Here is a 144179-nt window from a genome sequence, read left to right as displayed (position 1 = left end):
TTCCATCCGCTTACGTCTTTTCCAGCGTACACTCATTGGTCTCGCGGCCAAGTGGTACATTGAGTTACCACGGGCCTCTTTTTACAACTTTAGCCAGTTAGCTACCTCGTTCTTAACTCATTTTCAGTTACCAGTCAGATACGATAATGGTACAGAATTATTAACTTCACTAAAACAATCGACATCCACGTACATTTCTGATCACATTCATGAGTGGAGACGTCGAAGGAGATTAGTGAAAGTTTTTATCCCGGACCAAATCTTAGCTGAATGGTTTGTCAAATCATTATTACCAAGAATTACTGAAGATGTAGCTAAGGCCGGAGTAGTTACTGAGGAGCAAGTCATTGCTCAGGCACAATACCTTGACTTAGTTTACACTCAGTCGGGTACGTTACACGAGAAAATTCCGGATCTTCCAAAGTCAAACCAAATCGCTGCTGCTCCTTCGGGATCTCATGCCGCTGATGGTATGATTGGTATCGTGACTACGAAGAGCAAGAAGAAGTCTTCCAAGGCTTCAACTACTCCAATTATCACTTTGCCTGATTCTCCGACAGGAGAGTCTTCTCCTGAACTTACCGCCGACATTCACGCTGTAGAGTCATCTACGGCCAAACCAAAAAACGGTGGAAAGAAGAAAGGAAAGAAGAAGGCTAAAGCAGACAAGGCTCCAAAGGAGAAAACGGAAAAGTCGGAAACCAATGACGAAAAGCGCAAACCTCGATATCCTTGTCTCATTTGTGAAGAAGATCATTTTACGAGAGACTGCCCTCATCGGGCCGAGGTAGTGAAAATAGTCAAAGGTTCTCCCACTCCTGCTGTGTTAAAAAATCCATTTCCAGAGCAGGAGAATAAGATGATAGGTTCTTCTTCGAATGCCAGTGAAGAACCCATTTTGATGATGTCTCATGTCAGGATTGCGACTCGATCGCAAGATTATGGTAGTAAGGCTCCTGTTGATGGTAAAGAAGCAGAATCTTCTCACTCTAACCCATCAACCTCAGCTCCTGGTTCCGATCCACTACAGATCGAAAAACCTAACCCAGACTTAGTGATTAAGCCGCCCGCCAAGGGTGTACTTCGAAGGTCTGCTTTCAATCCACATGCGAGAGCAGCCCAGAATTACAACATTGTTGAGGACTTAGCTGTTTCACCTTCAGCAATGTCGGCACTCGAAGTGCTGCAATCATGTCCAGCGCAACGAAAATTGCTTTTGTCGGCTATCGGAGCTGTCGATGTTCAGGACCCGAACCTAATGATCTTTGATCTAGAAAATAGTACACCACGTCTCCCCCATCAAATGGCTTTCCAAATCCCAGTGATAGTCAAAAACAGGCCTATTCATCGGACTGTGATTGATGAGGGAGCTTCTACGTGTATTATGTCGATTCAATGTTGGAGATCGCTTGGTTCTCCTTCGTTGAACCAATCCCCCACCATCCTTAAGGCCTTTGATGGCCGTGGGTTCCGTCCGTTTGGTATTCTACAAGAATTGCCTATAGGGGTCGAAGGTAAAACCGTTAGTCTGGATGTGGAAGTGGTTGATGCCCCTCTAGACTACAACCTTCTTTTGGGTCGAAGTTGGTCATATGCTATGACAGCGGTCGTTTCATCGGTCTTCAGAGTAATTAAGTTTCCACATAACGGTAAGATCGTGACTATTGATCAGCTGACATACTTTTCATCCGACCCAGCCTCTTCAGAAACTATCCAACATGTTGGTAAAACGACAATCCCTTATAGGGACATTGGTGTAGGTTTAGTTAAGGATTCCGGTTTACTGGGAACTTTTCCTCTCCCTCCACTCAGCGTAGACCCTTCGTTTGCAACGATTCATATGATCACGTCAGAAAACATTATTTATGATGATCCTTGGTATGTTCCATCTGACTCTGAGATAGACTCACTCGGTGATGTTATGCCGTTGAGTCCGTATGAAATTGCTTATGAAGCTCTTATGTCTTTTACCGATTTTCATTCAACCGAAACCGACCAAATGAATGTGGTCAGTGAAGAGTCACTTTTCACCTCACCCTTAGAACGGATAACGTTTCCCGAAGAAGTGTCATCTGACGAACAACTTCGCGAAATCCTAAGTGTAGATGATCTACCATGGGAAGATCTCCATCACAGATCTTCGTTTTTACCTAAGGATGATGCATTTGAAAATGATTTTTCATCTATCTTTACCGCTGAATATGTCAAAGACGCTCAGGATCCAACGAAACATTCTGATTCAGAGTTGAATTTAGGGAATATTTCTCGTACTATTCCCATTGATATATCAGTGAAGCCCGGAATCGAGGAGAACATTCATATAGGTGCCGCATGTACTGCAAAAGAAATCCAAACTTACAAGGCCCTATTCCAAGAATTCCGCGACGTGTTTGCCTGGTCTTACGAGGAAATGCCAGGAATCGATCCTGCCATTGTTGTTCATGAAATCAAAACCTACCCGGATGCTAAACCCATTCGGCAACGGTTGCGTCAGATTCACCCTCGAAAAGCGGCTGCAATTAAAGCAGAAGTCGAAAAGCTGTTGAAAGCAGGTTTCATTTATCCGATCCCGTTAACGGATTGGGTATCGAATATTGTTCCCGTCAATAAAAAACAAGGAACAATAAGAATCTGTATCGACTATAGGGATATCAATCGAGCTTGTCCAAAAGACAACTATCCTACGCCTTATATCGATCAAATTATTGATGATTGTGCCGGAAGTGAGATGTTTTCCTTCATGGATGGTTTCTCAGGCTATAATCAAATCAATATTCTACCTGCCGACCAACCAAAAACGGCATTCATTTGTCCATGGGGGACATTTGCTTATTGCAAATTACCTTTTGGGCTTAAGAATGCCGGCGCTACTTTTCAACGGGCGATGTCTTATGCATTTCATGACATCAAGCACATTGTGCAACCCTATCTCGATGATTTGCCTGCTCATTCTTTACATCGAGCTGATCACCTTGTCCACCTACGAGCAATCTTTATGAGGTGTAGGCATTATCGAATTCGGTTGAATCCCCACAAGTGTGTTTTCTGTATAGAAACAGGTCGATTGCTGGGATTTGTTGTTTCAAAAGCCGGCATTCGCGTCGATCCCTCGAAAGTCGAGGCTATCATCAAATTGCCTCCTCCTTCGAGTTTGCGCCAACTCCAAAGTTTGCAAGGGAAAGCGAACTTTTTACGCCGATTCATCCCAAACTACGCCGAGGTCACTAAAGGTTTTACACGGTTGTTGAAACAGAACGCACAATTCTTTTGGGACGAGATTGCCCAACAATCTTTTGATGCACTTAAACACGCGTTGACCCATGCACCGTTATTGCATCCTCCCAACTACAACCAGGACTACTTCTTATACCTCGCAGCTTCGCATTCCACCATTGGAATGGTGTTAGTTCAAGAAGATGAATTCGGAGCAGAGCATGTGATATATTATCTTAGTAGAACCTTAAATCCCACTGAGTTAAAATATTCGCATGTGGAGAAATTGGCCCTGGCAGCCGTTCAAGCTGTCCAGCGTTTTCGTCACTACATTCTTCTCCGCAAAACTACAGTTATTTCGGATTGCAACCCTATGATTTATATTTTGACAAAACAACTGCTAGGGGGCAAGTACTCTAAATGGATTGTCATCCTGCAAGAGTTCGACTTGGAGTTCGAGAAGTCCAAGTCTAAGAAATCTTTAGTTTTTGCGGAATTGATGTGTGATTTCCCGAGTGCTGACACAGAGACTGTGGCAGAGGAGTCCATTGCGGACGAATCTTTGTTTCTTATTAGCACTGTAGATCCGTGGTATGGGGATATAATCATCTATCTCCAAACCCAAACCTTTCGGCCTGAAGCTTCCAAGGAAGACCGTCGAAAAATTCGGTTTCAATCCCAGCAATACAGAATTATTGGAGATACACTTTATCGCCTGGGGGCAGACTTAGTTTTTCGACGTTGTTTAACTCACGAAGAGGCTGAGAGAGTTTTGAATGATTGTCACTCTGGAGCATGTGGCGGTCATATGTCTGGGTATGCCACAGCTCAGAAGGTGTTGCGCGCTGGCTATTTCTGGCCGTCTATGTTTAAAGATTGTATCCTTGCCGTCAGAAAATGCCACAACTGTCAAGTGTTTGATCGAAAGATGCGCGCTCCACCTGCTCCTCTCCACCCTATAATTGCCGCTGGTCCATTCGCCAAATGGGGTATTGACTTTATTACTTGTAACCCTCACTCGGCCGGGGGGCATGCGTATATCATCCTCGCGGTTGATTATTTTACTAAGTGGGCCGAGGCGATGCCTACATTCGACGCAAGCGGCAAGACAGCTGCAGTTTTCGTATTCAATCATATCATAACTAGGTTTGGTGTCCCACAAGCAATCATTACTGACCATGGGAGCCATTTTCGAAACGTCATGATGACTGAGCTTACAAGCCAGCTTGGTTTGCGCCACGATAGCTCTACTCCTTATTATCCGCAAGCCAACGGTTTGGTTGAGTCAATCAACAAAGTTCTAGTCATCATGATTCGACGGATCATTGGTATCCATCGAACGAATTGGCATAACATGTTATTTTCGGCGCTATGGGCATATCGAACTTCAGTGAAAAATTCAACAGGTTTCACCCCTTTCCAGCTAGTTTATGGCTTAGAAGCTGTGTTACCTATTGAATGCGAAATCCCATCACTTCAAATGGCTGTCGAATTACTTCCAGCTACTTCCGAAGAGGAGAAACGGTTATTATACTTGGCTAAATTAGATGAGACTCGACGTGACGCTACTTTAGCTATCGAGACTCACGCGAAACGAATGAAAGCTCAGTACGATAAAAATGTAACCCCTCGAAGTTTTTCGGAAGGAGACCTAGTACTATTATATGATCAAGCTAACGATAAGCTAGGTGCCGGAAAATTCGTTCCCATGTGGCATGGGCCCTACATTGTAAAGCGAAAGCTAGCAAAAGGGGCTTATGAGTTAGTTGATTTTGATGGGGACTCTTTGGGTAAACCCAGAAATGGACTTTACCTAAAGAGGTATTATGCTTAAAATGATGGGTATGGAGAAATTTTTAGATAGGTTAGATTTTCTTTCTAGCTAGCAAGTGTGTTAGTTTAGTCAGTGTGCTTAGCTTAGCGAGTGTGGTTTTTCGTCATTATTCTGGCTTATCTTGGTTTTACTCTTGATATTGTAGATGTCGACGCCTCTCCAAACATACATTGGATTTGCTGATGGTGCTTGTCGTAGTACACGGAATATCTCTTCCGCAGCTTGGGTTATCTATTCGCCCTCTGACGAGTTAGTTTCTATGCATGGGGTAAGCCTCGGTCAAACAACGAATAACATTGCAGAATACAGTGCAGTGGTTGAATTATTATCCGAATCTATTTCATTTGGAATTCGACGTTTGATAGTGAGGTTAGATTCTGAACTTGTTGTATTACAGCTTAATAGAGTTTATGCCATTAGAAATCCTGTGTTATTAAGGTTGTTTTTGAGAGTGCGTCTCTTGGAACGTGAATTTGATTACATTGAATATCAACATATTCCAAGGTCTTTGAATACATTAGCAGATGCAATTGCTTCTCGAGTGTTGGACAGACATTTACAATAATCATGCAAGTAAATTTAAAAACATTTCATCATACATGTTAAACAAGATAAGCCGGTAATAGTGATATATATAGATAGAAGTGTGTCAAAAATATATACATCGTCTTCGATCATAGGTTGAAAACACCTTATGATCGGCAAAATGATAGTACAAAAAGTCAAAAATGTCACATGTGACTACAAAAGTGACTAGTCAATCACTGGTGGTGCTCTCTGTACGACACCACTGCGCGGGCTACCTTACGCAAAAATCTCCTAAACGGTCCAGGGACCGCGACTACGAAGCGCTGAAGCCTGATAGGAATGTCGTCCATAGTAGTCTCAGGTATATCTGCCGTGAGACGCTCTAGATCATGCTCCAACTCAGCTAGTACTTCTGCAGCCGCGTCCTGTGGGGCCGGTACCGGTGCAGCTGGATGTAGTCTATCATAAGGCCGGAGGTTGGCTGGACGCTGTGGACCAACATCTGCATTTTGAAAATTTTACTGTTAGTTTTAAGACGATATATATGAAAAATAAAAAAATACATAATTAGAAAACTTGTGAAAATAAAAGTACCTCTGTCGTCCCATTGTTCTCCCTGTGGAAGAACCATGTCCGGATCACCTCTGAAATCCATTCCGGCATACGGAAAGTCCTGTATCACAAAAAGCTGGTCCTCTAACCAGTGAAAGTAACTATCTGAGAATCGAACCACTGCCGCACCCTCGTCAGGATGCCGGGCCATCACCGCAACCCATCGTATCAGCTTTGGCTCCCGAGGACCCGAGATATCAACAGTGAGTTGCTGAGGGATCAGCATTGGAACTCTCTCCAAGGCAAAGCTCACGACTATAGGCCCATATCCAAAAGTCTTTAGTCGTCCGTTCTTTGCCTTGGTCAGTTGGCTCTTCATATGAGCCGACACAGCTTCACACCAGTTGAAAATGGTGCCTTGGTAACAGTCAATTGCCATCCGCATTTGGGATCCGGAAGCAATGTGTAAAGCGGCCGCGCCGCAAATCTGGTGAACCGTGAACGCTATGACTTTGAGTTCAGGCAGAGTGATGTGTTTTATCTCTATGCCTTTTGAATGGTGAGCCCCACGTGTGCACCAATCCTCGCGGAGACTATCAAGGGATTGGCCACCCGGCCTAGTCCCCGCAAGATTGAGTTGCTCACCTCTGTTTGGCAAGCCAGTGAGAAAGTATACATCCGAGGGCTCTATCTCGAGCTGGTGCCCTCCTATGTAAAAGCATTGTTCTTGAACGTTCCATCGCTCAACCAGCCATTCCAAGAATCTTACCTGGCCCCTCATGCCCGGTATGGTCCAATATTTGTATAATCCGCATGCTCTTAGGGCATCCAGAGAAGGTTGGTGATTTATTGCAGCTTCATCTTCCTCTACATGCTCTCTTTCTCTCCAGTCTAACATGATTAATGCCCTGCATATCAAAAATAGCAATTAGAAATTGATTTGAGGATTTTTGGTAGGTTTTTGAGGGAGTTGGGGTTTTGAAATGCGCACTTCTCGGAAGACGCACCCCGGCTTTGTAGCACAGGGCGTCCGGACGCAGCTGGCCTGAAGGCGGGCTGCGTCTTCCGACCGTTTTCCCGTATGAGAAAAAGTCGGGGGACGCAGGTCACCCGAAGGGCACCTGCGTCCGCCGAGAGGCGCATTCCAAAACCAAAACCCCCCCAAAAAATGAAACTAAGACCTAAAAATTAATTCTAAACGGATAGAAATGCAGAGTAGGATGTGTAAAATACCTGGATGAGACGGCGTTCGATTCCGACGGTCAGATTTTCCGCAGCGACCACGGGAAGTTTCTTGTCAAAAGCTCCTTTTTCAACCTCAAAGTCAAACGGTAAAAATGACATGGTAAAAGGTCTTTTTATAGGTTTTTTGGATGAATTAGTTCATTTTTTACCATGAAAAGATGTTTTTCGATGTATTTTTGCCTATTTTAAACAGGTATGAGTAATGTGTCGCTTTTGTGCAGGACAAAGGGATTTCGAGGGAAATTGTAATTTTTCACAAACAAAAATATCAGAGTCATCTTTTAAGCCCTTTTCTGACTCCTAAAACATGAAAAGATCGCCGAGTGTTTCTTTTACACTCGTTAAAACGGAATTAAAAGACGGTCCCCTTTTAGCTCTTTTCTGACCGCAAAATCAGGAAAAGATTGCCGGGTTTTTGTCGTTTCAAACTCGATAAGGAAATAAAACGACGTGTCCTTGATCGCTTTTTACTTTTCAGGTCAACGACACTATTATGAAAGTACTCCTTGGTCGCAAGATCAAGCGGTTCCCCCAGGTATTATTTTATACTTTTTCGGGCTTGAGGGACACAAATTACGAAAAAGTTCAACGTGGAGTTTCCTTAAGTTTTTCAGACTCTCTAAAAATGAAAAACGCCGAGTTTCTCCTATACTGGGCTCGTTAAACTTTTACAGTAAAGGACCTGTTCAATTACAAACAGGAACGAACCACTCCTTCCTAGGGTTCGAATTTAAACTAGGTTGGACTCGTCCGAAGGATGAGCTTATAATCAAGCATATGTTATCCTCCTCAAGCTTGTTAAAAATAAAGAGGTACTTGCCAGAAATGGTGGGGGAAAAGAGAGAAGAATGAACCTATTTGTCACCTTTTGTCTCAAAAGAAACTTTATTACCACTCTTGAACACGACACTTTTCATTCACCTGGGTTGGGAAATCTTTTACCTCACAGTTGACCAAATCACTTTGAAAGTCTTTAACCGGGTTCCGGGATTAACTTTGAGTTATTCGTCACCAAACCATCTGTTGTGTCGTTATGTGTTCAAGAGGTCTGCAAGAAAAACTTTCATCTGCAAAATACTTGTCATCCATTTGACCATCCCTGAGTCAGTCCTTACAGCAACATTTCTTCAACTTGAACAATGATTTCGTGTTGCGGGCTTGCCTGCAACGGGTCGCTTTCTATCGACATCGACACATTATCTAGAAAGATGACTTAGGAATCGACAGTACCTTGAAGTCTGCATGCATCAATGGCAGGTTTCTCGCCTTTGACGTCAGTTTACATCATTGACTTTCGATCAAAGGATTCCGTGAAGTGTTCGACATCAAAACATCTATTCACATTTCACGGGTTGTGCTTGGTACTTTGAGAACCATTGACATTACTGGTGGTCTCTCTCACGCTTGTTAACAGTTTACATCATCGACTGGTAATCAAGTGGTTTCTAACATGTTCGACATCAAATCATTTAATCACATGGCTAGAATCGTACCAATTCGGGAAGTAGAAGTGAAGACCCTGGATCTAGTTTCTACCATCCAGGCTGCGAGGAGTTTTGTATTCATTATCTATGTAGACTAATCATAAACAGATGGCTGCGTCCATACTGTGTCTACAAAAGTCTATAAAAATGATGTACTGCAAGATCATTCCTGTATCAGAATAGTTAGTCCATTAGTTAAAGTTTTGAATCTGAGTATGGGAATGCCTACCTCAGTGATGATATAATCTTATACATGTATTTTGTGTTGAAAATTGCAGGTTCCAACCAGGTCATCCACAAGACAATCCTTGAAATGATAAAGCGCTTCACCCTTCCTAGAATTACAAAACCCTAATCTATTCCAGGCTTCGCACTTTAGGGGGCAATCTGTTACACTAAAAAATGTCACCTTGACTACTTACAGTTAGTATGGCTCAAATCAACAGTCATGCTACCCTCTTAGGCAAGTCTTATGCCTCTGTTATCCATCTCAAACTCAAAGAAGAGAGAAAGTCTTGTAAAAATATGTTTATCTCTGGGGTCGCAGGTTCTCTCTAGCCTTACCTGCGGGGACGCTGACCATGTTCACAAAAGCTGCGTCCATGGACGCTCTGTATGTTAAGGGACAGGTGCGTCCTTCTGTAAAAGGCAAAATGCGCGAGTTTCATCTTAAAAAAGTTACTTGTGGTTACTTCTAGAACCTTCTAGAGGTCGGTTTGATGAAATGGATGCGCCTCCAGTTGGTTCATGTATCTCTATTAAGGGGGAACTTATCCCATCAATAAGGGAGCTATCCCACCCAAAGAGGGGGATTATCCCATTGATAGTGGACCTGAATAACCTCTTTACAGCACTATAAATAAAGACATTGAGCCAGAAGGAGAAGAGGTTGGAGCTATACATTTTCTTTGGGTAAATGCTGCAGGATTTAGGTCTCCCATTTAGAACCTTGTGAGGAGAGATTGTCTTTACTTGATTCTACTTGGAAGAGGGTGAGCTTTGTCAAAGTAGAGGAAAACCCTTGATGGACCCTGGGAGGAACTTGCACAACACCAAGGCCAGGTTGTAAGAGTTTCTTTGTTTCGTTATTAATACAAACTGGTTTATTTTTCTCAATAGCTTGTGTTAATGAGTTATTTCATGTGTTCCTTGGTCTACATGTTGAATATATATTTTATTATATGAAATGCAAGTGCTCGGTAATTGTTTGATTGTTTGTGGTTGCAGGAATTGATGTGAAGGAGGAGCTCATCCGGATCGACAAGGACGGACTACAACAACAGCGTTTTGGAATAAGGTAAGCCTAAACACTTGTAGTTTTCATGTTGTAAAAGGTATATTTAGAGAAATATCACTCCATTTTGTCTTGTTTGTCGCTAGAGAGTTTAGATTCCTAGGGAGGTCAGTTGTGCCCGCACAAACGACTTTTTCCGCCACGACAGCGGCCAGTTTCCAAAGAGGACTTTAAAGCCACTTGCATGGCAATAAAACAGTATTCTTTTCCAGGGGAACTTGCTGTCCCTCAAAGCACTTGAATTTCTATTATTTATGTAATTTTTAGGATTAGACATTTTTTTTTTTAGAAACTAATAAATCCTGCCAAGGATTGCAATATTATATTTTGAGATTTTGCAGATGTAGCATGGGGACGTAGCTGAGAATAAAGGTTTCAAAAGGAATTACTGGGTGGACTCTGAATTCCCGTTGCTGCAACACCATTTCCTGTTGCTGCAACACCATTTTCTGTTGCTGCAACACCATTTCCCGTTGCTGCAACACCATTTCCCGTTGCTGCAACACCATTTTTTGTTGCTACAACACCATTTCCCGTTGCTGCAACACCATTTCCTGTTGCTACAACACCATTTCCCGTTGCTACAACACCATTTCCTGTTGCTGCAACACCATTTCCCGTTGCTGCAACACCATTTCTTGTTGCTGCAACATTACCCCCGTTGCTGCAACACCATTTCCCGTTGTCCCAACATTATTCCTGTTGCTGTAACACTAGTTCCATTACTCCAGCATATTCCCCATTTTCACAAACGTTTTCCCCTAATCCCTGTTGCCCCAACGGTAATTTTCTGTTGCTGCAACACCAATCCCGGTGCCACGATATTGCTTCCTGATCACGAAATATCCTTTCCGCACGAAATATACCACCTTTCGTGATGATTACAAGTACCTCACTGTCACTTCCCGTCATTATCATTATAAATCACCCATATTCCCGTGCTTTCAGATCCGCGGTAATGATTATAATTTGACGGCAGACGAGAAAAGACTTTTTGACACAGCGATAAAAAAGGTAAAGGACGAAGGTACGCACATTTATGAATAAGCATTAAATAATAGATAAGCAGAAAAAGGTTGATAGGTCCATCAAATGATTGCATTCCCAATCATATCATTTACACGTAGGAAGGGGGGGGGATTACCAAAGAAATTCCCATAATGGTAAACCACGCCAACCACCTCCACCCTTAATTCTCCCGGTTGTATGTAAAAACTACAGCATGTTACCATTTGTGATGTATACTCTGAGTTGAAATCGGTAGCTCGGTTCTGAATTCTGAAGATTTACCGAGACAACAGCCATGGGAGGAACCCTCATTACTCATGAACCAGGCACGACAGCAATTCTGGAACTCTTTCCGGAAATTTACCAAATTTTCTTGCAAGCTGGATGGATAGATTATTTCAGGAGACTTCCGGACTTTGACGAGCAGCAAGTCCTGGAATTCACATGCAATTTGACAGAAGGATTCTCTGTCGTCAAAGGAATTCAAGTTCTGGTTACGGAAGAATTCATAGCTGAAGTCACCGGACTCCCAGCCACTGGTACACGGTGGTTCAGCAGGAAGCACCTGATTCTGAACGCGCAGCAAGAATTTCTCCGACCAGGCGAGGAAGTAGAAACCAAGGGCAGAGGTGTATACTTGCGGTCGTTACCTCAACCATGGCCAAAAGTCACTGAATTCATCAAGCAATATCTGACATGCGAAGGTCGTTACCAGGTAATCTACCAGCACGACTTCGTCCTGTTAAATCATTTAAGAAATGGTCAATTACTGAAAATGCCATATTATTTTCTGGGTTGTCTTAAAAACATGGCACGATATGCTATGAAAGCGAAGCATCCAGTTCTCTCCCTAAAACACCATCGCTTAATCCAATTGCTGATTAACAGAGCTCTTGCTCTAAACATCCCTCCACCCCCCATTAATCCCCATCCGGAGGAAAGAATTCCATAGCCTGTGCAGGGAAGTCCTCATCAAGAAGAGGAAACTTCTCGTCAAGCTGAGGACACACCTCAGTGAGACCAGGAGCTTCCTCAACAAACGGACGACATCCCTGAACAAACCCCTTTGGAAAACCCTCAGCAAACAGAGCATATTCCTGAACAACCCCAGCAAACACCTCTGCATGTTACAGAGAATGAACAAGCAGCAGTGGAATTAACCATGTCTCCCAAAAGAACCAATTCTCCCGCCCCCATACTCAGTATTTCTACTGATGATTCCGACAATAATATCCCAATTACACAGCTTAAACGAAAAATGCAGCAGGCAAATAAAACCCTAGCAAAAAGAAGAAGAACGAGGGTTTCAACCAAATCACCTACCACCCCGACTACTGTTCCGACCTCAAGAGCCAGCAGGAAGAGAAAAACACCTCAATTCCCTGCCTCTCTACCAAAACGAAAATTGGCAGTAGTTGGATCCCCTAATTCCTCCAGCTCACCACCCATCGCTTTTAAACCCCGCACTCCAGCCACCCCTCGAAACCCCTATCCCTCACCCACAGAGGCTGAGATGCAGAGCGTTCATAGCTTCGTGGCATCATATCTTAAGACAGCTGATACACAAGAACCAGCTGCCGACACCCAGAATGATAGTGAGCAAGTGGCTGCAACACAAGAACTAGCCACTGCCCCAGGTGACACACAAGAACCACCTGTGGGAAATATTGATCAAATTGACGTAGCAGAACCTCTGCCCCCACTGGAATCTATTGTCTCACAGGATCAGCCTACTATACCCGCCCTGCAAGAAGAAATTGAGTTTCTGAAATCTCAGATTCAGGATTACCAGGAAGAGATAATAAGGGTCAGGGAAGCATATCAGAAAGAATTTAGCCTGCATGTTTTAGCAAGAGTAGCATCTGCAGTAGAGAAAAGCAAAGATATCGAATATATGTGCACAAGTTGTGGTGAGATATATACTCAGGCAGGATATAAGGTAGTACAGGAACCAATAAAGGAAGCCTCCGATTCTGAAAATGAAACGAAGGAGTCTGCTGATGCTGAAGTAGAAATCCCACAATTCTCGGCTAAGACGGAAAGACCTGTTGATACAGAAGAACCAACAGGATCTTTAGAGGAATTGCAGACAGAAAGACCTGTTGCTACACAAGAACCAACAGGATCTTCAGAAAAAGTGCAGTCAGAAAGACCTGTTGATACACAAGAACCAACAGGAGCTTCAGAAGAAGTGCAGTCAGTGAGACCTGTTGCTACACAAGAACCAACAGGTCATCCAGAGAACATGCAGGACCAAGATCATGAACTTACTGACACACAAGAACCAGTAAGTTCACCTGAAACTGCACAACATCAAGAACTTACTGACACACAAGAACCAGTGAGTTCATCTGAAACTGCACAAGACCAGGAGCTTACTGACACACAAGAACCAGTAAGTTCCTTAGAGACTGCACAGGAACAAACAGAGGAGCTTCCCGACACTATGCAGGAAGAAAAGAAAGAAGAAAACAAGGACTCACCCCGGCCTACCCAATCTGATATGCAAGAAGAAGCTACACAAGAACCAGGAAATGAAGAAAGAAACACTGAAAGTGTTATGGAACAAGAAAAAGATATAGAAGAAAATGAGGATAAAGGTACAGATTCACCTCGGCATACCCAGAGCATTATGTTGGAAATAATACTGAGAGGGGGGGTGAATCAGTATTATCAGATCAATCAAACCTTTTCAATGCTCAGAAACATATACGCTACTTCAGTTAAGTAAAACAGCGTGTACACGCTACTGTGACTAAATAAAACAGCGTATAAGCAGAAAACTCATAACTTAGTTAGCTTATTCTTCAGTTAAGTTCATCAGGACATTATTCAGCACATTAACAGTAAGCAGATGCAGTATAACAGAACGGATCAAAAGTCACACACATGAACACCAAGATATAAGGTGGAAACCCAATGTGGGTGAAAACCACCTGCTGCAAGTTATCTCTATCTTTCTTTAAGAAACTTCAGTTTACAATCTTTTGTACTGGTGCAGCCTTATACCAGTACGCAGGCTACAACCTGCAGAAGGCTACAACCTTCTCTCGTTCTCCAAACTTCCTTGGAAGGGAGCTCCAACCCCCTTTGTTCTTGTACTAGCCAAGATACTAGTACGTAGGTGCTGACCTACAATCTTCTTTTCTTCAGGTATCACCTTTCATACATTTTCAGACTTGAATATTCCTGAAGCACAACATTACAATCTGAAGACCACAATTCATTCAATTTCCACAACAGATCATTGAAGCATAAAACAACCAAACTCTGAATCACTGAACCACTGAACCCTGTCAATCACCAGTTATCAGAACACAGAGCAGACTACAGAACTCTGCAATAACAGTCAGACCCCACTGTAAACCCAAAAACAAGCTTCAAAAAGATATACGCTACTTCAAGGAGCCAAACCCGCGTATACACGCTCTTTTACCGAAGCCAACCTGCGTACAGATCTAAAAATAAACTTTCTCAATTTGCAGCTGTACCAGACATTAGTTAGACCCAGAACATAGCATTGCGACAATATGCAGATCTAGAAATAAGCATAATCAACCATATCATGATAGTGCATTTCAAACCATTAGATCCCGATCTATCCTTAGATCTAGTCTTCCATCAACCAATGTGATCTCTCCTTGGCTTAGATCAAGCAACCCAGCACCTGCAAATCAGATCTCTTTCACTCTTAGATATTCAAGCCTTGTCGAAAGATGATATTGCCTAATGATCTTCTTCTCCTTATATAGTCTTAGGCCTAGCTCAATACCAAGAGCCAAAACCATAGTAACACAATACCATCAACTTCAAAACTAGGGATCGACACGCCCGTCGAGACACAATGGTCCGAAATCATAGGCACAACTTCCAAGGACTAACCACCATGGACCAAAGGAACCTTTCCACATACACGCGCTTTTTATGAATCGAACTAGCGTGTACACGCGACTTGGGCTTAACGAAACGGCGTGTATGAGCTTCCTTGGCATGCTGTACTGAGATCTGTCTTCTGATTAAGATGCCATCACTTGTACCAACCTCTGAGCACTTGTACCATCCTCTGAGTGAGTTGCCATCAAGGACAACACTTGAATCATAATGCCAACAATCTCCCCCTTTGGACTTGATGGCAACCACCACACCAAGTCACTCTCCCCCTTTGACATCAAGGGCAAAGGGCTGTGCTCCCCCTGAGGACATGCTGATACCTCTGCTTGGCTGTGCTGACTCGTGCTCCCCCTGACAGTAGGCCAGATCTGAAAAGATGTTCTTCAACAAGAACCAAGATTTATACACCATAAGGGACCTTCCTATCACCAAAAGACTCAATACATACATCCATACTCCCTACCAAGAGGGGACATATCAGAAACAACCAATTATATTACAGCATTCATCCCAGGCATAGTGGGGAAACCAACATAGGCCGTTACATGACCTTGACACCATAAAAGAGATATGACAAGAGAGATACATGACATAGAGACAACAGATCTAGACCAAGACTTAGGAAAGACACCAGCAGCATCTGATAAACATCTTGTTAGATCAGCAACCAGAATTTCTTTCTGAGCTCCTTCTCCTGAAACCAACAACCAAAACATCTGAATGCCAACAATGCTTTATGAGACTTTTGAGCTGCTCCCCCTGAACCTGTGCCTGTTGCACTCCCTGAAACTGTGCCTGAAGAATTCTGACATTCCTATTGCTGTTCAGAACTTCAGAGTTTTCCCTTGCTGTTCAGAACTTCATATACGCGTTTTATCCTGTATAAAACAGCGTATGTACGCGGATATTCTTTCTGCAACAAGCGTCCAGCATACACGCGACTTACCCAACATAAATCCGCGTGTATACGCTCATATCCCTTCCGTAACCTGCGTATACCAACTTTTCTGTAGAACAAACAATCTTCAACAACAGGATGAAGCATCAACTACTCCCAGCTTTTGTCTGAGATATTCAAAAGTTTCCCTGGGCAGTGGTTTTGTGAGAATATCAGCAACTTGCTCCTTAGAAGGAACATACTCCAACTTGACCTTCTGCTCAAGCACTTGTTCCCGAAGAAAATGGTACTTGATTGGTATGTGCTTGGTCTTTGAGTGCATGACAGGATTCTTTGAAATGCTGATTGCACTTGTATTATCACATAAGATAGAGACAGGTGGAGTGCAAGTGATTTGAAAGTCCTGCAAGGTCTGCATCATCCAAAGAAGTTGTGTGCAACAAGATGCTGCAGCCACATATTCTGCTTCAGCTGTAGATAAGGCAATCGAACTTTGTTTCTTGCTGAACCAAGATACTAATCTGGAACCCATGAAGAAAGCACCTCCACTTGTGCTTTTCCTATCATCCACACTTCCAGCCCAATCTGCATCTGTGTAAGCATGAAGAGTGAGATCAGTATTTCTAGGATACCATAAGCCATAGTTTTGGGTCCCTTGAAGATATTTGAAGATTCTTTTGACTGCCTGAAGATGAGTTTCCTTTGGGTTGGCTTGAAATCTTCCAACCATTCCTACTGCATGTGTAATATCTGGTCGAGTACCTGTCAAATAAAGCAAACTCCCAATCATGGATCTATAAGTGGGTTGGTGAACTGCTGCTGATTCATCATTTGCACTGAGGCTGCATCCTGTAACCATGGGTGTACATACTGGTTTTGACTCTTCCATGCCATACTTCTTCAAGATCTGCTTGAGGTATTTGGTTTGAGACAAGAAGATACCTCCTTCATTTTGTTGGATTTGCAATCCAAGAAAATATGTCAATTCTCCAAGAAGTGACATTTCGAATTCTTTCTGCATAACCAAGGCAAAGTTTTGACTCATGGTCTCTTCATTGCTGCCAAAAATAATATCATCTACATAAACAACAAGAATTAGCAATTTGTTATTTTCAACTTTTATATAGAGATTGCTATCTGCTGATCCTTTTGAAAAGCCTTGTTGGTGAAGATATTTGTCCAACCGATAGTACCAAGCCCTTGGAGCTTGTTTGAGCCCATAGAGTGCCTTTTTCAATCTGCATACAAGGTTTGGATCATTTCCAAGAATGAACCCATCTGGCTGCTCAATATATACTTCTTCTTCTAAGTCTCCATTCAGGAAGGCTGATTTCACGTCCATTTGAAATACCTTGAAGTTTTGAAAGCTTGAGAGAGCAAGGAACATTCGGATGGCCTCTAGTCTTGCCACAGGAGCAAAGGTCTCTTCAAAATCTATTCCTTCTTGCTGTGCATACCCTTTACAAACAAGTCTGGCCTTGTTTCTAATTACTTCTCCATTTTCATTTAACTTATTCTTGAAGACCCATTTTGTTCCTATTACATTCTTATCTTTTGGTCTAGGAACTAATTCCCAAGTGTTGTTCCTTTCGATTTGCTCAAGTTCTTCATCCATTGCTTTGACCCAACATTCATCTTTGCATGCTTCTTTCACATTTTGTGGTTCAATGGAGGAGAGTAGAGCCAAGTAGCTTGAAGCTTCTGCAAGTGTCCTTCTTGTTTGTACTCCTGCTTCTTTCTGCCCCACAATCTGAGTTTCTGGATGATTCTTTTGGACATATCTGGATGGAGTCTTCTCTTCTATTCTTGTCTGCTCCTCTGGTTCTTCTTGAGATTCTTCTTCTTCTTGAGGTTCTTCTTCTTCATCATTTCGCCTTTGAGAGTAACCTTCATCTTCTTCAATGTCTTCATGATGAACTTGCCTAGGAATATATCCCTTCTCATCAACCACTATATCAATACTGTCAACAATTCTGCCAAGTCTTTTATTGTAGCACTTGTATGCTTTGCTATGTGGAGAATAACCAAGAAGAATGCCCTCATCTGCTCTAGGTTCAAGTTTGCCAAGTTGCTCATCAGTATTCTTAATATAACATTTGCTCCCAAAGATTTTGAAATGCTTCACGGAAGGAGTTTTACCACTCCAAAGCTCATGAGGTGTTTGAGTGCTGTTTACTCGGACATTTGTTTTGTTAAGAATGATAACAGCAGCATGTGCAGCTTCACCCCAGAAGGTTGCAGGAGTACCTGATTCATCGAGCATAGCACGAGCCATTTGTTGGATAGTTCTGTTCATTCTTTCCACAACCCCATTTTGCTGAGGAGTTCTAGCTGTAGAGAATTCTCTTCTTATCCCATGTTCATCGCAGAAATCGAAAAATTCATTTGATGTGAACTCCCCACCTCTGTCAGATCTGAGGCACTTAATTTTGTGTCCTGATTCATTTTCAGCCAATGCTTTGAAGGATTTGAATTTTTCGAATGCTTCATCTTTGTGCTTCATAAGCCCTAACCAAACAAACCTTGAGAAATCATCAATGAATAATATCAGATATTCTTCTCCTCGAGGTGTCCTTTTCCTAAATGGACCACATACATCTGTATGGACTAGCTCAAGAGGCAAGCTAGCTGATCCTTCCTTTTCTGGAAAGTTAGTTCTGGTTTGCTTTCCAAACTGACAAGATTTGCATATGGTGTTGTCTGGAATTTTGATATCTGGAAGATCGCGAACTGCCTGATATTTGCATGCTTTCCTTATTTGTGAGAAGCTTAGATGTCCCAACCTTCGATGCCATAACCAGTGCTCTTCATCCTTGCTAAGATAGCATTGTTGTTGTCCTTCTTCAAATATGTACAGATTATTTGGAGTTCTTTTGCCTTTGAGAACTGTTTTACCTGTATCAAGATCACGAACAAGACATCCATTCGATCTGAAAATAACCTCGGTTTTTTGATCACACATCTGGCTGACACTTAGAAGATTATGCTTCAATCCATCAACATACAAAACATTTCCAGCCTTGACCTTTTCTTTCAAAGGAGCAATACCTTTTCCTTTTATAGTTGCAGGAGTATCATTTCCAAAAGAAACTTTCTTTCCCTTTTCTAAAGTAGAATAAGATTCAAGTTTTTCTTTATCACCTGTCATATGTTTCGAACATCCACTGTCAATGTACCATAGATTTTCCTGTCCTTCTGCATAAAACGCTATCCCACATCTTTCTGTTTGAGGTTCTTTTATTCTCCATTTTTTGGTGCTCGTGGCTTGTTCCTTTTTCTCCTGAAACCTGCTCCTGCATTCAGATTCTTTATGACCAAAATTATTGCAAATAGAACATTCAACTTCATTTTCAAGAACCGAAAAGTTGTTATAGGTCCTCTTTGTAATCCCTGTCATACTTCTTTGTTTTTGAGCTTCCCTAGTCATGATTGTTTTATATGCAACACATTGAGCTGCTTTGTGACCAAAGTTATGGCAAGAAAAGCATTGTCCATTGAAGAAGCTTCTGCGGTTATTGAATCTACCAGCCAACTGATTGTAATTTCTATTTTCATCTATTCTTGTGCCAAACTGAGAAGATTTTACCTGTGGTTGGTTGTAGCTTTTGTTCACCCTTAAGAAGGATTGTCCCTGATAGTTTCTGTTTGTAATTCGTCCCTGCTTTACCTGATTATCTTCATTGTTCTTCTGCTCATTTCTTCTTGCTGCATCAAGATAATTTTTGAGGTGGATGCTTGAGAGGTTTCTCCATTATAGCCCAAACCTGTCTTGTTTAGAGGAGACCGCTGCACATTGATAATCTCATCCAAAGTTTCAGATCCTTTGACAAACTTAAGATTAATAGCTTTTGTTTTCTCAATTTCTTTTCTGAGACCAACAATTTCACCTTCTAGTTTTTCAAGATGTTTTTCCTTTTCATCAATTTGAAATTGCAAAGTATCAATGATCACACTCTTTTCTTCTATGCATCTCTTGAGTCTAGTAATTTCATTATAGAGATTATCCACATCTACAGCATCCTCATAATCATCATCTTCAAATGCCATTAATAGCTTATATTTATTACCTTGTTCATCTTCATCACTGTTTGATAAGCCATCACTATCTTCATGGGTGTAGTAGCTTTTCTTATTTGCACTTTGTTTCTTATTCCATCTAGCAGGTTCTTTTCCTTTATCTTTATTAGGACATTTTGCAGCATAATGACCTACTCTTCCACAAGCAAAGCATTTGAAAGGTAGCTTACCTCTGAACCTTCCAGCACCCCTTTGAAGATTTCTGACAAAATTTGATTCTTCTTCCTCTTCTTCTGGAACATGGCTTGCTTCATAGTAATCTTCTTTTCCTGATGCCTTAAAAGCAGCTTCCCTTCTGTCTGATGGACCTCCCTTTCTCATTTCATAAGCAGTTAGAATTCCATGTAGCTGAGACATAGTGAGAACTTTGAGATTTTCCTTTTCTTCTATTGCAGATACTTTAGATTCAAACTTGGGGGATAATGATCTTAGAATCTTTGAAACTACTATAGTCTCTTTTATTTCTTCACCCAAATTTTTCATACAATTAACAATCTCGTCTACCCGAAGAAAATAATTTGCCACACTTTCATCATTATACATCTTGAGAGTCTCATATTGAATCCTGAGAGTTTGAAGTTTAGCTTCCTTTACCTGTTCATCTCCTTCATAGCTAGTGATCATTTTGTCCCATATCTCTTTTGCTGATTTGAAGTGCATGACCTTCATGAATTCTGTTTGGGATATACTTCCTAATAGAGTACTGACTGCTTTTGCATTTGTTTCATATGTCTTTTTCTCAGCTGGATCTGTAGGAGTAGCTGAAGGAAAAGCATAGCCTGTTTCTACAATGTTCCAAACTTCTGTACCAAGAGATTGAAGATATGCAGTAACTCTTACCTTCCAATAATTGAAATTTGTTCCATCAAAAACCGGTGGCCTGATTGATGCTTCTTTCTCGTAGTTGCTCATGATGAATGATCTACCTTCAAGCGATCAAGCTTCCCTGAAGGACCTGCTCTGATACCAATTGTTGGAAATAATACTGAGAGGGGGGGTGAATCAGTATTATCAGATCAATCAAACCTTTTCAATGCTCAGAAACATATACGCTACTTCAGTTAAGTAAAACAGCGTGTACACGCTACTGTGACTAAATAAAACAGCGTATAAGCAGAAAACTCATAACTTAGTTAGCTTATTCTTCAGTTAAGTTCATCAGGACATTATTCAGCACATTAACAGTAAGCAGATGCAGTATAACAGAACAGATCAAAAGTCACACACATGAACACCAAGATATAAGGTGGAAACCCAATGTGGGTGAAAACCACCTGCTGCAAGTTATCTCTATCTTTCTTTAAGAAACTTCAGTTTACAATCTTTTGTACTGGTGCAGCCTTATACCAGTACGCAGGCTACAACCTGCAGAAGGCTACAACCTTCTCTCGTTCTCCAAACTTCCTTGGAAGGGAGCTCCAACCCCCTTTGTTCTTGTACTAGCCAAGATACTAGTACGTAGGTGCTGACCTACAATCTTCTTTTCTTCAGGTATCACCTTTCATACATTTTCAGACTTGAATATTCCTGAAGCACAACATTACAATCTGAAGACCACAATTCATTCAATTTCCACAACAGATCATTGAAGCATAAAACAACCAAACTCTGAATCACTGAACCACTGAACCCTGTCAATCACCAGTTATCAGAACACAGAGCAGACTACAGAACTCTGCAATAACTGTCAGACCCCACTGTAAACCCAAAAACAAGCTTCAAAAGATATACGCTACTTCAAGGAGCCAAACCCGCGTATACACGCTCTTTTACCGAAGCCAACCTGCGTACAGATCTAAAAATAAACTTTCTCAATTTGCAGCTGTACCAGACATTAGTTAGACCCAGAACATAGCATTGCGACAATATGCAGATCTAGAAATAAGCATAATCAACCATATCATGATAGTGCATTTCAAACCATTAGATCCCGATCTATCCTTAGATCTAGTCTTCCATCAACCAATGTGATCTCTCCTTGGCTTAGATCAAGCAACCCAGCACCTGCAAATCAGATCTCTTTCACTCTTAGATATTCAAGCCCTTGTCGAAAGATGATATTGCCTAATGATCTTCTTCTCCTTATATAGTCTTAGGCCTAGCTCAATACCAAGAGCCAAAACCATAGTAACACAATACCATCAACTTCAAAACTAGGGATCGACACGCCCGTCGAGACACAATGGTCCGAAATCATAGGCACAACTTCCAAGGACTAACCACCATGGACCAAAGGAACCTTTCCACATACACGCGCTTTTTATGAATCGAACTAGCGTGTACACGCGACTTGGGCTTAACGAAACGACGTGTATGAGCTTCCTTGGCATGCTGTACTGAGATCTGTCTTCTGATTAAGATGCCATCACTTGTACCAACCTCTGAGCACTTGTACCATCCTCTGAGTGAGTTGCCATCAAGGACAACACTTGAATCATAATGCCAACACATTATAGAGGAGGAAGAAAAAGACACAGACTCATCACGGCCTGCCCAGACTATTATGGAAGAAGAAGAAAAAGATACAGATTCATCACAGCCTGCCTAGACTATTATGGAAGAAGAAGAAAAAGATACAGATTCATCACGGCCTGCCCAGACTACTATGGAAGAAGAGCAAACAGTTTCAGAAGGGAATAAAGAAGAATTGAATTCGCCTAGCAAGAAGCAAGAAGCAGATGAAGAAAAAGAGACAGATTCACCCTAGTCCACCAAAATCAATTTGGAGCAAAATGGATTAGCCCAACAGGAGGAAGGAACTCTGAATAGAGATGAGGAGAAAGATGTTGGATCATCCCAGCCCACTTCAACAGAGCAGATGATCCTGATTGATGCCTGTATGCAAACAGAGCTTCCCACTGTTAGTGATGCGTGTATAGAAACAGAAAGCTTTCAGGAATTGAAACGTAGATGGTGGAGAGAATATCAGCAGTCTCAAGGCAAAGCATTCGAACAACAAAAAGGGACCTGGTTTGATCATGCTTATAAGAACTGGGAAGCACTGGAACAGTGTAGGGCCCAGTATAAAGAAATCAAGGAACTGAAACACAGAATGTCCCAAATGTTTGAGTTATGTCAAAGGATGCTCGCCACAAGGAAACCCTCTTTTAACTATGCTACATTTTTAAGGGAAAGACTTGCATTCATTCAGCTGAAGGCTATCAAAGAGGGGAGGCCTCATCAAGTGGTCACAGCAGATTAGTTTATGAAAACCTTTGCAGAGGCACCCAAAAGCGACCAAAACCTGCTATGTGAATTGTACCTCCGTAATGAGGCCGTGTCTGAAGAAACAAACATGAATATGATACCTGTAGTGGGTGACATACAATTGAGAGCCTTCATCTCCTTTTTGGCGAATCAACTTACCTGGAAAAATGCCTATGTCTCAGGCCTCCAAAACGAACAGAATTGTCTTTTGTGGATTCGATCTAAACCACAAAACGCTGCCACTTTCATTTCACAACACTTAAAAATGATAAGCAATGCTGATATGAAGGATCATGTTATCAGACTACAAATAGAGGTCCTAACAGACTGTCAGTAGTATGTAAAGACCAAAGCACCCTTGGTTGTTAAAGCAAATAAACTATTTTGGGATAACTGCCCTGCAGAAAGGAAGGAATATCACCCGTATAACCCATCAAATCTGCAAGTAGCACTATCAAGGGTACCTCGGTATGTTGAATGCGTGCAGCGTTGTGCTGAAAATTGGCTGGGTTACAAATTTAAGTTCCCACTTTTATGGTTGTCTGGTGATCAGTATACGAGCCAGTTTGGACTTTCTAACAGAGAAGAGGCAGCAGCATGGAAACATATACGAACTGTTTGTGGTTTCAGAGACAAGTTTGATGTTACTCCCTACAGCTATTGTCTTAGTAATCTGCATTGTTCGTCCCAATTCTCCGACTCAAACTCAGAGTAGCCATTGCATGGGGACATGCAATCTCTTCAGTTGGGGGGGATGTTGGGACTCACAATTGACCTATTTTTGACCTTATCTTTTGCCATATTATTATCCTTTTGCAGTCATAAGTTGAAATCTTTTATTTTATAATGACATATTGACCCCAAGGTATGAAGTAACCTTCCGCATATCTATGTTTAATTCTTTATTTCATATTCGTGAATATCTTTATTATCCTTGGAAACGCTGACTAAATTTCAAATAATTGCCTTAAGTTTGCAGGAGTTATAATTTATAGTTGTTGTAACACCAAAAACAGCAACTACGCAGTTGCTGTAACACCAGAAACAGCAACTACGCAGTTGCTGCAACACCAGAAGCAGCAACTCCGTAGTTGCTACAGTCAGCAACAGCAATTACCTAAAGCAAGCTATTTTGTAACAGCCACGAACAACAGATGGCAACTATTTAAAGAACCTTGACGTGGCATAATCAAGCGGAAGTCTAAAGAAAGAAGAACACAGTCAGCATGGCCCAAATCAGGAACAGCATGGGGAAATGGCGAAGGAATATGAAGATCCCGAGAAGACGGTCGAAGTCAGTTACCCGCTGTGTAACAGCCAAAGCTCAAGAAAGAATGTATTATCATACTGTTGTAACAGCGCTCTGAATTGCTTATTTTTGACAGGATGGGTTAACTGAATAGGTTGTAATACTTTATTGTAATATATGTCTCCTCTATAAAGAGGAGACATCTACATGAAAAATGAATTAGTCAGTGTCTATGGTCAGATTGTAAGAAGGGATTCTGAGAACATCAGCAAGTCTGAACTCTATTGTATTTAATCTTTTTGGCAGATGAATATAAAACTGTTTTGAGCACTTAATCCAGTCTTCGTTTCCTGGGGAATCTTGTGAGAGGGACTGGCCCACCTTCCTCACAGATTCACCCATTTACTTTTGTGTCAAGTGTGTAAGTGTGCAATAGTTTCTTTCTGGTACTCTGCTTGGATTTGATAGCATTACCTCTGGTATTCTTTGTCTTGCTAGTACTCTGTTTCATTAATCACTTGAGTTTGTTTCTTACCGGTGAATGAGAGTGCAGTGTGCGTTAGTAAATCTGATTACAGGGGCAGGTGCTGAACGTCCCCATCTAGAGGATAGGGTCCTGATCCTCTGCCAACAGAGCATCCATCATTTCGCTTTCCAGATTCGTAGTTTTAATCAATTGCTTTTACTTTAACAAGTACTGTAATGACATAGTGTAAGAAATACGTATACTACAGCTTTTCAATGCTTTTAGACTTTGAGTACATACAGTACGCAGTAGCCTTTGAAATAAAAAGACTTTCCCTAGTTGACAATTAATGTGGTACTTGAATGTTTAATTCATAAACAATTCAACTAGCCAACAGTTATGATCTGGGTATGACTGATGTCTGGAATAGCTTCAAAGTTATGAGTAAATATTTTCAGATCTGTACGTGGGTTGGCTTTGGTGAAAGTGCATATGTACGATGGTTTGGTTCATCATAGTAGCGTATACATTATGAGATATGATATTTGAAGTTGCAGTTGGATCTGGTTATTGCTGCAGAGTTCTGTTGTATGTTCTGTGTTCTGGTGACTGTGTTGTTGACAGGGTTTCAGTGTTTCAATATTGGGTGATTTAGAGATTGATGATGCAGGTGTAGTTGATGGGTTTATTTTAGTGATGATTAATTTTGTGCTTCAATGTTGTTGATGGGTCCAGTATAAAAATTGGATGAAACGTGGCCTTCAGATTATGGTGTTGTGCTTTAGGAGTATCCAGTATGAAAATTTGTGAAACGTGGTCCTGGAGGAAGAGAGAAGATCATAGACTTTTGTAGTTCAGTGCCTACATATTGGTAAACATATCAGCCAATACAAGAGCCAGGGGGTTGTAGCTCCCTTCCAGGAGTAGCTGGAAAACGAGTGAAGGTTGGAGCCTTCAGTAGGTCGGCACCTACGTACTAATAAATGGATCGGCTAGTACAAGAGCTAAGGGGGTTGTAGCTCCCTTCCAGGAGAAATTGGAGAACAACAGAAGGTTGTAGTCTTCTACAGGTAGAAGCCTGCGTACTTGTATAAGACTGCACCAGTACATAAATATTGTAAAAAGAAGTTTCTTATTAAAAGAAGATAGAGACGAATTGCAGTAGGTGGTTTTCATCTACATTGGGTTTCCACCTTATATCATGGTGTTCATGTGTGCTCCTTATGTGTGATTATTTGTTCTGTTTTACTGCACCTATTTACTGTTAATATGGTTAATAATGTTCTGATGCACTCATTGAAGATCAACTCACTGAATCATAAGTTTACTGGATATACACTTGTTGCATTAAACACAGTTGTGTATATACGCAGGTATCCTTAACTGAAGTAGCGTATATGAATCTGATAACGGAAATGAAAAGATTATTGATTTGCTAATACTGATTCACACCCCCCCAGTATTATTTCCAACAGATGGTGGGTGGATCTCTCCAATGAAATCCAATTGCCATTGTTGGAAAGGACTTTCAACAAATATGGGTTTTAAAGGCAGAGGCAAAAGTTTTCTCTTTCCCTAAAATATTTGGCACTTGTGGTAAGAGGTTACCTTCTAATGAATGTCAGGTAAAATAGTAGGCCATAAAAAACCAGCTCTAAGGATCTTGCTAGTAGAGGTTTTCCAGTATAGATTCCCACTACAATCACCTTCATGGAATTCCTCCATTGTTCTTTCTACATCATCTTTCAATAGACACTTTAATAAAGTACCACCAGCATCTTTCCAATATAAAAGATTATCTATGATGCAAAATTTCACTACTTTCAATTTTAGAAATCTAACCTTTGATTTAGTTAAACCAGGAGGAGCATTTAAATTGAATAAAACTAAATGAGGCCCACATACTATGGTGAGGTCATAAAAGTCTCATCTAAATGTGGAGTCATCTATTCCTCTTTATCATCTGATGCAGCTACAAATTTGATATCAATGCATTAAAATTAGACTCATCCATCAATTTGGCTAACCCGTGTCCTTTGATAAGCTTGGTGGGCTTGGTTTTTGTGTCATATTCCAATATTAAAGCAATCCATTTTCCTATTTTACCATCTGGTCAATTTTGGGTTAAAATATCTTTGACCACAACATTTGGTACACAAGCAATAAAGTGAGAATGGAGGATATACACTCTGAAATCTTTGATTTCTTTAATTAATGCAAAGGCTTGTTTTTCCATTATGTTATATTTTAATGCAGCATCCCTTAAAGCCTTACTAAAAATGGGATGTAAGTCTATCATTGTTTTGCTGTAAAAGAACAGTTGCAACACTATGTTCAAAAGCAAATGATAAGATTATAAAATCCTTAGTGAAATATGGACTGATTAGGACTGGTGATTTTGTTAATGCTTATTTAACTTGGTCAAATGATTGCCTAGCCTCAATGTTCCATCTGATTTCCTAATCTCTTTTTCGCATATTTGTTATGTTTCTGAGGAGTTCTGCAAGGTTGGGGATGAATCTCCTTAGGAAGTTTATTCTGCCAATAAATGATTGAATTTCCTTAGTGTTTCTAGGATGGTTGTTTTTAAAATAGTTTCAATTCTTTTGGGATCAATTTTAGTACCTTCCTTAGAGATGATATGACCAAGAAGTTTTCCCTCTTCAAGGTCAAAAAGTGTTTTCTTAGGGTTTAGTGAAATTCCAAACCTTATGCATTTTTCAAATACTCTTCTCAGATGTAACAAATGTTCTTCATCAGTTTTAGAATAAACAATAATGTCATCTAGATAGATCACAATAAACCTGCCAATTTCATCAGCAAAGGCAATATCCATTGCTCTTTGAAATGTGGCTCCAACATTCATTAATCCAAAAGGCATCTTCACATACATGAAGGTACCCCATGGAGTAGTAAAGCTTGTTTTATCTTGATCATCAGGGTGAACTAAAACCTTATTATAACTTGAGAAGCCATCTAATAAAGAAATCCTAGAAGATCCAACTACCTTCTGTAGAATATGATCCATTTTTGGTAAAGGGTAGTTGTCCTTTAGGGAAAATTTATTAAGGTTTCTAAAATCTATGCATAATCTGATTTCACATGTTTTCTTCCTAGTTGGAACTATATTAGAAACCCATTTAGAATACCTAAGAGGGACTATGAATTTAGAATCATACATTCTCTTAATTTCTTTCTCAATTAGAGGCATCAAGCCTAGATTTATTCTTCGAAGTTTTTGTTTAAAAGGTTTCTGATCCTATTTAACTGGAATTTTATGTTGTATAATCTTTGTATCATAATTTTTTAGATCTTCATATCTCCATGCAAAAACATCACTGAATTCTTTGAATAAAGCAATGTATTTTTGGTTTTCAACAATTGGCAGTGACTTGGATAGTTTTATGATTTTAAGATATTTTTCACTACCTATGTTGCATTCTTCTACTGCTACCCCCGTAGGCACAATCTTAGGTTTCTTAGTCACATCATTAAAATAAAACAATTCTTCGAGTGCAACTAGACCTCTAGGAAAAACATTATCCTTTAACTGAATTGTCTCAAACTCTTGTTTTTTTGGATCTATCTCAATCAATTATAACATATTTACAACTTTAAGCATATTTACATCTGAGTTATCTAACTTCCTTTATACATTAGAATGTACAACTATTTGATTTTCTACTTCGGACTCTAAGTCTGTACTATCATCTTCAAATTCATCCTTAGATTGCAGAAAACTTTCGATTCGTTTATCACTGTCGAACACCTGCCAATACTTCATATTATCTGGTACATCCGGTCGATGTTTCACTTCCATTGTATATTGTCGATGAGGGTAAGGTATTTTACAAGAGCTAGCTGAAAAATCCAGACTATTAGCCAAGATATTTTGATTTTTGGGATTGCAAAAAGGTCATAAAGAATGAGAGAGTATAAATCTGAGTGGATAGAGTAAAGAGGATAGTTGTGAGGCTTCTCTTGACTACTCACCATGAATGTCATCAAGATTTCCTTATATAACCTTCTTTGCTGACCAAACACTGGTATGGGGGCATAAGTGATATACATCTATAGGGTCCCTTGTAATTTTCCTCCCCATGAGCGTGACAACAACATGTCGTACTTAGTGGTAATATCTGCAACCACTATATCCATTACCATACTTTTGGCTAGGATTTGAGCTAAAGTAACACACATTTATTTGATGAGACCTAGACATCTTACTTTGCTAGAATCAAAGGAATATAAGTCTTTATAAGGTTTGGTAATGTCAAGTCCCAAATTTTCCATAACAGATTTAGGCATTAAGTTGTGGGAAACATCTAAATCTAACATAGCATTATGGAGAATCTTATCATGAATATTTAGGCTAACAAAGAATGGAGGAACTCCTCCTTCCTATGGTTTTCCCTCAAATTCTTGCCCAAATAAGAGTTCAAGCTGGTCATCATTCAGATTAATGTAATATGTGTTTTCCCCTACGTTTAGAGATTTCATCACTTGAGGTCTATACATATTTTTGTTCATTAACTTTGTTAGAGGAATATGAATTTTTAGCTTTGTTAATTCATTTTCAATGTTGAATGATGTTTGAATCTTAATCAGGTTGGGAAAATCAGATTGATCAATAATTTCTTTTGCTATAGGCTCTTTTCACTGACTTGTAGTTAGAATATCAGTTTGAGTAGTTTTAGAAACACTATCGACTATATTTTTGACAAGATTTTCTACTTTCTTTTTGCCTAAATTATCAACAGTATTCTTAGGAGAACTATCTGTGGTTTTCCTAGGATCCGTTTCAAAGGATTTTTTAGAAGGATTCTCAGAATTTTTGCTATTGAGAGTGTCTGAATTCTTTTTGCTCCTAAGGTTGTATTGTCTATGAACTTCCATAATGGAATTTTCAAAACCTGGTTTATGTTCATCTAATTCCTCATAGTCAAGTTCAGTTTGAGTTAGGAGGAATAGTTCTTGTTCCTTTTGAGTGAGAAAAACAAATTCATCATCATTTATTAGCATCAAATTTATTTGATTATCATATAAATCTTAAATAATATTACCCTCATCATCAGTATAGTTTTCCTGAAAAGGAGGTTGAACCTATTGATCTGACCCCTTTTATTCTTGTTGTTTGATTTGGGGAACATTCCTTCTAAAGTTTTGATTCCTATTTTGAGTAGCAGTTTGATTTTCTCTCATTTGAGCTTGGTCATTTACGTTTACTCTTTGCATCATTTTTTCTACTACCCTTACTAGGTTATCAATTTTGTGATCAGAAGTAGAAGTGGAAGGCTCTTCTTTAATGGTAACCCTACGCTCAGATTTTAGTTTGGCCTTCTTGGCTAGGATGTCAGCCTCTAATTTTATAGCATTGGCTTGCATTTCTTCCAAAGTTGCAAGGTCTCTCTCTCTAAGTTGATAATCCATGTCTACATCAAAACCATCAGGAAAATCAATTAAAGCTAGGCCAAGGGAGGGTTTGATGTCTACAGGAATTGCACTGTAAACAGTGTTAAACAGTTCATAGTATTTCTCCATAGTTTCATTGGGATTTCTTTTATGTATTTTGTATTCATTCAGGAGTTGAAGCGTATTTTTCTTGATTTCCCATCTAGTTAAGAAATTTTGATGGAATGCATCAAGGTTGGCTATACTTCTTGCATGTGAACTCCTAAACCATTTTTTGACATCGCCTCCTAAACTTTGAGCAAACAATCTCATCTTCACATCAGCCTCATCTACTTCCTAAAGGTCAAAAAAATCATTCATTATATCCACATGTTGTTGAGCAGTATGAGAACCAATGTTATAAAATGTTAGAATTTTGGACTGATAATCTGCAGACATAGCATTTAGCTATCCTGGTAACACCAAATGTGCATACCTACCCGCCATAGTTGGTCTAAGAGATTGAATGGAAGATGGACCTGTAGAAGGTGTAGTTGTGATAACTACAAGGATAGTAGGAACAATAGTCTCAGATATTATACGTGAAGAGGTAGATACTATAGAATGAGTAGGACTAGGGGGTTGTAGATTGATAGACTAGGAAGACTGGGTGGACAAAGACGTTGTTGCAATTGTTAAAGCTGAATATTCAATCGATTGCTAAATATAAGATTCTTCAATGGCTTGGTTCCAAACTGAAATTAGATCCTGTAATTTATCAAATTGTTGCAAGTATTCAGGATCGGGATCTACCCCAGGAGGCTGAGTTTGGGGTTTATATGGTCACAGTAAATCTTGATCAATGACAGTCTGGTCTACAAAGCTCTCAGATTTTGATTTGAGCAAACTATCTTTGGAAGGAAAACCAGACTCTATATCTTGAATAGTTTCAGACTTCTCAGGATGAGAATTAGACCTTGATAAAGGACTCTTCTGAGGAAGATATTTGAACCTAGGTAAAGGAATATTACTACCCTGACTCTCTGTAATACTTTTCCTTCTCACTAATTTTTCTTGATTATCTAAAAGTTTAGCAGGGTTGGGATTTGGGTGAGCTCTGGTGAAAATTATTTTAAGAGCCAGATCTATTAATACTTATCACACAACTAATAAAATAAAAAATAATAAAACACTCAAATATATAGAATATTACAACCTCAGATTAAGTATTTCATTGTGATATAAAAACTTTAATAATTGAAATACTTATTGAAAACGAGGGAATAATATTTTTTCAATTTAAAAAGTATTCTTCAGCAGTATGGTTGCCACCATACTGTTGTTCTGTATTTTTGAGGTTGTGGGAATAAACACATAGGACAACATTGAAACCACTATGGAAGCTAGGATCTAGCCCTGCCAGCTTTAGAGAGGGATCTCTATGTAAAATTCAGCTTTCTTTTATGTAAATTTTAGGCTAGTTATGACTGCACTAATTGTTTAAATTGAATTGTTTAGTTGACTTAATTGTTATAATTCCACTGTGCCGTGGTGTCTAAAAATTTAACTCAATTTGCATCAAATTTTAGGGGAGTTTCACAGGGCAAGCTAGGTTGCACTAATTGAAACTTTCAAAATTTTAAATGGATTATGAGACAGTAGAAATGTAAGATTCGGTAGAAATTAAGGAGAAATTAAGAATTCCTTAATTTGACTTCAGCAGAAAACATGTAAATTACAAACAGCCAGAATAGGGTGCTCTATAAAACATATCCTATTCATCATAGTTTTTGTTAAGTAATTAAGATTTTTAGAAAATTACAGAGAAAGAAAACAATGATCAAACACGTAAACTAAAGAATAACATCACCATTTTGTACACCACATGAATCCTGTGAAAATTTCCTTGTATTATTGATGCATCCTGCAACTCGGAAATTACATTTTTTTGCAGAGGAAAATTATATTCAAAAATCAACCCTTAATACTTCAAACAGTGAAATATTTATACAAATAATTACAGAATCATTACAAAATCGTTGTCTCAACCTACACTGCATTATTAGCCTTATTCTAAACAATAAAATTCATCTTTGGCAGAAAAAAAGACAAAGTAGATAGTTGCATGGAAAGGTGGCTCTGTTTTGGTGGATTCGGTTAATGAATCAACCTCAAAATTGTGTTGCACTAATGTGCTGGATATTGTGATGGCTGTTGTGATAGCTATTGTTTTTACTGCATCTGAATTACCTTTTAATCCAGTAAATCACAAAGTTATTTCCACCTTTTTTCATCAGTTATGGTTAATTTAATTACCCTCCAGTGAATCTCATCAACCTCAGTATATTTGGAAAATGTTTGTTTTACTGGGAAGACATGTTTTACCTCGTTCTGGATGTCGAAGTCATTTTCCATGGTTTCTAAAAATGCTAGGGCTATCATACTGCCTTTTATACCACTAATTTTGACACTACTTCTAGCCACTTCCTTCATCTTCAAAACATAATCTTCTTGAGTGATCAATTTATCATTAATCACATATATGTTGGGGAGCCCTTTCTAGATTAATGCTTCAATTCTGTTACAAAACTTGTTCACTCCTAGCTCTAGTGTTTCACACCTTTCCTCCAATTGATCAATGAGGTTTCTTTTAGTCAAAACCTTCTTGACTTCCAAGATGGTAGCAATCCTGTCACTAATTCCTAATTCTTCAAGTTCATATTTAGTTTTCAAATTTAGGAATCTGATGATATTGGAGGCTTCTGTGGGCATATCTCCAAGATTTTCCCTTACCTGAACAATGGTTTCTATGGCCTTTTCTATCAATTCTTTATGTTTGAAAATGATTTGGATACATGGCCAAATCTCATTCATAGAGTCCAGAATACCCATCCAAATGGTTTCCTTGGCTTGGGCCAAGGTCTGACCAATTGATGTATCCTTTTCCACCTTCTGCAATCTCTCCAACAGTCTTTGTGATTTCTGCACTTCAGCCATATGAGAGGCTTCAGTTCTGGCTTTTTGTTCTTGCAGAGCTTTGAGTTGCCCCTACAATGTCTTGATCTCTTCTGACTGGATTGACATGTTCTCCAATGTTTTTGTCACTTGTTCAACACTAGTAGTTTGAGTGGAAGAAGTAGCTGCAGTTGTTGTTCTTGTTGTTGGGAGTTGAGTGATGGGTATGGCATCCAAGGGGACTATGGCCATATTCTAACTTTGTTCCTTCTCTTTGATAATATTTTCCATTTCTGCCTCCATTTTTTTGATATGTATATTCCACTCTATGATTAGCTTCATCATGTCAGCCTTCTGTGTTTAATTTTCTTCAATCCCTTTGGCCAAGGGATCCTCTGTGGTTTGAAGTTTTAGCTGCTTTCTCAATTTTATAGTATCCATATTTTTCTTCTTGATGATCTCCTCTGCAACATTAACATCTTTAGGATCATATCCTACCTTGACTAATAAATCTTCCAAATATTTGATCCTATTATCCTTTGTTAAGGAGGATACCTTTTCCATTTTCAACTGGGATTGAATGTTGGCATATGAAGCCTACAACTTAGACAATGACATGGTCATATTAGTTAATGTAGAAGAAATCATCTCACTAGGTGCTTAAGCATATCCATTTGATCAATGGGATGGATATCTTTGGTGCTAAACGCAAATGTAGTACTCCTGTAATTTGTTGATGTTTTTGGATGTGGAATTTGGGCCTCAAGGAAGGCCATCTCCATCTTTCCCTGCTTTGTATCAAAAAATGATAGTACTTTGCATTGTGAGTTGGAAGTGTACTTCTATTGAGCTATGGAAAAGGTATGAATTTGCCATTTATTTCTTGATCTTTTCCTTTTATCATAACTCTTTTTATTCCTAAGATGATAATATATCAAACAATTATAGCAAAAACTAGGGAGTTATTGATTATTGCGATTTAGTTAATTATTGTCTTTTTCCATGCAGAAAATAGAAGAAATGGAAAATTTCCATTTTGAAGGAAAAGACAAAACAAAGTAACTGTTGTTCCTTCACCAGGAAGCCATATCCAAACAAGCAGATTAGTATCAGAGCGCACAGTTGAGGATAAGGATGGAAAATCGCAACATCAGCGCAAGAAAACAAAGGGATCAACTAGAGTTAAAGGATGGAGCATATCCCTCAGGATCTCTTGATCCTGAGGGATCGATGTTTTACAGTCTATCTGTTATTCCTTATTTTATCCGCCTGTCCAGTATAAAAGGGACAATGCTTGTAAAGATTGAGGATCACTTGTCATTATTCAGAATTCACTATTGCATTTCTCTGATCATTGACTCTCGTTGATTAAAACAGAGTACAATTACCTGTAACATTTTCACATGATTAATACATAAGTCATTTGTTTTTCGTTCGTTTATACTAAAGTAGTCTAGTAGTGCTTCTCTAGCGGCTAAGGGCCTAGCCCTGGTGGATCCACTTGCTATCTGTACCATTACTTTATAATCACAATCGTGTGATGGTTTGGTTTGGTTTTCATTCATTTAAATCACATTATTTTACTGTTGTTTGTTTCCAGAGTTCATAAATTGTTGTAACTGTAACTAAATTGCGTTGCCATTCCTTTTCATCATAATAATATTATTACTTTCTGCAAACTATATTGTTATGTTGTTCAATTCAATTATAAAGCTTCGTTGTTCATTCCAGTAAACTGACTTTGTTGTTCATTACATATTGTTGTTCATTTCTACTAAATAGCATTGTTGTTCACTTCATTTATACAAGTATTTGGTTTTGCCTTTTAGCATTATTATAGTCAGCGTATTTATTCCATTTCTATTGGCAGCATTGTTGATTTAATTTCTTTCTATTTCCAATTAGGTGTTTTAGTGTGGAGTGTAAGATCAACAATTGTAAATAACATTGGCTATCACTATCAGAGTTATCACATTGAGGATCTTGTTTATGTTTGATTTCATTTACATTGCTATTGCATCCTTAACTAATAATTGTTGTTAATTTCTTAAGTGAATGATTTAGTTTCAAAGCATTGAGTTTCTTTTAAATTGCAAGTAGGTTTTATTTCAAGCATCCATTTACTCTTGTATTTGAAGCACTGTACTGCAAATTGGAAAACATTACTCTTGGATTGAATTGATCGCCTCAGACTGAGTACACTCTTGAAATAGAAAATCGCACCTGGATTGATAATTAATGTAGGATAAATAAGAGTTAAAAAGACACCTTTGTCAGGCCAGGCAGTAACTCCTCAAGGCAAAAATGATTCATATGTATTATTCCATCAGGTAGGTCTTCATTGTATACATGAGGGAGAGACAGTTCAGTTCATCTCTCGATTACTGTTCATATTACTTATTTATCTATTTACATATATTCACCCAATCACGAGGATTAGGTGTCAACATTCCCCCCCTTAATCTAAAGGGATGTTGGTGAGTCCAAGCATCATTCTGAATCAAGATTTTCTCTTCCAAGTGCTTTGGTGAAGATGTCTGCAATTTTCTCATTTGTCGAACAATGATGGATATGGATTTTTTTGGCCTCAACATGATGTCGAATCAGATGATATTTAGTATTGATGTGCTTCGTTAGATCATGGAACTTTGGGTTCTTGGCAAACTTTATTGCAGAGGTATTGTAAATCATGAGTGGAGTTGATTGTACTTGTTTTACCTGCAAATCTTCAAGAATTTTCCTGAGCCACACAATTTCTTTTGTTGCTTCAGCTGCTGCCATTTATTCTACTTCTGTTGTGGAATTTGCTGGAACTAATTGTTTGCGTGATCTCTAGGAGACAACTCCTAATCCAAGACTCATAGCATATCCTGAAGTAGATACCCCAGTTTGTTTGTCTCCATCGAAGTCTGAATCAGAGCATCCAATCAATCTGAAGTCGTTCATCTGTGTATACTTGATTCCAAAGTCTTGAGTTCCCTTCAAGTACCTTAGAACCCTTTTTGCAGCAGACCAATGTTCCTCACAAGGCTTTTGCATAAACCTAGAGAGGATTCCAACAACAAACGAAATGTCTGGTCTGGTAGTAGTTAGGTAGTTGAGACTTCCTACAAGCTGTCTATACTTTGTTGCATCCTCAAATTCTTTTCCTTCAACAGATGTGAGCTTTAAGTTTTGTTTCATTAGATTAGTAAGAGGATTGCACTCTATCATGCCAAACCTGTTCAACAGATATCCAATGTATTTCTTTTGAGAAAGAAATATGGACTTCGGATGTTGGGTTACTTCAATGCCAAGATAGTAATGAACATAGCCCAAATCAATCATTTCAAAACTTTTTCCCAATTCCTTCTTTATGGATGCAATGTAGCTTTCATTGTTCCCTATCATCAAAATATCATATACATATAACAGAAGATATACAATTGTTTTTCCAACTTTCTTGACAAATAAAGTTGCATCATCAAGATCATAATGTTTGAAATTGAGTTTCAGAAGATGCTCAGTTATTTTTTCATACCAGGCTCGCGGTGCTTGTTTGAGGCCATACAAGGACTTCACCAATTTGCATACTTTATGTTCATGTCCTTTCACAGAAAATCCTTCAAGTTGGGACATAAAAACATTCTCTTTTAGATCTCCATTTAAGAAAGAATTGTTTACATCCATTTGATGGACTTTCCAACCGTTCTGAGCTGCTAGGGCAAAGAGTGTCCAGATGGTAGCCCATTTTGCTGTGGGGGAAAAAGTCTCCTCATAATCAACCCCTTCCATATATGCAAAACCTTTTGCCACAAGCCTAGCTTTGTGCTTATCAAGTGAGCCATCAGCTTTATACTTGTTCTTGTAGACCCACTTGCAGCCAATTGGTTTGATTCCTAATGGAGGATCAACCAGCTTCCAAGTGTCATTCTTTATGAGGGAATCATACTCCTTTTGCATTGCTTCTTTCCATTGATCATGAGAATCAACTTCTTTGAAGGAAGTTGGTTCAAAATTTGTAGACAAGTTTAATTCACAATCATAAGAAACATCCATATCAACAGGTGAATTAGAGTCATCCACATCACCTCCATTTTGTTGGTTTGAATTTCTAGTTCCTGTCTTTCCAACCTCATCAGGATGAACACTTTCAAGTTTTTTTGTCAGCCACTTTGGGGGACCTTTCTCAGATGGTCCAGGCTGCTCCGTTGATTGAGTTGGGATTGAATCAAGATTGAGTCTCCCAATTCTATCAATCACATCACTTAAAGCATCATCCATTGTTGGAGTTTCATGCGGGGGAGAGTGTTCTTTAGAAGAAGATTCCACATGTTGATCTACTATAGGAATCCCCCCTCAAGATGTGGAATTTGATTATCAAATTCTTGAAATGATTTTGCTTCTGCGAATCTATCCAAGCCATCAAGTTACAGCTCAACAACATTGTCAGTTTTGGATGATTCAAGAAAAATTGCATATCTAGATATAAAAAACTTCTTATTTACTTCATCATAGAGACGGTATGCTTTGGAGGTGTTTGAATACCCCAAAAAGTACACTTATGACTTCTAGCTCCAAGTTTGTTTCTATGTACCTTTGGTATCAAGGCATAACAGGTGGAACCAAAGACCCTGAGATGCTTTATCGAAGGAACATGTCGATACCACATTTCATATGGAGTCTTGTTTCTTATATCATTAGATGGACATCTATTATTTATATATGCAGCACATAGAACAACATCAGCCCAAAACATTATATTTACATTTTTGAATTAGAGCATGGATCGTACCATATTTAAGATTATCCTATTCATTCGTTCAGCTACACCATTCTGTTGGGGATTATAAGGCACGGTTGTTTGATGTTTGATCCCATGTTGGAAAAGATAGTTTGCAAATTCATTTGATGTGTATTCTTTTCCATTATCAGTGTGAATAGAACCAATATGAGATTGTGCATCATTTTTAATCCATTTATGAAAATTCTTGAATGTTTGAAAAGCATCAGATTTGTTCTTCAATAAATAAACCCAACACATTCTGGTGTAGTCATCAATGAATGGCATTATATATTTGTTTCCATTTGCAGAAGGAACAGGCATTGGACCACATAAATCTGAATGAATGAGTTCAAGTTTTCTATGTGCTCTTGAATGTGAATCATGAAAAGATTGTTTACTATGCTTTCCTAGAATGCAAGCATCACATTGCTTAAGTTTCCTAGGAATTGTAGGCAAACCAACAACACCATTTTTCTTCAACAAGCGAAGGTTGTCATAGTTGAATTGTCCAAATATAGCATGCCATAATAAAACTTTATGGAAGTGTACCTTCTTCATGATGAGAATTGTATGAGAAATGTTGAGCATGAGCAGAGGTGTCTTGCAGCTTGAGAAGCCTTTATTCTTCTATTCCCCTCATGAGAAGTGAGTGGTCAGATGCTTTTCTTACCTCAAGATTGCCATCAAAAATATGAATGGAGTGACCTTGCTAGCGGATGTGGACCAAGGACAGCAAGTTTCTCTTGAGCTATGGGAGATATAGAACATAATGCAGAAGGAAGTCTGGAAGACCAGGTAGTTTAAGCCTGATTGTGCCAAGCCCAGATGGCTTGATTTTTGATTGGTCTGTAAAGTATACTGCTCCATCAACATTTTTAGTGAAATCTTCAAAAAGATATTTTCTATGAGTCATGTGGCAAGTTGCTCTTGAATCAAGCAACCAATAATTTTTCCAAGAAGCAAGTGAACCATTAAATAAATCTTCATTTACTCCAATATTACAATGTGCCGCAACATAGTGAGCAGATTCAAGTGCTTTACCTTTGTCTGTATCATCAATTTTACCTTTCTGTTGGTTTCTTTTCTGCTCAATTTTGTCCCATGGTAGATTTCATGTAGAGGCATCATGTGATCCATTTCTTTTGCAGTGAATGCAGTGCAAATATTCCTTTTCTCCTTGAGAGTATTTGCCCCCCCCCACCTTTGAAATCTCTTCTACCTCTTCCTCTGGAAGAATCTTGAGCAGGATTATTCTCTCTGTGTGCAACAAGAGTTGTCTTCTTTTCCAAACCCTTCACTTTTTCAACAACTTCTCCATTATAAAAATTTGAACTGAGCCCATTGTCAGGGAGAGTGTAGCCATTTCTTTATTAGAGAGTAGTGTGCATCTAGTGAGTGCCTGCTAGGAGAGAATTGGGTATTAAAAATGGAAGGTAACAACCTGTGTACGAAGCATGTAACAACCCTACTTCCCTACCTACTTTCCAACAGATTTGTTAACTTTTTTTTTGGGTAGAAATAACATTTGAGTTGTGTGTATGACTAAGTAGAAAAAACTTGAAAATACTCCTAAACCGGTACCCAAGCCTGATAAAGCTAAGGGACCGGTGACCCTTGGTTGATCAACCTTCATAGATGAAATTATTAAGCAAGCCGAATCTCAGCCATGAGTGGGCCCTAGAAAAGTTGATTCTAGAAAGCCTACTGGCTCCCTTCGGGCCACAGTTTCACCATCTGTAGCCTTTGCTGATGTGCACAACCAAACAGAAGAGACTGAGCAAGATTTTCAAGAAACTGAGAATTCTTTCCCAATTTCTTTTCAGGAAGGGAACTCTAGCAATATCTGCGAAGGAGGAGGAGAAATAGGGGGAATAGAAGAGCCAAAATCCCCTCTCGAAATAGTTCTAACACCTAACAGCCTAGATAAGGGAAGTGTTGTTAAGGTCATCCAAAACAAAATGGAAGAACTTGAAAAGTCAAAATCCCCCCAAATAATAGTTCAACAAGGACCACTCATTATCCCTAACCAAGGAAGTGTTGTCAAGGCCATTCCTACTCCTTCTAGTCAGCCTAGGAACAACTCCCTAGAAATCCCAGAAGGATATTGGCACATATTTGATCAAATGGCCCAGAACCAGCAAACACCTCAAACCTCTACACTGCAATATCCCATTGTGGACACTGCAGTTAATGCACCTATGAAGGCCATTCCTCTCCAGCATATTCCTACATTCCATGGCCTAACATCGAAAGATCCAGATGCATTTCTGTTTGAATTCGATGTATTATGTTGGGGGTATGACTATACCACCAATCCCCAAAAACTAAAACTATTTCCCTCCACGTTAAAAGGGGCGGCTTTATGATGATTTATGGGGTTAGGTGGAGGTGTTATAAATGACTGGGATCATATGAAAGGTGCTTTTCTAAAGAAATATCAGGATTATTGTAGGTCCAGAGAATTAAAGGATGAAATATTTCAAATGACAGCGAGACCTAATGAAACACTGGAGGAATATGTAGAACGCTTTCAATACAATCTCCAGAGATCTCCTTATGCATCTTTACCCTTGCCGGACAATGTGTTAAAAACTACATTAATTAAAGGGATGAAAGAACAATGGGTTGAAACATTAAATATTATGGGCAAAGGTGACATATATCAGGAAAATTTTGCTGACATCATTAATTTGTGTATCAAGAGTTCGAGAGGCAACACAAGACTAAAGCCAGCAGAACGTGACATGATCACAAGGGATAGTAAGGTCCCCAATGGAGGTATAACCCGTGCAGAAATTGACAATATACTAGAAGATTTCAAAACTGATATTCTAGGGATTCTATCAACACAGTTCGACATCACGCAAGCTAAACAAAGGCAAGCCGAAACAGAGAAAAATTTGGCAATATTCTGCCCCAGATGCAGAAAGAAAGATAGCCACAAAGAGTGCCCACTAAATACAGCCCAAGTCTGCGCCATTTGCACAAAAGATCACTCCACAGAAAGCTGCCCCTCACTCCTAGGATTGAAAGCAGTTTACAAGGAAGCAGAAGAAGAAACAGAACCAGTTTACCTACTCAATCAGCATCGTCAGTGGCAGACACAACAAACAAGTATTCCTATTGATCCATCCTCTTCTTTTCAGTCTCCTCTGTATAATGCTCAACAATATAATGGAATGTGGTAGAATCAGCCACCTTTCCCTAACTAGTCACAATAGCCATTTCCCATATCATCATGGCCAAATCAAGAAAATCAAACCAACTGGCCGAACTCTCCTTACTGTCCACCATTTTGGCAAAACAATGCATATCCAACACAATGGTCACCCTCCAGCTCATAAAGTCAAACCTGGCAGTCGAACTGGAAAAGATCGATAAATCGGCCAGCTGGAACGATTCCTCTCCCTCAACCTACACTGCCAGCACCTTATACATTGCAACAAAATCCCCAGACCAACTTAAGACTGCAACTCCTAGCCCTACCCAACCCGAACCCCAACAATAGACTGGTTCAATTTGTTCAAATAATTGAAGGACCAGAATTAGAAACTGAGTTAAGAGAGTGCAACGACATTCAATTAAGATCTGGGCGCATTATAGAAATAGAGGGAGACAAAAATGATCAAGTTGAAAACTCGTTACCTTCAGAACAAACACTACAAGAAGAGAATGTGGTTAGAAAACAAACTCATGAACAAGCAACCACCTCTTCTCCTCCATTCCTAGAACGATTAATCATATCGCGCCCAATAGAACATCCCGATTTTGATCTTTTGGGACAACTAAGAAATTTGTGTATAAAAATTCCACTCCTCCAAGATATCCAAGGTATCCCAATTTACGTAAAAACCATTAAAGAATTATGTATAAAAAATCCCAAGAGGAGAATAACAACTAACCCAATTGTCCAAGTAGTCGGCACTGTATCTGACTTACTATCAGGAAGAGAAGCACCTGTAAAATATGAGGACCCAGGGAATCCTATAGTCACGATGCAAATCAATGGATGCTCCTTCCCAAATGCCTTGGTTGCTTTAGGAGTTGCAATCAACATTTTAACAACCACCACTTGTCAAAAGCTTGGCATTACATCATTAGACCCAACCATAACCTTATTGGAGTTGGATGACCAATCGGTAGTTAGACCAAAAGGTACACTACATGATGTAATGGTATCTATAGATTCCTGGGAATACCCTACATACTTTCTGATTATTAATCCCAAAAACTTACTAGATTGACATCCTTTAATTTTAGATAGACCCTAGCTAGCAACTACTGACACTTACATTGGCTATTGACAAAGTAGCATGACTATAGCAAGAGGGAGTAATGTCAATAATTTAGGCTTATACCCTCCTGCCCAACCAAGCCTCACAATAATTAAAACAAAGGAACAACCTGTATCATACCTGATAGAAAATATTAGATCACCATTAACCATTGAAGATGCCCTCGAATTGAAAGACCAAACAGAGGACGACATTATTAGTAGCTCATTAACCAACGAGAAACCATATCCCATTTACAATGTCACGTAGAAGAAGATCCCCTGAAAGGCACTCATGATCAATCAATACCCACCACCTCTGCTTACAATAACAAAACTACAAAAATTGAACTAGGAAAAACTTTAAACATTAACAAAAATCTGACTGCTGAACAAGACGATAAGCTGGTCCAGCTACTAAGAAAATATAACGGAGCTTTTGCATGGGATTACCCAGACATGAAAGGAATTGATCCCTAGTTGTGTACACACCACATTTATATAGAAAAGGATGCTACACCCGTTTGCCAACCCCAACGAAGATTAAACCCTCATCTTAAGGATATTGTGGAAGCTGAATTACAAAAACTTTTAGATGTAAACTTTATTTATCCAATATCTGACAGCAAGTGGGTCTCTCCACTAGTAGTGGTGCCAAAGAATAACGGAAAGTGGTGGATATGTGTAGACTACATAGAATTGAACAAAGCAACCCAGAAAGACCACTTCCCCCTTCCATTCATTGATCAGGTATTACACACATTAGCAGGAAATAAATCCTTTTCTTTCCTAGATGGCTTCAGTGGATACAATTAGATTCAGATTGCCCCTAAAGATCAGGATAAAACCACTTTTACCTGCCCTTGGTGAACATTTTCTTACAGAGTCTTACCCTTTGGGTTATGCAATGCTCCTGCCACATTTTAGAGGGCCATCCTCAGCATTTTTTCAGATCTAATAAATGAAGGGTTCGAAGTGTATATGGATGATTTCACACCTTATGGGGATGATTTTGAGCCAACATTACAAACACTGGAAAAAGTGCTGCAAAGATGCAATGCCACTAGGCTCTGCCTGAGCCATGAAAAGTGTCATATGATTATGACCGAAGGATTGATCTTAGGTCATTATATCTCAGTAGCTAAAATACAGGTAGACCTGGCTAAAATTCAGGTAATTTTTTTAATACGTACTCCTACCACACAAATAGAGGTATGCAATTTTCTGGGATTTTCTAGTTATTATAGAAGATTTATAGAATATTTTTCTCAAATTGTTGCACCTTTATATGCACTAACAGAGAATGTTGATTTCATTTGGATAAACAAGTGTGACCGGGCTTTTGAGGATCTGAAAAAGCTCGTATCGACAGCCCCGACGCTTAGGGGCCCCAATTGGGATTTGCCATTCCAAATTTCATCTGATGCTTTAGACATAGCAATAGGAGCAGTTCTTTGGTAGGAAGAAGATAAAAAGCCATATGTAATTTATTATATTAGCAAGAATGTATCTCCTACTAAATTAAACTATACTGTGACTGAAAAAAGAACTTTTAGCTGTAATACATGTCGTAAATAAGTTTAGACATTATATAACTGGGTATCCTAGAGTTTTATATACATATCACTCTGCCATAAAATATTTAGCAAATAAACCAGTTACAAATGGTAGAGTAACAAGATGGTTGATTCTCTTGCAGGAATTTGACATCACAATTAAGAATCGACCTGGAAAAGAGAATCCTGTAGCTAATTTTCTCTCACGAATGCCAAAGCCAGCAGACACGGCAGCAGTCAAAGATCAATTTCTGGACGAAAATTTGTTTGTTTTTACTGTCAAAACACCACGGTATGCTGAAGTTGAAAATTACTTAGTAGTAGGCAAATTACCTAAGCATTTAATGCCTAATGAACGAAAGCAGATAGTGCAACGCAGTACCCGATTCTCTTTGATTGAGGGCTACTTATTTCATACTGGAGCAGATATGCACATCAGAAGATGCATCCGAGAAGATGAAATATTTGACATTCTGAAAGCATGCCACGATGGGCCATGTGGCAGACATTTCGCAGACCGAAGGACTGGTCACAAGGTTCTACAAATAGGCTATTTCTATCCCACTATTCTTAAAGATGCTAAAAAGTTTGTTCAAGCCTGTGATAACTGCCAGAGGGCAGGACACCCTGGACAATTTGATGAAATTCCTCTGAACCCACAGTTAGTAATTGAGCCATTTGAGCGATGGGCGCTCAATTTTATTGGTCCTATTAACCCATCATCAAATAAGAAAACATACATACAGGTTGCAAGAGAGTATGTTACCAAATGGGTTGAAGCAGAGGCACTGCCAAGAGCTACAAAGGATTCAGTAATACATTTTCATTTTCAATTATTTGTGCGATATGGCCTCCTGAGGGAGATAACTAAATATCGAGGACCGTAATTTGTAGGTAATAAAATCACTGCAACATTAAAAAATTACCACATTTTGCACAAAATTACAACCCCATACCACCCACAGCGAATGGCCAAGTAGAAAGCACTAATAAGGTAATTGAGGCAATACTAACAAAAATAGTTGCATCACACAAACGCGACTGGGCTTCAAGATTTCTGGAAACCTTGTGGGCATACTGAACAACGTGGAGAAACACCACTGGGTATTCACCATATCAATTAGTATTTGGGAAAGAACCCATCTTTCCAATCGAATTTGAAATTCAAACATTAAGAACAGTGCAGGAGGTGGGTTTGAATTTAAATGAGGCCCAGACTAATAGATTACAGCAAATAAATGAGTTAGATGAAATCAGGCTCTCAGCTCTTCAACGCACTGCATTAATTCAACAGCAGAGAGCAAAGTGGCATGACGCCCTGATTAAAAAGAAAATCTTCCACGAAGGAGATTGGGCACTCCTATATGATTCCAGGTTTCAGGATTTTCCCAAAAAACTCTAGACACGATGGCTTGGACCTTATGAGATACAGAAAGTGCATGACAATGGCACCATTACATTGACTACCATTGACAGATCTGGACACTCTTTCAAAGCAAATGGTCATCGAGTGCGACTATATCACAAACCGCTTACTCGGGAATCCTTTTACCAGCAATTACGAGAAGATTCAACTATGCAAATTCTTGTTGAGGAAGATAACCCCTCCTCAGCATCAATTCACTGAAAAATTCCGTTGATTCTAAATTTTGTATATAAACTTTTCTTTTTTCAAATTTTTCTTGTATAAATTGTTTATTTTGCACAGATTTTTACTGTTGTTCCATTTAGGGAGCAACAGATGATTTCTTTATTTTTGTGTTCTTCCTCCAAAGGAACAGTTGTTGTTCCTCCAAAGGAACAACATCCATTCCTCTTAAGGAACAACATTTCCGTGTGGTTTTATTTTCGTGCGTTCCTCTTAAGGAACGACATTTCCGTGTGGTTTTATTTTCGTGTTATCCCTCTTAAGAAATAGTTGTTGTTCCTCCTAAGGAACAGTAACCATTCCTCTTAAGGAACATCACTTTCGTGTTTTTGCATTTTTGTTGTTCCTTTTAAAAGGAATAGTTGTTGTTCCTCCTAAGGAACAATATCTGTTCCTCTATAGGAACAACACTTTCGCGTATTTATTTTTTGGTGTTCCTTTTAAAGGAACAATTGTTGTTTCTCTTAAGGAACAATAATCGTTCCTCTTAAAGGAACAACACTTCTGCGTGTTTATTTTTGTTGTTCCTTTTAAAGGAATAGTTATTGTTCCTCTCAAGGAACATCAGTTGTTTCTCTTAAGTAACAACACTTTTACATGATTGTATTTCTGCTCTTAAGGAATAGCAGTCGTTCCTCTTAAGGAACAACATCCATTCCTCTTAAAGAACAACAACTCCGCGTCCAATTTTTTTTAGTTGTTCCATTAAAGGAACAATTGTTGTTCCTTTTTAAGGAATAACAGTTTTACTATTTTTTTACTTTCTGCAGTTCCTTATAAGGAATAGCAATTTCGATTTGGAGTGTTTTTTGGTTGTTCTACTAAAGGATCAACACTTTATTTTGCGCTTGTTTTACTTGTTGTTCCGCTTAAGGAACAGCTGCTGTTCCTCTTAAGGAACAACAGTTTCGCATGTAATTTTTTTTCTTTTTTGTTGTTCCTCTTAAAGGAACCACAATTTTTTTGTGTAGATGATCTTTCTATTGTTCCTCTTAAGGAACAACAGCTATTCCTTCTAAGTAACATCACTTTTTGAGTGAATTTTTCGTTATTTCTCTTAAAGAACAACATATTTTTTGAGAGTTTTTGTGAATAATGTTTCACTCTTCATGATACTTCCAAGGAAAAGATACAAATTTATGCAAGGATATAAAAATTAGAGGTTACTGAAATAAGAAAATTAAAGAAAAATTTTCATCTTTAAAGAGATTGCTTTGTATTGATAAGGAAAAGGAAAGGGCACAACTATCTATATCACTTTGTTGTCTTTATCTTCACTTAAACTTAAATTGATTGATTATTTTTATCATGTTGGTTCTTCCCTAATTTTCATAATTCTCTTTGATTATTATTATTGAATAAGAATAAGGGCATATTTTCCTCTATTGAGATGTTCAGACTTCTTCCACCATTCCTACTCTTAAGGAGTGTTGAGCCATCCTCTATATATAAATAGGAAGTTCTATATGAAAGAAAAGAGAGAAAAAATATATCTATATGATTACTAACAATCCTATGATTTGTCAAATGAAGGATAGGGGGTCTCATCAAGACCCAACCTACCATGATCATAAGGAAGTAGTGAAGTGGCATTCCCACTATGGCCACCACACCAGGGATATGATCCAATGGGCACATCAGAAAAAATAAATGTCCTTGGAAGAGGAGGTGTTACACTAAAAAATGTCACCATGACTATTTACAGTTCGGATGACTCTATCAACATTCATACTACCCTCTTAGGCAAGTCTTATGCCTCTGCTCTCCATGTCAAACTCCAAAAAAGAGAGAAAGTCTTTCTAAATGTATTTATCTCTGGGGACGCGGGTTCTCTCAACCTTACCTGCGTGGACGCACCCAATGTTCACAAAAGCTGCGTCTTTGGACGCTCTGTATGTAAAGGTGCAGGTGCGTCCCCCTGAAAAGGTTAAAATGCGCAAGTTTCATCTTTAAAAAGTCACTTGTGGTTATTTCTAGAGCATTCTAGAAGGTTGTTCGACGTGTATTGAGCGCCTCCAGATGGTTCATGCACTCCTACCAAAGAGGAACTTATCCCATCAATAGGGGAGCTATCCCATCCAAAGAGGGGATTATCCCATTGATGGTGGACCTGATTAACTTCCTCTTGAACACTATAAATACAGGCATTGGGCCAGAAGGAGGAGAGGTTGAAAGCTATACATTTCTAAGGGTAAATGCTGCAGGAATTAGTACTCCCATTTAGAAGCTTGTGAGGAGAGATTGCCATCTTTGCTTGTTCTATTTGGAAGTGGGTGAGCTTTGTCAAAGTAAAGGAAGACTCTTGTGGACCGTGGAAGGAGCTTACACAACACCAAGGCTCAGGTTGTAATGGTTCCTTTTGATTACCTTTAATGCAAATTGGTCCATTCTTCTCAATAACTTGTTGTTTGTGAGTTATTTCATGTACTCCTTGGTCTATATGTTGAATATGCTTTGTTTTATGTTATAATCAGGTGCTATTTAATTGTTTGACTATTGGTGATTGCAGGTTTTTGAGAAAAGGAAGAGCTCATCCAGATCAACAAAGCTTGGACTTCTACAACAGCGTTTGGACAAAGGTAAGAACGAAACACTTGATTTCTCATATCATAATGCATGTTTAGAGAAGGATAGCTCTAGTTTGTTTTGTTTGTCATTAGAATGCCTTAGACTTCTAGGAAGGTCGGCTGTGTCCGCACTATTGACTGATTCCGTGTGACAGGAGGTCTCATCACAAGCCGGCCTGCCCACTTTTCACTCCTTCCTGGTGATTGGCATTGTGATTCAACTGGTTACCAAGCTAGCACAATGGCCTCCATTCTGACATCACAAAGCACCTTCCTAGGCATACATAAAGGATTATGGTTGCAAGGGTGAAAAAGCAACCTTGTCAAGGTTATAAACACCTGTGGGCAACAGAGCTCTGCTGATGGTATTGGAGTCATATTTTTCAACACCAATAGTAATTATAGACCCTTTTTCTTATTTCTTTATATTTATTCCAAAAGAGTTTATCTTCCCAAATTCCTTTTTGAACCTTTTATGCATGAATGTCGTCTAAAATCAATCATAAACAGTTTAAGTGGGATGAGGATCGCATAAGCATTTTACCTACGTCAGTTGTCCTTCTCCCTTTTTCGCATCACTCCATAGCACCTCCATATCTATTCATGATTTTCATCATAAGCCTTGATTTCAGCAACTCGATACTTTTTGTGATTTTGTCATGGATATGTACACCTTTTCTTTTTTTATCCTGTACAATTGTCATCCAATATGTTGCTCCTCCATTTAAATCGGTCGAGGACGACCTATCACATTTCAAGGGGGCACGGGTGACTTCCAAAATACTCCTGCATACATGTCAGTTTCCTATTCGGAGATACTAGACTGCATTAGATCCCTTAATAGCAAAGTTTTAACGATATTGGGATATTATCCAATATGCACAGTTTGTTGTTCCATTGTTATATCTGTGTATTGTTGTGTAAAATTAACAATGTACAGAACTTAGACGAAATGGGAGGTCGATCAATACACAACAAGCCATAGGTACTAATAGTTTCCAATGCTGCACAAGAAATTTTGGTAAGAGTAGGATGGATCGCCTACTTTACATGACTACAACTGTTAGGATATTCCGACACATAGGATATAGTTAAGTTCAACTTGGTCTAGTATAGAGTTAGGTTAGAGTTAGGTAAAGTGTGTTTCTTTACCGTTGTACATTTTGTAACTTACAATCCGACGGTCACGATATGTAGTGATCCGACGGTTCACTCTCACCTCGGTATTACCGACACTTGATCCGTGGCTTGACACCTGATTGGTCCATGAGTTCTATTTAAAGCGCACGGAGGGTCATTTTTCGGGGAATCCGTGCATGAGAGAAGCTTATGTAAATTTTCATTCTTTGATTAATAAATTGCCTGTAGTACCCACGTTGGGACAGGCCGTGGACTGTTTCCCTCCTTGCACTTTGAGGGTTTTAACCACGTCAAAAATACTGGTGTATTGATTTGAGATCTGGTTGTGAGCGGTGTCCTTTTGGTATTCTTTCTGAGGAACTTACCCTGTAAATTCCTACATGGTATCAGAGCTATTTGAGGGCCGCGTCCGTTGGTGATCCAAATCTGAAGCCGGTAGAACTGCATGCGGCTGTCGTTTCCTAGATCTGCTGTTTCTGACTGCTTTCGGGCCGAGAGGACTGCTCTGTTGCGTTCGGAGCATCTGTTTCAGTGAGGAACCCCTTTCGTTTCACGCGAAAAGGTTTCCGGTAGCCCTAGCTGCGTCATTTTTCAGATCGGGAGGTATACAGTTTTTTTTTGCAGTTTACTGTTATTTTCTCTCTGCTTATTTCGGTCTCAGTTTATTTAGCCTTTTTTTTTAACCGGATCTATACCTTTCATTTTTGCGTATGCTCTTTGCCCTGCGACTCTGTGCGATCTGGGCAAATCAGAAACAGAAAGGAAGGATTTTTCTCATGCGTATGCTCTTTTCCCTGCACCTTAGTGTGATCTCGGAAAATCAGAAACATTGAGAAAAATATTTAGTTTTTTGGCTAAAGCTAACTTTGAGATTTTTTTTTAATTTCTAGTTTTTTGGCTAAAGCTAACTTCGAGCCGCAAGGTTCGTTTTTCTTTGCATATTCGTGTTGGGTTTTGTGTTTTGTGTTTTGTAGGGAAAAAGAGCTTTCTCAAGGCAAGCACGCAAACCGAGGCTCTCTCTCTCTCTCTCTCTCTCTCATAGATCAATTGGTTCAAAGCTATTTTAAGAGAGTAGAGGTCTTGGGTTCAAGTCTCCCCCCCATTCGCGCTCTCTCTCTCTCTCTCTCTCTCTCTCTCTCTCTCTCTCAAATTTTTTGTATAGATCAATTGGTTCAAAGCTATTTTAAGAGAGTAGAGGTCTTGGGTTCAAGTCTCCATTTTGTGGGGGCGGATTTTTTTTATTCCCGCACATTCGCGCACTTTGCCGGCAACGTCAACAATTTTTTTTCAAAAAGCCATAACTTCTTCATCCGGAAGCCTTTTTCAGAGCCGTTTTTTTTAAAACCGCCTATTTTTTCGAGATCTATCCATTGGAACACTTACTTTCAGCATCTTCAGCTTCAGTTTTTTAAAATGGAAAGTCCATGCCAAGTCATTCTTGACAGCACTAACTACTTCCAATGGGTAGCCTACATGGAAGATTTACTTAGAAGTAAAGGTCTCTACAGAATAGCCACAGACCAAGAGAAGAAACCAAAAGATGAAGACAAGGCGGAAAAATGGGAAAATAGACAAGATCAAGCACGTGGTTTGATAGGGATGTCTGTTTCTCCTGATCTTAGATTCCACATTGCAGAACTTGAGACTCCTCATGAAGCATTAGAAAAACTTGCTAAAGTTTTTGGGATTAAAAATGAAATTAGAGCCCATCAACTTGAAAATGAGCTGCTTACTTTGGATCCTAATAATTTTTCTTGCATTGAAGATTTCTTGTCCAAATTCAAGACCCTTAGATATCTCTTGGAAGGTGTTAAAGTTAAGAAAGAAGATGGTAACCTTATTTATTCCATCCTTACTAAGTTGGGACCAGCCTACTCTGTATTTGTTTCCACTTTCCATTCTACAAGGGAAGCTTTCATTTGTCAAGGACAAGACTACAAGGCCCCTTCCTTTGACTCCTTTTGTGATTCCTTAATAAGAGAACAAGAAAAACTCTTACACCTTGGTCTTCTTAATCTTGGAAACTCTTCCACGAAAGCGTTAGCCGCCCAGCAGCAACCAAATTCAAAGAATCCTAAGAAGTCATATCCTCAAAAGAATGGTCCTAAACCATCTCAGCCTCAAAATGAAAGATCATTTCAGCAAAATGATAAGACCAATAAAAACAAATGGAAGAAGACTGATAGACATTGTAACTTTTGTAATCGAGATGGCCACTTAGAATCTAAATGCTTTAAGAAGATGGAAGCCTTGGAAGCCGCAATGAAGAAACATAACATCCATGTGGAGCCTACTTCAACTTCAACTTCCGGAATGGCACTTTCTGCATGTCATTGTCAATCATCTCAGTCTGGTTATGCATTAAATGTATCTTCTTCTTCTTCTCATTCTCATGAGTGGCTCATTGATTCTGGAGCCTCTTGTCACATGGCCAAAAACCAAGCCATGTTTTCTTCTTTAAATGATTGTAACACCAAAAATATATATATTGGTGATGATAGATCTCTTAATGTTGTAGGGACTGGAACTGTTCATCTAGACAATGGTCAGTTTAATGATGTATTATGTGTTCCAACCTTATCCTGCAACCTTCTATCTGTCTATCAGATAACTCATTCAGGTGAAGGTAAAATTGTTGAATTTTCACCTCATGATGTTGTAATCAAGGATCTAAAAGATCCTAAACAGATTCTAGCTACTGGTCTTGCTGATGATTCCAAAAGGTTGTATAAGTTTCACAACTTTGGGTCATCAAATCTTCCCTCAGTATTTGTTGCTCATAATGATGAAGTGAGCAAACTTTGGCATGAGCGATTTGGTCACTTAAACTATCGCTCCCTTCAGCATCTATGTAAAGAAAATATGGTGACAGGTCTTCCTATGGTATCTTGCAGAGATGGTGTTTGTTCCGGATGTGTACTCGGAAAACATCATCGGGACAGTTTTGACAAACGTGCCTCTTGGCACGCCTCAGCCCCTTTACAGCTTGTGCACAGTGATTTATGTGGTCCTCTTCCTGTTGCTTCATTCTCTGGCTGCAAGTACTTCTTAACTTTCATTGATGATTTCTCCAGACGCACTTGGGTATACTTCTTAAAACTCAAGAGCGAAGTATTTAACACTTTTTTGGCCTTCAAAGCCTTTGTTGAAAAACAATCTGGACATCAAATTCTTAAGCTAAGAACTGATAATGGTGGAGAATATGTTAAAAACACATTCATCAACTTTTGCACCGAAAATGGAATTCAAATGCAACATACTGTTCCATACACTCCACAACAAAATGGTGTAGCTGAAAGGAAAAATCGCACCTTAAAGGAAATGGCTAATTGTATGCTGCAATCTAAAGGACTCAGTCTTAGTTTTTGGGCCGAAGCAATTAATTGTGCAAATTATATAATCAATCGCACTCCTACTAAGGTTCTAGAGAATATCACTCCAGAAGAAGCTTGGAGTTCCATTAAACCAGATGTAAGTCACTTTCGTGTGTTTGGAAGTGAAGCATGGGCCCATATTCCAGATGAAAAGCATAAAGCTTTAGAACCTAAGAGTGAGAAATGTACTTTTGTTGGATATTCTGAAGATGTAAAAGGTTATAGACTTATTCCATTTAAGTCCAAAAATGTTATCATTAGAAGAGATGTAAAATTTGATGAAAATAAATCGGCCTGCGAGCCTAGTCCGGCGGATGTGCCACCTCTTCCTATCTCTTCTACTTTTGAAAACATTTCTTCTTCAGATGATGAAAGCGAGGATGATAATCCTCCCCCACCTTCTCAGGATCCTCAACTTCCAAGATGGGTCCGTGCTACTCGGGATGCAGCAGGTGATCTTGCCGGTGATCCTACAGATCAGCGACGTACACGTTCTCAGTTTGAAAGAGCCTCTTCTTTACTGGCTCAAGCTCCAGTAAATCATGATCCTGACACTTTTGCAGAAGCTTCAGGCCATCCACATTGGGAAGCAGCTATGAATGAAGAATATCATTCATTGATGACAAATGATACATGGGATCTTGTTCCTCTACCAAAGGGACGCAAACTTGTTAGATGTAAATGGGTTTACAGAACCAAGTATGGACCAGATGGGAAAGTTGATAAACATAAAGCTCGTCTCGTTGCTAAGGGCTTTTCACAGGTTGAAGGCATTGACTACACTGAAACCTTCTCCCCTGTTGCCAAAATGAACTCTATCCGCCTTGTTCTTTCCCTTGCTGCCTCTTTAAAATGGGAAGTCCATCAGATGGATGTTAAATCTGCCTTCTTGCATGGGGACTTGCAGGAAGAAATCTATATGGAACAACCCATTGGCTTCATACAAACAGACTCCAGCCTTGTTTGTCGACTTAAGAAATCCCTTTATGGCCTCAAGCAAGCTCCTCGGGCTTGGTATGCCAAAATGGATAGCTTTCTTTTAGAATCTGGCTTTTCTAGGTGTCATTCTGACAATACTGTCTACACCAAGAAAGTGGGCAACTCTCTTATCATCCTTGTTCTTTATGTTGATGATCTTATTCTTACTGGTAGTGATCCCAACCTTATAAACCATGTGAAGTCCAGCCTTAAAAAGAAATTTGAAATGACAGACTTAGGACACTTACACTATTTTCTCGGTCTTCAAGTCTTGCAATCCCAAGAGGGTATTTTCCTTTCCCAGTCCAAGTATGCTTGTGATATTCTTCGTCATTTTCACATGGAAGACTGTAAGCCAGCCCCTTCTCCCTTTCAGTCTGGAGTCAAACTTTCAGTCTCTTGTACTTCTCCTGAAGTTGATGCTACCTTATACCGTCAACTTGTAGGAAAACTCTTGTATTTAACCCATACTCGTCCTGATCTTTCCTTTGTTGTTGGCCTTGTTGCTCGTTTTATGCAAAACCCCCGTGAAAGTCATTGGAAAGCAGCTAAAAGAATACTTCGTTATGTTCGAGGTACAGTACAGTTTGGGATTCATTACAGTGCCAAAGCAGCTCCTCTGTTAGTTGGTTTCACTGATTCTGATTGGGCTGGTGACCCTGATGATCGGAAGTCTACTGCCGGTTATGTCTTCACTCTTGGTTCAGGACCTATTACATGGGCTTGTAAGAAACAGGCTGCCATTTCTCTTTCGTCAGCAGAAGCAGAGTATCGTGGTGCCGTGGAAGCTAGTAAGGAAGCCTTGTGGCTTCGTCAGATCCTATCAGAGTTTGGCTTTGAGCAGCAGCATCCAACCACACTTTGGTGTGATAATCAAAGTGCCATTCAGCTATGCAAAGATCCAGTCCAGCATCAGCGCAGCAAACACATTGAACTACACATGCACTTCATCAGAAAGCTCATTCATGACCATGTTCTTGAAGTGCAATATTGTCCAACAGATGATCAGGTTGCAGACATCTTCACAAAGGCTCTCACAGAGGCGAAGTTCACTAAACTTCGATATATGCTTGGAGTTCAGGAAGTTGTCACTAAGGGGGGATAGGCTCTAGTGCCTCCTTCCTTCTCCTATTGTGTCATATTTGTAAATCCTTCAATCCTATCCCAAGTTGTTCTTAAGGGGGGATGTTAGGATATTCCGACACATAGGATATAGTTAAGTTCAACTTGGTCTAGTATAGAGTTAGGTTAGAGTTAGGTAAAGTGTGTTTCTTTACCGTTGTACATTTTGTAACTTACAATCCGACGGTCACGATATGTAGTGATCCGACGGTTCACTCTCACCTCGGTATTACCGACACTTGATCCGTGGCTTGACACCCGATTGGTCCATGAGTTCTATTTAAAGCGCATGGAGGGTCATTGTTCGGGTAATCCGTGCATGAGAGAAGCTTATGTAAATTTTCATTCTTTGATTAATAAATTGCCTGTAGTACCCACGTTGGGACAGGCCGTGGACTGTTTCCCTCCTTGCACTTTGAGGGTTTTAACCACGTCAAAAATACTGGTGTATTGATTTGAGATCTGGTTGTGAGCGGTGTCCTTTTGGTATTCTTTCTGAGGAACTTACCCTGTAAATTCCTACAACAACAGCCCCATGAAGTCGTGGCTATCGAATGTTTGCATAATTTGTTGGACGATCATTCCATAGTAAGAGGAAGGAGAATAACAGTGACAAATATAGTGATTGCAGAGGTATCTGGACTACCAACAGTGGGACCCATATGGACACATAAGAAATTAAGACTTCAAGACGCCATGGCCACCTTTCGAGACGAGGGAGAGAACCTGATTGTTAAAGGAAAAGGAGTCCAACCTTCATCTATGGGGGAACCATGGACGAAACTAGCTAGAATAGTGTAGAGCTACATTACATGCGACGGGAGAAAGGGTGTGGTAAGACCATGCCACCTCAAATTATTATTAGTATTAAAATAGAAATGTGTTGTAAATATGCCTGCATACCTAAATTTTTTAATGCATGATGCTGCTAAGAGTATAAAAAGATCCTATCACATATATACTATAGTGAGCTACCATTTTTTAATTCGATTAATAGTAAGTTACAGCCTTGCTCAACAACAGACCAGTTGGGAAGAATTGGTGTTCTCCATAGACGGGGGACTAGCCTTACTAACCCCAAAAAGAAAGAGAACTGCCAATACAGCAAGCAGGCCTCCAAAACGTAGACACTCCTCTAGATTAAGAATAGGTAGGGGAATGTTTGAGAGCCTCCAGGGTAGCAGTCGCCAAACCTTAGAATTACTTAGTTCTAAAAACGAGAAACCCTCATAAACCAAAGGGAGAGGTAACCAAGAGTCGGAATTAGAAGAAGAAACTGAACACTCTAGTGAAGAAGAGAGGGAAGGAACTGAACTACCTTTAAACCCTAGCATAATTCCACCATGAAACCCATTGCAGGAGGACAAATTGGCCCAAATTTTGGCCAATATGAGTGAGTATATCCAACCCCAAAGTCTGCTCAACCTCAATATTGAGGCAGAGCAATCACAGGAACACTCTGCCCACACCAAGAATTCATCAGAAGAAATAAATAATGAGGAAGAAGTAGGAGCAGAAGCCACTCAGGAAGTGGCAGACCAAACTAGGGATATTCCTCCAAAGGAACCTAGTCTGGAGCATGTAAACACTGAAGAGACACTCCAAACAGAGGATATGGAAACCAGCCAGGGCAAAGGCATAGCCCTTGAAGAGAAAAATCCAACGGAACAGCCGAGCCCAGAAAGAATAGAGATAGTTAGGGAAATAGTTGTTCCTCCTGAGAAGAAGAAGAAAAGTGAAATTAAGAAGCTGTGAAAGGAATAACAAAACTTGAAAAATTTAGTAAAACAACTCAGACGGAAGATAAAGGCACTGAAAAAGGGGAAAATCACAAGAAGAACCCCGAAAATAGTGGATGTAGCCATACAGACTGAACCTCGTGATACAAAGGCTGCGGAGACTCAAACCGAGCCCATACGTGTTCAGGATGGTAAGGAACAACATGCAGTTGTTACAGATGTGGCTGCTCAAATAGAAAATGTATATGTCTGCGATAAATATGTTCAAACAGATGCACTATCCTCTAGCAATACGGCCACCCAGACATTCCGTGATAAAGAGACACAGACTATGGGTAGTCGAAATTGTGATAAGAGCACCCAGATAAATCTTCAACCCAAATATGTTTTGATAAACAACCACCCTGGTATAATAAAACTCCAAGAGGATCTGGCAAAAGCTCAGCAGACTATAGAGAAGTTTGAGGAAGAAACTATCCCTCAGAAGAAATATCAAAAATTGCAACAACAATTAAAGAACATCAATGCATCAGAGAACGAAGCCTTCAATAAATATCGAAGGGCAAAAGAAAAAATTGAAGAGGTAAAAAACAACCCGAAAATAGTCAGGAATCAACTGGATACTCTCTGTTCTTTATATACAGATGTTCTAGCATGTAGGTCACTTGCCAAAAACTATGCCTTGTTTATGTTAGAAAGATATTTACAATTAAAAATTAAGGTTGTGAAGGCAGGGAAATCTATAGAACTAAAAACTATTGATGATTTTATAAATTGCTGTAAACACCATGGAGTAAAAGTTCAACGATTACTCTGTGAGTTTTATTTACATAATTTTATATTGGAAGGGGAAATGGAGAAGAATCCTAGTCCTTTTTTGGGTGATATACAGTTTCAAGATTTTAATTCATTTGTTGTTAACCAGACAAAGTGGCTCAAGGCCCATAACACTTTTCAAAGACAAGAAAATGGGTTAGACCTCTGGGTTAGGCGTGAACCGAAAAAACCCATTGCAACTATGGGATAAACATAAAAGCCTAATGAAAAAGGAAGGAGTGATTCGAACCCTGGGACCCATCCATAAAGAAATTTTCCAGCAAGGGGTAGAATATTTCCTCTCTATCAAAGACAATTCCTTGGAAGCAGCTAAATTCAAATGGAAGACTTCCAATCGAAATATACAAGACAGAGAGCCATTCAATTACAAGAACTTCAAGTTAGTTGATGATCACCTGATTACCTCTAGTAACCTCATTTTGAGGGAAGGCCTGTATTGGCTTGGTTGTAGGTTTCAAAGCCCTATTATCTGGTATCCTGCAGAAGGGTACAAGGCCATATATGAGTTGCCTGAAGGGCAGACAGGGCCCATTTTTGAAGTTTTAGCTACAAATCATGGTTTTCAACCACTGCATGACAAACCCTCTCCATCCTATTCTTTGACTGCTTTGCATGCCAATTACATGGTTTTTGCGAGGCCATGAAAAAGGGTAAGCAGGGGTGTGTGTTGAGCTATGGAAAAGGTATGAATTTGCCATTTATGTCCTTATCTTTTCCTTTTATCATAACTCCTTTTATTCCTAAGATGATAATATATCAAAAAATTATAGAAAAAACTAGGGAGTTATTGATTATTGTGAATTAGTTAATTATTGTCTTTTTCCATGCAGAAAATAGAAGAAATGGAAAACTACCATTTTGAAGGAAAAGACAAAACAGAGTAACTATTGTTCCTTCACCAGGAAGCCATATCCAGACAAGCAGATCAGGATCAGAGTGCACAGTTAAGGATAAGGATGGAAAATCGCAGCGTCAGCGCAAGAAGACAAAGGGATCAACTGGAGTTAAAGGATGGAGCGTATCCCTCAGGATCTCTTGATACTGAGGGATCGTTGTTTTATAGTCTATCTATTATTCCTTATTTTATCCATCTGTCCGGTAAAAAAGGGATAGCGCTTGTAAAGATTGAGGATCACTTGTCATTATTCTGAATTTGCTATTTTATTTTTCTGATCATCGACTCTCGTTGATTAAAACAGAGTATGATTACCTGTAACATTTTCACATGATTAATACATAATTTGGTTGTTGTTAAATTCGTTTATATTGAAATAGTCCAGCAGTTCCTCACTAGTGGCTAAGGGCCCGGCCCTAGTGGATCCACTTGCTATTTGTACCATTACTTTACAATCACAGTCATTTGATGGTTTGGTTTGTTTTTCATTCATTTAAATTGCATTACTTTATTGTTGTTTGTTTCCAGAGTTTATAAATTGTTGTAACTATAACTGAATTTCGTTGCCATTCCTTTTCATCGTAATAAGATTATTACTTTCTGCAAACTATATTGTTATGTTGTTCAATTCAATTATAAAGCTTCGTTGTTCATTCCAGTAAACTAACTTTATTGTTCATTACATATTTCTGTTCGTTTCTACTAAATAGCATTGTTGTTCACTTCCTTTCTGCAATTATTTGGTTTTGCCTTTTAGCATTATTACAGTCAGTGTATTTATTCCATTTATACTGGCAGCATTGTTGATTTAATTTCTTGCTATTTCCAATTAGTTGTTTTAGTGTGGAGTGTAAGATCAACAACTATAAATAACATTGGCTATCACTATCAGAGTTCTCAGATTGAGGATCTTGTTTATGTTTGATTTCATTTACATCAGTTGACAAAGGAAAGAGTTATTGCTACTGCATCCTTGACTGATAATTGTTGTTAATTTCTTAAGTGAATGATTTAGTTTCAGAGCATTGAGTTTCTTTTAAATTGCAAGTAGGTTTTATTTCAAGCATCCATTTACTCTTGTATTTGAAGCACTATACTGCAAATTGGAAAACATTACTCTTGGATTGAATTGACCGCCTCAGACTGAGTACACTCTTGAAATAGAAAATCACACCTGGATTGATAATTAATGTAGGATAAATAGGAGTTAAAAAGACACCTTTTATACCTCGACAACTTCCAAAACTGATTATAGGTATTGTTCTTAAGAATATCATTCTTAAGTTTTATTTCTTGGTACTTGTCAAAAACACTCTTTTCCTTTTCTCCTTGGACATCTTGAGAAGATATCTTTGTTTCCTTTTGACCATGTGATGTTGAATTTCCAATAGGAGATGCAACAAATCTGCTGCTTGAAGGTGGTGAGTTTCAAATTATAATGGCAGCATGCTCTTCTGTCTCCTTTTCTACATCTATCTTAGGAGTCACTTTTTCCCTTTTCCTATAACTGATCCTAAACTCCTTGGCCTCACTTTATGTTGTTGATGATGATCCCTCTTCTCTCTGTCTTTTACTCATTTTCTCTTGAGGAGTGGGAATCTACAAATTGAGGTAGAAAACAATTGTTCTTCAACTTTTGGCAATGTATTTTCTACCCATTCCAACTGATTTTCATACTTTTCTATCTTAGGACTTGAGGTATGAATGTAAGGAGTAGTTTTTTTTTCCACTCTTAGCTTGGAAATAATACCCCAAGGGTCATAAGACCATGTAAAATTGAGGCTGAAATTCATTTCTTTAAGAAGTTTGTCTACATCTTCTCATGATGTCCTTGTATTTCATATGAATGAGCCCACCAGTGTCTTTATGTGAAACTGGGACTTCTTCTTTGCCACCACGAAGTGAATGTCATCAGAATTTAACATTTTTCTGATGTATTCTAGTGCAAAAATCCTCATGGGGAGGTATTTTGGGATTTTATATTGTGCCAATTCACATCCATAAATTTTGATTTTTGTGTAGTTTTGGTATAGATACCAATCTCCAGTTTTGGCCTGATCTGTCAAATGCAACACCCTTTTGATGTCTTCACTAATTTTGGGTTGTATGGAACTGTTAAGGATGTTCATAGCTAGGTGAACAAACTCCTCAATAAATTACTTGTATGAGAATTCTTGTTGCTCTTTCATGACTAATGAAGTCCAAAATATCATAGGCTACTGGTTTCCCTCATCATCTAGCTTCTGCATAGCAAAACTAAACCTATCTGCTTGATAATAAAGAAACATGTAAATTAAAATTGAAGTGTAATTAAACACTTGCTCTATTGGAAATTTCAAAAACTGCTCATGGAATCTATCAACCAAAAAGTGACTGAAATTGAACAAAATAGATGGTTTGATGTATGTGGAAAAGATGGAAAGGAAGCCTAAAATGGATTCATCTACTCATTGATCAAAATAATAACCCAAAATGTATGAAATTATGGTTATAATCTATTTAGCTTGATCAGGGAAGATTGAGGAAGGTTATGGAGAATTCTTGTTTGGTAATTGGGCATTCTCAGGTAAGAAGATCTCAAAGAGTTTGGCTCTTGTAGCGAAATCAAGCATCTAATAATGTTGGGTGAGGTCTTCTAAGGAAAATGGGGCATTGTTTTCCATATGGGGAGCTAGCATCATCTAGTTTATGTACTGGGGAGTAATTGTAAACAAGATGTCACCAGATGCGACCATAATGGCTCTTTGGCCAGGGACATAACAGGCTTGTAATTTTCTGGTAAATTCAGGGGCATGGAAGGTTAGAGGGAAAATGTAATGAGGAAGATTGGACTCCCAGAGTCCAATTTCATCTATTTTGTCGGCATGTTCGTCCTCCAGCCAATAGTAGAGCTCCAAAAATTCACAGTCACATTATGTTTCATTGATCCTATAATCCCTATCAGCTAAAGGAATGTGGTCTAAATCTATGGAGGGAGGGATCAATGGATTGATAGGGCTCTCCTGCTTCTTTCTCTTTGGAGGCATGTTTAGATCAATGAACAATTACAGTGAGGGAAAGGAAGGCTTACTGGGAACAGTTTGAGGTAAATGAATTGTTAGGGGAAAAGAGGCAGAGTGTTGACAATTCTGATCTAGTTCAAGTTGAGAAAATGCTTTGAGAATGGTCTCTTGTAGAAACTGTGAATTACAGGGAATAAACAGTGAAAGGGAGAAAGAGGATGGTTCAGACATTTTTTTATAGGAAGAGAGGTAATTTCCATTAGAGGTTTGGCGCGGGACCATTAAAGGTTGAATGAATATCTGAGAGGGAGAATTTAATGCACAATGTTAATTCTGTCGGGAATGCATTCAATTGGGCAACAGCTATGCAATGTGGCTCAAAAAGAGTGTCGTAGGTGGCAAAGTAGGGACATGGTAAAGCAAACGAGGGGAAGGTGTTTTCGGAGCTGGGGTAAGAGGTGGTAAGTAGTACCAATTAGGGGGATGCAAAATGATGAGAAGGCACCATGATAGGATGGGGTCCAGTGGGGGAAAACTGCCTTTTCAGACCCCCCCCCCCCCAAACCCCCATGGGTAAAGGTAGAATGAAGGGAGGGGGAAAAAACAATATGAGCCATTGATCGAGATCAGTGGGGAATCCTAAAGCTCTGACTGTGGCCTCCTTTAATCAGAAACGACAAAACAAACTTTGTCCATATTTGCTTTGATTTTTTGATTTTGAACTTAGGATAAAGCTTACAATATAAAACATGTGAAATACTTTATCACTATCATGCCTTTTTACTTTTTTACAATGTCATTAAAATTTAGGATAAAATGGCACATAAGCATATTTATAAACCAACTATTTCTACATACCCTTTAACTAAACTAGCATTTTTATTCTTCTAAGGGTGCAATTAGACTAGCGAATGCATATTATTTTTTTCTATGAAAAATTAAAACATCTAAATCCTATCACTTATTTATCCAATTGATTCAAATTAAACAATTGAATCAATGCCATTTTCTACCTAACTTCTGATTTACAAAGATTAACTATTTGGAAAATATTTATTCTCTAGACTAATTTACGGAAATTTAAACATGTTTAACCATGATTATATTGTATGATCAAAACAATAACTAGTCATTGTGGCATTTTAAACAAGCTTCACACAACCTTCTATTTATCAATGATGAAGAAAACTATCTATCAGTAGTGGCATTTAGACTTGCAACACTTTCAGTATTATCTCTTTTTGTTTTTATTTCTTTTGATGGGGTTCTATATTTCATTCTTTTTCAACGTTTTTGTTTTCCTCTTCTTCTTTTTTATACCCTCTTTTCATTTTTATTCTATTTTTATTTTATTTGGAAATCATTGCAGATTAACAATTATTCACAATATAATATTTCTAAGATAAAATACTCAATCACCTTGAGATCCTATAAATTATAGGAGCCTAACACCTTCTTTAGATAAATGATAAATATCAAACAAAATGATTCAATGACAAAGCACATTGAAGACTTCCAAAAATTGAATATTAGGGTAATCGATATTCCAGAGGAGCATAGGATTGATGTCTTCATAGGGAATTTAAAAGATAACATCCAACATGAGGTTCGCCTCTAGGAACCTTATTCATTGGAGAAGGCATTCAGGTTGGCAAGAAAAGTTGAAAGAACAATTATGGCCACCAGGAAGTCTACCTCTCACAACTCTAAAGATGGAAGTGTTTTTGCTCCTAGTCTTCCATAGCCTACAAGGTTGACACCACAACAATTGTAGGAAAGAATAGTAAAATGGATTTGTTACAGTTGTGATAGTAAATACACTAAATGTCATAAGTGTGCTCAGAAGAAATTATTCTACATAGATTATGAAGAGGAGGAAGAAAAGGAACGAGAAACATCAAAAGAGGAGAATATACAACAGGAACCAACCCCCGAGAAAGAAGAAATGAATCTAACCATATATTGTAATGCATTGGCAAGAATTACCACTCCTAAAAATCTAAATATATAATGATATATCAAGAAGAAAAAGGTAATAGTGTTGATTGATTCCGGTAGTAACCATAATTTTATTCATTTTAGGTAGCCAAGGAATTGAATTTCTTCCTATATCCAACACCAGAGTGTCAAGTGATAGTTAAAAATGGAGGAACTATAAATTACTCTAGAAAGTGCCATAATATCAAGCTAACCATGTGGTAATATGTATTGAATAGTCCAATTCTTTTCATTCCAATGGACGGTGTTGATATTGTACTAAGAGTCCAATGGTTACAATCTTTGGGGACAATAGCTTTCAATTTTCAAGAAATTTTCTTGAATTTTTTTGGGGAAGGAAAGGAATTTGAATTAGGGAGTATCACAGGGAAACTAGGAAATGTAATCATCTCTAATGGCATGACAAATATTATGAAGAAATAACAATGGGGCGTAATTGAACAAATATGCTTACTAGAGGTTCAAACATTGAAATGAACTATTTCCCCAGATCTCCAAAAAGTTTTCGACAATCATTCCAGGTTGTTTGATACAACCAAATTCCTCCCACATATTCATGCTAATGATCGTGATATTCATTTGATTCCAGGAAGTGTTCCTCCAAACATCGGGTCTTACATGTATTCTTATGCCCAAAAGAGTAAAATTGAACGTATGGTTAAAAAAATGATAGAGGTTTGTATAATTCAACTTAGACAAAGTTCTTTCTCTATTGTAGTAGTATAGGTGCATAAGAAGGATGGATCATGGCATATTTTTCTGGTTTATAGGGAGATCAATAAGATCACTATTAAAGATAAATTCCACATCCCTGTCATTGATGAATTATTGTATGAATTACATGGAGCAATTTACTTCACCAAGTTGGATCTTCATTCAAGATACTATCAAATTAGAATGAAGGCTGAAGACATTCTGAAAAAAAAAATCAAAACTCATGAGGGTCATTATGAATTTTTGGTCATGCCTTTTGGCCTTACTAATGCACCTTCCACATTTCAAGGTCTAATGAATTCTATTTTCAATCCCTTCCTTAGAAAATTTGTGTTAGTATTTTTTGATGATATACTAATCCATAGAAAGTCTTGGAAGGATCATGTTCAACATGTTGACAGGGTGCTCAAACTATTGGAGGAGAAACAATTATATGTAAAAACCTCCAAATGTTTCTTTGGAGTACAAGAGGTGGAATATTTGGGTCATATTGTATCTCATGAGGGTGTTAAGGTAGACCCTAATAAAATTAAAGCCATTAAGAATTGGAAAATCCCCACAACCATAAAGAATCTTCAAGGACTTCTCAGGATGACACGGTATTATCGCAAGTTTGTTAAGAAATATGGGAGAATAGCAGCGCCTCTAACATCATTACTGAAGAAAGATGCATTTTCTTGGACTACAGAAGTAATCAAGGCCTTTGAACATCTTAAAGAGGATATGTGCTAAGCACCAGTATTAGCTACACCAAGCTTCACAATAACTTTTATTGTGGAATGTGATGCCTAAGGAAATGGAATTGGTGTTTTTTTAGTGCAAGAAGGAAGATCCATTTCTTTTGAAAGTCATCCAATCAAAGGAAAGTATTTACAAAAAGCTATTTATGAGAAGGAAATGTTGGCAATACTATATGCACTAAAGCAATGGTGACCTTACCTAATGGAAATACACTTCAAGATAAAAACAGATCATGATATTATTGAATTTAGGCTTTTGTTATCCCTATCAAGTTTATTAAGATGGTTTTCAGCAATAATCACATCAAAATTCATTTGTCAACGTGTTTTGAACCAACAAATGTGGTTCATCGTCAGGACAAGATGAAGAATCAGATCAAGGCAACAAGTTAAATAGAGAGATTGATCATTCAACAACTATAAAACAACTACTTTTGACCAAGGAAATGACTACAAGGGACTGGGAAACAACTACATTTGACTGGACCAAGAGATAGGGAAAGGAATAATATTAATTTAATTAATTAATTAAATAGTTAGTTTGTTAAATAATTTCATTATTATTTTTATTGTAACAAATAAATTTGTTTATAGTTACTAAATTGTTTTAACGAACTTAAACTCATAACCTAAAAAAAGTTAATATCCTCTTTAATATTAAATCATTTTTGGAACAAATATTAACTTCGGAAGAGAAGCAAAAATGGGTGACAAATATGTTGGGTTATGACTTTGAAATCATCTACAAAAAAGGCAAACAAAATGTTGTTGTAGCTGCACTCTCAAGAAAGCATGAGGATGTGGAACCATTGCTTTGTGCCATTTCTATTATCCAACCTGATGGATAACCAAAGTAAGGGATGAATGGAAGAATGACGAATAGGTTCGGTCACTCATTCAAAAGTTGCAGCAAGATCCCAGTACATTTGATACATCTGGCTAGAAAAATGATTCATTATGGTGCAAAGGTCACTTATATCTTTGTGAGAATTCCCAACTGAAAAAATAAAAAATAAAATAAAAAAATAAAATATATATATAGATATAGATATAGATATAGATATATATATATATATATATAGATATATAAATAAATAAATATATATATATATATATATATATATATATATATATAGATATATATATATTATTTTTGAATTACACACTTATCCCTTAGGAGGGTACTCGGGATTTTTAAAAAGTTACCATAGGATCAAGAAGGAAATTTTTGGGATGGCCTTAAACCTAATATTCAAAAGTTTGTGGTAGAATGTTCGGTTTGCCAACAAAATAGCGTTGATACAATTAAGACCTCGAGTCTATTGCATGTAGAAATTTCTTGTAGATTCAAGCTACTAATTGTAATTTACTAAAACAATAGACTTGAATCTACTCTACTCATCAGTGAAAACAATTAAAATATCGTGAAATCATGAAGCATACAAGAGAAAGAACTCAATCAACACATTACATAATGATTTCTTGGGAATAGCCACAACTAAAAACCCCTTCTATCTATGTATTTCATTATTCAGAAAATATGATAAGATTACAATTATTTTCTCAAGCTCGATAAACCTCCAAACTATTTCTATCTGTCTCACTACTTCCTAGGTTTACTTTGGACAACACTTAGCCAAATTTCTATCCTTCCAAGCTCCTACTTCCTTGCATTATTCCCTTGGGAATTAGCCTCTATTTAATGTGTAAATTCCTCAATTCTGAATTGCACAAGCCTCATAGGCCTTCCTCTAACTTCATGTGCCACTTGTACAATTCGGATGATTATACAACTAATAGCACATTGCCCCTCAACTCCAATCTCAACTGGGTCTTTCTCTTATATGTCATACATGATTTAATTATGAGTGAATCTTCATTTTACTGATATCTGCAGGTTACACCCCACTAACATAGGCTACACCCCACTACCGCAGGTTACATCTCACTACAGTAAGTTACACCCCACTACCGTAGGTTACATCCCACTATAGTAAGTTACACCCCACTACTGTATCTCCCACTAATTCCTCCATCAGTTGGAACTAGTTTAACTGATTTTAACTCAGTTAGACTGAATTAAATAACTACAACTCAAAAGAAATCAAGTTGGGCCTAGGAACCACTCTACATGACTCTAGATCGACTCCCAACTCGAATTAACTGAGCCAACTAAGTTAAATTAACTTAGTTAATTATTACAAGTTTCTATGAGAATTAAAATTACAATGTAATTCCTAATTTAATTCAAGGACAAATTAAATTACGATTTTCCTTCTTGATGTTATTTTTAACATTTCTTGTTGTTATTTTCAACATTAGAACCTTTAGTCATTCCAAGTCAGCGTTGAGAGGAGGTCTTAATGGATTTTATCACAGGTTTACCCAAGCCTGAAGGAAAGAGTGTCATCATGGTGGTACTTGATAGACTTACCAATTATGCACACTTTTGTGCATTATCTCATCCTTTTAAATCCAATACAGTTGTTATTGCATTTATGGAAACAATTCAAAAGCTTCATGGAAACCCAAAGATTATAGTAAGTGACAAACAACCCATTTTGATTGGAAATTTTTGGATGGAATTATTTTCTTGTCTTGGCACTCAATTAGCTCATAGATCATCTTATCATCCTCAATCTTATGGGAAAAATGAGATAGTTAACATATTTTTGGAAGGATATCCTCGTTTATTGTATCTAATAAACAAACATAATGGGTCAAGTGGTTACCTCTAGCTGAATGGTTGTATTACACTTCCTTCCATACTGTAGAAAAAATGACCCCATATATGGCACTTTATGGACATCATCCACCATCCATCACATCATCTTTAAGAGAAAATTCTAAGGTTCAAGCAGTGGAAGATCACATTGAGCATCAGCAAGTTCTATAACTCTTAAAAGATAACCTCACTCTAGTTCAGAATCAAATGAAACAATAGGAAGATCGGCATCGCAGTGAAAGAATTTTGATGTAGGTGACTGGGTATTTTTAGGGCTACAACCATACAAACAAACATCTCTCAAGAAAGCTAAGAAGGATAATAAATTATCACCCAAGTATTATGGTCCTTACAAGGTGTTGCAAAATATTGGTACTATGACATACAAATTGGAGTTTCCTACATCGTCCCGAGTACACTCAATTTTCCATGTTTCATGCTTAAAGAAGATTATCAGTGACAAGCTTCCAGTTCAAACAGTATTTCCATAACTTGACGAATACGGAAACAAGAACCTGACAACTATGAAATCGATCAATTTCATAGTATCTCATTAAGTGGAAGAACTTACCGGCTAAAGATTCTACATGGGAGGATGGTAATTTCATACAGCAGCATCCAGAACTACTCAAGCGTTGAGGACAACACTTTTTTGAAGTAGAGGGGAATTTTAGGTCCCTATAATACTAGAGTAGCCCCCTTATTTTTATTGTTAGTGTAGCCCCCTTGTTTTTATTGTTAGTGTAGCCCCTTTATTATTACTGTTGTGCCCATGTAGCCCCCATATTGTTATTATTTAACCCACTATTTTTATTTTGTGCCCTTACATTATTATTGTTATGTAGGCTCTGATTATATTGTGACCCCTTAGACTCTTATATATACAAAGGAGGTCTTGTCATTTGCATCATCCAAGAATTGTTCATCTATGTCATGTAAATGAGGTTTTCCCCTCGAAGAGGATAATTTTTAAGTCATTGATCTATCTAATTTTTAGTTGGTTGCATAACAACCATTCTCACTGATGTAGGTTTTTTCTTTCCCTGAAATATTTTCTTTCCTCCATCACCACTCAACCACTCAATGGCCTTGTCATAGAAATCTATCTTGGTCTTATGAATCAACAGTCATTCCATGCCAAAAAGCATGCTATATGATCCCAAAGGAAGAAAATTAGATGTGTTAATGTAGGCATACCATCCAACTCAAAATCACAAGATCTCACTCAATGGTGATCTCTTCTCTAGGTCCCTGTATGTACTTCACCAACCAAGATTTTGCATGCACTTATTTATTGAAACGACATTGATCCACCAAGTCGGGACTAACATAGGTATAGTTAGATACAGGGTCAATCAAAATAGAAACAATTCAATCATGAAGATTACCTTCCATCTCAATAATAGATGTTTGATGGTCTTCCTGCCTATTATCAAGTGTTACATAGATCTAGGGAATTATCTAGCGTATATCCTCAATTGTATTCACCTCCTAAGAACTATAAATCTATGGCCTTCCACCCTGGTACAATGGACAATCCTTCTTGTGATAGTATTTACCACAAATCCAACACTTCAATAGTTCCCTGCCATTGCCTTTATTCTACTACTCTCTAAGTTGAGACCCATGTCCTCTCTCAACTGCATTAAAATTCTTATGAGGGGTTGCATTTTCTTTCTCGCCTACACCTATAGATATTCCTTGCTTATTAGGCCATTTTCCTTTCTTCTTCTCATTACCTTTCCAATCACACTTGAAATTAGGCTTGTGCTTTGATTACTCATAACAATGCTTTAACTTCCAAATAACTTCCTCCAATAACAAAGGTTCATCAAACTCAATCTTATCTTTAAATGAAAATGGTAATCCACTAATGAACCTTTGAATATTAGTTTCCTCATCCTTGAGATAGAGAACATACCTCAGCAAATCCATAAATTTGGTTATATACTCTTCATCTGTCACAGAACCCATCCTGAGCTCATAAAATCCCTTAACTTTTCCATCATAATATCTCTCAGATAAGTACTTCTTCCTAAACTATTTCTCAAGTTCAGCCAAAGTCAGCTTCTCTTCACTAATTCCTTTAATATTATTGAGATCTTCCCACCAAATATCTAATTTTACTTTAACATTGAAGGTGGCTATCTTAGCTTTCATGTTCTTTGAGTACTCATGTAATCAAAAGAATTCCATCATCCCAAGTAGCCATGCTTCTACATCTTCTAACTTCTTCAACTTGCCATAAAAAGTAGAAGGCTTGGCTTTCTTGAACACCTCTATAAAATACTCACTTCTCCTATGATGATGGCAGTAATGATGATGATGTCTCCTGGAAGAGGAGCTAGAGTAAAACCCATGTGTTTTAGTCCTCCTATCAAGTATATCTAAAAATCTTCCACTCCTAATTCTAGTGTACCTATCCAACATGTGCCCTTTCTTATACATGATACCCTCTACCCCATTAGTCTTCTCCTCCTACCTATCTCCATGACTGATCCCCATTTGTCCCTACTTTGTAGGTTTGAAAGGCTCTGAAGCATTGTTGCATTGACTTCAACTTTCTTTTCTTGGGCCTTAGGAAGCCTTTCTTTTGCCTCAATCAACTTGTTATTATTTTATTTGTAGCTTCTAATCTCTATTATTAGACTTCTCATTGTACCTGCTATATTAGGAGAATATTTCTCTCCTTGCTACTCAACTGAATTTTCCCATTCCATTGAATTCACTCCAGGCTTGTAAGGGGGGTCATGTAAACTATAATCCATCATTATTCTATTCATCTTTTATCTTCTATTTCTTGCAATCATACCATGTTAAATAAACCAAATAGAAGACATAATTAAAGTCATACCTCAATGTATCTCAGGGGAGGCTATTTCATCTACACAAGTCAGTCCATATTAGCACAATACATATATATAATAACAACAACATATCAACATCATGATTCGTGCATGAAAATATTACAAAACTGAAACAATAACCACATGCATGGTAACCATAACCATTTGTATGAACCCTGATGTCCAATGTTGTAAACCTTGTTTTGATACCACTCTATAACATTGGTACCAGAGAAAGGTTTACAAGGAACGATGCTACTCTAATACCACCCTGTAACACCCCACCCCACATTTACCCACTCTTACAAGCTCTGCAGGGTAAAACATGAGTTGAGAGTTACTATGGCATGACCCAACCTCTAAGTTCCAGGTATGAAAGTTGGATCTACAAACAAGAAACTTACTTATGCCTCTTAGGAACACTAGATTACCTAAATGTTAGGAAACAACCTCTAGTCATCAGACCCTGAGATGGAACTTCTTTTACTAGACTCTACCTCCCAGACACACGCATGCCAAGTTGTGCATGTGGCTAGAAAACTCCAACCACATGCACAGGCCTTCCTCTGTGTGGTTGTAGATGAAATTTTTCTATTTAGAGGGTGAGGATAGAAACCTTGAACTAGAATTTTAGGATCAATTCTAGGCCAACTGCCTAGAACTTCCCAAAATCCTTTAGAATCATCTAAATCACCTACAAGAGTTGTTACTCATTGTTCTTGACTCAATCCTTGCTCAAACTAAAAAATTACATGGAAATCATGTATACAAACACTTTGCAATCAAGGTACCTATAGGCCATAAATGCATAGTTTCAACAAAGAATCACCAAGAAGGCTTGCAGCCTTCTCTTACTAGATACAATAACATACATTAGCCTATGCATTCATATTAATTAACCAAGAACTCGTTAAACCATGGGATGGATCCATAACAAGAGAACACCATAAAATAGGAAATGTAAGCATCCATGTAACCAACATTTAACCATAATAGAACCATGAAAAACCAGTCATAAAATCATACATAAAAATCAAAAACTTGTGCTTGCTATTCTTAATAGGAATCAACACACAATACATATGTAAATGCCAACCAAGTCAGGGACTTCCACATACCACCCAACCATAGATTGGGTCGAACCAAATCTATCTTTTAGACAATCACCCCCATGCCATATTCCAAGCATGAATATGGGATCACATCCGATATACCAAAACAAAACCAACCATGGCTTCCAACAACTAAACCACGTAAACCCTCAACCACAGTAATTTCACCCAAACTGGTCCAGTAATCACCAAACCAACACAAGCTTGGATGCCTTAGAATTTTCTTCACCATACCTAGAGGAATTTTCATGTCTCCACCTACCTTTCAAGGGATTCTTGGAGAAAACCATTCCCATCATCAACCCTTGGGATTTTCCTGAGACCACCTCACGCAGATTCAAAATATTCCATCAATCCAAAGTTCAACCAAAAAAGAATGCCATCACACCATGGCTATCTAGGAAATGAAAAGGCAAGGCTAAAACCATTGTCAATCCAGGAAAATCCCATTCCAATGACAACAAATGAACCAAAAAACCAAATTCATGTACTGTGCATTCAAATCATGTCAAGGAAATCACACATGCAACATGTTACGTACAAGGTCTTCCTATTGGAGTTGTTGTTCCAAGAATTTACTTGTGCTCCCTTGCTTTCCTTTTCTTCTCATTTTCTTTCTTGCTCTCCTCTTGGATATCTCTCTCTCTTTCTCTCAAATTGATCCAAAGCTAAAACTAACAAAAGTTGTGAATTGTTTCTCTAATTTCTTTTTATCATTGATGTCTAGTCTCTTCATTTTCTTTTCCCTTTTTCTTTCATTTTCCTCTAATTTCTGTCTACTTTCCTTAGCATGCATATTTGTGTCTCTTAATCTTCCTTTTATCCTATTTTCCTTTATTCCTTTAATTAATTTCCATTTATTTCCTTTTTCCTCTTCCAATGTCATTGCCAATTCCTTAGTCATTAATAAACCATAAGTGATACCCACTTTAATGTTTTTCCCTCCATTCAACTTGGAATATGTGTCCCATGACCTTGATATTATTTTTTGCCTTTAATTTCCTTTATTACATGAAACTTTAAACTAGGTATGTTACAAATATGCCCTTTAAATCACTTCAAACTGATTTTTCAAACAAAATTTATGAAATATTAGAAAAATACACACTTTTTACTTGTTTTTAGGAGCTAAATATTGAAATTGTTGTATCTCCATAATTTCAGCTCTACAAGGTCTAAAATTTTGTGCTATGGAATCACTCTGAGTCTTCTTTCCAACGTCGTAAGTCTAATCGAGATATGATTCCTCAAGATAATGTTATTCCCAATCTCCCACACTTACCTGGTTATGGACTAGTTCAATAGAGCTAACTTGTATGGAATTCAACGTGTCACTCTTTCAATCTTTGGCCCTAAACCTGACACATGACAAACTACAATCTGTGAAATTTTAGTCAATTTATATGAATTCAAATTCGATACTCGTAGAGAAATTTATGACAAATTCCCTAGGTCACCTATTTAATATTGAATTTTAGAGCATGCAAAAACCCTAACCTCTTCGAACCATATCATAGAAAATATAGTGAAATAATATTTTAAATGTTTACATGAAGTTAACTAAGATTTTGGCACCACGTGGTCAAAATTTTAGCCATCTAGCAATGAAATCCTTTCAGACCCTACCACCCTCTACAACATTTGATCCATCTTGGGTAAGAGGTACTTTTATTTGATAGAATCCTTGTTCAAATTCCTGAAGTCCACACACAACCTTATCTCTCCATTTTTAATCTTGATAGGCACCATGTTTTCCACCCAAGAAAAGTCTCTCACAGGGATTCTCATTTTCACTTCACATAGCCTTTTCATCTCCTTTTGAACAAGCAGGTGTTGAATTCAATTGTCTTTATTTCTGCCTGAATGGCTTGATATCATCTTTGAGGGGAATTGGGTGCTAAAAAATAGATGGATCATAAGTTTAAAGAGCTCGTATAAAAAATGTTATAGAAAAAATTCCAATATGACCTATTTGAAGCAGTGAAAACCTAGAATCCAAAGTTTTGATACCAAATCTTATGCAGCTAGATCACAAAATAGAAGAAAATATAGATAAAAGAATTAAAAATTACCCTCTTCGAGGTGAAAATATCCTTTACATCACATAAATGAAGAATTCCTAGATGATTCAAATAACAATACCTCCTTGGTATATATAGGAGTCTAAAGGGTCACAATATAATTAGAGTCTACATAATAATAATAATGTAAGGGTACAACAATATGTCAAGTCCCACTAGCACAATTGGTTAAGGATGGGCCTCGTTAGCAAGGCGACCCAGAATTAAACCTCATGGGGGTAGTTGTGCATGTGCTAGGGGGAGGAGACATACTTAAAAATCCAGCCATCTTAGTGCTTGTGTGGCCCAAGCTAGGTGTAATCCCTGAGTGACTTTGACATATTAGATGCCCCTAGGTTGCGGTTTCTCAAGCCACGAGTCAAGCCTAGAGGATCACAGACAACTTGACAAACAAACAAACAAAAATGTAAGGGTACAATAATAACAACATGGAGGCTACATGGGCACAACAATAACGTTAAGGGGGCTACACTAGTATTATAGGGACTTAGCATTCTCTACATGGATGGATTGAAGCACGATCTTCCAAGTGTAATACAAATGTGTGACAATGGCTATGATGTAATTTTCAAATCTAAAGATTGTGAAATTAGAAGTGCTAGATCTAGAAAATTGGTGGAAAAAGCAATCAGAAATGACAACAATATGTATATATTTGATGATTCCATAGTTAAATATTGTATGAGCAAAGAATATGAATCATAGTTGTGGCATAGAAGAATGGGCCACGTGAATTTTGACAATGTAGGCAAGATCAGCAAAACTAAAGTAGTTAGAGGGTTGTTAAGATTGTTTAAACTAGACAACATCATATGCAAATGTTACTAGTTTGGAAAGCAAGCAACGGTACACTTCAAGAATAAAGAATATTCAACTTCTAAACCTTTGGAGCTAGTGCATACTGATTTTTGTGGGCCTACAAGAAAAAAATTCCAAGAGGAGAAAGGTACTTCATCATGTTCATTAATGTTTTCACAAGACCAACTTGGATCATGCTAATGAAAGAGAAATTATAAGCCTTCAACAAGTTCAAAATTTTCAAAGATTAAGTTGAGAATGAGAAGGATTTGAAGATCAAGTGCCTAAGATCAGATAAAGGAGGTGAATATATGTCCAAGGAGTTTGAAGAATCTTCTTAAGTGCATGGCATTAAGAGATAGTATGCAATTGCCAAAACAACTCAGAAAAGTGGTGTGGTAGAGAGGAAGAAAAAATTAATCCAATAAATGGCATGAGAAATGATGGATGAGGCTATTGTTATGCTTCCTTTTTTGGGAGAAGCATTTGAAGCAACAATTCACTTGGCAAACATAATTTTACTTAGGCCAAATAGTGACAAGACACCTTACAAGCTATGGAAAGGGAGGCCTGCAAAAGTAGATCATCTCGATGCTTTTGGTAGAAAGTGTTATATAACGAGGAAGGATGAAGAGCTTTCAAAATTGACTCATGAGATTATGAAGGTATTTTTCTCAGTTATTCATTAAAAATTAGAGGCTTTAAGTGCTATAATAAAAATGACCAAGAAAATAATGGAATACATTGATGTCCTAGTGGATGAGACCTTGTCAAAATTTGAATGAAGAACCAGTTGTAGAAAATTATGATTCATAGGGTATGAAGATAAATAAGTGTCAAATGAGGAAGAAGAATAATAAGAGAAGACCCCCTTAGAAAATAAGGCTCCTCTTAGTCACATACAAATGAAACACCCTGAGATCAAAATCATTAGGAATAAGAAGCTAGGATTTCAAAGAAGGAGAATATTGATGACTAATTCGAACCAAAAACACTTTGCATTGTTGTCCCAATTATAGCCAAAAAATGTGATGAGGCTAGTGAAGGTAAGAATTGGATCAAGGAAATGAACGAGGAGTTGGACCAAATTGAAAAGAACAACACTTGGGAGCTAGTACCAAGACCAAAAGACAAGAACATCATTGGAACCAAATGGGTCTACAAGAATAAGGTGAATGAAGAAGGACAAGTGGTAAGAAACAAGGAAAGATTGGTATGCAAAGGGTATACTCAAGTAGAAGGTATTGATTTTGAAGAAACCTTTGCACCAATAGCTAGATTAGATGTTATTAGAATGTTCTTGGAATTTGCATGTTATAAGAATATTAAGGTTTATCAAATGGATGTCAAGTCATCTTTCTTGAATGATGAGTTAGAAGAGGATGTATACATAAAACAATCACAAGGATTTCAATTAACTAATGATGAAAATCAAGTTTACGGGTTAAGAAAGGCTTGTTATGGGTTAAAACAAGCTCCAAGAGCTTGGTATGAAAAGTTTTACAAGTACCTACAACAACAAGAATTCAAGAGAGGATCCATGAACAATAATTTATATATTAAATTTAACAATAATAATTTTTTAATTATTGTTGTGTATGTAGATGATACCATTTTTGGAAGTAGTTTAGAGGAAATGGGCCACAAGTTTGTTGAAGACATGAAAAAAGAGTTTGAAATGTCCATGTTAAGTGATTTAACATTATTCCTCGGGTTGCAATTTACGCAAACAAAAAAAGGTATATAACTCTCTCAATCCAAGTATGTAAGAGAAAAGTTGAAGCAATTCAGTATGGAGGATTGCAAACTAGTTAGAACCCCCATGGTGATTGATTGCAAATTAAGAAAAGATGATGTGTCTCCTTAGGTAAATAAATCTACTTATCAATCAATTATTTGTATCTTGTTGTACTTGATAGCTTCTAGACTTGACATCATGCAAGTTGTAGGGTTGGCTGTAAGATTTCAATCTAATCCCAAGGAAAGTCATGTAAATGCAGTTAAGAGGATCTTCAAATATCTCCAAGGCACCATTTATTATGGATTGTGGTATCCTAAAGGTAAATATTTTAGTTTGGTTACTTATGATAACATAGATTGGGTTGGTAGCATTGATGACAGGAATACCACATCAGGAGCAACATACTTTTTTGGCAATTGTCTAATCCCTTGGAAAAGTAAGAAGCATGACTCCATTTCTTTATCTACTGTTGAACTTGAGTATGTAGCAGTAACTACTTCTTGCACTCAAATCCTTTGGATGAAGTAAACTCTCCAATATATGCAGGTTGAATATGTCGATCATATTCCCATCATGGTTGGCAACACTAGCATTTCAAAAATTCATGTTCTCCACTCCAAAACAAATCACATTCCAATAAAGTATCATTTGCTATGAGATCAATTCACTAATCATGTTGTAAGGTTGGAGAATGTGGCCACTAATCAACAAATTGTAGATATTTTTACCAAGCCTCTTCCAAGGGAGCTATTTGAACATCTTAGGAATCAACTGGGAGTGTTATCTTTTCAAAGGAATTAAGATGTTTCAATGGACTTGGAAGTTGGTCAAAGTTTGCTTGATCATTTGCACAACGATTGTCATGTTGGTGGTGTTTTTTGGTCTCACATGCTTCAATGCATTATGTATTACTTGTGCTTCTTCCTTTTATCTCTTCAAAGGAGCATGGTCCTTACTTATGTAGGTGGAGATTCTTCAACAACTCAAGGGAAGTATATATGGTAGTACTTCAATGGGAGTATGCTCATTTCTCTCAACCCTACATTGTTGGCCTTGTTCTTTCTCATTTCTATTTATTTCCCTTTGCCATTAATGTCAAATGGGGAGAGAGTGAGGTGATCAAATTCAGAGGTCATCTTTAGGTGGAAGGATGAGGTTCAGGTTGGATCAAAAAGTTGCCACTAATGATAAAGGGGAAAATTTTTGGCATTGCAGTGTTGACATTGATGGAGAGATGAATAGGAGAAAATTTTCTCCTATGGGTCACCCAATTTTGGTTGGTAACATGTGGCTCCAACTAGGATATTATCTCACCATAAATTGCATGATCCATGTACTTGAACGGGGATTTCATTACAACTCTAGCAATCTCTTGGGATCGTATACCCGTAACCTGCACATTACCATACAACCGTTTGGGAGCATGTGCACTGGGCGTAGGGTATTTCTCATGTTTTTCATAAATGTAATCATCCATATAAAAAAGTAAATATAGACTAAATGTAAACCTAATATAAATCAAATCTATTCTATCATGAGAACATGAGATGAAGATATTAGCTATGTAAAAGGAAAATGTAATGCACCTAAACTACCATGTAATGCTAGTGTATGAGCTAAATATAATCATACAACCAATGCGACTAGTATATCATTAGGTCAATATAACATTTATTGTTCATATGATTTCTTGTGAGATAGGACATCAAAATATCACATCCTCCTTTGCGAGATTGGATTGATGAACTAGAAGGGTGGGAGGTGGGAAAATAAGAGAACCATGTATCATGAAAAGGAATCATGGACAAGGAAGAGGAACCCAATTTTCTTAATTGGATCCTCTCTTGTAACCAAAGAATGGAGAATTCAACAATCAAACTTATGAAATTTTATGAAGAGAAACCTCAGGTATATCATTCTCATCATTACCCTTACGAGCATGCTAGGAGTGATATGTAGAAGATGGAGGATTAACAAGATCTCCATGAGTATTATATATCAAATCATTATCAAAATTATGGCTAATGTCCAACTTCTCATCTTCTATATGGAGGAATTCATTAATTTCAGCCTCACGTAGATCACAAGGAGCCATTTCCTTAAATTTTGCATAGCAATTAAATAAGGAGTTTCTAGGGGGAATTTAATACGCCTTGAAATATGTTTGCACCACGCTACAAGCATTGAATTTTAGAGTTCAATGAAGAACAAGGGCTTCGTTCTTCCAATGGAGCCACTAGAAAAAGATTAATTTTTTCATTAGGGATGAAGGTAATATTTAAATTTCATGAAGGTGGACTCACCTTGTTCTCGAAAATAGTGCCAAAAAATTTGGAACAAAATCTTGTAGGTCTTGGAGAGTGAAACCCTACAAGGCATAAACTAAACCAAGAGAGAAGAATGGGTTAATGACCAATTGTCACCACAGCCAAAACCCCTTCCTCTTTATGGAATTTCAACGATGGGAGGAGTCTTGTTAGGAAAGAGATCACTTATGTCAAATATTCTAAGGGTATTACGTAAGATGACCTCACTAGGATCTATTCAAGAAAGGCACAATTTTGGTTCAAGGCTCCAGAAGGAGACAAACTGATTTCAATGAAGAGACCTAGGAAAGAAGGAATAAGACCTAGGGTTTGATCAATTTGAAAAGTGTTGGAGTTTCCAAAATTCAAGGCCAGGAGAAAAGGTTCCCAACAACGTGTACTAGCAATGCCAAGGCTCATGAAACCTTCAAGGAAGCCCTTAAGTTGAAGCAAGGAAAAACTAGGGTTTCCCTCTCAGGCAAACAACTAGGGCAGGAAATTTTACGGTTGAAATTAAAGTGTATTACCACCAAAAGGATATATTTTGTGGAAAATATCACCCCCTTGATGTTTAGGATCTCCAACCACCAAAATCCTACTTTCCTAGGGGTTTGCACCAAGACCTAGTTTCTTAGCTTAGCCTTGAAAGGTTCAAATTAAGAGAGATAAAATAAATAAAAGTAAGATGTAATCAGCAACCACATTGACCAGTCTCTTTTTCCTTGGGAGTATGGAGTCCTTAATGCATTATATTAGCTAAAGAGCTTCTAAGAAGGCCAAATTTTTTATGCCTTCGAAAGCAAAATTCCAACAACTACCTATGCAATGGAAGATGGATTTTTCATGGGAGAGATACGCAGATTTCACCACTAAGAACATTCACTTACACATTATTTATGTGTAATGCATGCAATAAATCATTTAGATTGTTATTCATTAAATATTCAACAAATTAGGGCATAACTTTTATTGCTAAAATCAACAAAATTCCATACATTAGACATGTAAGAGATACATTTTCAACATCTAAACACACTTACAAGATAACATTCCAAGAATACATTCCATTCATCTAAATAATAGCTCCAAAGATAAACAAATCAGCTACAAATGTCAAATTGCATCAAGATACTGCAAATTCTCGTCAAAGATACAAATCTGAATTCAACTCAACAAGCCGAAATTTCTCAGGTGATGACAATGAGAAGTTCAAATGAAAAATCTTAAATTTATATGAGGCATTAGAATTCCTAAATAGAATAAAATTTCTCTAAACATAAAATAATGGGCAAGTATAGATCTAGGTCACAAGTTGATCTAGTAGCCTTTGAGAAATAAAGAAAATCTCCACATGTGAAAGCCAAAATCTTGACATCATACTAGTGGATGCCACCTTAGGGCTGAATTGAGGAACTTGTGTGCCTTGACTTGTGTATAGTCCATCTAAATTCACCCTCTAGGGGTTGGCCCATATATCTTTGTCAAAATCCTCTTGTGGACCCCATTTTTGGTTTTGGGGCACAAAATGGGTCTCATGGGTCTAATGTGGTCAAGAAGCCTAACTCTCTTTCAAAGTTGAGGGAACTAAAGATGGTGTTATGCCTCCCATGTCTCAAGGCATGAGAAAAATCTCATTTGGGCCCTGGATCAACTACCTGTCCTTGAAGTATTGCTAAGTCGATTGGGGGCATGTTGGTCTAGGTGCATCATCCCATAAATGATATAGAGAAAAGTGTAGGAGCCTTGTGGGTGTTGAAGGTGCCCATGGATAGAAATGATTCTCTAAAACTATCTGGAGTCCCATGGATCTCAACGCATCACTTGTAGGTTTCAATATGTCACTGTGGAGGATGTAGACCCTATTTAAGTTTCCCATCCCTACGTATGGAACCACCTATCAATTACACACTATCCAGAGTTGCAACTTTCACCATTAGGTACATTTAATCATTATTGCATCTAAGTAAACTAAGCTTGAAAGAAATGGGCAAATTAAAACTTCATATAAGGATTCTCTTCCAAAATTGGGGCCTTAGTCACGTAACAGTGTTACCTCCCTAGGTAGGAGTGGTTAATAGACTATCATATTAGGTTTTCTCGACCCTCAAGGGGAATTGACATGTCCCTTTTCCACCCTTCAATCGATATGTTCTATGTGAATAATGATGGAATGAAGGGGGAAAGAATACATGGCCAAGTGTCATGGTCAAAGGGACTGACCACAATGGAGTATCTCATCTTAGATGTATAGATGTGAGAAGGGATAAATCATGGATGCATGAGTTACCTCGACCTTTGTTTTTCCACTCCTTTAAATGTCTTTTACAAATTCTTGATTCTTCTTTGTGTTATTTCTTGTAAATCAATGAATGGGAACTTTCTTTGTATGGTGTTTTGCAGTTAATACCCCCTTTAGGATGGGGTAGTTCATCACCCATTAGGGGTTGGAACATGAAATATTTCCTTGTATTTTATGAGATCGGGAAACATTAGCCCAAGAACTGGGTGGCCATATAAGTGAGTAGAGCTCATGCTTGGATTTTTTCCCAAGTAGTAATTTGAATTTCCCAACCATATTTTGCATTTTGTTTCCTTCATTTTTCTTGTATTCATCATATGCTCTTTTCATTTATTTTAGCTACATCAACCTCCCAAGGTACGTTTTCAGGAACTACCAAAGTATGAGGATGTGTGGGCGCCAATTCCCAATGAACCAATGGTCATTTGAACTCGAAGGATGGTAGTGGAATAAGGGCTTGTAATGAAAGATGGAAAGTGGTAAGTATGGAATAAGGAGAGATGGGGCTACATTATCTCAATCATGTCTTTCCAAGTAGTACCCCTCTTATACTCGTTGGGCCATTTGGAGAGGTCCCACTTGAGTATGATTGAAAATTAATGGGATTTAAGTTGAGGGAATAAGATCATGGCCAAGACCCTTCTTTCTTCCAAATCACCCCATAAGCCATGTCTAAATGCCCAAATACAAACAAGCATAAGAACCTCATTAAAAAATTAATAAAGTAGATTTTGATCAAGAGCCCACCTTCCAACATATGCTCTTGAAAAATTGGTGAGGAAACATATGATTGATGCAAATGGAGAAAATATGAGTACTATGATATCATCAGCTAATAGTGGTTGTCAGGGGTTACTGGCTGTCGATTAGAAGAGATTGTTGGTTGGAAGAGATGGATAGGAGAAAATTTTCTCCTAGGCGTCGCCCACATTTGGTGGGTAACAATGCTAATAGACAAAACAAATAGAAACATATTGTATAGGATTATAAAAGAACATTTTTTCTTAGATTCACACTAAGATTGAAAATCCTCCTAATATATATTCTAATATCTATAATGTAAGAAGATGAAAGGCACAATCCTACATCTATATGTTTTTTTCCCTACATGTGTTCCCGAGCTAAATATTTGTGTTCCATAAGTGCATTTTATATTGTTGTCTATTTCATATGTCAAAATAGTTAAAGAATCCAAATGGTGCATTTTTATTTTAATTAAGAGTTAAAGATACAAAACAATTGTAACACCCTCCTCCAACATCTAGCCAAGTAACCGACCAACGGGGGTAAACATGTGACAAGAGGCTACTATGATATGATTCAACCTCCTAGGTGAACTTAAGGAAGTGGAATCAATAGAAACACCTCAAACATGCCTTCCACATCAACAACAACACTCCCAAGATCCATCCCAACCACTCATGTATCATTCCCCTAGGTCCCACTAAATTTTTAAGCTATTAAACCTTTAGATGCTCCCATGCTATGGGAATGCTAGAGTTCAGAGAGCTTTGGACGCTCCCACAAGCCTGCATGCATCCAAGGACTATTTCTAGCATACCTATACCAGAGTTCGCGAGATTTAAGGCACTTTTCAAGCCCAGAATTCTTGCCACAACCTAGAACTTGTTGTAGCTTTTAAAGCCATTAAACACATGATGACAAGACTAATAAACCAAAAACTAACTCCAAGACTAGGCCTGACCATCCCCAACCAGGACTAACATTCTGTAAAAGACTTGGCATTAATGCAATCTACAGGTGTAAACAATAAATTTAAGCATAGGGATGTCATACTTATCTGAGAATCTCTAAGAAGCATTGATCCCTTATATCATTAGTTTCATTATCATATATTAGGTCATAGATACATTGTTCATTTATTTACCATCAAAACATGAGGAAATTCATGCATCATCATTGTCATAATACATTCTTATAAACATCATAATAGCAACAGAATTATCTGAAGGATACATCAACCATAAAATCCACATATAAACCAGTACATTTACACATAAGATATCAAGGGAGTGAATTTCTCATTAATGAATGTAAAATGAACTAGGTATGGGACTACCACGTTCCACCTAACCATAGATTGGTTAAGCCAAATCTCTCTTTAGCAAATCACCCCCATGCCATATTCCAAGCATGAATGTGGGAATCATAACCAACCAAAAAGAACCAAAAGAACATGGATGTTGTTAGCTACCTATACCAATAGGTTTCATATTTCATGATTGGCTATGAAAGGTCCAAATATGCTCTGCTTTGATGATTCAAAGATCACATATTTCCAAGAGAATCCAATCTGTGCTTATAGCTTGGTATGGACTTAAATTTTGATGGATGGTCCAACAGTCTAATCTGGATCATGTCATGTTTTAAATTTTCAGTTGTAGAATAGAGAAAGGAGTCTGTCCAAACTGTTTAATCTTGGCAGACAAGTAGTTTAGGTAGAGAAAAAAGGCTCCCAACAGCTTAATCTGGGGCCTTGGAAGAAATAAGGGTAGAAGTAGATAGAAAAAACAAAAGAAAAAGCCAAATAAAAGAAAAGGCAAGTAAGGGTCTGCAAGTCCAAGTGCACCCTCCAAGAAGAAATAAAAAATGCTAGGCAAAGTAGCTGGGTAAGTAGATGGGGTTGCAGAAGTGGTATTCATTCCAGATTGAATCTTGCTGGTTTAAATAAGAAAAGCAAGGCAAAGGAGCATGTCTAATTCCCCAAATTCCCCTTCCACTCTTATTACTAACATCCCTTCATCCATGGAGATTGATGAGAAATTTCTAAGGTTTTATGATGGTTCTTGTTCATTTAAAAGCCACATTTCCTGTGTAAAATTCTTTTCATTTTGATCTACTCCCTAAACTAAGTAAGTTTCAAATAAACTTAGTGATTTTCCCCTTCATTCTCATTTTCCCCCATACTAACTCTAACTCTACTATGTAAATCCCCTATGTTACCTTTCCCCTACTAGTATTAACACCATGGTGTATAAACCCCAAATTTGGTATAAATATCCCTCCCCTTGGCATTATAGCCAATAAGTTCTCTATCAGGGATCAAATGGCATCTGGTCACTTTGATGAACCTAAATTTAACCCCCTCCCCTCTTCTGAGTTCATTTGGCCCCTACAAAGCTTCATTTGCCTAAGAAAATCTCATAAATAACCTTGTTTTACCTATACCCGCTTCATTTGCAAAATAACCCAAACACCCACTTTATTCGCTTATCCTAAGTATCGGGGCCGCATTATTGTGCATTGAAAAACCTTATAAAACCCCCCTCCTACCCATAAACCCTTTCGAAATGGTGAAATAACCCAAAAACCCACCTTTTGCCGCTTAAACCAAAGTTCCGCCCGTGTTGTACATTTCCGAAATACATTGAAAAAACATTTGGAAATACCCTATCCTAATGTTTTCCGCCTAGCGCTGATCCCGAAAATAATTATTAAATAATACTGCCCCCTTGTCATATCCGCCGATCATCTCATTAACCCGATAGCCGTCCGATCAAGCGCTCCAAATCCAACGGTCCTTATCCATATCGGACGGGCCCCGACGTCCGACAGATACCTTCCGATATCTGTCAGAAGGTGACGTCAGGCGCCCGCCACGCGCCTCCCCCACAATGCATCGGAGGTACGCCTGACACATTCCGCCTCCGTACCTATAGCGGTGCGATATGAAACCGCTAACCGCGTATGGTTTTGGACAATCCGCCCGACAAACGTCAGACCCACGTCATTGCCACCCTGCCGTCGCGTCAGCATCTTTGTCCGCCATTGCGCCAACGTGTCTGCCACCGCATCATCCCTGTGGACCAATCCTAGCTCGCCACGTCACCTGATGACGTCATGCTGACGTCATCCGGCCCTGACCCCACCTATGACGTCATCATAAAAACGCGCCAAATTTCCAAAAATCAATATTATAGCCAAAATTTCGCGTTTTTTGCACTTTTCTACAAAAAACGACTGTTGCTCCTGCATGCAATTTCCACGTCCAACCGCGCACCTTTGCTGAAACCAACTCGGAGACGTCCAGCGCGCCATTTCCACAGTCATCCGTGACCATTGCTCGCTCTTTACCAGGTATTCTCCATTAAAATCCTTCATGTGCGTACTCTGCCTGTGAATTCCATCGAAAGAGCTTAAGCGACATAAAACTCTCAAAATTCACCGGTGAAATTTTGGTGCCTAGCCCCCATTTACCACTGTGAGCTCGAAAAACAATAGCCGAGCCTTGTTTACCCGTATTTTCACTGAAAACGGTACTCTGTTCACGCAAACGTGAAAGTACTCACTCAAACTGTATTCACCTGCTGAAAAAGACAGATTTAGACCTCTCATTGGTCTCATTTACACTTCAAGCAGTATTTCAATTGCTGCAACTCTCTCACTCACTCTGTGCCATACAATTCACATTCCTTCCTCAAAGAAAACTTTTTGGGTTGCTCTGCATAGCAACTCCATCCATAAATCCTACAAGATCTCATGGACCCGCCAGTGGCTCCCATAGCCCTTAATGTTGCCCCTTTGAATGCTCCCCACAGACAATTAGAGTGGCAGGCATTAGCAGACTTAGATTATAAAATCTCAGAAGAAATGCTAAGCCAGAGCAAGTTCCATATTCATCTGTTAAATGAATTAAAAATCAAACATGAGACTGGAACAGACATCTTGGGCATTTGGGATTCCTTCCTCCCAATTTTCAAGCTCCCTCAGGTGAATCAATTTCCTGACCTGATTCACTTATGTGCTGATAAGTATGATGCCACCCAGAGGGCTGTGCTTGACCCTTCAGGCACAGTTCTGTTCTACATTACCCCTGAGGCCATCAAAGAGATGTTGCAATTCAAAACAAACAAGAAATTGGTTCCTCTATCCCTGGTTGATTTGATAAGGCAGGGAGCCAGAATGACAGATGCCCAAATTACCAAACTCAACCAGCTGTTTGTTAATTCTGATACTGTGATATACCCTCCCATTAGTCATGTCTATCTCAACCAATTGGGCAGGGACCTTGTAGATATGATCAGTCCCATTCTGGGGTATGACTCAATTGAGTATATAGATGAAACTGTGCTGCTGTTGATGCTCATGTTCTCTCCTGGAAAAAATCCAGTCTGCTATGACTATGCCACTTACATTTCAGAGAAAATGCATGAGCAGTTGATGAACCTGTCAAGGGAAAGGGTGTTCAAATACACCTCCTACATTTACCACTTAATCTTATACTATCAACATGAGAAATTCTCTTTTCCCATGAAAAGAGAGGATGCACAGGGCAACCTCAGATCAATAGTGTATTGGACCTCTGCTTTCCACTGCAGCTTCTATTCTCCATACACCTACTGTGAGTTCATAGATCTCTTCATCCATCCAGCCATGACCCTGCTGCTGGGCTCACCTCCTCCAAGATTGACCGATGAAATGCAAAGACTCCTTCACTTTTCAAAAGCATACAGCATCGGGGATTGGTATTTTTACCAACATCACACAGTCATTAGAATTTATGGCTGTGAGTTACCCCCATTCAGACTGCCCAGATATGTGCCCATGAGGCTCTTTGCCCTAGAATACTTCAGGCAGTTTGGCAATGTTGATGTGCTTCACTTTTCAGGAAAGGGCAAAAAGGCACAGTTGAAAGTCAGGAACCAACTTGGCCACTTGTTCTATAATATAAGGGAGGAAGGCTGGATAGAGGTAGATAGAATGTTACAAGACCTTGGTTTGAAGACCAGTTTCCTCTGGAAGCCTTATGACCCCAACCACTTCATCTCTTTGAGGAGGCTTAAATATAAGCTATCTCGCTATGATCATCTCAAGATTCCTCACATTGAACAACATGCAAACCAAATTAAATGGAGGAGAGGAACCCTAGAAGAAGCTATTACACAAGAAGAGATGAATGAAAGAGCACGTAGAAATCTTCTAAAGATGGCTGACTTGGAGCTTTCTGCACAGGTGTTCACTCTTCCAAACATCCAAGGGGGAACAGCTGCATCTTCCTCCACAGCAAATCAGCAAGTGGCCAGAGCTACTGAGCAAGCCTCTGCCAAAGGAAAGGAGAAAGAAATGCAATCAGAACAGCCACATCAGGAGGAGGTACAACAACAACAACAGCGTACACAACAAAGAGAAGGGCAGCAGGAAAAGGAGCAGCCCACACAACAAGAAGGGGCAGTTGAAGCCCAAAATCTCAGTGACCAGCAGGCTCAAAGTAGAGTGCCTCCTAGGCAAGAAGTTGCCAATGAAACCTCAGTCCTCCAAACTCCACAAAGGGAGGATGTGAGCAGAAAAAGGGATAGAGAGACTCCCTTGACCACATCAGCAAGCCATGGGGAGAAGAGACAAAGAATAAATCCATTCTCTGAGGAAGAGATGCCTATAGGGCAATCTTTGGGTATGGGCATGCCCAGTATGGAGGCATCTGCAAGTTCCTTCCAGCAGGAACAAGAGAGAACAATGGGAGGGGAAGTGAGCTCCTCCGGCCAGCAGAGAGAGGGTGAACTGAGCATTAAGCAGCAGTTCATAGATATAAAGAGGATAAGTGACCCCATTAAGATACAACTGTACAACCATTTATTGAAAATGGCTCCCTCCAACCAGCAGCGTCTAATGTCTGCCTTTGATGTAAGTGAAGGCAAGATGATCATGAGCCATTTCACGCCAACCACTCTGCGGCCACAGTCCTCTTCAGATTACTTGAGGACTAATCTTGAAATCATGGCCAAGGACATCCACCCAATGGATAAGATTGAACTACACAAACAAACAGGTGAGATGGTTTATGCTTCATTGGCAGACAAGACCTTGGACAACTACAGGCTAGAGAATAGCCTAAATAATACAGCTTCTCATCTTGAGTTGGAGAGGGCCTCCTCTCAAGCAAAGGACAACAGGATCAGGGCCCTAGAAGATATCATCATAGAGATTGGGCATGATCCCAAAGATATCAAGGGCATACAGGAGATATTGAAGCTGAGGGATGCAGATATGGCAGCTCTAAGGAGAAAAATCAAGCTCCCAGCCATAATTCACCCTCAGACAGATGAAGTGGCCCAACAAAGGCATGATAAAGATGCCACATATCTGCTCATATCTCTCTACAAGCATCTCATCCAAACACAAGAACAGCTCGGAAAATCAGAGGCTGCACAAGCATCATTACAAGCATCTCTGAAACAGAGAGAAGAAGGGCAGACCTCTCAGCCTCCTCCTCAAATCATAAACCTTGATGAAGCTGCCCCAACTACTGTTCCTCCCCCTCAACAGACTGATCAAGCTGCACCATCTACTTCAGCACCTCCACCAACAGAGCAGGCCCCTAGCTTGGACATGCAAAAGCTAAAAAATGAGATTCATGCCCTAGAAGCTCAAATGGCAGAGCTGAATGAGACCAGGGATAAATTGGCCAAGGTGAATGACAGATATGATAAATCCAAACAAGTTGTGGCAGAGAAGGGCAGGGAGGTGAAATCCCTCAAAGACAGGATAAAAGAGCTAGAAAATGAGCTCAAATTAGATAAAGTTATAGCTGGGCTTAAGGCAATGCTATGGGCCAACATTGGCCAGTCTATTACTGACCAATGGCAGTATATAGAGACAATCCATGAGCAGCTAGAGCTCATCCCAAAAGCACAAGCTGAAATTCACAAGTCAAGGGCTGCTCTAGGCAACATGCCTGAAGTTACCACCAGGATGATCAATGTGCTGAATAATAGAACAAGTACTCAGCTGGCAAACATGGGAATTGCCAATAGAACTGAGACCATTCAGTTGATCAAAAGGGTTCTCACATTGAGAAATTTGGTGCAGACATTGGAGAGAAGAACCCAGGACATGCAGACCGAGGTAAAAAGGTTTATGGACAAATTCCTGGTGCTGCAAAACAGAGGACTCCCTAGCTTACTGAACAGCGCAGAGAGACTGCTCATTCATGAGCAGTATGCCAAAAGAGTGAATGCATTTGCCACAAGCGAAATCAATGCGAAGCCCAGCAGCTCAGAAGAAATAGGGCCAGCTACAGGACAGACTATCTACAACAAGGTAGAAAGTCTATTTTTTATAATGAATGAGATCAATCACCTGTTTGATGTGGCTCCCAATTTTTACAAGTATACAGAGGCAGAGGAGACTATGGATGCAATTCTCAGGCATCAACTCCCTACACAAGACTGGTGGACAGATGCAATACAGAAAATTTTATAGACAGTGAGCCATTCACCAAATTTTGTTTTTGAAAATATGAATTGTTATGCAAAGCACAGTTTAACAAAATCAGCATGCATTAAAGATTAAAGTCGAGCCAACTCAGCAAAAATTTCGGCCAACGAAGCAAAAGTAGGAAACCACAGCTGGCAGAGCCGAGAAGATACAGCGCAGCAAACTTAAAGGCACATTTTCCAGCATTAAAGCAAAGCGGTTCAACCGATTCACTGACCTCCAAGGGTCAAAATATCCTCTGACAGACTTAAAGAACAGTTATGCTGCATTTAAAGCTGTAATAACTTCTTTTCTACTTTCTGTACGAAGTAATGAAGATATTTCTCTCTCAGATGACTCAATGCCTGAGATATTTTGTATAAGCATTCCTATAAAGTCCCCTTCGCATGAGTTTGCAAGGGTTGTTGTTGATTTCTCCTGAAGAAGTTCTTATGCTGTAATCCTTTCAGAAGTTTAATAAAGAAAGTGATGGAATTTCTCGGATTTCTGAAGTGTTGAATGCGTTCTGGTGTCTGTTGAAAACTGCTGGATTCCTGTGTATTACACAAAACAATAATTCTTTGTAACTCTCTCTGTTATGTATTTTTGATTTGTTAAAATCCATATATGTTTCTAATTTTTGAATATTTAGCAACAAGGAAAAAGAATAACTTTCAGGATTTATTCAAGAAATACCCTGAGTTCAATCTGTGTTGTTAATGAATGTTTTCTTCAGTTGTAATCTTGATAAGTGTAATTCTTAATTGCTACACTTTCAGAATACATCTTTCACAGTGACCTTTGTCTCAGGAATTCAAGTTTGCTCCTGTGCAACGTGTTTCACTTTCACATCACCAGCTTAATAGAGAATTCTTAATTGCTTTCTGTTGGCTGACATGCCTCACCATTCAAGTTAAATTTGTTTGTCTGAGATACACAATCGGCCCTGCAGTTTGAACACCACCAATCCTGCATTTCAAAGCATTTCACAACTCCAGACTCCATTGCCCAATGATATATTACTCTCTAAACACTACATCTTAAGCCCTGAAAGAAATCCTTCAACCAAAACATAAACCAAAACTGAGCATAATACCTAGCCTAAAACACCATCATAACAGAGACAAATCATAAAGAGAGAGCCCTCTCTGATTACAGTTTGGCTAGAAACTGTGATCCAAAGATTGGTTAGTGGTTACCCCGGCCGTATTCCCTTGGGAGTCATAGGGAACAACCTGGGTGTTAACAGATGCTACTGGAGTTCTCAACCTACATTGTGAGGAATTTTAGTGCCTCATAGTCTCTTAGACTTTACTGTAATCCACAGCCTGATCCAAGGATCACTAGGCCCTACACTGAGACCCACTCTCCAAACTTTACCATACATCCCATCATGGGACTGCTAAGCCCAATGGAGAGAAATCCACCTCTTGGCTTTACCGTATATCCTTCCATTCACTGGCAAGGATTCCCAGGCCCATCGAGGCATAAATTCTTGTCTTTACTGCAACCCATAGTTTGGCTTAGAGGTTACCAGGCCAGTGGATTTACAGTGATCCACAGTCTAGTTTACTGACCACTAGGCCATGTGTTTTTCATTTTGGAGATCCACCTCACTTAGCCTCGAAATTCAAATCCATCTGAAAATCCATCTCAACCAAAGTATGAGAACCCATCTCATCAAGGCTATCTAGAAATGGCAATGCTAGGGTGGAAACGATGTCACACCTAGAAAAACCCATGTCATAACATAAAAGAACTACATGCAATACCATGCATGCCAAATCTAGCAAGGAAATCACACATGCAAATCAACATGTGCAAAGAATCATGTTGTAGTTGCTTGATCCTTCTCTTCCTTGCTTTCTCCTTCCTTCTTCTTGCTTTCCTTTTCCTTTCTTGCTCCAATTCCAAGTGCTCCAAGAAATATCTAAGTGTCCAAGGGTATGAGAGAGAGAGAATAATGAGAGAGCTCAAAAACTGAGCAAAATCTTGCCAATTGATCTTCAGAATCCTTTTTATCAATGAGGCCTCTAGTTTCTTCAATTTCCATTATTTTCCTTCATTTTCCTCCTCACATGCAGCTTACGACCTTTTTCCTTCCTTTTCTCCTTTATTTTCATAAATAAATGTGCCAAAAATGCCATTTTTCTTTTCCAGAGCCTTTTCCTTTGCCATAATAACCAAAATGAACACCCACTAGGATGTCTTTCCCATCATTTAGCTTGGAATACGTGTCCCATCAACCATGGTCTTATATATTTTTACATGAGTTTTTAACTAAGGCTATTACAAAACCCTCCCCCTTGGGGGAACACTGCCCTTGGTGTTCAATGACACCTATAACCAACAAGACTACTAAAAACAAAATGTACTGCACATGGAGCTTTATAACACAACTTGTTGTGATATTTACAATGACCTTCTGCTAAAACATGACAATCATATCATTTAGTGGAGTTTTATAACACAACTCATTATGGTATTTACAATAACAACCACATATACAGACATACACATTTGCTTCACCCAACAAATAATCATATTGTCTATGGAGCTTTATAAATCTAGCTCGATACAATATTTACAATGACATACACATATACACATTTGCTCAACTAGTAAATAAAAGGATACTATGCATGCATCTGCAACAAGGGAATCCAAAGGCTCACACCTCCACCCTCAAAGTAATACCAGGATTCACCTCCTTCCCAGGAAGTCTAGAATCCACTGTCAAAGTTAAAGTTGCATCCAATGTCTAGCGTTACAATCTTATGCCACTTTTCCTCTCAGTGAATAGTTATTGGCTCATTGTTATAGTGTGCACTCCCAATGTGCATTTGATTCCATCTGGCAATGTTGATGACCAAAAAAAATCCATTTTCGACCTTCCCTTCTCTACTACGTAGTCCCTCGGGCAATCTGGTCATCCCCTTTCATGTAGTCACTCACCTTTCAAGTTCCCCGGCATCCCCTATCCCAGGTGATCCATCACTTAGCAAGGCTTCCTCACATTGGAAGGTCAACAACCAAGGCACATACCTGCCTCAAAACCATCATACTGGACATAGCATGCTCATGGTAATAAAAGGACATTATTGGGTATTAGTGTCCCACAATGGCCTTGCTCCTGAAGTGTTTCACCACCATACTATTGGTTGTTTGAATTACTTTCACTACTGCTGCTAATTCTTGTATTCAGTTTCAACCACCCAACCAAGAATTTATGTGCTTCCTGCACTAACCACATGACTTCCATTAGATTTAAAATGAATTGAAATAAATTCACATCATACCTCATTGGTAACTCGTCAATAAGGTACACTTGAAATCCTGTTTACTTCCTGTCACAACAAATCAAACTAGCATCTTTGACCAAATCATCATGTATAAACATATCACATCATGTTAGTTCAAAACACAACCATCATAGATCAAAATCATAAATCACATGTAACCCTCATAGACCAGAACCATAAATCACATGCATAATAAAATTGAAATAAAATACTGATACTTATCCTTCATCAATATTTACTTCTGCCTTTATTCTTATTCCATATGCATGCCGGATCTGTTGCCACACCTAACAAACACCTAGTGCCTTCTCCTCCACCATGTACACATACACAGTATGCATCACACGCAACCTACAACACCATGCAATACATGCACCTACACCTGACATACAACACATACACCTACACCTAGTGTAAAACACAACACAATACATACGCCTACATCTGGTGTATACCACCACACAATACATACACCTACACCCTACATAGACAAGGAATATGATGCCTCAAATCCATTCACCTTACTGTTGAGTCATGGACAAGGTATGCACATATTATTTATTTCATCATCCTTTTCTTTAATTATATCACTTTCTATTTTAATTGAGGGGAGCTGAGGCAAGAGCGATGGCGGAACCGGAACCCTAGCTCGGGACCTGCAACTCCTGTGCTGCTGGCGCGCTAGACGACACCGGAAACCGACACTTGGGCCCTCCTGGGTTACACAGATGGGGCCACTGCCATAGGGCAGGGCCGACTGTCAGGCTTTACACTACACGTTGAGCTCGGGGTTCGCGGCGACGGTTTTGGGGCTGCTACTTTCTCACCTGGGGTTTTCCCTCTATGCTTTGTTTTTACCCCTGCGGTCGCCATCCATTCGGTTGCTGCCAACCCGTTAACGCTCACCATCTGCCGTCTTCCGTTTTCCGCATCTGCCGGACTCGACCACGGGTTCTCAAAAGCTCCCACCGACAGACAAGATGCTTGAAGAGGACCTGTTAGACTATGGGGAGGACCCCATGCCCAACCAAGAAATATGGGCTCACACCTCTAGACCGTTGATGCTCCCGCGAAGTGTGGCACTTGGGGCAACGGCTGGCACTTCAACTCGACCTCAGCATCAGTTGCCATCTGGAAAAGACAAGGAAACGGTTTATCCCCCTCTGGAAGGCGCTCTTGACTGCCCTCCTCTTTCGCCGGCGACGCTACAGCTTTTGGGTCCTAATTTCCTCGCTTCGCCATCCCTCGATGCTCCTCTTCATCATCCCATTCAACCTCCCCTCCCTACTCCCCTGACCCCCCCTCCTCCATCTAGCTCCCACTCCCTATCGGTTTCTTTTATGCCGCTGAATCAGCGTTTGCCTCCTTCTTCCGGCCCGAATCCTCTGGGTATTGGCACCTCGGCCCCTCGATCCCCTATTCGCTCTGGATGCTTTACTACGCCTACCCCTGCACAGTCGATTCACTCAGCTCAACAAAGTACCTCGGACCCATGTCGCAGGTTACTTCGAGAGACTCTTGCCGGAAAACGCTCGGAGAAGTTTACCAAAGGAAGATGCCTCAAAGCTAATAATTCTGGTTTTAAGGTAAACCTGGGACCTGAAGCTCCGCTCCCGGACATTATGGATGCTGCGCGAAAGGTTCTTGTTGGACGTGTACGTGGTCGTAACTACACGGCGGAGAGGCTAAAATCGTGGGTGGAGGAGATTTGGGGTCCGCTGCTTAAAGAATTACCGGAGGTGATGGTCCTGTCAAAAGGTTGGTTTGCATTACATTTCTGCCACCAACAATTCGCCGAATGGATTCTGGGCAAATACTGGCACATTGAGCTTATGCCTGTTCTTCTGAAACGATGGGACCCCTTATTCGACCCTGATCGCGAACAACTTGGAGCTGGACCTGTCTGGGTACGCTTACCAGGTCTGCCTTGGCAATTTTGGAGCCCCTATGTCTTTAAAAGGATCGGTGACACCCTGGGCACTTACCTGGAACATGACCGCACATATGAGAAGTCGGGTAAGCGCTCCATGGCTCGTATTTTGGTTCACATGGATACCAGGCCGGGTCTGGAGGAGGTTATCGAAATCTATCATAATCATGTCACCAGGAAGCAGTTACTGGACTACGAAGGAGTCCCCTTTCGATGCCACAGATGTCACAAGACTGGACATCTCTATAAGGATTGCCCTTTGAACACAGGAGGGGGTAAGGAGAGTTCGCATGGTCCCAGGAATCAATCTTCTGCCATCCCAAAGGTAGATGCCAATGCAATGGAGAACGACCCGGTGCAAAAGGATCAGCATACTAAGGGACAGGGCGACGGTGGGAAAAAGAGATCATCCAGGAAATTTGCGGTGCCTTCTACTGAACCGCCGCGTACTAGATCCAGGACAGCTGAAGCCGCAGCAAAGACGATGGAGCCGGCATCATCACATTCAGGTGCTAACTCCTCTCCTCTTTGTCATTCTTCTTATTTGAATGATTTGCATTCCAATATGCATTCTGCACTCAGAACCTCCCTCTCTGATTGTGTTTCCTTACCCTCCATCCATTGTCCCATTGAACCTCCCCTCCACACTTTCTCCACTACCCCCCCATCCTTTATCCCGGAGAGTGGAGATCCGGCTACCCCGACCTCCTTGAAGGCATCTGGAGGACACCATTACCTCTTGAGGTCCAGAACCAAGCCTAAAATACTTGGGCTGGGCTCCTCCCCAGGTCGGCATCGTAAACATAAGAGAGGCCGGCCTTCCCAAATCTCTTCTGCGAAACTATCTGCGGTGGCAGATGTGGCATCGGGTCGACAGAAAACTATTGAGCGGGCACTTAGAGCGAATGAGCCCCGATTCAGAGTGATACCATGATTTGTCTCTCTTTTAACTGTCGGGGACTTGCCAGCCCTAAAAAACGTCTGGCTCTCAAGAGACTGATCCTTGGGTCTAAATGTGATATAATTTTTCTTCAAGAGACCCTCTGTCCCTCCGATTATGCGATCAGATGTCTTCTCTCCTATCTCCCTGGATGGCTCCTACATGGGATGGACGCCTGTGGTCGATCTGGTGGACTTCTCATTGGTATTAATCCTAAAATGCACAGACCCCTCTCGGTTTGGGGAGGAAGAGGATTCCTCGGCATGGACATCACTATGGGTGAATTAGGCCTTCCCATCAGAATCCTCAACATCTATGGACCCAATCAGAACAGGATTGAATTTTGGCAAAAGCTCCTCGCAGCTGGACATATTACTCAGAACACTATTATTGGGGGTGATTTTAATTTCTCCTTGGGTGCTGGGGAGACCTGGGGGTCAACATCTCTTGGGGATCCTATCGCGGATCAAATGACTATGCTACTTGAAGGTCATCAGCTTGTGGACATTCCTATGAATAAAAAACTACCTACTTGGCACAACCAGCGGACTGGAGAGGCAGCTTTAGGTAGGAGGCTGGACAGATACATGATGCATGAGGCGCTGATCCAGAAATTCCCATTATACAGACAGTGGGTTAGCAATGGGGGCTTGTCCGACCATCACCCCATCCTCCTACAAATTAGTGGCAACATTCCGAAACCGCGATCCCCCTACAAATTCTTTGCCGGCCATCTACAGGACCCAGCATACATCAAGATGGTAACGGATTTCTGGACCACTCAGCCACAATTGAGGGAAGGGAGGAAAGCTTTGGATTTCTGCGACAGGCTTAAGAAGCTCAACAAATTGTCTGAAACCTGGGCTCGACAGAAGCGGAACAGAGAGGAACAGAACCTGAAGGATTTGGAAGATAGAATTGGCCAATTAACTGACGAAAGGGGAATAGGTTATCAATCGGATGGAACGAAAGCAGAACTCTGTCATCTGATTGAGGAAAAATCGAAGATCCTTAAGGAAAGAGAAGAACTCTGGCGTCTAAAGAGTCGCGCCATTTGGCTTTTAGCAGGGGACAACAATACCAAATTTTTTCACAATATTGCCAATGGCAGAAAGGCAGCCAACACTATATGGCAACTTCCTATGGAGCCTGAAGGTTGGGCAACCACCCATCAACAATTGGCCAGGCTGGGGATCGCTCACTTTAAAGGTCTCTTCTCGGCACCAAATTCAGTAAACCTCCCAGAGATCATCAGGCTCGCTGGCAACTTTCCAAGATTTGTGTCACAGGAGGACGCAGAGGATCTTTGTCAACCGGTCAGCGAACAAGAGCTTGAAAGCACGCTTAAGTGGTTTAAAAAGGACAAGAGCCCAGGACCAGACGGATGGCCAGTGGAATTCTATCTGGCTTTCTATGAAATGATGAAGGTCGACCTATTGGCAGTGGTGGAGGAAAGCAGGATCTCGGGTCATATACACCCACCCTTGAACCAGACCTTCATAGCCTTGATCCCCAAATCAGACGAGCCTTCATCCTTCAATGACTTCCGGCCTATTTCCCTCTGCAACTGTCTCTATAAAATTATAGCCAAAATCATCGCCAATCGCATTAAGCCAATCCTATCCTCTCATATATCTGCTGAACAATTTGCCTTCCTCAAGAACCGCCATATTCATGAGGCAATTGGCACTGCTCAAGAAGCCTTACACTCTATCAAGCACAAGAACCTGAAAGGCATCTCATTGAAAATTGACCTTGCCAAGGCCTTTGACAAAGTTAACTGGCTATATTTGAAGATGTTACTCACTCACTTAGGGTTTCCTCATAATCTCATTAATTGGATCATGGGCTGCGTTACTTCGGTATCCTTTGCTATACTTATCAATGGTGCGGCCACAGCACGCTTTCACACTTCCAGGGGGATCAGACAAGGATGTCCGCTCTCACCATTACTTTTCCTCATTGTAATGGAAGGGCTGAGCAGGCTCATTGCGGAAGCCAAAAGGACAGGAGACATAAGTGGCCTTAAAATCACAGAGCAGTTTGCTCTCACCCACCTATTGTTCGTGGATGACATCTTAATTTTTCTGAATGGTAGTATCAGGGACAGCACTGCCCTCAATGATATCCTACTTCTCTTTTGTAAAGCTACGGGTATGGAAATTAACGAACTGAAATCCACCAGGTCCATGATGAACTGCTCACAGCAGGAAGCCTTACTTGCTGGCCAATTCTTCCCATTCTCAGAATGCCAGATGATAGATGGCTTTAAATATCTGGGATTTAGATTGAAGCCGGATGGATATAAAAATTCTCACTGGTTATGGCTCATTAATAAAATTGAAAGAAGGATAATGGGCTGGCAACACCGTCTATTGTCAAAAGCTGGCAGACTTCTTCTGATCAAGACAGTCCTCGAGGCCACCCCTGTTTATTGGATGTCTCTGACCTGGATCCCTAAAGGCATTATGAACAGGATTCAACAAATTTGTACCCGCTTTCTCTGGAATGGAAACAAAAAAGGAAGGGTATTTGCCTGGACCAAATGGACCACTGTGGCATTGCCAAAGCAATGGGGCGGCTGGGGATTAAAATCTCTACAGGAATTTGCACTTGCCCTTACAGCCAAACAGGGCTGGTCCCTCACCAAGATGGATAGTCTTTGGGCTAAAGTTATCCATCACAAATACATTTGGCCTTCCTGCTTCACGGAATGGCTCCGCAGACCTGCTTGGAATCAACAGGGAATATCTGCGATCTGGCGTGCCACCCTCAAGGCGATGCCCCTCATTCGAGATAATCTACTCTGGAGGGTGGGAGATGGGGCACAGGTACGTATTGGACTCGACCCCTGGCCTGGCTCAGGGAATGCACACATATTACCCAGAGAGTTGATTCAACACCTAAATAACAGAGGCATCAAATTCTTAGCTCAGATTGGAGATCGTGAGCGCTCCACCATTTTGTCCCAAGCTTGGATTAATGACGGGTTTGGTCTGATCCCGGTGGAATGGACGGATCAGTGGAATGGATATATTCGTGCGCTAATTGAATCCCACATCAAACTGCGGGAGACGGATGATCAACTTATTTGGGCCCCTGCCAAATCAGGGATATACTCTCCCAAGCTGGGATATATCTGTCTAATGGAAGCCAGAAAACCTGCTAACTTGCTTGGCTGGTGGAAAATCGTGTGGTCGCTACAGGCGATGCCCAGGAACAGACTTCTCTTATGGAACATACTAGCAAACAAACTGCCTACAGGGGATACCCTCAAGAAACGGGCCATTGCAGGACCTTCATGGTGCATACTCTGTCAATCCAATGAAGAATCCTCGAACCATCTCTTCTTACACTGTGAGACTACTAAAGGTATCTGGCAACAAGTCACACAGATTCTGAACATCAGAATGATATGGCATGGCGAGGACACTCAGTCTGCTTGGGCAAATTGGTGGGCTGCGTTTGCCTCTGAAAAGGCCCAAAATCTCCCAGCTGTGATATCAAGTTTCATCTGGCAGAGCAGGAATGTCTGTATATTTGAGAACCGTAGAGTCGACTATCAACTTCTCTCGACATCCATTTGTGCCGCATATAATGAAATTCCCTTTGAAAGCACATCCATCCGACCTAGAATAATTCAGCCTGAAAACATTAATATGGATATGCCTTGGGCATATTTTGACGGGGCAGCGCCGCCACATGGGTGTGGAGGAGGGATTGTTTTTTATCTTACTGGGACACATTATTTTCATTTGAGACTGGGTCTGGGACCGGGATCGAATAATTTTGCGGAGCTTATCACTTTGAGACACCTTCTATATTTTGCCCTTTCTAAACACTGCAGACAAATTCAAATTTTTGGGGACTCTAAGATTGTGATTGATTGGATAAACAATAAAACTATCTGTCATGCATATTCTTTGGAACATATCTTGGAAGAAATTGTTTTTCTAAAAACACATTTTGACCAGATCACTGTTTCTCATATCTACAGGGAAAGAAATGCGACTGCTGACCAGCTTTCGAAAGAGGCGGCGGATCGCCCTATAGGTGACTGGCAGATTGATGAACATACACCAGCTGGGGTACACAGGTTCTATCATCGTCCCTACATCGACGGCCTTTGGATAGGGGGTTCTCCCCCTCACTAGTTCCCTTATCTTCTTGGGAGCTACTTTTTGTATAGCAGAATCTGTATTTTCGGTTATTATTGTATGGACATATAGATGTATATACTATATGGACTTGGACATACTATATTTTTGAAATTTTGGGGACTATGTACAGGTGAATACAGCTTATGTATTTCCTAGACACTTTTGGATGCTATATCCAGTTTTCTTCATTGTAACGTGGCTCTTGCCACCCTACAGCATATGCCTCGGCATCTACAACATGTAATTACTATTAACAACTTCTTAATAGAAATTACGAACTCTATTTTCCACGGAAAAAATTATATCACTTTTATATCCCAAAATGCTAATATATCAAAGGATTATGCTAAGAATGAGGAAACTATCTGTAATCATGATTTAGTTGATTGATGTCCTTATTTATGTAGGAAAAAGACGAAATGAGACAATTGTTGTTCCTATGATGAGTGATGGACAAAACGGGATAATTGTTATTCCCTAACCAAGATATAGTGAAGAGGCAGCAAGCCCAGCGAGGAGTGTGGTAGTTACAGATAAGAACGAAGTGAATCACAAGATCAGCGCAAGGAGGAAAAGCTAACTGAATTTGGAAGATTGCACGAATCCCTCAGGATCTCTTGATCTTGAGGGATCGTTTTTACTATTTATATTTTACCTCTTTGCCATTATAAAAGGCAACGATTGTAGTTGAGACGAGGGGATTAATGAGAGAATTACTATTGTATTTGTAACTTTGATCATCGACTCTCGTTGTTGAAGCAGAGTATGAACTAGCTATAATGATTTTGCAATGATTAATATATAAAAGCAGTTATTATTCCTTCCCATCTACTAAAGTAATCCGGCAGTGTTCACTGGCTGCTAAGGGCCTGCCCTTGGTGGATTCACTTGTTGTTCCTATACCATGCATTTCTGATCTCTGCAGTGTGATGGTTTGATTGAATTTCTACTTTCTGCAATTTTATCGCTTTGTTGTTTCTTACTTTCCAGTATTAATAGAATCGTTTTGCTTTGTGTAATTTGTAGTAGTGTTCTTGATTCAGTTTGTTGTTATTTCAGATTCAGTCATTCAATTACATATTCTAGTTAAGATCATCAACTGTAAAGAACATTGACTATTGTTGTCAAAGCTCTCAGATTGGGATCGTTTATTTCTTAGATTGGTTATTGATCATTGTATTCGATTTGAATTAAATCAATTAAAAGAGGAATGAGTTATTGCTATTGTATCCTTGACTGATGTTTGTTGTTACTTTGATGAATGTCTGATTTAGTTTCATTTGAGGATTGAGTTGTCTTTTAATTGCAATTAGAGTTTACTTCTTACATCCATTTACTCTTGTATTTGAAAGAACTGTACTGCAATTTAGAAGCATTACTCTTTGAGTTAAATAGCCACCACATACTGTGTACACTCTTGAAATAGAAAATCTTGCCCGGATTGATAACTAATGTGAAGATAATTAGGAATTAAAAAGACACCTTTTATCACTCAACATTTTGGTGCCATTGCTGGGGAGAGTGTAGCCATTTCTGAAGATTAGTGTACATCTGATGCTTGTCTGTTAGAAGAGAATTGGGTATTAAAAAAAAAAGGTAAGAACCTGCATACAGAGCACATAAAATGCCTGCTCCCCCACCCGCTTTCCAGCAGAATGTTAAGAATTTAGGGTAGATGTAAATATTTGAATTGTGTGTATGACTAAGAAGAAAAAAACTGAAAATAATCCAATTCCACTACCCAAACCTAACAAAGTTAAGGGATTGGTGACCCTTAGGCGATCAAATCTCATAGACGACATCATAAAGAAAGCTGAATTTCAGCCATCAGTAGGTCCTAGAAAAGTTGCTTCCAGAAAACCTAATGTATCCCTTTGGGCCACAGGTTCACCATCTGTAGCCTTCGCTAAGGTCCACAACAAAATAGAAGAGACTGAGCAAAGCTTTCAAGAAATTGAAAATTCCCGTCCAATTTCTTTACAAGAAGGGAATTCTAGTAATCTTCGTGAAGGAGGAGGACAAATAGGGGAAATAGAGGAGCCAATATCCCCTTAGGTAGGAATTCAACCAAGAACACTTAGCACCCCAGATAAAGGGAGTTTCGTTAAGTTCATTCAAGAAGAAGCAGGGGAAACAGAGGAACCAAGATCCCCTCAGGTAGTAGTTCATCAAGGAACGCTCATTATTCCCAACCAAGGAAGCCCTATTAAGCTCATTCCCACCCCTTCTAGTCATCCTAGGAATAACTCTCTAGAGATCCTAGAAGGGCATTGGCTATTTGATCAAATGGCCAACAACCCACAAGCACCTCATACCTCCACCCTGCAGTATCCCATCGTTGACACAACAGTCGATGCACCTATGAAATCCATACCTCTCCAAAATATTCCTACCTTTCACGGGCTGACATCATAGGATCCAGACACATTCTTGTTCGAGTTTGAGGTATTGTGTCAGGGGTATGATTATACCACTAACCCAAAAAAAATAAAATTGTTTCCCTCTAGATTGAAAGGAGCAGCCTTGTGATGGTTTATGGGATTAGGTGGAGGCACAATAAACGATTGGGAACAAATGAAAACCGCTTTCCTAAGAAATTATTAGGACTACTATAGATCTAGGGAATTGAAAAATGAAATATTCCAGATGGTAGAAAGACCAAGTGAAACATTAGAAGAATATGTGGAACTATTTCAATATAACCTCCAGTGGTCTCCCTATGCAACTCTGCATTTACCTGATAATTTGCTGAAAACTACACTAATTAAAGGGATGAAAGAAAAATGGGTAGAAACATTAAATACTATGGGTAAAGGAGATATATATCAGGAAAATTTTGCTGACATCATTAATTTTGTATTAGGTGTTCAAGAGGCAGCACAAGATTGAAGCCAGCAAAATGCGAAATGATCACAAGAGATAAAAAAATCTTTGGTGGAGGTATAACTCGCGTAGAAATTGGAAATCTGCTAGAGGATTTCAAAACTGATATTCTAGGGACTCTGACAACAAAATTGGACACTATGCAAGCCAAACAAAAGCAAGCAGAAGTATAACAAAATTTGGTGATATTCTGTTCTAGATGCAGAAAGAAGCATAGCCACAAAGAGTGTCCGCTGGATATGGTCTAAACTTGTGCCATATGTACGAAATATCACACCATAGAAAGTTTCCCGTCACTCCCAGGGCTAAAAGCATTTTATAAGGAGGCAGAAGAAGATACAGAACCAGTCTACCTGCTAAATCAGCATTTCCAATGGCAACCACGACAAACAGGTATGCCAACTGATCCATCCTCTTTCTTTCAAATGCTGCAATATAATTCACAACAATTCCCGGGAACCATGTGGTAGAACCAGCCATCTTTTTCCAGTTGGTCACAACAGCCATGCCCTATGTCACCTTGGCCCAACCAACCGAATCAAAATAACAATTGGCCAAATTCCTCTTACTTCCCACCGTTTTGGTAAAATAATGCATATCAATCATGGCCACCCTCAACTTCACAGAATCAAAACTGGCAGTCAAGCTGGCAGAGACCTACAAATTAGCCAGCGGGGACAATTCCCCTACCTCAACCCACACTGCCAGCACCTTACACATTGCGACAAAACCCCTAGACCAACTTAAGACCACAGCTCCCAGCCCAACCCAACCCGAACCCCAACAATAAACCAGTCCAATTTGTGCAAGTTATTGAAGGATCGGAATCAAAAATCGAGTTAAGGGAGTGCAATGACCTTCAATTAAGATCTGGGCATATAATAGAATCAGAGGAGGATAAAAATGTTCAAATTGAAGATCTGTTAACTGTAGAACAAGCACCACAAGAAGAGAACATGGTTAGATATAAAACTCATGATCAAGAAACCACCTCTTCTCCACCATTCCCAGAAAGACTAATCATACCTCGCCCAATTGATTTTGATCTTCTGGGAGAATTGAAATTTTTTTGTATAAAAATACCACTCCTCCAGGCTATTCAAGACATCCCAATTTATGCAAAAACTATTAAGGAATTATGTATGAAAAATCCAATGAGGAAAATAAGAAATCCAACAGCCCATGTAGTCGATACCTTATCTGATTTACTATCAGAAAGAGAAACACCTATTAAATATGAGGACCTAGGAAATCCTATAGTCATGGTGTAAATAAACGGATGCTCCTTCCCCAATGCCTTAGTTGATTTAGGAGTAACAATCAATATTCTTACAACCACAACTTGTTAAAAGCATGGTATTACATCCTTGGACCCAACCACGACCTTGTTGGAGTTGGCTAACCAATCAGTAGTCAAACCAAAAGGCACATTACAGGATGTAATGGTGTCTATAGACCCTTGGGAATACCCTGTAGACTTTCTGATCATCAATCCTAGAAACTAACTCGATGGACATCCCTTAATTCTAGGTAGACCTTGGCTAGCAATTGCGGATGCTTGCATTAGTTGTCGAATAAGCAGCATGACTATAGAAAGAGGAAGAAATGTAAAGAATTTATCCTTATATCCTCCAGCTCAGCCAAGTTTAACAATAATCAAAACCAGAAAACAACCTGTATCATACCTAACTAAAAACATTAGATCACCGCTAACCATAGAAGATGCTCTCGAATTTAAACATCAAATAGAAGATGACATCATTAACACCTACATTAACCAACCAGAAGTTGGATCCCATCTAAAATGTCACATGATCGAAGCAACATTCGATAATGAAGTAGAAGATCCCATAAAAGATATTAATAATCAATCAATACCAACCATCTCTATTTAAAATAGCAAAACCATTGAAATTGAGCCAAGAAAAACTTTGAATATTAACAAAAACCTTACTGCTAACCAGGAGCAGAAGCTTGTTAAACTCCTGAGAAAATATAAAGAGGCCTTTGCATGGGATTACCCAGACATGAAAGGGGTTTATCCCCAATTATGCATGCACCAAATTTATACAAAGAAGGATACCAGGCCTATGCGACAACCTCAACGGAGGTTAAATCCTCATCTTAAAGATATTGTCAAAGCCGAACTACAAAAATTACCAGATGTAAACTTTATCTACCCAATATCTGACAGCAAATGGGTCTCTCCATTAGTAGTGGTGCCGAAAAAGAATGGAAAGTGGTGGATATGTGTTGAATATAGAGAGATCAATAAAGCAACCCAAAAATACCATTTTCTCCTTCCGTTCATTGACCAGGTCTTGGACACATTGGCAGGGAAAAAATTATTTTCTTTCATAGATGGCTTCAGCAGATACAATCAAATTCAGATTGCCCCTGAAGATCAGGATAAGACTACCTTTACCTGCCCTTGGGGAACATTTGCTTACAGGGTCCTACCTTTTGGGCTGTGCAATGCCCATGCCACATTTCAGAGGGCTATACTCAGCATTTTTTCAGATATGATAAATGAAGGGCTCGAGGTGTATATGGATGACTTTACACCTTACGAAGATGACTTCGAGCTAGCATTAGAAACATTAGAGAAAGTTCTGCAAAGATGCATTTCCACCAAACTCTGTTTAAGCAATGAAAAATGCCACATGATGATGACTGAGGGCCTCATCCTAGGTCATTATATCTCAGCTGTGATAATCCAGGTAGATCCAGCAAAAATTCAGATAATTCTTTTAATACGTACCCCTGCCACACAAACAGAGGTATGCAATTTTTTAGGATTTTCTGGTTATTATAGAAGGTTTATAAAGAATTTTTATCAGATTTTTGCACCATTATATGCACTAACAGGTAATATTGATCTCATTTGGACAGATAAATGTGACAGCGCTTTTGAAGATTTAAAGCGGCTTGTATCAACAACCCCATTATTAAGGGGCCCAAACTGGGATCTACCATTCCAGATTTCATCTGATGCTTCAGACATGGAAATCAGAGCAGTTCTCGGCCAGGAAGAAGATAAAAAGCCATATTCAATATATTATATCAGCAAAAATCAATCTCCTACTGAATTAAATTATACTGTGACTAAAAAAAAAATTTTAGCTGTAATATATGCTGTTAATAAATTCTAACAATATATAACTGGATATCCTGTAGTATTATATACAGATCACTCTGCCATTAAATATCTAGCGAATAAACCTGTTACAAATGGAAGAGTGACAAGATGGTTGATTCTCTTGCAGGAATTTGACACCACAATTAAGGATCGACAGGGAAAATAAAATCTTGTAGTTGATTTTCTCTCATGAATGCCGAAGACAGCTGATGCAGCAACAGATGAGGATTAATTTCTTGATGAACATTTATTCGTTGTACTGTCATAATGTCGTGGTATGCAGACGTTGAAAATTATTTGGCAGTAGGAAAATTACCCAAGCACCTGACGCCTAATGAAAGAAAACAAATAGTGCAGTGCAGTACGTGATTCTCTTGGATCGGGGGTTATTTATTCCATACAGGAGCAGATATGCACATTAGAAGACGCGTCAGGGAAGATGAAATGTTTGACATTCTAAAAGCGTGCCATGATGGACCATGCGGCAGACATTTTGCAAACCGCATAACCGGTCACAAAGGCTTACAAATAGGTTATTACTGGTCCAATATCTTTAAAGACGCTAAAAATTTTGTTCAAGCATGTGATAGCTGCCAGAGGGCGGGACGCCCTAGACAATCTAATGAGATGCCTCAGAACCTACAATTAGTAATCAAACTTTTTGAGCAGTGGGCGCTAGATTTTATTGGTCCTATCAACCCATTATCTAATCAAAAAACTTACATATTGGTTGCAACATAATATGTTACTAAATGGGTAGAGCGAGAGGTGTTACCAAGGGAAACTGAGGATTCAATGATACATTTCCTTTTCCAAATATTTGTGCGATATGGCATGCTAAGAGACATAATTATAGATGGAAGACCATAATTTGCAAGCAACAAGATTGCTGCAACATTGAGAAATTATCATATCCTCCACAAAATTACAACTCCATACCACCCTCAGGAAAATGGCCAAGTAGAAAGCACTAATAAGGTAATCGACGCAATACTGACAAAAACAGTTGCATCACACAGACGTGACTGGGCCTCCAGATTGCCAGAATCCTTTTGGGCATACCGTACAACATGGAGAAATACCACAGGATATTCACCATATCAACTAGTATTTGGTAAGGAACCTATCATCCCAATCAAATTCGAAATTCAGACATTAAGAACATCTCGGGAGGTAGTTTGAACTTAAATGAAGCCCAGATCAATAGATTATAGAAAATCAACGAATTAGATGAAATTAGGCTATCAGCTCTACAGCACACTACATTAATCCAACAGCAAAGAGCGAAATGGCATGATGCCCTTATTAAAAAGAAGATCTTCCACGAAGGAGATTGGGAACTCCTATATGATTCTAGGTTCCAGGATTTCCCCAGAAAACTCCAGACCAGATGGTTAGGACCTTATGAGATACAAAAGGTGCATGACAATGGTACCATCACATTAGCAACCATTGATGGATCTAGCTATTCTTTTAAAGCGAATGGCCGAGTACAACTTTATCACAAACCACTTACTAGGGAGTCCTTTGGCCAATAGTTATGGGAAGATTCCACCATGCAAATTGTCGCTGAGGAGGGCAACCCGTCCTTAGCATCAATCCAGTGAATAATTCATTTGTTTTTTAATTTTGTATATAAACTATTCTTTCTATTGAATTTTCTTGTATAAACTATAAATAAACTCTTTTTTGCTTTTGTTGTTCCATTTAAGGAACAACTTTTGTTCCCTCCTAAAGAACAGTGGTCATTCCTCTAAAGGAACAAGAATCTTGTGTACAGATTTTCGTGCTATTCCATTTAAGGAACAATTGTTGTTCCCTCTAAGGAATAGCAACCATTCCATTTACGGAACAACAGTTCCCTATTTATTTGATTTCATGATGTTCAATTTAAGGAACAACTATTGTTCCCTTTAAGGAACAACAGTCGTTCCTTTTAAGGAATAGCAGTCGTTCCCTTTAAGGAACAACAGTTTCGTGTGTATTTGTTTTTGTTGTTCCATTTAAGGAACAACTGTTGTTCCCTCTAAGGAACAGTTTTCGTTCCATTTATGGAATAGCAGTTCCCTGTATATACAATTTTCGTGTTGTTCCATTTAAGGAACAGTTGGTGTTCCCTCTAAGGAACAATAGTTGTCCCTTTAAGGAACAGCAGTTTGGTATGCGTCTGCTATTTTTTGTTCCATTTAAGGAACAGTTGTTGTTCCATCTAAGGAACAACAATCGTTCCCTTTAAGGATCAGCAGTTATGTGTGTTTCTTTTTGTTGTTCCATTTAAGGAATGGTTGTTGTTCCCTCTAAGGAACAACAGTTGTTCCCTCTAAGGAACAGCAGTTGTTCCCTTTAAGGAACAACAATTTCGTGTGTTTCTTTTTGCTATTCCATTTAAGGAATAGTTGTTGTTCCCTTTAAGGAATAACATTTGTTCCCTCTAAGGAACAGCAGTTTCATGTACATTTGTTTTCGTTGTTTTGTTTAAGGAACAATTGTTGTTCCCTTTAAAGGAACATCAATTTTTCCATCTAAGGAACAACAATTTAGTGTGTGATTGCTTTACGCTATTCCATTTAAGGAAAGGAACAACAGTTTCGTTGTTATTTTCTTTTTTTTGTTCCTGCCAAGGAACATCAGTTTCGTTTAGGTTTGTTTTAATGTTGTTCCCTCTAAAGGAACAGCAGTTTCACCTGCGTCTATTTTTTTGTTGTTCCTCCTAAGGAACAGTTGCTACTCCCTGTAAGAAACAACAAGTTCACGTCTTATTATTTTTCTTTCTTTTTATTGTTCCTCTTAAGGTATAGTTGTTGTTCCTCCTAAGGAACAACAGTTTCATGTGCAGTTTTTTTTTCTTTTTGTTGTTCCTCCTAAGGAACAACTATGGTTCCTTTTAAGGAAAAACATCTTTTTTTTGAGTGTTTTTCTTGTTGCTCCTTCTAGAGAACAACACTCTTTTTGAGAGATTTTTTTTAGAAAATAAGCATCTTGTGAAAATTATTTTACTCGATCCTCTATAGGGCAAGAATACAAACATATATGTGAAGATACAAAATTTGAAGGTTACTGGAACAAGCAAAAAAAAAAGTATCATCTTTAATGAGATTACTTTGTATTGATTAGAAAAGGGGAAGACACAACCATCTATATCACTTTGTTGTCCTTATCTTCACTATAAATCAAATTAATTGTTTATTTGTACCATGTTCATTCTTCCCTGATCCCCATAATTCTCTCTGCATATTATCATTGAATAAGAGTAAAGGCATATTTTCTTCTATTGGTATGTTCTGACTTCTTCCACCATCCCTACTCTTAAGGAGTGTTGAGCCACCCTATATATATAAATAGGAAGTGTTATCTAAAAGAAAAAAAAAGGAAAGAAAAAAATATATATATGTTTACTAACAATTCTATGATTTGCCAAATGGAGGATAGGGGGTCTCATCATGAGTCAGCCTACCATGATCATAAGGAAGTAGTGAAGTGGCATTCCCACTATGGCCACCACACCAGCGATATGATCCAATGGATACATCAAAAAAATAAACTCCTTGGAATAGGAAGTCTCATCACGAGCCAGCCTGCCCACCTTTCACTCCTTCCCAGTGAATGGCATTGTGATCCATCTGGTCACCAAGCCAGCACAATGGCCTCCATTCTGACACCACAAGGCACTTTCTTAATTATAAATAAAGGATCATGGTTCTAAAGGGTGAAAAAGTAACTCTGTCAAGGTTATAAACACCTATGGGCAACATAAGCTCTGCTGATGGTATTGGAGTCATATTTTCGACATCAATAGTGATTTTTTGTATTTTTGACCGGAGAATCCACAGTTGAAGAATTTATACACCAACGTTTCGAATCCCAAATGGGATCCATCATCAGGGAATAGAGAAAGATGATAAGAGAAAGATGATAAAAAGAAGAGCCAGATGAAGGAAATAAATACTCATGAGGGATGAAAGTTCAAGGAACAGCACAGGTCGGCCAAAGAGATTTAAAATGAAACCTAATTTTTATTTTTAATTTAATATCATTTAATTAATATTTATAAAATAAAAACTTTAAACTAAAATCTAAGTTAATATTAATATTAAAAACTAATATATATATTAATATTAAAAGATAGGGATATCTAAAACTAAAATATAAGATAATATTGATAACAAACCCTAACATATAATTTTAAAATTTTTTTATATAACTTTATATTTAGGTAATATGATTAATATAAAGCTTTATAATAGAATAACTTAAAATCTATATAATCTATATATGTATAATTTAAAATATATATAATAGAATTAAAATCAATAAAGCCTCATATATATATTAGACTCTAAAACTAAAATAAAATTAATATCATAATACTTTATATATAACATGAAATTTTTATATTAATATTAAAATCTAAAAACTAAAATATGTATTAGAATGATATTATAAATCCTAAAAACTATAAAATTAATATAATATTAATATTTATTTAATCTAACATCTATATAATATAAAATTAATATAATATTAATATTTGATTTAATATAATATTAATATTTATTTAATCTAACATCTATATAATATTAATATAATATTAATATTAATATAACTCAAGGCAAATAACTTAATGCTTTCTATAAAACTTGAGCCCTAAATAACTTAATTCTTTAACCTGCAAACTAAATCACCTAATGAATATAAAAGAATTAATAAAACCTAAAATTTTTATAACAATAAATAATATTAGGTTATAATAGTATTAATAAAACTTAGTATCTATAACATTAAATTAATATTAATATAGCCTAAGATTTATATTCATTCTATATTAAAAATTAAATAAACTCTATAATTAAAATCTAAACTATATTTAAAACATACATTAATGTCTAAAAACCTATGCTTGAAGTTATTTAATGAAATCAAAACTATGTTAATATCTACCCTAATATGAAAACCTATGAAAATATCCATCATCATAACTATCTTACCTGATCGACAGCTTACCTGATCGACAACTTACCTGGGGCCGGACTGACGTTTCTTGATTTCACTGATGAGGGGAAGCCAGCTTCCGCTGATCTCCAAACCGTTGTCTCTGTTCAGATTACAAGGATGCTTCAAGATCAATAGTGATTATAACTCCCCTTTCTTATTTCTTTATCTTTATTACAGAGAGATTATGTTCTTAATTCATTTTTTGAATCTTTATGCATGAGATATCATTTAAGAAGTAAATCATAACGGTTTAAGTGGAATAATGACCGCATAGCATCTCACTCGTGTCAGATATCCTTTCCCCCTTTTTGAATCACTCCACAGCATCTCCACATTTATTCATAATTTTTGTTTTATGCATTGATTTCAACAACCCGATATTTTTGTGATATTTAATATGTATACCTTGCCATTTTTACCACTCTTGTATGTTTCCACCAGTACGTCATCGCTTCATTTAACCGATCGAAGGAAACCTATCATTTTAAAGGGGGGTGCGGGTGACTCCCAAAGAACTTTTGCATGCGTGTCAGTCCTTTATTTGGTTATACCGGGCTACATGATATCCCATAATAGCAAGTTCTTAACGGTATCTATGTTGAAAAAGTATTATCCGATATTAACAACTTGTTGTTCCATTGCTGGCTATGTGTATTGTTGTGTTACCTATGTAAGCTAACAGTGTGTAGAATTCAGACAAAATGGGAGGATGAACAGTGCGCAGGGAGCCACTGATATTAGTTGTTTCTGACGTCGCCCAAGAAATTCTATTACGGGCCGGATGGGTTGCATACTTTACATGACTGCAGCAACCCAATGGAACCATTGCTATTGAATTTTTACAGAATTTACAAGATGATCATTCTATAATAAGAGGAAGGTGAATGACAGTAACAGATGCAGTAATAGCTAACGCATTTGGATTACCAGCAGTCGGACCCATATGGATGCATAAAAAATTAAGGCTACAAGATGCCATTGCCGCCTTTCAGGATGAGGGGCAGAACCTGATTGTCAAAGGCAAAGGAGTTCAACCTTCATCTCTTGGAGAACCATGGATAGAGCTGGCTAGATTCGTTCAAAGCTATATCACATGTGACAGAAGAAAATATGTAGTAAGGCCACACCACCTTAAACTATTAGCAGTTCTAAAACAGAAATGTTTTGTAAACTTGCCTACATATTTTAATTTCTTATTGCATGACGTTGCTCAAAGTATAAAGAAATCCCAGCATATAGATACTATCATAAGTCATCACTGTTTAATTAGGCTATTAGTAAGCTACAACCTTGCCCAGCAGTAGTTGGGAAGAATTAGTATTTACCATAGAAGGGGTGTTAGCTTTACCTGCTCCTAACCCTATCCCAGAAAGGAAGGGAACTGCCAGCACAAAAAATAGTCCACAAAAACACAGACGCTCTGCCAAAACAAGCTTAGGAACAGTTGATAACCTCAAGGGTAGCAGCAGCCAACCCTTAGAACTATCAAACCCTGAAAATGAGCAACCTTTACAGCTGGAAAGACAGGATGACCAGGAATTATAACTTGAGGAAGAAACAAAGCACACTAGTGAAGAGGAGAGGAATTAAACAAAACTCCCCTTAACTCCCAACACAAGTCCCCCGTGTGACTTTGATATTGAATTGGCCTAGATTTTGGCCAATATGAATGAATTTATACAACCCCAAAGCCCGCTCAACCTTAATATTGAAGCAGAACAATTGGAAGAAAACTCTGCCTACAATAGGAACATGATGGAAAACGTAATTGGTGAGGAAGAAACAGGGGTAGAAGTTATTCAGGAAGAGGCAGACCAAACTAGGAGTACACATCCAGAAGAACCTAGTCAGGTCAATTTAAACGCAGAGGATGTGGGCCAAATAGGAGAAATATAAACCAGTCAAGGCAAAGACACATCCCTTTGTTAAGGGAAATTTTCCCCTAGGTCTTTTGGGTTGAAACCCTAGCAGACTGAAAGTTGTCTATATAGAGAAACACACATTCACAATGCCATTATGCTATTATAAGTAAATTCTATGATAAGGGGGCGTACCGTAGGTCTTATGTTTGAGAGTCCGAACCCTTCTTGTTATAGACATTTTTGTGCCTTACAGCATAGAGCATGAAATGTCAATAATCTAAGGGATCCAAAGTCCCTAAACATGGCGTTCTTACCCTTAGAGGAACAAGGTCAGCAAACCACAGCACTGCAAATCAGTTCTCCACTGAAAAACACTCAAAAACAGGTCAATTTTGGATCAAAGCAGTTGCTCCAAAGGCTACCTGCGCTGCATCGCAAGTGCAACAAAGGCTACCTGCGCTGCATCGCAAGTGCAACAAAGGCTACCTGCGCTGGGCGTACTTGGACATGTGGAGGAATATTTTTCTCAACGTGCCAGTGCCCAGGAAGCTTCCAAGAAGACACTTGATCATAAGATTCACCTAATGATGAGTTAAGAGCTTCTAAAACTCCAAGTGGGAGGTAGAAACTCCGAGTGAAGAACTGAAGAACAACTGGAGTTGAATAGGACAACAAGTCACACATCAAGCTGACTTATCTTCACTCCAAAACTCTATATAAGGATCTCATCCCATGGGATATGGAAGGCGGAATTCAGTGCAAAGAATCGCTGTTGGTTTGCAGTTGAGAGTATTGGGTGATTGCTTGAGGGAGGTGAAGAAGATATTTCTCTCCGTCGGGAAGGTGATGCTGGATTGGACCTCGCATGGTTGTATCACCGCCTGAACCTTACTTCCATATATTAATAAAGCATTTGAGGTTCTTCTATTCGCATGTGTTTCAATGATGAATTTTTTTACTTGCGTCTTTGATTTATGCTAATCCTTGAATCATTTATGCATGCATGCCTCTTGTAGTTTCCTTTTCTTTGTCTTATTTGCAGGATCTCGTGTAGCTGGGCCCGTGAAAGGACTTGGAGCTGGGAGCAAGCGGCAAACAAAGGAGATAGGATCAACCATTTGCGCAAGACATCGGTAAGTGGATCTATCCCTTTTATCTCTTGCATGTCATAAAGAAGAAACTTTAGATAGCTTTGCTTTCAGCTGTTGCTAAGGAACTGTCACCCTTAGAGTGGGTTAGGGTCATTCCGAGTTGGATACTTTCCCCCACAACAGACTGGCGACTCCGCTAGGGATCGTGTCTTGTTGGTAGCTTGTGTTTCTTGCTATTCATTTCTTAAACAAAAGAGTACCGAATCGAACTGCATGCGAGTCCTTCGAATGCAAAGTAGAGGGCAGCTACTCTAGCCCAGTGCTGGGCATGTTTATGATTTGAAGAGCTGATCCACAAGGACTCTTTTTAGCTCTTTGTGATAGTGTTCATCTTCCTTTAATCATCCTCTAGAGTATACTTGATTGATAGCAACTGATTTGGCCAAAAACCGCTCATTTTTTAGCAAACTGTGAGCCGGAATCTGAGAGAGACGAGAGTTGTCTCATCAGTGCAGCTGCAACAAAGGCTACCTGCACTGACATCGCAGGTCCCGAAGGGGCTACCTGCGCTGCATCGCAGGTTGACAGTGCAGCACCTGCACTGATCCAGTTTTGCCTTGTGCAGCTGGGGTTACCCATTGTCTGTTGCCCAGTTTTCAGTATTGTTTTCGCAGCCTGTTGTCAACCTGTATACCCAGCTGAAACCACTTCTCTTTGCCTTCATTCCCCCTCAGTTGTATGAAGAAACCGTGATTGTTCTTATTGTATTTCTTGCTGTCATTCACTGTTTCCCATAGCGAAAGCGAACTAGTCTTGCTATGACCTCTTGAATCTAGACCTGTGAGAAAGTGTCGTTGTGATTCTAAGAGCTAGTTTATTGCTGTTCATAACTGCTTGAGCATTTGCTTTCGTTATATGGTTCGAATTTCATTATTTCTTGTGTTGAAACGAGTGAATCTTAAGGTGTTCTTTTGATTATTGGACAAAACTTGTTTGCTTACGCTTGAAATCGAATTCGAAATTATACAACAGCTTTCTTTTTGTAATCATCAACATTAAGGAAGAAGAAAAGAAATACTTGCATTGTGCATGTGCATTTTGACAGTTTGCATGTCGATTTAGGAAAAGTGCATCAGTGTGTGCTCTATGATCTGTTTGAAAAGATGATGTCTTTCTTTTCCTTCAGTAGTTAAGGTTTTCATAAGTTGAAAGAATTGAAAAAGCTTGCTTATCATTCTTAGACTGCATTTAGGAGTTGTCTCATACATCACGTGGTGATCCATAAAGGCAAACTGCTAAGCAAGATCAACCTAAAAAGAACTGAATTTATCTAACAACGCTTTGAAACATAACGAAACATAGTAGAGGTCTAGGTAGAGACGTGAACCGGCGTCGTTAAACATAGTGACTGTCAATCTCTACGAAGGTCGGTGATTCCTCCTGAGGGACGATAGCACTAATACGGACTTGAGCCCACGCGTACCGTCGCGTATATTGGGGGACCCCTATACGAACAAAGCCTTTATCCATAGGAAGCCGTGTCAGCCGCCCTACTGATCATGATGCAGTGAACACAGCATTCACGAAGATCGACCACTCGTATCGTAAAACGTATTCTGTGGTTTCGCGAAAGGTTTGGCACACCCTTGCCTAGAACTCCAGAGTAGTTTCTTTTGGCCTTTTTCAAACTCTATAATTGAAAAAGTCCATCCTATCATTTGTCACTTCGGGCTCGTTAATACATCGAAGGAGACTAGAGTCATCTTTAGCTTTTTCTCGACTCTTAAAAAGTGAAAAAGCAAGTTGTGTCTTAAAAAAGCGTCGTCATATAAAATTCATTCTAAACGGAACATAATCACCCCTGATTCCTACGTTGATCTTAAAGTTGAGAACATGGAACACACCAACAAAGGGATTCCACAGGATGGGACCCCTAGCCCTTTCTCCTCTTGGGGAGAAGTTGGTGCGCCCCACATGGCCACATTGTCGCTTCCAGGACTGACAATTGGCCTGCCAGTTTGGCTATTCTCAACCGCTGTAGTTCAGACCACCATGGTTCCTAAACAGTCGAGTCAACAGTTAGACCCGTCTAGAGCTACCCTCCAGCCTTCCACTTCTTATGCGCCTTCCTCCGATCCTTCTTCTTCGAAAGGTCAAGCCGCCAAAAGCGGAGCTCCCATAGAAAAGAAGAAAGAAAAGAAGCAGAAGGAGCCAAAGGCGCCTGGGGGCAAGCAGAAGGTATCTAACGAAAACCCACACACAGCACGGACCAGGCCCAAATCGCCATGTGTCATATGTAGAGGGAACCACTTCCACAGTGATTTTCCCAGTATTCCCCGGATACTAAGGGACTGGTCCCCTCGTTTGCACGATTCGGAAGCGTCAACCTCTGACAACCAGGTTGAATGCTTACCGTCGACCAGCAAAAGTGAAGGTCGCAGACGACGAAAGGGGATGAGATTCCCCTGCGAACTGTGTGAAGGCGATCACACCCTTCGCCGTTGTCCCTTTTTAGACGAAGAAAAGAGAGTTTTGGAAGATCAACCGGTGGCACCGGTGCTACTTCCTCCTGGATATCAAAAACTCGCGCCAAGTCCTTCGTTGGTCGAAAATACAGTTGCCGCGCTCATAGGCCAGCTGAAGTGTCAGTCGCTGAAAGTGAACCTACTGAATCCGGACCGGACGAAAGTCCAAAGGTCGAAACGGCAGTTGACCCGGTTCTCCCTTCAGAAGTTTCATCTTCACATACCACAGTCACTGAGGATTCATCTTCAGTTGAGACCCTCACCGAAGAGAGTAAGGATGACACCGTCCAGGTTCTCTTCATCAACACCGATTCTGATGAGCATCTGGGCAATGCGCCCACTCCTTTATCGCAGGAAGGAGCATCGTCAGGATCATATCCGGCCGTATATTCGGTCCCACCACCAAGCAATCTAGTTGTGTCCTTTGATTGGAACCAACTAGGCAGACCCCGGTTACCAGCCAGTATACCATTTATAATTATAGTCCAAATATACCAAATGGTGATGGCTGGAACTATCATTGATGAAGGGGCATCTGTCAGTATTCTGTCCTCTATTGTTTGGAAAGCACTGGGTTGCCCGGCGCTTTTGCCTGAGACAAGAAATCTCTCGGGTTTTGACAGAGGAACCAGTCGACCATTAGGGATTCTACCTAATGTGCCTATTACCTTGAAAGGGAAGGTCGTCAAGATGAATTTGATGGTCGTCCAAGGACCCTTGGATTATAACCTACTCCTTGGACGGGACTACATACATTGCATGGAAGCAATAGTCTCCTCACTCTTTCGAATAATGTATTTTCCATACGAAGGAAGAATGGTCAAGCTCGTAGACCAACTTTCATTTCCGGGATCACGCATCGCAAATAGCCACATACCTACCCTGAATGGTCTATTTGATCAATTTGATCAAGAAGGGTCTCTACCTCCGGTTCTTCTTCCTGATGAAGGCGAGTGATTCGGGAAAAGAAGGCCGGAACCCAGGGGGCATGCATCCTGGTCTGCTCTGGAGGCAGAAGAAACCTTGGGTGTAAAGTAGAATTTCCGCGGAAGAATATGACTAGTCCGTACCCTGTCCCCTCCTTCATCTTTGTGAATCTTCCTCTGAGCCATCTTCGTGGAGAAGAAGGACAAGAAGACAAAGAGAGACTGGGAATCTCAGAAGGGGCTGTTAGGAGTGGGGTTGTTCTAGAATAGGATTGTTCTGTCAAGGTTACTTGTTTGACAAAGGTCATTCACCTTTGTCGAGATATGTAGGCTCTACCGAAGAAGGGGATCCGTTTGCGGCAGCAAGTAGGTACCGTCTTTGGGTAAAAGGCCAGCCTCACCCATTAAAACAAATGTTTTAAAGGATAAGTAGGGGCAGCCCCCAAAGAAAGAGATGCTATTTGCTGCAACAGATTGTAACCATCTTTGTGTAACCTAATGATAGACATCGCCGAAGAAAGAGTTTCATTTGCGGCAGCAAATAAAACCATTCTTTGGGTAACCAGAAAGAGGTACGCCTCTCCCGGTAAAACAAATGTTTTACCTGCAAATTGAGGGGTAACCTTGAAATTAGACTTACACCTAGGGGCATGCAAACCTCTTGGAATGCAAGCACGGGCGGCTATTTTGTTTTTTAGTTTTTTAGGTCCTCCCTTTAAACCTGTAGGTCTAACCCATGAGGAGGCCGAAAAAGCCCTGAATGAATGTCATTCAGGCACCTATGGGGGGCATCAATCTGGATATGCTACCGCACAAAGAATCTTACGAGCAGGATACTTCTGGCCAACCATGTTCAAAGATTGCATAACCGCAGTTAGAAGTTGCCATGCGTGTTAGATTTTTGATAGCAAAACCAGAAGACCCCCCGCTCCTTTACAGCCAATAATATTTGTGGGGCCTTTCGCCAAGTGGGGCATCGATTTCATGCAATGTAACCCCACCTCGACCGGGGGGCATGGGTATATTATAGTCGCAGTTGACTATTTTACCAAATGGGCCGAGGCGATGCCTACATTGGATAACACTGGTGAAACATCAGCCCTATTCTTTTTTAATCATGTAGTCGCTAGATTCGGCGTGCCACAGGCCATAGTAACAGATCATGGATCGCATTTTCGCAATCACATGATGGTTGAATTAACTGCCAAACTAGGATTGTCTCACGACAGCTCTACTCCGTACTATCCGCAAGCTAACGGACAAGTTGAAGTGATCAACAAAGTTCTAAAGCGCATGCTGCAAAGGATGGTGGGGGTTCACAAAATAAGATGGCATTTGATCCTTTACTCAACTCTGTGGGCCTACCGAACATCGGTAAGGAATGCCACTGGATTCACACCGTTTCAACTGGTGTATGGCCTGGAAGCAATCCTACCAATCCAGTGCGAAATTTCGTCCCTTAAACTCGCAATTGACCTCCTCCCCGGAACCTCAGAAGAAGAAGCTCGTTTCTTAGAGTTAATCCAGTTGGATGAAACCCGTCGTGATGCCGCCTTGGCCAACGAAGCCCATAAGAAACGAGTCAAAGCACAGTTCGACAAAAATGTCAAACCTCGTGTCTTCTCGGAAGGTGATTTGGTCTTGCTTTATGACCAAGAATCCGATAAATTGGGAGCTGGGAAATTCAAGTCCTTATGGATGGGCCCTTATATTGTTAAAAGTGTGTTAGCAAAAGGTGCCTACGAGTTAGTAGATTATGATGGAATCCCACTGGCGCAACCCCGCAACGGGTTGTACCTTAAGCGTTACTATGCCTAATAGTAACCTGTATGCTTTTGTTACATTTTTGTTTTCGCTAAAGCGTTTGTTCCGGTTTAAGTAATCCGCTTTTACACTTATTGTAGATGTCAAATCCATTGGAACCATGGGTTGGATATGCTGACGGAGCGAGTCGTAGTTCGAGGAACCTATCCTCAGCAGCATGGGCCTTTTTTAACCCAAGCGGCGAGTTAGTGAGTTTCAGGGGGGTATGTATTGTTATAGACATTTTTGTGCCTCGCGTCAAGGAGCATGGAATGTCGATAATTACAGGGATCCTCAGTCCCTAAACATGTTGTTCTTACCCCTAAAAGAACAAGGTCATCAACCAACAGCACTTCCAATCAGTTCTCCACCTGAAAACACTTCAAAACAGGCTTATTTTGGATCATGTCAGCTGCTCCACTGAGCTTCTGCGCTGGAATGCAACTGTCCCTCTTTGTACCTGCGCTGGAAGTCAAGATTAATGAAGGCTACCTGCGCTGGGCGAGATTGGCCAAGTGGCACAATCATCCTGCAAGGTGTCAACTGCCCAGGAAGCTTCCAAACTGACACTTGGTTCATGAGATTCGCCCTGTGATGAGTAAGAGGTACTTGATCACCATGTGTAAGAAAGGATCTCCAAGTGGACACAGGAACTGAAGATTAACTGAAGAAGGAGAGGACACAAGGCAGCTTCATGTCAGTCTCAAGCTGACTCATCCTTCCCTCTTCTCTCCTATATATAGAGCTCTTCTATGAGGTCTATGAAGGCTGGAATTTTGTTAGAGCAAGGAGGTGCTGTTGGTTTGCAGTCAGAGCTATTGGGTGATTGTTTTACTAGAGGTGAAGAGGAGAGTTCTTGCTGCTGGGGAGGTGCTGCTGGATTGGAGCCATCATCATTGGTTGTAACCTTCTCAGAACCCTGTTACTTTCTATCAATAAAGTTTTGCATGTTCTCCTATATACTTGTATTACATAGATGTTTTGTGTTTACATGTATATTTGATGCACCCTAATCCATGCTTCAGTTATGAGTACATGTATCTTGTAGTTTGCTCTCTTGTTTTGTGCAGGATCTGTGTGTAGCTGGACCGGCTAAGAGAGCAAGGAGCTGGGAACGAGATACAAAGAGAGAAGGACAAGGATCGACTAAGCGAAAGACACCAGGTTGGTTGACCTTCTTTTCATTCTCTCTGTATTTTCATAAAGTGAAACATGAAAACTTTACTTTCGGTTGTTGCTAAAGACTGTCACCTTTAGAGTAGGGATAGGGTCATCCGCATCGGATACTTTTCCCCACAACAAACTGGCGACTCAGCTGGGGAGGCCTAGTATCTTGTTGGTGTTTGTAGTATTTTGCTATTCATTTCTTGAAGAAAAGAGTACCAAATCGAAAAGCTTTTGACTATATCAAAAGCGAAGTAGAGGGTCTGTTACTCTTGCTCCTTTGCTGAGCAAATTCAAGATTTAAAGAGCTAATCCACAAAAGAATCTTTACTCTTTGTGATAGATCTTCATCCTCTTGATCATCCCTTAGCCTGTACTTGACCTATAGCTTTTTATTTCAGCAAAAACAGTGCATTTTTGAGCTTTTTATGACCCGGAATTCTTTGCAGACGCAACTCTCGTGTGTCAGTGCAGGCTGTCCACAGGCAGTCTGCATTACAGCGCAGGTGCTCCCTTCGGGAACTGCGCTGAGAGTGAAACTGGCAGACCAGTGCCTGCGCTGGTCCAGTTAGCCTTAGTCTAGCTCAGCTTTCCCTTTGTGTCTTGGCCCTGTTTTCACTTTTTTTTTTGCTGATTGCTTGCTGGTCATTGTACTTGCTGTAGACCACTTCTCCTTGACATTATTCCGCCTCAGTTGTGTGATGAAACTGTGAATGTTCTTTCAGTATTTCTTGTATCAGTTCCAGTTTCCCATTGTGAAAAGCAAACCAGTATAGCTGTGACCTCTTAGATCCTGAACTGTAAAAAGTGTCTTTATGATCTTATGAGCTAGTTTTATTACTGTTCATGGCTGTTTGAGTTTGTTTGCTTTTCATTTTATGGTTTGAATCTATACATTTCCTGTATTTTAAACAAGTCTATCATAAGGTGTCTTTTTGATTGTGGACAAGCTTGTTTATTTCTACTTGAAAGTTGATTCAAAAATCATACAACAGTTTCCTTTTTGTTAGCATCAACATTAAGGATAACGAAAAGAAATACATGCATTGTGCATTTTGCATTTGACTGTATACTTGATGATTTAGGAAAATGTGCATTTTAGTGTGTGTTCTTTGATCTGTGGAAAAAGTTGTGTCTTTCTTTTCCCTCAAGTAGATTAAGGTTTTCAAAGTTGAAAGATTGAAAAGATTTTGCTTCTCATTCTTAGATTGCATATAGGAAGTTGTATATGTACATCTCGTGGCGAACCTGAAAGGCAAACTGTTAAGAAAGATCAACATTAAAATAAACTTAATTTACATAACAACGCTTTGGAATTTAACGCAAACATCTAGAGGTCTAGGTAGAGACGTGTTCTGGCGTCGTTAAACATAGTGACTGTCGATCTCTACGAAGGTGGGTGATTCCTCCTGAGAGTCGGTGGCACTAACACGGACTTGAGCTCCTGCGTACCGTCGAGTATATTGGGAGACCCCTATAGGCTTTTATCCTTTATCCTTAGGAAACCATGTCGGCCGCCCTACTGATCGCGATGCAGTGAACACAGCATTCACGAAGATCGACCACCCGTACCGTAAAACGTATTCTGTGGTTTCGCGAAAGGTTTGGCACACCCTCTGCCTAGATCTCCAGAGCAGTTTCTTTTGGCCTTTTTCAAACTCTATAATTGAAAAAGTCCAACCGAGCATTTGTCACTTCGGGCTCGTTAATACATCGAAGGCGACTAGAGTCATCTTTAGCTTTTTCTCGACTCTTAAAACATGAAAAAACAAGTTTGTGTCTAAAAGCGTCGTAAATAAAATTTATTTTAAAGCAGAACATAATCACCTATTATTCCCACGTTGATCTTTCAGTTGAAAAGTATGGAGCCCACCAACCAAGGAAGTAACCTTGGCGGAAGTCCAAATCCCTTCTCCTCTTGGGGAGATGTTGGTGCGCCTCATATGGCTACATTGTCGCTTCCAGGATTGACAATCGGCCTCCCTGTTTGGCTCTTTTCAACTAATGTAGTCCAAATCGCCACTAATCCTGAGCAGTCGAATCAACAGTCAGAACAATCTAGAACTACCCACCAGCCTTCCACTTCTTATGATACTTCCTCCGATCCTTCATCTTCACAAGGTAGAGCCGGCAAAAGTCAGCCTCCTAAGGAGAAGAAGGAAAAGAAGAAGAAAGAAAAGAAGCAGAAGGAGCCTCTGGCGAAGGCGACTGGGGGCAAGCAGAAGAAAACTGACAAAAACCCACACACTGCACCGACCGGGCCTAAATCGCCATGTGTCATTTGCAAAGGGATCCATTTCCATCGTGATTGTCCTTGTATTCCCCGGATACTAAGGGACTGGTCGCCAAGATTGCACAATCCGGTAGCATCAACCTCTGGTTGTCAAGTTGATTGCATTCCGTCAACTAGCGAGAGTGAAGGACGAAGAAGGGGACCAAGATCACCCTGTCTATTGTGTGAAGGTAATCATGCCATCCACAAATGTCCATTCTTAGATGAGGCCAAGAGAGTTTTGGAAGATCGCCCGGTGTCACCGTTGCGACTTCCACCTGGATATCAAAAACTCGCGCCTAATCCCTCGATAGTTGAAAATCCAGTTGACCCTCTCAAGTGGTCAGCTGAAGTGTCGGTCATTGACAATGAACCTACCGAATCCAGACCAGACGAAAGTCTAAAGGTCGAAACGGCAGTTGACCCGGTTCTTCCTTCAGAGGTTCTATCGTCTAATGACTCCGTCATTGAAGATCCGTCTTCAAATGACACCGTCGCTGAAGAGTCATCTTCATACGACACCCTAGCTGAAGAGAATAAGGATGACACCATCCAGGTTCTTTATATCAGCGCAGACTCTGATGAGCGTCAGGGCAATGCGCCCATTCCTTTATCGCAGGAAGGAACAACATCAGGGTCATATCCGGCCGTATATTCGGTCCCACCACCAAGCAACCTGGTTGTATCCTTTGATTGGAATCAACTAGGCAGACCCCGGTTACCAGCCAGTATACCATTCAGAATCATTGTCCAGATCTATAGAATGATTATGGCTGGTACTATCATTGATGAAGGGGCGTCTGTGAGTATCCTTTCCTCTATTGCTTGGAAAGCACTGGGTTCCCCAGCGCTTTTACCTGAGTTGAGAAATCTCTCAGGTTTTGATAAAGGAACCAGTCGACCATTAGGAATCCTCCCCAATGTACCTGTTACATTGAAAGGGAAGACTGTCGAGATGAACTTGTTGGTCGTCCAAGGACCCTTGGATTATAACCTACTCCTTGGACGTGACTATATTTATTGCATGGGAGCGATAGTCTCCTCACTCTTTAGAGTAATGTGTTTTCCACACAAAGGAAGGATGGTCAAGCTCGTAGACCAACTTTCATTTCCGGGATCTCGCATCGCAAATAGTCAAATACCAATCCTAAATGGTCTATTCACTCAAGATACGCCTCCACCCCCGGTCCTACTTCCCGATGAGTGCGAGTGATTCGGAAAGAAAGACTAGGACCCAGGGGGCATGCACCCTGGTCTGCTTCGGGCAGAAGAAACTCCGGGTATAAGGAAGAATTTCCGCAGAAGAATATGACTAGTCCGTACCCCGTCCGTAGGAAGTGGGGTTGTTCTGGAATAATAATCTTTTGTTAAAGTTATGTGTCTGGGAATCATTCACCTTTGTCTAAAAAAGTGGGCAATGCCCGAGTAGGAATTCCCTTATTACAATAAATAGTGAACATCTTTGAATTCAAGCCTCGCCCATCGAAACATGTGTTTTGAAGGATAAGCAGGGGCAGCCTACAAAGAAGGGGACTATATTGTTGTGACAGAGGGTAACCATCTTTGGACAACCCAATGATAGACATCGCCGAAGAAAGAGATTGATTTGCGGCAGCGAATAGAACCGTCTTCGGATAATAAGAAAGAAACAAACCTCGTTGATAATGGGGCAGTCTCGAAATTCTACCATATACCTGGGGGCATGCAAACTTTTGGAATGCAAGCAAGGGACGACTATTTATTTTTTTAAATTTTTAGGTCCTCCCTTTAAACCTGTAGGTCTAACCCGTTAAACTCGTAGGATTAGCCGTTTCCAAACTTGCATAAAGAAAGCCTGTGGGGCAAAAGTAAAATTTGCCAAAATTAGAGCATAGCTGTGGTAAGGCATAAGCTCTATAAAAATTGGTCCTTACGAGAGGCGTTCTTCATATGACTGGTATATCGAGCAGTTTTAGCATATAGTTCATGCTCGTTAAAAAATAAACGCAAATTCGAGCAGTTTTAGGCCTGAATCTATGCTCGTTAAAAAATAGAAAAGTGTGAGAAAAAGTTTCCCCCAGAGTTCAAGCTCATGGAAAAAATGAACCGGTAAATAACCTTTTGAGATCGTAAATTCATCAGCCATAAAAACCTTGATCGTGTTGTCATCCATCACCTCCACCGTTCATTTGGCCGATCATTCACTTCCATTTGTGTGTTTACCTCTTTTGAGAAACAGCTGCGAAGAGTGATTTCACCTAGCCATCCTTGTGACACTGCCGTGATTGGAAAATTCCAATCTGTACCTGGAATCTGTAGCTATCCCTGTTTACCACTCGTTCCTCAAAAGACGAGTCTTCTTTCAGCTCTTTTCACTGACTCGTAAAATATGAAAAGTTTGCCGAGTTTTGGCCTTCCAGCTCGTTAAATGACAGGAACGCTATCCCTCCTCTAAATTTTAATCTTTTTGGACCTGAGGGATTATTGCACAAAAGGATCGAGCGCTTGTCTTGTTCGGCTCGTTAAAAGTATCGAACAGCCATCCCTTCTGTATTGTTTTATACTTTTTCGGACTTAAGGGATATGCTGATGAAAAAGGAATTATGGAGTTGACTTTCTGTACCTTTTCAGACTCTCTAAAAATGAAAAGGACCGAGTTTTCTTTGTCGTTAGACTCGTTAAAATGATTAAATAGCGACAAACTTGTCTTTAGACGAGAACGAGTTTCCCTATCGCTAGGCTCGTTAAATCTTAGCAATAGGCTTGCCCGAAGGGCAGGTTATAGAACAAGCATATGTTATCCTCCTCAAGCTTGACAAAAATAAAGAGGTAATGGTCAGAAATGACTGGGGAAAAATTGGGAGAACATCAAAGTTTAAAGGTAGCAAGTCACTCTTGAACATGACACTTTTCCTCCGTACCATATCGGGTTGGGTTGTTTCATTCACCGGTCTCATCACCATGGTCCTCGCCACACCATCCATTTGGGGTAATGCTACCGATCCATCGGATCAGTGTCGTTATATGTTCAAGAGGGGTCATTCTGAAAGTGTCAACCGTGTCCCATCCACTGCCATACATTATCCTTCATCCATTCATGATCGCCACCCTGAATCATATGTCACAGTTTGTTTTCACCTCCACTAAAATCATTAGCTCTGTTCCGTGTCATTGATGTGGGATTCATTAAGGCCCTCCTTTGACGGATCGCTTCTTGTCGACTTCAGCTCATTATCCAAGAAGTTGATCTAGGAACACCCCCATCAGTACTTTGAAGCTTGCATGCCTCAATGGCAAGTTTCTCACTTCCGGCGACAAGTATACATCAATGACCTTCGACCAGAAGATTTTGCGTGGCGTTCGACGCCAAGTCCTTTATTCACGCCACGTGAATTGTACTGCAGTACCTTGAGGGTCATTGTCATTATTGGTGATTCCTCTCGCGCTTGTTAACGGTTTTCATTATGGACCGGTAATCAAGCGAGGTCTTTCCATGTTCGACTTCAGCGCAATTCTCACATGGATCAACTTGTACTTAGAGTGAAGATCGAACGAGTTTGAAGACCCCGGATCTAGTTTCATCCATCCGGGCTGCGATATATATTCAGGAAATATAAAAACATTTGCCATGTACATCATTGCAGCAGATGATCATCCTATCAAAGGATGATAATTTCAGCAGAAAATTATCAGTCTGCCTTCAGACGATCGTCTTCCATATGTACCAAAATGTATTTATAAAAGCTGAGCATGGGAATGCCCGCCTCAGCTAGATCATGAAAATTGAATGAAAAATAATGTATTGTATTGTATTGTATTACAGGGCACTCTCCTCAGCACTGGAATGAACTTCGGACCCTCTAGCTAAAGCATTTCACCCGATAAATGGCCTCATACTTTAGGGGGCAACTGTTATAGACATTTTTGTGCCTCGCGTCAAGGAGCATGGAATGTCGATAATTACAGGGATCCTCAGTCCCTAAACATGTTGTTCTTACCCCTAAAAGAACAAGGTCATCAACCAACAGCACTTCCAATCAATTCTCCACCTGAAAACACTTCAAAACAGGCTTATTTTGGATCATGTCAGCTGCTCCACTGAGCTTCTGCGCTGGAATGCAACTGTCCCTCTTTGTACCTGCGCTGGAAGTCAAGATTAATGAAGGCTACCTGCGCTGGGCGAGATTGGCCAAGTGGCACAGTCATCCTGCAAGGTGTCAACTGCCCAGGAAGCTTCCAAACTGACACTTGGTTCATGAGATTCGCCCTGTGATGAGTAAGAGGTACTTGATCACCATGTGTAAGCAAGGATCTCCAAGTGGACACAGGAACTGAAGATTAACTGAAGAAGGAGAGGACACAAGGCAGCTTCATGTCAGTCTCAAGCTGACTCATCCTTTCCTCTTCTCTCCTATATATAGAGCTCTTCTATGAGGTCTATGAAGGCTGGAATTTTGTTAGAGCAAGGAGGTGTTGTTGGTTTGCAGTCAGAGCTATTGGGTGATTGTTTTACTAGAGGTGAAGAGGAGAGTTCTTGCTGTTGGGGAGGTGCTGCTGGATTGGAGCCATCATCATTGGTTGTAACCTTCTCAGAACCCTGTTACTTTCTATCAATAAAGTTTTGCATGTTCTCCTATATACTTGTATTACATAGATGTTTTGTGTTTACATGTATATTTGATGCACCCTAATCCATGCTTCAGTTATGAGTACATGTATCTTGTAGTTTGCTCTCTTGTTTTGTGCAAGATCTATGTGTAGCTGGACCGGCTAAGAGAGCAAGGAGCTGGGAACGAGATACAAAGAGAGAAGGACAAGGATCGACTAAGCGAAAGACACCAGGTTGGTTGACCTTCTTTTCATTCTCTCTGTATTTTCATAAAGTGAAACATGAAAACTTTACTTTCGGTTGTTGCTAAAGACTGTCACCTTTAGAGTAGGGATAGGGTCATCCGCATCGGATACTTTTCCCCACAACATGTATTGGTCAATCAACAAATAATATCGCTGAGTATAGCGCGTTGATAGAACTCCTCTCTGATGCCATCACACGTGGCATACGCCGGCTAGTCGTCAGGCTAGACTCACAGCTCGTGGTACTATAGCTCAAAGGTACCTACTCTGTCCGAAATCCAGCTATTTATCGCAAGTTCCTAAGAGTTAAAATCTTGGAAAGATAGTTTGATTTTATCCAATATCAACACATTTCCAGAAACTTAAACACATTAACCGACTCATTAGCAAACTATGTGTTAGATAGACATTTGCAAAATTGATAAAAAGAGAAGCATCATCGATGCTTCATACATGGATCACATAAAAAACTGGAATAAACCACGAAAATCAAAAATATATATAATTGTTTATGGTTTACATATAATGTTCTGTAACCAAGACAAAATCGGTCATATGACCCCAAAACGCAAAAATGGCTGGGGGGGCACCCCTAGCCTAGTGATGCTCATGAAAACATGCCACGGCCTGTGCGATCATGCGCAGAAGACGAGACCATCGTCTAGAAACACCAGCAGTATGTCGCTGCAGTCGCAGAGGCAACTCGTCAATCCGTACATCCGGAATCCCGAAGGTAAGACCCTCGACCTGTTCCTGCACAGCTGCAAGAGTCTCGGCCAAGTCAAGGTCACGGAGAATAGATCTCCCTGGAGCCTCCCCTGCTGGGGCAGCAGCCGGAACTCTCAGACGAACTGCTGGACAGACGGGGCCCACATCTGCATGCACACATGAGTTTGATTAGAGTCTTGATAGAGTAAAGCACAAGGACATTATAAATAAAAACAGTAAACAGTGATAAGGTCAAAACATTTACCAAGATCACCCCACTGCTCGCCATCCGGTAGTACCAAATCCGGATCACCTCGGAAATCCATGCCAACATATGGATACTCGGAAAAAGCCATATCCTGCCGCTCGAACCACCTAAAGAAGGCATCAGTGAAAGTAATCTTGGATTGACCTGCATGTCTAGCCATGTGGTCAACCCACCTCTGCATGCGTGGCTCAGTAGGAGATGGCAAGTCGAGGATAATGTACTGAGGTTGCATCAGGGGGTATCTTCTCCAAAGCGAAGGCAGTCAAAACTGAACCAAAGCCAAAATTCTTCAGTCTCCTGTCCTTTACTTTGGTCAACTGGTTTTTCATCTGAACCAGTACTGCATCACACCAGTTGAAAACTTTCGGCTGAAGACACTCCAGGGCGTGCTGCATATATGACCTGTTGGCAACATGAGGGGATGCACTACCGGCCATCCTACAAATCGTGAACAAAATAGACCTGAGAGACCTGTCAGTAACATCACAGATGGAAATCTTGCCGTCTCTGCTCGGCTGGGATCCCTCCCTGCAATGCTGACGGATATAGTCTTTCACGGAATCACTCCCTCGGGCCGAACCGGACAAGGAAATGGGGGCACCCCGCCTTGACAACCCAGTCAAGAAGTAAATGTCCACTATGGTCAAAGGGATGGACTTGCCCCTAATCTGGAACACTTGGTTAACAGGATCCCAAGCATCAAGCATGTACTGCAGTAAACGTATTTGTGCCCTCATGCTAGATATGCGGAAGAATTTTAGCAAGCCACAGTTCCGCAACGCGCTCATGGTAATAGGATTATGGAGGGCAATCATGTCCTCCTCTTCATGCTCTCGTTCTCGCCACGTAAGAGTCATTCTGCTCCAATAAACTCTGCAAAACAAACAAGAGGAGGAGTAAGATCCCTGACTCAGTGAAGAAAATGGCAAAATTCTCATGAAAAAACATGCAACCAAGAAGTTTTTTGCGCCCAACGCAGGTAGAGAAGGGTCTACCTGCGTTGGGGAACAAACTGCCTTTGAAAAAGAGGACCCCCAACGCAGGTTTCGATATAGGGCACCTGCGCTGATGGCAGAGCGCCCTAGAGAAACCCCAGGGGCTCATGGGGGCAGGAAAACAAGCATGAAACTAAGAAATAAGACCATGAAAAGATAGAGCTAAGGTTTAGCTCCTACCTAGTGAAAACAGCGCTGAAAATCGTCCACAGAATCTCCCGAAATCAGCTGGTGAAAAATCAAGAGGAAGAGGCACCTCCAAAGCTCCAACAAACCAAATGCACATGAAATGGTAAAATGAGAGGTAAAAACATCTTTTAAATGCTTTTTACGTAGTTCAAAGTAAAATATTAGTATTTTTACTTCATGTTATCCGTTTCTAACAAAGTTTGTTGCAGCAATTGATGATACAGTACTATCTCTGAAAAGAAAAAGCTAGTCATGGTAAAATATGAATTTGATCTTATCAAACGAGCAGTTTTGGCAAAGTTCATGCTCGTTAAAAAATAAACGCAAGATCCGAGCAGTTTTAATGCGGAAATTCATGCTCGTTAAAAAATAAACGTAAGCTTGTGAGCATGCTTCCCCCAGTGTTCAAGCTCATTCAGAAAAAATGAACCGGTAAATAACCATTTGAGACCGTAAATCCATCAGCCATAAAAGCCTTGGTCGTGTTTGTGCACCGTCACCTCCACTTGTCATTTGGCCGATCATTCACATCCACTTGATTGTTTACCTATTTTGAGGAACAGCTGCGAAGAGTGATTTCACCTAGCCATCCTTGTAATACTGCCGTGATTGGAAAATTCCAACCTGTACCTGGAATCTGCTGCTATCCCTGTTTATCACTCGTTCCTCAAAAGACGAGTCTTCTTTGAGCTCTTTTCACTGACTCATAAAATATGAAAAGTTTTCTGAGTTTTGGTCTTCCAACTCGTTAAAACGACCGAAGAGCTATCCCTCCTCTAGATTTTAATCTTTTTGGACCTGAGGGATTATTGCACAAAAAGATCGAGCGCTTGTCTAGTTCGGCTCGATAAAGATATCGAACATTCATCCCTTCTGTATTGTTTTATACTTTTTCGGACTTAAGGGATTAGATGACGAAAAAGGACCCCTGGAGTCTACTTTATGTACACTTTTCAGACTCTCTAAAAATGAAAAGAACCGAGTTGTCTTTGTCGCTGGGCTCGTTAAAAATATTAGATAGCGACAAACTTGTCTTTAGACAAGAACGAGTTTCCCTATCGCTAGGCTCATTAAAAACATAGCGATGGGCTTGCCCGAAGGGCAGGTTATAGATCAAGCATATGTTATCCTCCTCAAGCTTGTCAAAAAATAAAGAGGTACTGGTCAGAAATGACTGGGGAAAAATTGGGAAGAACCTCAAAGCTTAATGGTAGCAAGTCGCTCTTGAACATGACACTTTTGCCTCCGTAAATATCGGGTTGGGTTATTATCATTCACCGGTCCCTTCACCATGGTCTCGCCATACCATCCATACATGGGGTAATGCTACCGATCCATCTCATCAGTGTCGTTATATGTTCAAGAGATGTCATTCAGAAAGTGTCAACCGGGTCCCATCCACTACTGTACATCATCTTTCATCCTTCCATGACCGCCACCCTGAATCATATTTCACAGATCATTTTCACCAATCATCACTAGCTCCGTTCCGTGTCACTGATGTGGGATTCATTAAGGCCCTCCTTTGACGGATCACTTCTTGTCGACATCAGCTCACTATCCAAGAAGTTGATCTAGGAACACCCCCTCAGTACTTTGAAGCTTGCATGCCTCAATGGCAAGTTTCTCACTCCCGGCGATAGGTATACATTAATGACCTTCGACTAGGAGACTTTGCATGGTGTTCGACGTCAAATCCTATATTCACACCACGTGAATTGTGCTGCAGTACCTTGGGGGTCATCATCATTATCGGTGATTCCTCTCGCGCTTGTTAACAGTTTACATTATTGACTGGTAATCAAGCGATGTCTTTCCATGTTCGACTTCAAGAAATTCTCACATGGATCGACTTGTACTAATGTGAAGATCGGACAAGTTTGAAGACCCCGGATCTAGTTTCATCCATCCGGGCTGCGATATATATTCAGGAGATAAAGACATAGACATGTGCAGCAGATGATCATCCTACTAAAAGTATGATAATTAAAAGCAGAGAATTATCAGTCTATTATCAGACAATCATCTGTTTATGTACAGCAAATGTATTTATAAAGCTGAGCATGGGAAATGCCCGCCTCAGCTAGATCATGAAAAGAAAGTATGAAAAGGTAATGTATTGTATTGTATTTTGTTACAGGTCACCCCCCGGCGATTGAATGAACTTCAGATCCTCCTAATAAAGCATTTCACCCGATAAACGACCTCATACTTTAGGGGGCAACTGTTATAGACATTTTTGTGCCTTACAGCATAGAGCATGAAATGTCAATAATCTAAGGGATCCAAAGTCCCTAAACATGGCGTTCTTACCCTCAGAGGAACAAGGTCAGCAAACCACAGCACTGCAAATCAGTTCTCCACTGAAAAACACTCAAAAACAGGTCAATTTTGGATCAAAGCAGCTGCTCCAAAGGTTACCTGCGTTGCATCGCAAGTGCAACAAAGGCTACCTGCGCTGCATCGCAAGTGCAACAAAGGCTACCTGCGCTGGGCGTACTTGGACATGTGGAGGAATCTTTTTCTCAACGTGCTAGTGCCCAGGAAGCTTCCAAGAAGACACTTGATCATAAGATTCACCTAATGATGAGTTAAGAGCTTCTAAAACTCCAAGTGGGAGGTAGAAACTCCGAGTGAAGAACTGAAGAACAACTGGAGTTGAAGAGGACAACAAGTCACACATCAAGCTGACTTATCTTCACTCCAAAACTCTATATAAGGATCTCATCCCATGGGATCTGGAAGGCGGAATTCAGTGCAAAGAATCGTTGTTGGTTTGCAGTTGAGAGTATTGGGTGATTGCTTGAGGGAGGTGAAGAAGAGATTTCTCTCCGTCGGGAAGGTGATGCTGGATTGGACCTCGCATGGTTGTATCACCGCCTGAACCTTACTTCCATATATTAATAAAGCATTTGAGGTTCTTCTATTCGCATGTGTTTCAATGATGAATTGTTTTACTTGCGTCTTTGATTTATGCTAATCCTTGAATCATTTATGCATGCATGCCTCTTGTAGTTTCCTTTTCTTTGTCTTATTTGCAGGATCTCGTGTAGTTGGGCCCGTGAAAGGACTTGGAGCTGGGAGCAAGCGGCAAACAAAGGAGATAGGATCGACCATTTGCGCAAGACATCGGTAAGTGGATCTATCCCTTTTATCTCTTGCATGTCATAAAGAAGAAACTTTAGATAGCTTTTCTTTCAGCTGTTGCTAAGGAACTGTCACCCTTAGAGTGGGTTAGGGTCATTCCGAGTTGGATACTTTCCCCCACAACACTTCTTCAAGTTCCTCTTGCTCACTTTGTCCTGCAAAACAACCAATTCCAGAGAGCACAACAGTATATGGACAAAACCTTATAAAGAAACCATCTTCATGTTATAAAGAAAGGTAGTTAGTTAAGAAATATAAACAACCATTCACATATGAATTCCAACATGAATATCATAAACATAAAGAAAATTTATATAAGGAACCAAGACATGTGTTTCTTTTATTATAGACAAATAAAGTACAGAAAATGAATAATTTCACCTGAGTCACCTTTAGCAGGCTCCAAGCAAAGGTTCCTTCCGGATTCGTCCAGCCTCAAGCCTTTAACAAACTCCTTCCATGGCTTACTCCATGATGTCACAAGTAGTGGATGAACATCAACACACAAGGAAACAAGGGTTTCATGTACAAATGGGGGAAGTGCAGAAGGCACAAGGGTCTTTAGACCTGGTCAGGGGAAAAATCTCAGAATAATAACCTTTCTCTCTCTTCTCTCCTCCCTTAGGCCTTCCCATGGAGGTCTTTTTATACCTCTCCCAAAGTAGTTTTTTAGTTGGGAGTTGGTTGGGAACAGTTGGGCCACGGGCACTAACAGGTGATCAGCAGGTAAAACCCGCGATCTCTACCCAAAATTAAGGAGTTTTATATTTTTTTAAGTGTTTTAATACATATATGCAGGTTGGGTATATGCCTACCCGCGTATACACGCGTTTAACTCAGGGAAATGTCACGTATAAGGGATATAACATTGTTTTTTAAATTTTTGGACCAGGTCTGGAAGGAGGGGTTGCCCTAGGCCATGAGTGCAGCATCACAAACCATAAGAGTGAGATTTGGAGCTATAACACCCTTGGAGAGAAAATCCCAGGTGAGCAACTGAGCTCGCTAAGAACAGAAATGGTTAGTGAAACAGTTGTTCCTCCCAAAAACAAGAAAACCAAAATTGAAAGGTTTAGAAAGGAAAAATAGAGGCTACAAAAATTAGTTAAAAAACTTAGGCAAAAGATAAGAACATCAAAAAGGGGGAAAATTGTAGATAGAACACTGGAAATAATGAATGCAACCATTCAAACCGAATTGCATGATACAAGGGATACTAGGACTCAAACTGAGCCCATATCCACTCAAATTGTTAAGGAACATCATGCAGTTGTTACAGAAGTATCCACCCAAATAGAGAATGTACATTTTTGTAATTTAGCTGTTCAAATGGAGGCGATACCCTCCAACAGTGTGGCCACCCAGACAGAAAGACCGATTGTCCATAATAAAAGAACAAAGACTTTAAGCATTCCACCCTATAATAAGAATATGCATACTATATATATTTAGTCTCTTAATAAAAACACCCAGACAGATGTCCAAGCCAAAGATATGTTGATGTGCAGCAACCCTTGTGTAACAAATCTTCAGGAAAATCTGGCACTGATCCAAATTGGATCCATGAAAAATAATCAAGATACCATGACTGTATCAAAACATAACAAACTTTGAATTTATGAACACAAAGTGATCAGGAAGACCTTTAGATAGTGGCAAATTACAACCAGAAAGGAACAACGAGGACCTCAGTCAAAGCGCGCTGACCGAGGCCCATGGAGACCGCGCAAGAGGAAAAATTGGCACTTGGGAAGCCCAAATCGGGAAAAGGAGGCCATTTCTAATCATGCATCGCTGGGAAAAAACTCTCGAGAAGGAAAAATCCCCAAAGCTCTCGGTTGCATGGAAGCTGGGAAAACCGTTGGGAAAGCACTAAGGCAAAAGGCGGGCCCCATGCTCCAAAAACGGCAGTATATCGGGGGTATCCTTGGGCGGTAAGCAGATTTGGAGAAAAACGAGCGATTCCATTTAGCGCATGACGCTTGGTAGGCGGATGAGAGAGAAAAGTGCCGCTCATTGCATGCTAATGGTCGAGCAAGTCAACCATGCGAAATGAGCAAATGTCGTAGGATCTCGGGGCTCCAGATCTGACGGCAGAGATCACGCCCAATGGAGGAACTAGATTTGACAGGGGATTAATCTCTGACATAAAGAATTTTGAAGTTCGAGTTGACTTCTTAGATGGCAGATGATTCATTCTACAGTGTAACTAGAAAACCGAACTGACGAGGAAGAGCTGTCGCAATTTGCAAGAGGACAAGTGGCCACTCCCTGTGAGCCATTGACAATGACGAAGAGACAGGGAACTCCAAGCGCGTAGCAGCAGGTGATCCCATAGGGGCAGAAGAGGAAGTGAACAGTTAGGGACAAATTGGCTTTAAGCCATGAATAGACAGAACAGAGGACATCCAGAGGAGAAGAGAATGAAGACAGAGAAAAGAAGATATAGTGAAGCAAGAAGCAGAAAGACAGAGGACCGAGCTGACCTACAGCATAAGACAGCATCGAGCAAATAGAAATCTTGAGAGGTTCAAGCAATCCCTGAGAGGATCTGTCGGGAAACTGAGAACCACATTGGGCTTCTCCCATTAAAGACCAGAGAGGTCAAGACTTGGAGAGGAAAAGAGTATGTGCACTCTAGTGGCTTGGGGAATCCAAGAACCACCCTGCCAAGCATCATTTTTGTTTCAAGAGAATCAAGTTGAGCTCCTCATTGTAAATCTCTTCTTTAAAGACGATATTTAGAAGATAGGGTGAAATCCTTATTAATTGTTGTGTTCTTGCATTTGCTTACTGTGTTTCGCTTACTACCTTCCACTTTCCAGTGTCTGTGTATTTTGCAATCTGATCGATCTGTTGGCTAAAATGACATAGACACACACCAACACATGAGTCTGTCATACCTTCATTCATTAATAACTTAACTGAGGTCACTGAAGAGTGATTTTCAAATCAAGTGGTATCAGAGCTCTAGGTTGTAAGGTTAGACAAGCTTGTGTTGGTTTAGCTGTTGAATGCTCACTAGATCAAAGCTCAAATTAGGAGAAGGAGAGTTGGTCGAAACTAATCCTGAAATTGGGAGAGTCTATCCTCAGAAGACAATGTCAGAGGAAGGTTCTATGGGGCCAGACCCTCAATTCATAGAAAGTTTCCTAGCCATAAAGTCCATGGTAGAAGAAATGTATAGGGACTTTAGAAAACATAAGGATGAAGATTCATCAAGCTCTAAACAAGACAAGGGAGAAGATGAGTCTCACTTCCATGACCACTCAAAAGGAAATGGGAAAGAGGAAAGCTTTCTCACACCTCCTAACAGCCCTGAACACAAAAGGAAAGCATCTTTGATCAAACTATATGTTAAATTTGATCTACCTATATATGATGGAGAGTTAAATGCAAAAAAGTTGGACAATTGGATTAGACAAATTGATATGTATTGCACAGTGCAAAATATCGACTCAGATAGGAGCAAGATTCATATGGAAAGCCTACGCCTTGGAGGCATTGCGTTGGTTTGGTGGGAAGGCAGAACCCAAGCTGACATGAAAATACATGGTAAGACTATCTCTGTTTGGAGTGAATTTGTTTCTACAATCAAAAAGCAGTTCTATCCATTGGCCTATATGCAACAAGCCATGATGAATTGGAAAACTCTTCAACAGTTGAAAGGGAAAAGTTTGCAAGGGTACACTCAAGAATTTAGAAAGAGAGCATTGATTCTAGGAATCTCATTAGACTCACCAGAGACTCTGTTGAAGTACATTGGTGGTATACACAGCTACATTGTGGAGCTATAAAAAGGGTCTCTTTCACCTCTAATTATCTCACATTAATATATCAATCTGGGATCGTTTGGCTATTACAAAGAGTGACTCAATCCGAGGCTATTTGTCATAGTAATGCTAGTAGTACAGCGTTCTACGAAAATACAAGAGTAAACGGATGCTTGCCTATAAATAAGTTACTTCAAATGACTAAAGAACACACTCTTAAAGCTAGGCAACTGATCAGTCAAGGGTTCGGTGACGATAACCCATCCCTTTGGAAACTGACAGAAAGGAAATAAAAGCAGGGAAAATCACACATTCAAAAAACCAAGTAACTTACCAGTCAAGGGTTCGGCAGCAATAGCCCATCCCTTTGGAAATTGATGGAAGGGAAATTAGAGCATGGATCACAGGTCTGGGAGCGAGGCAGTGAATGTTAAAGCTCACTACAGCCTTGGATCGTCTCGCACACCAAAATAAAAAATTCAAGTAAATGGAACGGAAAATAGCAAAATGGAACAACAAATAAAGAATTGAACGGCAAATCTGAAATGGAACAGCAATAAGAAACTGGAACAACAATTGAACAACTAAGTCTCGCGAGTCATAACCAAACTTAATCTATTAACCCAAATGCACTCTTCACAACCAAATATCAATCTCTCACTCTTAAAGCAAATCAAGCAGAATTCACTAATGGAACAGCACTAACTATTGATAAATTATGGAACAGCACCAATAGATCACACGTAACACACTGGAATAGTAATCTGATCAATCTTAATTTAACGGCTTTATTTCTAAATACAACTTCGAATGAATCTATGACGTAAATGTTCAGTACAAAAGCTCTGTAACAAGGCAGTAATAATATTCGACCAAGACTGATAATCATTCAATCAACTCTGAAAGGATCAGTAATGTAATGCAGAGTCAATACACAATTCTATCTATAAAAACCTTAATGAATTAATCTTAACAGAGCATGTAATGGCGATTCATAAAGCATATCAGATTACCAGATAACAACAATAACCAAACCACGCAGAAATCAAATTGTAGTGGTAAAGAAGCAAGTGTCCTTCGGGGCCGGGCCCTTAGCCTCAAGGGTACACCGCTTTGAATTAATCCAGATGCAGAGATACGGTAATCACCAAGTTTATATTAACACATAAGACAAAAGTACAATGAACCAGTTCTTAACGAGACTCGATGATCAAAGTTGATCTTTTACAAAAAATTACATAAAAGTATATCTCCCTGGTTAACAGTGTTGTCCCCTTATATAAAGGTGACGGCAGAGATGTCTAAGTAACAAAATAAATAAAGCAACGATCCCTTAGGATCAAAGATCCTGAGGGATTCGCCAAACTATCAATCCTTAATCTTTTCTTTTCTTTTTCCGCCCAGCTGGTGTCTTCTCCTCCTTTTCCGGGCCGATTTGCTTTGATCTGCTTAGCCTTGTTTGCATTTGGTTTCCCTTCAAAGGGATGGAAGTTATCTTGTCTTTATCTTTTCCTTCGGAATGGAAACTCTTCGTTTTCACCCTTTCCTGCGCAAAAGAATAACAATTATCAGTGATTAAGTCTTGCATATAATTCACATGTTTTATTATAATTCTTTACTGTCTTCCAGATTCATAATGCAAAAAGGTTTACAAATTCTACTGAAAAGCTATTCAAATGATCATCAAAACATACCTTTTTGGTACTCCACACACTCCCCTACTTACCCTGTTTCATGCCCTCATGAAAACATTGTAGTTGACATGCAAGGCAGTGAGAGAATAGGCTGGAGAAGGAATCTCATGCGGAGGCCTACAGCCATGATGAGTGACTATATAGTCAAAGTACTGACATGTTTGACCCTCAGGCATCTCATACAGGGCTTGATATCCGGGTGCAAGGTGCCAAATAATTGGACTGCGGAATCTATATCCTAACAAGGATGGCCCTGCTTTCAAAATGCTCTCGCCATAGAGGTTCAAACAGTTGGCAGCTAATTCAAAATTCTCATACTTAAACGGTTCCCTGAGCTAGATGTTTGGATTAGAGATTCGGTATCGAAATTTGGCTGCATCAATGGCGAGGTCTTTGATGGAAAGAAAATACTCTAAACTTTGTCGAATGAGTGCCTCATGCATAGGTCCTAACGTTTCAATGACACCCGGAGTTCTCATAAGGTTTCTATGTGCTTTCCATAACCGCACTGGGTCCCTAGGTTCAGCCCTTACCCATAAGTCTAGGCCATTTTCCTGCCTCTGGAAAGAGTTATAGGCTTTGAGCCATTTAATCTGATTAACCCCGAATGAGATGAATGCTTGCAACTGAATGTCTCCAAGAAAAGGACAAGGGTTCAATTCAGTCTCCTAATCTAGCACGAGGTTATGCAAATAAAATTCACACAGCAATCTCTGGACCTTCACCCCATAATGTTTACAACAATCTATAAAGTCATTGGCAGTGTTGATTTGTATAGGGGCGCCTGCTTTGACAACTTTTATTTTTAATTGTAAATATCGTTCTAGTAAAAACAAAGCATAGTTTTTGGCAGGGGCCCTACATGCTAAAACGTCATTGTATAAAGAACACAAGGTATCCATCTGCTTGATAACAATATCTAGCCTACGGGTTACCTTTGCTTCTTTCTCTTGTTCCTTTCGCCACCCTTCAAAGGCCTGGCTTTCGGATTGATTGACGTTCCTTAGTTGCTGCTGTAACTCTTCATATTTCTCACAGGGGACCGTTTCCTCTCTAAGTTGTTCAGCTTCTTGTTGGGCTTGCTTCATCATCTTATGCAAGGTTCTTGTCTTCGGATCTTTTTTCCATAGGTCAGTGTAGGCCGAGAGTTTTACCTGAACTTTCTTATTACGCTGTTTGGAGTTCAGAACCCTTATTACCCCTAAGGGTGGTGCCTCTGTCTGGATTTCCTTGTTCTCCTTTTCTTTTTTAACACGAATATCAGCTTGCTGATGTTCCTTTTCAAATGGAACAGCAGTCTGTTCCTCAATAGGGTTTGGAACAGCAGGGTGATCGTTGGTCCTTCGCCTTTTTGCCTTGCGGGATTTTACTACAATGGCCCTCTTTTTCTTCCCTGCGGTCTTCCTTACCTTCTGGTTTGCTTTCAGAATTCTAATTTGCTGTCAGAGCTGGACTATTGTATTCAATAATTTCTATCGTTCCTTTCGCAATTTCTTAATTTCCAGCGTTTCATTAGAAGGGACAGTAGGCTGTCTACTGCGGTCTGGACTAGTCTCTGAATCTTTCTCCTGGGGTGCTTCCTCGCTGTTCTGCTCTGGCTGTTCTGGGGTAGGAACCTTAGCTGGTCCCGTCTCTTCCTGGACAACTGCTTGTTCTGCTCCTACTCCCTCCGGAATTTCTTCTGGTGACTTGGGAACAGATTGTTCCCGTTCAGTATCTCTTATCTCTGCTTCATCAGGCAGCTTTCCTTCTTCTGCCTCTACTGCATGTGATTTTTCAGATGCATTTTATTCTTGGGGTTTGTCGTGGAGGTCTGCTGGACTGGAAGGTTGGCCATACTCACCCATATTGGCCAAAACTGCGGCCAATTCGTCTTCTCCCACTAGGTCTTGTGGTGGGCTACCTTCCTGTTGTCCCATTTCCTCCTCCTGCTTGGATTGCTCATTTTCCTCCTCAGAATGCTCAGCTTCTATTTTTGTCTCTGAATGCTCAGCTGCTTCCTCATTTTCTTCTTCGGAGTGCTCAGCTCTCTCTTCAGATTGCTCAGCCTCCTTTTCAGACTGTTCTATCTCTACTTCTAGTTGTGAGGGTTGCTCGTCCTCAATTACCACTGGCTGGCTGGTGCTTTGCTGAAGCGTTTCTAGCCTTCCTCTTATTCGAGCTAACCGGACTGATTTTCTGGGCCTTTCTGGCTGCTCGGGTGTATCGATGGCATGCTTACGCTTTGCCGATTTCTGGTTTATTTCTGGTGGTTTAGATGCACTAGCAACATGTTTTTGTTTTACCAATTCTCTGCGTTTTTTCTGGACACTCTGGTGTGCTTGTAGAATGTTTACGTTTTGGGGATGGTGCTGTCACTCCCCCCTCAATCATTGCAATCAGTGCATCCCAGCTGCTCTGTTGCTGGGTAAGACTATGACTAACTACTAATCGAATTAGTCCATGGTGACTGACGACTGACTCTACATGCTGTGCCTTTTTTAGGCTTCGTGCAACATCATGCAGTAATGAATTCAGAAGTGCAGGTAGATTTACAGAGCATTTTTTTTTTAAAACAGCTAAGAGTTTAAGATGTGGTGGCCTTACCACGTCTTTCCTCCCCTCGCAGGTAATGTAACTCTGAACTGTCTTTGCTAATTCGATCCAGGGTTCTCCAAGGGTTGCTGGCAGAACTCCCTTCCCCTTGATTGTCAAGCTCTGGCCTTCGTCCTGGAAAATTTCGATGATCTTCTGTAATCTTTCCTTCTTTAGTGTCCATACTGGTCTGGTGGCTGGTAGTCTCGAGACTTCTGCAATTATATCGTCGATGACCGCTATCCGCTTCCCCCTTACTATGGAGTGGTTCTCTTGTAGGTTCTGCAAAAATTCCATCACTATTGTTTCATTAGACTCCTGCAGGCGACTAAGTTAATTTAGCCACCCTGCTTTTTCCAAGATCTCCCGGGCAGCAGCGGAGACTGTCAACTTCTGAGGTTCGCTTCTAATTTCCCTTCCTCCCATGGTTTCACTGTAGATCCTCAATGGAACAACAACTGCTTGTGCTGTTTGAAACACAGAGAGGGTGCTAATCGCAAGCTTCGAAAAAAAACACAGAGTATGCAACAGAAATGGATTGCGTAAAAATATAAATGTCATTTCGTTAAGCCATGCCATACCATCGTACGCTATCTTTCCTGAATAGTGAGCCGACATGTAGTTCAGGGAATAATGAGGTTAACTTCTCCCCCGCAATGTGATAGGCTGTCCCAGCCGTCAAATAAAGGAGAAGCACCCGATCTGCAACAAAGTCATAAAGGAACAGCGTATGAAATTATGCCATGTTTAGAAAGATAATGAATTACCGAAATCGAGGCGGAGAGTTGATCGCATATAACGTAAGAGGCTGTTGTGATATGATATGAGGCTGGGGGATAGGACGTCTATTGTACTTGCCAAATCTCAAGTGGTCATTGTCACTTCCTTTGCCATGATTGGTGGTAATAAATGTTCATGCGATGTATAAATCGGGAAATAATATATGATTAGTTCCTTAGGATATAAGAAACAAAAGAATATTAGTACCTTACCCATTGGAATAACTATTGTGACTTCAATACCATTAACAGTGCTCTATTGCCGACAGGTGTCCATAACCTTGGCAGAGTTGTTTCTTTCGCCCCTGGAACCATGATCCTTTGTGTATACTTAGGAATGTTGTTATGTCAAAATGTAGACCATTATGTTGGCTTGATGACCAGTTAACCATAATGCCATTCACGAGGGAGGAGTGAAACATGGACAGGCCGGTTCGTGATGAGACCTCCTGTTCCAAGGTTCGATTTTTTTATATACCTTTTGGACCATATCCCTGGTGTGGTGGCCATAGTGGGAATGCCACTTCACTTTCATTCTCATGATCATGGTAGGCTGGCTCTTGATGAGACCCCCTATCCTGCATCTGACATCTCATAAATCATGTTCCCGCACATTTTTTCTTTTTCATAGAGTCTTTTCCTATTTATACACAAAGGGTGGTTCAACGCTCCTTAAGAGTAGGAATGGTGGAAGAAGTCTTATCATCTCAATAGGAAGATATAAGCCCTTTGTTCTTATTCCTAAATAATAATCAAAGAGGGTTAAAGGGATCAGCATGATAAAGATAACCAATCAGAGCAAAATTAGTAAAACCATGACAACAAAAGACAAGAAATAAGTATATCCTTCCTTTAGTCCTCTTACTAATGCAGAGCCTTATAAATATAACGATTTATGATTTGCAGATTTCGGTATGTTGTGATTTTATATTCATTGCATAAGTGCATAGCTGTATTTTAAAGACTTGAAAGAATATGGGCAAGAAGCATCCTCTTATTGAGATCAGCAAAAGGAGCAAGTTGTTTCACAAGGAGAGAAAAAGTATGCTAGCGGTGTTCCTCTTGGAAAAAGATGAAGAATGCGAATGCAAATTCCGTTCCTTTTTAAAAAAAAGGAACAGCAAAAATAAAAATGCTATGAAAAACACTCAAAATGTCGTTCCTTTGAAAAAGGAACAGCAGCGACCAAAAGTGTTGTTCCTTCGGAAAAGGAACAGCAAAAGAGGCAAAAATGTCGTTCCTTTGGAAAAGGAACAACAGAAATCAAAATATGTTGTGCCTTTAGAAAAGGGACAGCAAACACACCGCAGCGTCGTTCCTTTTAAAAAAGGAACAGCAAAAATCCAAAATGCTATTCCTTAAGAAAAGGAACAGCAAAAATCCACAATGTTGTTCCTTTAGAAAAGGAACAGCAGAACAAACAAAGTTGTTCCTTTTAGAAAAGGAACAGCAGAAATCAAAGATGTTGTTCCTTCTGTTCCTTTGGAAAAGGAACAGTAGAAAATCAAAGATGTTGTTCCTTTGGAAAAGGAACAGCAGAAAATCAAAAATGCTATTCCTTTGGAAAAGGAACAACAGAAATCAGAAAATCAAGAATGATGTTCCTTTTAAAAAGGAACAGCAAAAAATCCAAAATGTTGTACTTTTTGAAAAGGAACAGCAAAACATGCAAACGTCATTCGAAAATCAAAATTTTGAGAAAGCAAAAATCATTGAGTTCAAACATATATACAAGAACGTCTTGAAAAAACTTATGTACAAACTGTAAAGAAAAGAATGAATTCCTTAATGAATTATAGGTGAGGAAGATTTCTCTTCCTTTCCTGAAATCTCCATATCAGTGTCTCGACGTAGCTGCTGGTAGAAGGACTCCTGAGTAAGTGGTTTGCGATAGAGACGAACTCGGTGGCCGTTCACTTTGAAGGTGTATCTAGAACCGTCAATGGTGATTAACGTGATGGTCCCATTGTCATGCACCTTCTGGATTTCATATGGTCCCAACCAACGAGTCTGGAGTTTCCCAGGGAAGTCCTTAAATCGAGAGTCGTATAACAGAGCCCAGTCTCCCTCGTGAAAGACTTTGTTTTTTATGAGCGCATCATGCCATTTAGCCCGCTACTGTTGAATTAGTGCTGTATTTTGTAGTGCAGAGAGTCTAATTTCATCCAATTCTTTGATCTGCTGTAGTCGATTAATTTGTGCCTCGCTTAGATCTAGGCCAACTTCCTGTGCGGTTCGTAAGGTCTGGATTTCAAATTCTATGGGAAAAATAGGTTGTTTTCCAAACACTAATTGATAAGGTGAGTAACCAGTGGTGCTTCTCCATGTTGTTCTGCACGCCCACAGTGCTTCGGGTAGTTTAGCAGCCCAATCACACCTATGTGACGCAATAGTTTTCGTTAGGATTGATTCTATTATCTTATTGCTGCTTTCTACATGCCCATTCGCCTATGGGTGATATGGAGTAGTAATTTTATGTTGGACGTGATAATTATTGATTGTTGCAGCTAATTTATTTCCAACAAATTGTGGTCCTCCATCTGTAATTATTTCCCTTGGAAGGCCATAACATACAAATAGATGGAACAGGAACTGTATTACAGAATCCTCTGTGGCTCTTGGCAGTGCTTCTGCCTCAACCCATTTGGTGACATATTTTGTTGCCACCAAGATATATGATTTCTGATTTGATGATGGGTTGATGGGGCCAACGAAATCAAGAGCCCATCGCTCGAATGGTTCAATGACTAATTGTGACTTCAGAGGCATCTCGTCAGCTTGACCAGGTCATCCTGCTCGCTGGCAGCTGTCACAGGCTTGGACAAATTTCTTTGCATCTTTGAAAATCGTGGGCCAGTAGTATCCTGTCTGCAATACTTTATGTCCAGTTCTACGCTCAGCAAAGTGTCCACCACACGGTCCATCATGACAGGCTTTTAGGATGTCGAAGATTTCATCTTCTCGAACACATCTCCTGATATGCATGTCTGCCCCTGTGTGAAACAAATAGCCCCCAATCCATGAAAATCGAGTGCTCTTCTGAACAATCTGCTTGTGCTCATTAGGGGTTAAATGTTTTGGTAGATTACCTACTGCAAGGTAATTGGCAACATCAGCATACCAGGGTGTTTGAACAGCAACAACAAACAGGTGCTCATCTGGAAATTGATCTTCAACTGCTGCTGCATCGATTGGCTTTGGTATTCTTGAGAGAAAATCAGCTACAGGGTTTTCTTTGCCAGGCCGGTCCTTGATTGTGATGTCGAATTCCTGCAATAATATCAACCATCTAGTTACTCTAGCATTTGTGACAGGCTTATTTGCTAAATATTTGATGGCAGAATGATCTGTATATAAAACAACAGGATAGCCTGTAATATAATGTCTAAACTTATTGACATCATGTATCACAGCTAGGAATTCTTTTTCAGTAACAGTATAATTTAATTCAGCAGGGGATAAATTTTT

This window comes from Pinus tabuliformis, chromosome 9 (assembly GCF_031772625.1).
Source record: "Pinus tabuliformis cultivar Carrire ecotype Pingquan chromosome 9, CPIR1, whole genome shotgun sequence".
NCBI classification, from domain to species: domain Eukaryota; kingdom Viridiplantae; phylum Streptophyta; class Pinopsida; order Pinales; family Pinaceae; genus Pinus; species Pinus tabuliformis.
The sequence above is the reverse complement of the archived record's forward strand: the minus strand, read 5'-3'. Positions refer to the sequence as shown.